Source organism: Anguilla anguilla, chromosome 13 (genome assembly GCF_013347855.1).
Source record: "Anguilla anguilla isolate fAngAng1 chromosome 13, fAngAng1.pri, whole genome shotgun sequence".
In the NCBI taxonomy this organism is placed as follows: Eukaryota; Metazoa; Chordata; class Actinopteri; order Anguilliformes; family Anguillidae; genus Anguilla; species Anguilla anguilla.
This window is the reverse complement of record NC_049213.1, coordinates 7,756,297-7,900,475: the sequence shown is the minus strand read 5'-3', so window position 1 is coordinate 7,900,475 and position 144,179 is coordinate 7,756,297. Positions and strand designations below refer to the sequence as shown.

At 48.8% G+C, this 144,179-nt stretch overlaps 3 protein-coding genes across 9 annotated transcripts; 1 reads left to right on the top strand and 2 right to left on the bottom strand.

Annotated features, from left to right (window-relative positions):
- The first annotated feature begins 6,387 nt into the window (after positions 1–6,387).
- On the top strand, positions 6,388–10,408 carry mych (myelocytomatosis oncogene homolog). Its single transcript, XM_035389637.1, has 3 exons — positions 6,388–6,599; positions 7,652–8,206; positions 8,755–10,408. The coding sequence occupies exons 2-3, from the start codon at positions 7,666–7,668 to the stop codon at positions 9,279–9,281; spliced, it is 1,068 nt and encodes a 355-aa protein (XP_035245528.1). The 5' UTR covers positions 6,388–6,599; positions 7,652–7,665; the 3' UTR covers positions 9,282–10,408.
- Positions 10,409–60,477: 50,069 nt separating this feature from the next.
- Positions 60,478–125,783, bottom strand: mtss1 (MTSS I-BAR domain containing 1). Its single transcript, XM_035388116.1, is given in 16 exon segments — positions 60,478–63,456; positions 63,490–64,064; positions 65,736–65,762; positions 66,750–66,906; positions 68,119–68,184; positions 68,186–68,218; positions 71,086–71,197; positions 71,978–72,072; positions 72,946–73,053; positions 73,699–73,856; positions 83,626–83,700; positions 84,172–84,263; positions 85,958–86,042; positions 107,623–107,696; positions 109,922–109,983; positions 125,057–125,783. Coding segments are annotated over 16 exon segments (2,229 nt in total). The 5' UTR covers positions 125,129–125,783; the 3' UTR covers positions 60,478–63,018.
- Positions 125,784–133,217: 7,434 nt separating this feature from the next.
- On the bottom strand, positions 133,218–142,743 carry osgn1 (oxidative stress induced growth inhibitor 1). 7 transcript variants are annotated; one of them, XM_035388679.1, is made up of 6 exons: positions 142,126–142,743; positions 137,446–137,521; positions 136,972–137,189; positions 136,027–136,218; positions 134,772–134,863; positions 133,218–134,202 (listed from the first exon to the last, which is right to left on the bottom strand). In XM_035388679.1, the coding sequence occupies exons 2-6, from the start codon at positions 137,501–137,503 to the stop codon at positions 133,236–133,238; spliced, it is 1,527 nt and encodes a 508-aa protein (XP_035244570.1). In that variant the 5' UTR covers positions 137,504–137,521; positions 142,126–142,743; the 3' UTR covers positions 133,218–133,235. The 7 variants fall into 7 exon arrangements, with proteins under 7 accessions (XP_035244570.1, XP_035244574.1, XP_035244572.1 ...); XM_035388683.1 differs by having other exon boundaries at positions 136,972–137,108; positions 142,126–142,741; XM_035388681.1 differs by lacking the exon at positions 142,126–142,743 and adding an exon at positions 140,429–142,108.
- Positions 142,744–144,179: the final 1,436 nt, after the last annotated feature.

The following is a 144,179-nucleotide window of genomic DNA, read 5'->3' as shown; positions in this document are numbered from 1 at the left end:
TACAATAAATTTGCATTTTTTATAGCTCAAAGTCGGAAAAATGATAGCAGAATCCGGACTTGCGTTTTTAAGGGTCTGGATAGCTGTGTCACTCGCCCATCTAAGCTTGCACTCAGAATGGCAGAACAAATCGGGGGATTTGATTGGCTTGCTCCAGTCGGCAGTGACCTGGGTCCGTCTCTGTGACCTGGGCATGCTATCCTGCCGTGGCCCAGGGGGAACCAGCCTGGCCTTGGGGGCGCTGAGTTTCGGAGCACTCCTCCCAGGCTCCTGCTCGTGGCACGGGGGAACCAGCCTGGTCGTTTTTGGGGACGGGGAGCTGAATTTGAGTGTGCTCCTCTCAGAGGAGTCTCTCCTCTCTGGTTTCTTTTAGGATAGCACAGCAGCATAGTACATTAAAGTGAGCACCAGCACCTTCCAAAAGGCACAAAATGTCCTCCAGTAAACTGAGATTACAGTTTACACTATGGACAGGGTAAATTAAACATTAAGTCTTGCGTGTACTGTAACCAACATAGCAATGGCAGAAACTATTTTGCTTGGCATTTAAATAAATGCAAAAGAAATTCAATTTTCTCCAATCCTTAAGCCTATGAGCATTTAATTAACTGTTTTATTAAAAAATAAACCCACTAAAAAGGGAAGTAACATTTCAGCATGCTATTCAAGCAGCCTATATCTGAACATGAGTATTTCCAAATATTGTAAATAATATTATTTTAATTAATACTTGATATGGCCCCTAATTTCATCCTGATTAAAACTGGCTTTACTGTATAAACACTGCTGAATATGGCCTCAATCCATATGTCCAATGTCTTAGCCATTTTCTTTTCATCAAAAAATAAAACTTTTTTTATAGCTCACAGCTTTCAGTACTGAATATTATGTGTATCATATACTGAAATGTTTATCTAAAATTGTAATTTTAAGGAGTTTTAGTTTGTTGCACCAAGCAAGAAACAAGCATTAAGTTGCATATAAGGCTGAATTTAAACAACCAAATATTTTCCCTGGTTTTCAGTTCCACACAGAATTGCCCGAGGTGCATTTTAAGATATAACAGGGGCACTGTGACTCTTCAACTAATCTCCAGTTTACATCGGTTCATAGTACATTATAATGAGCAGTTTCAGCATCTATGCTTTAACCTTCAACAAGCACTAAAGACTGAACAGTCCAGAGTACAGCATTCCTAAAAGGCCATCAGTAGATTACAGCATTCATTGGTTGCTCATTAAATTGCCTTGATTTGATTAGCTACAAGCATATTATGATGGAAGTTAGCAGTTGTAGTTTAAATTGTCCAGCTGTGAAGAGTAGCAGACTGACAGACTCATAAAATAAGAAGCCTTATCCATATTTTACACTCAACTTTCCAGCTGACAAAAGTGACAAGCATGAGACAGGTTAAGGAGATCTGAAAACGTGTTGTCCTTTATCACAGCTACATCGGGTTCTTTGGAATGTTTTGAACTTTTTTTATTTTTTAAATCTTGCAGATGAAATCGCCAGCAGGTGTGCAACTGGCCTTAACCAGTCACAGATTGAGACCGTCAGCAGCCGAAATCTGAGACTGAAATGGTATCAATCAAGACGTCTTCCCACATGACATTAAAACATTTCAATCAATTTATAGTGAAGAGGCATTCATCTTCACTGACCTCAGTCTGAGTCGTCTACTTTTTAATATTGTCTCTGCATTTTGTCGTCGCCCATAACCCAAGGTTTTGGAGCATGACAACTTCACTGGCGGTCGAGTTAAAAGACGATTCCTTCATGAGACATATCACAGGAGCAATCTAGGTGGATTTCCTATCAGCAGCAAAGCACCATTACATTTTTACACTACATTTATTTGGCAGACGCTTTTATCCAAAGCGACGCACCATTTATGGCTGCTGAGCTGGAGGCAGTAAAAATGCAGGAATTTGTGATGAAAAGCTCTTTTCAGCGAGCATCTTGCTGTAGACACGGAATGAAGAGCAGCGCTCTTTCATAAGCGCTTCTCCTTTGGGTTAGTTCAGAGTTGATCTCAGTTCAACAGCTGCCAGCAAAACCAACCGGCCATTCAGAACATTTCTCTGAAATTCTTTCGACGGATTTCATAAAATTGACTTACTGTAGCAGTATCAGTACAGTGCTTATCACAATGAAAACTTGAAGAAAGCTTGATTTTGAAACAATTTTTGTTTTAGGAAAGTATGACTTTCCAAGCTCAATTTCTGTTTTCTGTGAGCATACATTTCCACACGGGCAATAGTTTACTTTTATTTCATAATTACAGGAGAACTTTAAACAGAATAATTGATCTATTATCCAAGTTCTTCCTAGAAATATTCCAAATCAACAAGGGTTAGTTTATGTTGCTAACTGTGCCTTTTAATAGCTTGTTTGTACCACAGCACTGATCTTCATTCCTGGACCTGGCAGGCCGCAAGATCTGCTGGTTTTTGTTGTTACTCTGCATTAATTGATCAAATAAAGGAGTCAATTACACAGTGAACTCACCTCACCTGGTTTCTTGGGTCTGAACTGCTTGCTGATATTAAGGCGTAAATAAAAAACCATCAGACCCTGCAGCCCGCCACGACCAGGAATGGAAATCACTGGACCAATCTTCAAACCAGGGGTGAGCAATTCCTTTCCTGCAAGACTGGTGAGGATGTCCGGATTTCATTGTCACCAATTACATTGGACAAATTAGCCAATTAGCTGAATATACTTATGCCCGTGTAACCATAAATTAGGCCGCAATGAGATGTTTCTTATGACACAGGAATTCTACATTCACGTGACTAAAATATCAATAAATGATTGGGATAATTAAATAGCCAAGAACAGAAGTTGGCATGACATCCAAAAATGGAAATAGCCATCCTTGTCCACACCTGCTTTAAACGTCACACTAAACGCCGTGACGTGAATCAGAAACGGAGGCAGCCCAAGAGCGAGGCAAAGGACACGTGATTGTGTTTGTGAGCCTTTACGCCAACACCACAACTGAAGTCCCAACGGAGTAGGCCAGTTCACAGAAGTCTGCCTCTTACCAGACTCCAAAAGGAAACAGTTTACTGTGCTGATAGGGAGTCAGCAAGTGTGATTAAGAGACAGTGCTCAGTTACAAAACATCCGACTGGATCAGCATTATGTAAACCTTTGGTTCTCCATAAAACAGTGTAATCATTGTTTTGTATTGTTGGGAAGCCGATGTCATGGGGAACAATTTGATGTCTCAGTTAGGCCTACATCGATTAACCCGGTGTGATATACTTACAGAGGTGGCACAAGCAGGATAAATTGTTGTACTGTTTTGTCATGATTTTTGTCTTTATTTGATGACTTGGGGTTTTTTTATTTAAGGAGGGAAGTGCAACAGCTCGGGGAAACTCGTCAACAGTCTCCTACACATCGCATGCGTATAGCCATTTCACACTCATATTTTGAACCATTGTATACCGTCATTATTACTGAACAGTAAACTGCATTCATTTTAACTTGGCATTCCTCCTTGCCTCTTAACACTGCACACCTAGCAGTTTATGGTCCTAACATACACACAGAACTCTGAACCCCCTAGTCACTTGCCTATACACTAGCGTCGTAGCAGGATACACAATTGTATTTATGCAGGCTACGCAAGCCAGAGACACGTCCACATCTACCAAGTTAGATAGTGACCCGTATAGAACCACACTACTGGCCGACAGCAGTCTCCTCCATCTATGTATAACTTTTAGCACTGAGGAAATGTTAAAACAGTATTTTGGAGTAAGATAATCAAGATGACATTTAAATTATTCCTGTTCCAGTAGCACCAGTTAAGACCACACACGTTCCTTCGCCACTCAGATACTTCCGCTGTTTGGTTTGCAGAGGAGTTTCTTACAGTTGGTGACCTGCACGAGACAAGTTTTGAATTCTTACTGTTGGTGACCCCGACGAGCCGTCTGGTGTATCAGAGGGGCTGCCTACAATGGGAACCAAGCATCACAATACATGCTCATTGGGTTCCCCGAGTTCACAAAACTTCATATTAAGAGCAAATCACCGGATAAAGACAGAGGTGTAAAGCCCAGAGTTCAGAAAATAAAAGTCCTTCCGTTTTTCTTCCACCCATGAACTCAGCCAGCTGATTTTGCTAATTAGCTCCCCACCTCCTGACTGAAGAATTGTGCTAATTAGCAAACCCAGGCGATTGGGACAAAATAATTACTTTTTGAACCTGGATTTTCTCTGGATAAAGGTAATGGTTGCAGACCATAATGCAGGGCTGTCCTCCGTTTTCCTGGAGATCTATCATCCTGTAGGTTTTCACTCCAACCCTAACCAAGCACACCTCATTCAACAGCTGGGAAAAAATCTTGAGAGGAACCTGGCTATAGAGGGGAAGCCCATCTTCCACTGGCCAGCCTGGTGTAAAAAGTGGCAGTAGAATGGAATGTGGCAGAAATGCTACAAGGGTTCTATCACACTGAAGGAGCTATTGCCTGTTCTTAGAAACCGATTTTTCATCTAATTAATTCTTCACTGTTATCTGGCTATGTTCCTGTATCGTTTAAGAAGGCAGAAATCAAGCCACTGCTCAAGAGATCAAATTTGGATCAAACAGACCTGGCTCATTATTTCAAATCTCCCATTTCTATCAAAGATTTTTGAAAAACGTGTAGCACAACAACTATCTTCTTTCTTACAGGATAAGTTCAAGTTCGAGTTCAACTTTATTGTCATGTGTATTAAAAATACAATGAAATACTTGTGCATGACGACGTGTATGAGAGGTTTCAGTCTGGTTTTAGAAAGAATCATAGTACTGAGACAGCCCTAGCCCGAGTATTGAGCGATCTGTTTCTCTCTGTTGATTGTGGATGCATCTCTGTTCTTGTCCTGCTTGACCAGAGTGCTGCCTCTGATACCATATACTGCCATATCCTCCTCCGTAGGTTCGAAAAATCAGTTGGTGTCACTGAACAAGCCTTTATGTGGTCATCCCCTGCTAACCAGAATATTTTACCAGCAATAAATTACCATTGCTTGAGAGCAGTCCTGTTTCTACTCATTTCTGTAACAGGAGGACTGCTATCTTAACACAGACAAGGATTTCAATAAAGCTTTTAGCATCTGTTGCAGTTTTGGAGCTTGCTAACTAATGCGAACAATGAGCATAGCCTGTTTACAATATTCTGGCATACTACCAGGCTCAATAGCTAATGAACCATGAATTTAAATAATTATAATATGTAAGAATTTGATCTAATTATTAAAATCGTTTTTAAAAATTTAAATACTTCACATGAATAATATAGCTTCAAGGTTTCTCTTAGTTCCACTTTCTGTTTTCATATTTCTATTACGACAACAGACTTGTGAAGTAATAATCAAGCATTGCGAAAATAACTGTAAACATTTTAATGTCTGCCTGAATTCACATTTTTTTATTTTTTTATTTATTTATTCTGTAAACAGTAAGCTTTTTTTAACCCGTTTAACCAAAATGTCTAAATTGTTCTCGGTCAAGGGGAATACGGGGTCACTACGCCTCGCGCCAGTTTGTGTTGCGCTGTTCACGTGAACCGGGACTGCCTTTTATAGTGGAACCATAGTGGAACACGTCCTCGCGCCGTGATTGGGGAATGCCTCAGCACGTGCAGTACCGGATGCACTTGCACCGGCTCAGTTGTCTTTGTTATGTAACTTCTGTCCAAATCACCCCACGCCTTAGCCTAGTGGAACATATTAAATTTCCCTACTTTTATGCGGATGTTAACCTCGTTATAAAATGAGCAGCAATGACCGCAGGAGTCATTCTGAGTCACTGAACAGGTCTAGCGGACAAATTATTCGCCAGTTAAGCTAATCTATAATTAACATGCAGTCATGTGCTTGAGTCGATGTTAGCTGTGCATAAGTATATAACCAGAGCCTAATCATCAAAGGCTTTATCTTAGCTCAGAAATGACCAGAGCCTTACCGGTATGTTAACATAACATCAGGAGTCAAACAACGTGACCTGAAGTGTTTGCCCCCTCCTCTTATACGAGCCCTATGCAAAAACAGCTCTGCTGCATTCATTGCCTCTTGCTCGAAGGCAGCCGGTATATAGACACCACACGTGGGTCTTTGTACCCGCCTACGCTTTCTGGGAAATCCTACTATCCTTTTCTTTGCTTGCGATGCATCCGCGCAGAGGGACTATACGCGCACTTCTGTCAAATTTTCTGTGACACTGCCGCTTGCTGTATTTTGCGAGCGCCATCATATCAAACGACCGACTGTAAAGATTAATTAGATATAGTAATATTTTCAATATTTATCTTCCTTCAGTTTTCACTAAGTTTTGGCGCGATTTTGCGGCGTGTAAGGATACGTCGTGATGTGGTCGCGTACATGTAAATGGTCAGAGCTGCCACACCTACTGAGCCGTGGTATTGTTTCTGCGGTATGCGACAGTGCTGTCCAGCTGTCTGTGCACGTCTTGCTTTATTAAATAGCCAGATCACTATATCGGAGAAAACCAGAAAGACAGACAATTGTCAAAAATTTTGGCAATTTAGTGTGTGACTTCTGAAATTATATGTGGCTACCTCGCCGTTTTGAAGGTAAGAAATAATCATTTAAAGGTGAAAAAAACTTTAGTTTTATTGTAAAGGAAGCGGTACTATTTCGATCAACAAATTGTCTCTTAGAAAAATATTTGAGTGGAAAATGACTACCACATGATTTAGCAGGGCTACTTAAGTCGTTCTGTAGCTGGAGCACAGTGGTTTTGTATGGAATGTGCATTGGTTGCTAGGTAGTGGCTGTCTAACATATGCTGCACGCATATGCTGCACTGAACTGGCTAAAAAGCGAACACGTGTAACTACCCTCTTCACCTTTAGTTATAGCGGTATCACACAGATATAACCAAGTTGTACATATTCAAATGCATTTACTTGCTAAGATTACTTGAGTATGAACTAACCGGTGGTACGTTTTGTTTAGGCTAGATTGTGTTCGTCTCGTTAATTACCAAAGATAATTATCTGTCTTTACTTCACTTGGCTACGATCGTGGACGGGAGAGGGACCTGATCAGTGAGCTTGCAGTTACTTTATCTGTTTTCAAAATAAACTCAAGTTTAAGGTGTCTGTCTGCCTTGCATGTGTAACGGTAGTAGGCGAAGACTTTTTAATAGGCTGTACAGTGCAGTCGTTTAAGGTAAGCCACGTAGATGGCGTGAAGTAGCGTGGGGATACCGGCAATTCTATCTGACTGCGGGTCCTATTTAGCGCGATCACCGAGAACACCATTGTTTGTTATAATCACTCAATTTCCATGGCAAACTCCAACCAACACCGAAATGTGTACTTTACGGGGCGCCGAACCAAATTTAGCCAGCATGGGTAGAACTTTCCAGCTGTTCGCATGACGTCATATTTTAGGGGAAAGAAGGGGCGCAGGGGCGGGGCCCGGAGTGTAAACATGTATAAAAGGTTGACTACAGGAGGGGAGTGGGGTTTTGACTGGTTACCGGCGCGAACTCTGCTGACACCGGCATTGGATCTACTATCCGATATTACTGTGGCTGCGTAAAGCGCAGTCTGTCCAGTTCTTTCATTCAGAATTTAGAAATTGGATACTATTTTCTCTTCTTTCTTTTTTTATCCAGATTAATCTGCAAAAATGCTTCAGAGTTTTTCTCCGTCCCGTTGCTGGGACTATGAGACCGAGCCGCTGTTGTTTGACGAAGAAATCTGCCAGATCCTGATGAAGGATCTGCACACGCTGCCCACGCCGCCGCAGTCTCCTCCTATGAAGACCGGTCTGGACAAGCCCCTGTCCAAGGTGGACCAGCTGGAGTTCGTTTCGGAGCTGCTGCTGGAGGAACAGGACTTTCTACAGCTCAACTGGAACTGCGACCTGCTTCGCAAAGACTGCCGAGCGGAAACGGACAGCATCAAGGACCAGCGACCAGAAGTGTCCGACGACTGTTTGTGGCATTGCCTCGGTGACAAATTCCCGGAGGAGAAGCTCTCGTCGGTACTCTCCGGCCCCCTGCTTTCGGACATTGACACGAGCATTTTCGAGGAGATCGCCGGTTCTACGCTCGACTGCCACAGCGCGGCGCTGGTGTGCCAGAATGAGGACTTGTCGTCCCAACAGAACGAATCTTCGGATTCCAGCTCCCTCTCTGCGGCTAGCGACTCTTCGGCCAGCGACTCCGGTGAGTGTGTGCAATCTCGCACTTCAGTAGCCTAACCGTATTGCTTAATCCTAGTCAATAGTGAGATCTGTTTCCCCGTCTTTATATGCGTGTTGTGCAGCAAATGTAGTATCGGCACTAAAATAGACCGCAGAACAAGATGAGTCATTGTTAATGTCGTATATTTGCGTCTCGAATCTTTATACCGGTGCATTAAATTTATGTCGGTGGTAAATTGCATTAAACTAATTTGTAGAAACTCTGTTAAGAGCATCATCAGTTACGTTTTATAATCACGATTCTAACATTGACTGTCTAGCACTTTTAATACAATTGCTTTAAGTGTTCCACAGATGTGTAGTTGCATATTTACATGTAATATACAAATGGAAATGTTAAAATTGAGAGCAGAATAGATGAAACTGTATTCAGAAGCAGAGAAGGCACAGTGATAATCCGCAGTACAGGCTAAGGCAGGAGACTGAGCTCGTGTGAACCAGCAGTGTGTGAGCAGGATAGTGATGTGGGATTTCGGGTGACCCCCTGACGAGGTTCCTGTGTGTCTGCAGAGGAAGAGATTGACGTGGTGACGGTGAAGAGGCGGGGTCAGACGGCGCACCAGGGGGAGGTCCCCAGACAGCCCCGCCCCTCGGCCAAGCGCTGCCACCTGGAGATCCAGCAGCACGACATCCAGCTCCAGCACAACTACGCCGCGCCCCGCCCCGCCTCCCCGCGTCGGGCCGACGGCCACAAGCGGGCCCGCGGCGACCGCGGCGAGCCCCAGCAGCGCTCCCGCCAGAACGCGGCGGCGGCCGCCGCCGGCGGCGACGGCGAGGACGAGGAGGAGCGGCGGAGGACGCACAACGTGATGGAGCGGCAGCGGCGCAACGAGCTGAAGAACTGCTTCCTGCGCCTGCGGGACCACGTGCCCGAGCTGTCCCACAACGACAAGGCCTCCAAGGTGCTCATCCTGAAGAAGGCCCGGGACGGCATCCGGGGCCTGGAGGCGGCCGGGCTCCGGCTGGCCGCCAAGCGCGACAGTCTCCGCCGGCGGCAGGACCGGCTCAAGGCCCGGCTCGAGCAGCTCCGCAGGTAGTCTGGAGCCCCCTCCCCTTCCCCCCTTCCCCCCCGCTGGGGAGGAAGCAGCCCGAACTCACGCTCTCTGCCGGAGCGGCCTAATCCTCCTCCTCCTCGTGTCCCGTCGGGACGCGGGAGCGCTGTACGGACTCGCGCCCCGGAGCACAGACTTTCACACGCCGCCGTTTCAGCCTCTCTCTGTCTGCGTAAGGTTCGGCGGGGGCGGTACCTCCTTCCCCCACCCCCCCGCCCCCCGTAGCTCGTCCCATTGGCTCCCAGCCCCGCACACTGTATAGCGTCGTTAAGTCTTAGCGGTCGGCCAAAGACCCATCTAGAAAAACAGGTCTTCTGTAAATATGCCACGTTTGTTTATTAATCGCTTCAGAAAAAAAACGAATAGTTCAGGAGATTAATTTTTCTTTTCTGGGGTTGAAAAGCAGAGGCCCGGTATGGTCCTTACACATTCCTCTGTTTGTTTCCTATGTACACGGTTAAAATTCAGTTTGATGATTATTATTATTATTATTATTATTTTAATTTTTTTTTCTGCAACACATGCATGTTTGCCGGGACTTTGTTTTGGGCTGGACCCAAAGTTTGTATCCTAATTAAGGGTCTTGATTTACGTCCATCAATCATTGCACAGTTAACCTGACGAAGGCTTGTTCAAAAGAGTTCTCAGAGGATGTGTTTTTCTTATTTTATTTTTTTTATATGTTCATTATTAAGTTGTATGCTGACTTGTACATGGGCTGATTTTGAGTATATTTCAGCTTCACATTATAACAGAAGAAATAAGGATTCAGTTGTCTGCGTTCCGTTTTGTACTGTTTTAATTTGAGTATATTATGAGGCCGATTTTATAAACCAGTTAACTGTTAAATTTGTGTGGTCTCAGGTACCCTGTCAGGAAAGTCAGATTTCGTTTGTTTAATGCATGTGTTGTCTACCTCAGCTAGGTTTTTATTTTTATTTCCTTTTTTGTTTTTGGGGTGGGGGGGCTTTAAAGGCGTTGTACAGAGCATTTTTTAAATGTTAATGTAATATAAATTATTTTAGAATTTCTAGTTCATTTTTAAATAAAGTTCTGTTCTTTATCAGCAGCACTTGTTTTGTAATGTAATAAAGAATGGGTTTAAAAGAGAAGGGGGAAAAAAGTTTGGTGAATGGAGGGGGGGGGATCACATGAGTTAGACATTTTGAATAGAGTATCCAGCACTCCCTCATGCATTACATCATAGTCATTCGGTAGATGCTCTTAGCCAGAGTGAGAACATCGGTGTTGCCCTCAGGAGCACAAGAATTAAGTATCGCCAAGAAGCACAGAGGCCCACTTATCATAAGTAAGCGTAAACCTAACGCAGCAGTTTGTATTGTAACGAAAGTTTCGATTAGGAGAAGTGCAATGATGCAACTTGATCATGCTATGACATGACAGTGATACTCTGAGCAATGCTGCAAGTTCATAATGATGTGAGTAATCGCGATGCGATTAGGTGCAAAGTGAAACAGTAGATTTGACCGATTCCCCCCCCCCCACCCCACCGAACACTCAAGAGACCGTTGCAGTAACAGTATAATCTTCAGTGTTAGCAGCTGTTACTTTCAGTGCCTTAATCTGCCTAGATAAGTTTGCCATGAGAATTAGCGACTTGTCGCGATACGAATCGATTGATGCGCGTCACATCGATGCAGTTGTGTCGTGACGTTCACATTGTGATGCATCGACCTTTCAGTGCACTGCTAAGGGTTAGTAAAATAACCTGTTGCAAAGCTATGCCTACAACATCATTCAAAAGGAAACCCAGAGAAATATGGAGGGGGGGTAAAACATGGTGTCCTGATGCTAAGGCAGGAAGAACAGTTTGCTGAGTTTTGGTGCCCAAGGCTGTTGCTCAATAAGACCGCAGCTCTCCTGAGCTTTAATTTTCGACGTGTCCATCCCCATGTCACAAGAGGCGCGAGAGGGAACTGAAACTTGGAGAGTTATGAGTGAGCTGTCTTAAACCACAATGCACAGGGCGAATGTATCAGTCTGCTGGCGTGTGGCGTGAAAAACGAGTCACTGGGAACGTTTAAATTTCCCTGTGCTTCTGGGAGAGAGTGTTCAGTCCTGGGAATTGTGGGGTTTGTAGTCAAAATTTACAGTTCCTTAGAGTTGACTGGAAGTTCTAGGCCCCACATTTTTTTTACCTTGAATGTCAGTTGATGCTCAATATTCTGATGACCAATTACCACCCTACAGTAAAAAGTACAGCCTTTAAAAAATAAAAAAAAATCTAGATACAGCATGCCAAACGTTTAATTCCCACGTTCACTTGAAAGTTCAGTCAAATCTAGCAAACGAGTGTGTCCTGTTTCTCTATTCCAACGGCCAGGGCTCCAAATGTAGTTTTTGAAGTCAAGGTTTTGCTGTTGATTATAGGAGCGAGACCGAGTACTGCTGGTTTTAGGAGCTGAAGAATTTCAGCCCTCGCAGCGGTAGTGTAGCGCTGGAAGGACTGCTTGTCTTTCGCACGCTTTTACGCACTCCCCTACGGTTCACAAAGTCGGAACGACGCGCTACCTGCGTCGCAAAAGGCCGACAGCTGCCACGGCCCTTCACTGTCTTTCTAATGAGAGCGTGCGCTTTCCTCGGGTGGGAAGAGCCTCACCTTCCCAGGCGCACTGGTGTTAACGTGCGTTTCCCCACAGCCTTTTCCCTTTTCAGGTCTCGGCTATAGGCATTAAAAAAACAAGAGCATGTACAAGTGGAATAATTAACAACAAAAAAAAGAGCTCTCCAATAAGATTTTAAAGGGGGGTGGGGGCGGGTTCAATCAGTTTAATTAATCCTCCCAGTGTTATTTTTATTTTTTTTATTTTTTTTTTGTATTCTTTGTGCAATAGTCCTGACAAACAAATTTTATGTTTCAGTTTGGTATGTTCTGTGAATGAAAGCGTGTGAGATGAGATGAGAACTCAAAATTAAGGAAGAATGTCGATTGGGTCCAATAATTGTTTCCGGACTATTGACTTTTGACATTAAACCCACTTTTCCTGGGACGGAACGGTTGAGTATGTATTTGTGAATGAATGGTTCCCGCCTTGACCAGAAGTTCCCGTGACCCGGTAAAGAGGATGTGGTTGGCTGTGTGAATCAGGCAGTTGTAGTGTACTTATCTCACAGGGAAGAGGTAATACGGACTACCAGGAAGTGAAACTTGACCCCCCCCCCCCCTCCCCCCACTACAGCCAGAAAAGCTGCCAACTACCAACAGCAAGCTGAAGACACCAAGCAACCTCTCACACCAAGCCTGCCATCTGTACCGGCCAATCCAGTAATGACCATCTGTACTAGCCAATCAGACACTGGACCATTTACCAAAGAGTATCCAGCATTGCACCAAGCCTGGATTTGAACACCCGGGCAGTTTTAGTCTCTTTTACATGAGCAAACTATACCAACTCTGCAGAAAAAAATTCATTCCTAAAGCTTGCAGAGAATTTACCTTTAATCGTTTTTAACTACACCATTGTGTTGTGCAGATTGAACTCAACCTAAACAATCTTTGGTAGTTCACATCACTAATCCTTTTATTTAATTTTAAAACCTCAGTTAAATCTCCTTTTAGCTTCCTTTTACTGAGCTTGCAGAGATTAAGTATCTTAAGTCTTTCATTGTAACCTTCTACATTCAAAACCAGGAACCAATATAGCTTGCCCTTCTTTGTAGTTCTTAAAGATCTTGTTTGTAGTGAATTGGGCTGGTGTGGGATCATCTTGCGGGACAGCACTTCCTGGGTTTGAGGGCTGGCTTCTGATTGGCCAGCAGGTGACTAGACTCAGAGGTGCTAACATGGAGGGTGTTTCTGGGAGCTGATGGGCCAGAGGCTGGAGGAGGTGGTGAGAGCCTGTCGTCAGCGTAGCCTCTCTTTGATGTAGAAATGTCCCCATCTGCCCACCAGAAGCTCATTTTAAATGGTAATGGAGAGATAGGAAGTGATTGTGATGACACAGAACAATTAAGAGTGCTGTAAAAAAAAAAAAAAAAAAAAAAAAACACAACACGAAGTCTGGAAGAACAAACTGTCTAAAGCAGAGTTACAGTACAGTATGTTATATTTTATTTGGCAGGCACTTTTGTCCAAAGTGCATACTGAAGGTCATTGGAACTAATTCAAACACAGGTGAGATAAAAGTACAATTCTCATATAGTAGCAGCTACCCAGAGCCATGTCATGTCTAATTAACACAGTAAAGCATGCAAAGGTGTGAGGCATAATTACAAGAGCTACGATCAAAGTTAGACTTCATTCCACCCAGTAACCATTAACTGAATCTGCATTGCCTTGGCTGAACCAGTTTTGCTTTCCTTGCATTGTTCAGTGAGAGCTTACGGCAGCTTTTAAAGACTGGGGCCAACCTGGACTGCGACCGTTGAGAAGCCCATTGTTAGCCTATTGTTGTTATTGTCGTGGCTGAATGCTGTATCACACCGGTGATAGATGTGAAGACGCAGAGCACGGAGAAAGGCTCTGGAACGTTCTGTGAGTGTTTGGACAGACAACCGTACACTTGCACTGTCCCGGTAGCAACCTCAGCGTCCTGCTCCTCCGACCTTTGACCCCATTGAATTGGGCTGCAGGAGAGGAACATTAACCAGAAGTGGGGGCTACACGGGGTCAGGATTTGGGGGAGGGGTCTTGCCATATTCTATCTGTAGAGAGGAAGGGTTGAGCTCAGCTGAACATCACAGCTCACAGCCTACCATTGCCACTATTGAACTTTGGAAGACCTGCTCCACATTAACCTGTGTCAGGTTAGAATATCTCAGAACTGAAAATTTCACTGAGCCCATCGTCATGCCAACACAGAGGGAAATCCACAGAACTAAAGAAAAATGTCAGTAATAAATAAAGAATAAGCAGTAGTCTGGGGGTAGGTGCTGCACTGTGGGGGGAGTCTGGAGAGGACAGAGACAGGTGTGTGGAGTTGGGGGGGGGGGTTTGGGGTTGGGGGGGGGGGGCGGTCAGTGTGGGAGTATGTTTATCCGAGGCGAGAGTGGGGACAGGTGTGTGGTCAGTCCAGCCGTGGGGGGGTGATTTACGGTGGAGGGCCTGTGGTGTGGGGAGGCAGGCCAGGAGATGAGCTCTCAGCTCTGCACCGTATGGAGCTCATCCCCAGCACTGCTGGACCCTAATTACAGCAGCACAGTGAGATATGCACACACTTACCAACACACACACACACACGGACACACACACACTCACAATGGAACAGTGTCTTAACAGATACCAGACCATGGGGCCCATCCACACACTGGAACAGTGTCTTAACAGATACCAGACCATGGGGCCCATCCACACACTGGAACAGAGCCTTAACAGATACCAGACCAAGGGGCTCATCCACACACTGGAACAGAGCCTTAGCAGATACCAGACCGTAGGGCCCATCCACACACTGGAACAGTGCCTTAACAGATACCAGACAATGGGGCCCATCCACACGCTGGATCAGTATCTTAACAGATACCAGATTGTGGGGCCCATCCACACACTGGAACAGAGCCTTAACAGATACCAGACCATGAGGCCCATCCACACATTGGAACAGAGCCTTTTAGCTTGAAGTCCTTACAGCAGAGAATTTTACCTGCACAGATATAACCTCATTCCCCGGGTTGTGGGAGTCACCTGGAACATTCACTTTCCATTACCAATACCGGTCATGCTGAGGTTTAATTTGAACTCTCACCACAAAAACAAGCTTTAAAACTTTTGTTGGTCAATGCGTTGAATGCACTCTCTGTCTCTCTATCTCTCACACACACACACACACACGCACACTCGACTGACCCCACTGGCCTTCGGTGACCCTGGGTATAACAGCTCCTGCCCCCCGGGCTCAGAGACTGGCCGTCCAGCGGAGTTCAGCCGGGGGGATTTTGGGGTCAGTCTCTAATGACTCCAAATCTCCCCCAGGTCAAAGGTCACTCTGTATCCACTTTCAGAAGACAGAAAGGCTCTTTCTGGGGTGAACCCCTAAGCTCTCTCCAGGCAGAGGTGAGACTGGGGATGGGCATAGCTGTAGTCCACCGTCCTCCCACACGGTCCCCCAAATTTCTCCTGCTCCCCCCCCCCCCCCACCGCACTGCAGGGGTGCCGCGGAGGGCCCCTCCGTGTAATGATGGGATCCCGGCTCCGAGCCGAACCTGTGGGGACCGATCGGGGGGCGGGGGCCGAGGGGCTTGGGGGAAGGGGGGGGGGGGGGCGTGCGTGGAGTGACAGGGCCCCTCAGGAACACAAGCGTGTTTCAGGGGAGGGCGGGGGCGGGGCAGCTCAGGGTTCCCATACCCCGGCCCACAGGGCTTTTGTCGGGGGGGGGGGGGGGGGGGGCGTTTCATGAGGCCCCCTCTACTGAAGGAATTAGGAATTTAGAGACGCCCTTTACCTCTCTGTGGGAACCTGCCTCTCCTTGGAACACTGTGTGTGTCCCAGTTCCTCCATGGTCCTCCATGATGCCTCAGAGACAAAGGGAGAAATGTGGAACAAATTTATGCACATATTTTAAAACTGAATTTAACCATATTTTGTGTATTTTTGCACAGGGCACACTGTATGGACAGAAGATGTCTGCAAACCACATTTCCATACACCTTAGGACTGGCAGGCCAAATAAATTACTATTACTCCAACCTTATCTAATTACTGTTACTCTTACTATGATCATGTACAGGTCAGATGTGCTTTGCTTTAAGTATGAATTTATCATATTTCTGATTTATCATATCATCATTTTATCTGTGTGCTTAATGTCAAATTCAGAGTAAAATACAGTTACAGCAAACTTACTACACTCTAACGCACAGTACAGGATAAAATGCGTGACTGCATAACTGCACTCAATACAATTATACAACTGAAATTAATAAGCAACCAATCATTAATGAGCAAATACACAATTACCTATGATCTGACCATTCATAGCGATATAGGGATGGTATCTACTGAAATAAGGATATATGGTGGTGTTTTGGGTGACAGTGTAGCATGCAGAGAAGAGGACTTTCTAACATTTAAGTTCTCGGTTGAATTCCTAGAATTTCCAGAATTCCCACTGCTGTTGTAACCCTGATGAAGCTACAAAAGCTAAACTGCTTCAGTAAAAAAATCCAGCTGTTCGAACAGAATGCGTCTAAAGAATGTAAGTCATAAAGCTCTCTGGATAAGAGCTTGTGCTAATGCCTGTACGTTAACGCTCAATGTAAACGCATGTACAGCGCAAACACATGTGAGCACGCGTAACTGTTTGTGTGTGTGTGTGTGTGTGTGTGCATGCGCGTGTGTGTGTGTTAGTGAAAGTGACATGCTGAACTGTCCTGAGGTAAACCCAGGTAACCCAGCAGCCCAGGTAACCCATCAGGGCTGGGTTAAGATGGCCACAATTAGAGCATTTCCTCTGAATCACAGGGGTTTTATCCAGCTCTCTTACAAACACTCATATACCCACTTTCATTCTGTCTCTCACTCTCGCTCTGTGTGTGTGTGTGTGTGTGTGTGTGTGTGTGTGTGTGTGTCTAATGTGTGTGTGTGTGTGTGTGTGTGTGTGTGTGTAGGGCAACTCTCCTCTCCCCCGCAAAATTCAAACAGCATAGTGGAGTGTTATCGCAGGGCTTTGCAGTGCCCGTTCAGAAATGAAGCCTGTGGAGATCTGCTGCCTATTTCACCTTTACCGCCACAGACATTTGAAAGAGCGACAGGAGTGTTCAGAAATCTGAATATCTAACAGTCCTTTTCTGCAGTCCATAAAATTCTCAACGGTGCAATCACTTCTGGTTTCACACGCAAGCCCCAACAGCACCCTCGTTTTAAAAATAATTTCAAACTTTTAGTTTCCCCGAGAAAGATAGTGGATTGAATCCAATCTGCATAACTTCACATGTTTTGATGCTGTGACAATGACAGGATGAGTAAAAAAAAAAAAAAAGAACAGCTTCTGTCAAGTGTACTTTCTCTGCGGAGCGGAAAATTAAGAGAATGACACAAAGCAGGTGACTCTGAAGTGAAGACTTTTTGCAGAATTTCCAGGCTGTTGTCGCCCACTGTTTGCGAAGAGACAAAGACCCAAAGGGCATTGAGGTTTGACTCTGCTCAACCGCTGTAATACTTTATCACAGGACTGGGGCTGTCCCCTCCTTCAACAAGCACTTGCCACTTCGCTCAAAATAGTCTTTCTAAATGATTCGTAATAAGAGGGGTGGGGGGGCAGTGGTGGGGGTAAAATAATTCCAAGGGCCCTTTAAAAAAATGTTACAAAATAGGGTTTTATGAGATGGTGGGGTCCAGTGTGAGATCTTTTCACGATTGGGACGCGCCTGTGCTTCTGTGAGGGACGTTCCCCTCTGCGCTCACAGGTGAAAGCAGGTGCTTGGCCAGTCCAGCCTCTCACGCACACGCTGATCTGGCAAGTCAGACTCTGTATAAGCGCAGTCCAAACTCTCCAAGCTTTGATTAAACAGCACTATATGCACTCCACCCTCCCACAGTTTTTATGGAAACTGATAAGGGGGTGGGGGCGGTAGGTTTATCATCAGGGTTTGGGGGGGGGTAAGAATTATGGATATTTATTAGATGAATTACATTTTTCAGGTGAAAAAAACCGTGCGTCACAAGAGCATTATAATGATTTATTTATTTGGCTACCTGCTTTGTTTTTAAGTGTGTGCCTACATAAGTCACTGATTGGCTAAACACAGTCCCCCAGCTAAGCTGCGGAGTCACTCTGCAGTCCCCCAGCCAAGCTGCGCAGTCACTCTGCAGTCCCCCAGCCGAGCTGCGCAGTCACTCTGCAGTCCCCCAGCCGAGCTGCGCAGTCACTCTGCAGTCCCTCAGCTGAGCTGCGCAGTCACTCTGCAGTCCCCCCAGCTGAGCTGCGCAGTCACTCTGCAGTCCCCCCAGCCGAGCTGCGCAGTCACTCTGCAGTCCCCCAGCCGAGCTGCGCAGTCACTCTGCAGTCCCTCAGCTGAGCTGCGCAGTCACTCTGCAGTCCCCCCAGCTGAGCTGCGCAGTCACTCTGCAGTCCCCCCAGCTGAGCTGCGCAGTCACTCTGCAGTCCACCAGCTGGGCTGCGCAGTCACTCTGCAGTCCCCCAGCTGAGCTGCGCAGTCACTCTGCAGCCCCCTCAGCTGAGCTGCGCAGTCACTCTGCAGCCCCCTCAGCTGAGCTGCGCAGTCACTCTGCAGCCCCCTCAGCTGAGCTGCGCAGTCACTCTGCAGCCCCCTCAGCTGAGCTGTATAGTTTACTCTGCAGCCCCCTGCATCTTAGGGGCTAGAGAAGTGGATCTGGAGGCCTGCTCAGGGCTGGAACCCTCCTCTGTGGGAAGAAAGAGTGCGTCAGCGAGACACCCACGGAATGTTGCTTCGGCTACGTTCAGCAGCTGAACCCGGGTTTAATGTAAACATTGCTTTTGCTATCAAAGCGGATTAATTTCATTCAGACAGTGGGCAGATCGCTTCCTCACAATTTCTCGCAGTGAAGGCACGCGCATGTCCACGTCTTACAAACTTGCAGTCATTCATAAAGCCAAAAAAAGACTACGAAGAGCTCGAGCACCCACCAGCGGAAGTGTGCACTCATACCGAAAGCTGCTAATTTCTCACCGCACAGATTCCCTTTACTCTCTCTACAGTCACTGCAGAAGCCCTGAGGTTTTCTCAAGACGAGGAACAGTCATTAGCAGGCTGCAGCTGAGATGCGACGGCTTCAGCCCGGTGTCTGGATGGGGCCCGTGGGGTTTTTTCAGAACTGCCAGTCGGTGCCCGCAGAAGACGCGCTGTGACAGGAACTAAAACATCACGGACCTCAGGAAAGGAACACACAGGCGGAACCGCAGAACTCAAAGGCGGTGGGGGTACTTCCTGTTACCTATTTCAGAGGTGCTACAGGTTTTGTGTGTGACATTACACTCAGGATCGTGCTTGTGATTCACAGTGGCTAGCTGGCTTTTCCACGAAGCCCCCTCCCCACAACCACCAGTTCCAGTAAACGATCTCCACTGCGCTGAAGACTCCCGCCCCCCCCGCCCCCCCCCCCCCCTGCACACAGGAAATAACAATTATTCATTCTCAACATTATCCAGGTTAATGCTAGTTAGTTCATATGATGTATTCCATCTGCAAAGAATCAAGGCACAAAAAAAACCTTATCTCCAACAAGGCAACTTTTCAGGAAGTTTTAACTCTGTGGCATTTCGAATAAACTTTATTCAGCGCAGAGACGTGAAACATTTGACAGTACAGAGAGGACGAAGTTAGCTTCCTCTATATATGTCAGATGCGCGTGGTTCCTTACAGCAGCGAGAAAGAGATCAGCAAAACATCAACATTTTAGCACTGTGTTGCGTCTATGTTCATTGCAATGCAGTGGTGGTTCAGTGTGGCTACATCACGGTGGTACATTGATTCATACCAGGAGACAAATCTTGGACGAAAATTTACATTACGTTACATTTATTTAGCAGACGCTTTTATCCAAAGCGACGTATGAAAGTGCATATCGTGGTCATTGGGACCACTACAGTTTGCAGGGATTGTCATAATTTGCAACATCTACCTCAGGTCACCGCGATTGAACCTGAGGTCATGTCATTCCCATTTAAAGACGACAGCGGAAACGCACACCTGGATGTGGTCGGCCCGGGCGACGGTTCCACAGGCTAACGCGTGTAACGAAGAGAACAGAAACGTGACGTGCTGCTCAGCGATCAGCAGTTCCCTAATACCAGAATGTGCGTTTTCATTAGACCTCAAAGTTCAATTTAAGGCCAAAGGTCCAGCCACAGTAAACTGGTATTCTTTATAACTGTACTACCATTTTTCCAGATGGGTTATTGTTCGGCTCGAACATGGAGTAGATATGGAAACCATGTCTATGTCTAAAACGTCCCAACTTTAATACAGAACTACACCTGACCTCCCAGTACACGCGCACACACACACACACACACAAAAGCATACATGTATGCATGCATACACCCACATGCACACGCACACACACACACACGTACATGTGCACACACGCACGCAAACACTTACACCTACACAGAGATACCATCTCTGTGAACACTCCATAAACAGAGCCATTGGCCCGTGTGGACTTTTTGCTGAAACTGATGACGCAGTGAAGAGGGCACAGAGAGCAAGAGAGAAAGTGCAGGTGGTGGAAACGAGGTTAGAAGGTTATGACTCCTCCAGGAGTAAGCAGTGTGATGCTACGCTAATGTACGCGAAACCAGAAAGGAATAACTCACTTTGCACTGCATTTCTGGGGGTTGCCCCTACCAAACTTTCCACGTAGTGCTTCTCAGAACTCTTCAGTAGTCAAAGGTAATTAATCTGTGGCTAATCGAGACTAAGTTTCATGCATACCCAGTTTAATCCTTTCTAGGTTACGGTATACAAAGTGGAGGTGGGGATTGTTTTAGCTGAAAAAAGCATTTTAGACCTACTTTAGATCTGATGGATGGCACGCCATTGAAATTAAGAAAAGGCTTTTCTTTCACTGCAAGTCAAATTTTATGACAAATATCAGTTCAGTCCTGGCCATAGTAAACTAGAATGCATTTCTTTTTCTATATTGACACTTGACTAAACCGGACATTTTGCCAGATATGTCATTGCCTTTATACAGGAACATGATGTAGATATGGAAGCCATTTTTATGTCCAAAACTCCCGGACTTTTCTGCTGGATTTCACCCTAGCTTCTAGTACACACAACACGTGCACACACACGCACACACACGATGCACTTGCATGCACGCACACACGCATATTCATGGCTGCATGCACATATGCACACACACACGCGTACACGCACAGAGACACATAGACACGCACAGGCACACATACACACGCAGGTTTCTGGGTGACACACAAGCGACAGGTTTGTGTGTGGCGCACAGGTAGAAGGCGCAGGCGCGATGTCTTTGGGCCCTAGGGACTGTGAGTTTCCTGTGTTAGCGCAGAGCTGCAGTCGGCGCAGTGATGCCTTTCTGTACGTTTCCACTGCGTACACGAGGAGAGAGGGGAACCCCCCCCCCCCCCTCCTCCTCCTCCGCCTCCTCCCCCTCCCCCCACCATGGCAGGGTGCTGTGACTCACCCTGGCTGCTGCCTCGTGACCTCAGGGGACCAGACTGGTGCTGCTGCGAGAAGGGGGGGGGGGGGGTGTCCGCTGTACACAGGGACCGGACTGGGGCGGGGGGTGCAAACATGAGCCTCAGTCACTCTCACTCTCACTCAGGGCAGGTGTGGCTGCGGTTTTCTGCTTCAATACCCTTGACTTCTCACTAGAGGAACTGACACCACTGGCTCTGAGGCCAGTAAGGCTCTCACCAATCAGGAAGGAGCAGGCCTTATTGGTCTACTGCCCTATTACTACACTGTTATGACTATCATATGAATGGCCTCAAAAACACTAGACATGGCGTCAAACCATTACATTCTCATGGAGGGAGCGTTGATGCCCGACTTGGCAGCGACGCTAAGCCTGGTGTAGCACACAGCTCACCATAATGTCAAGTTGCAATCCTTAAGGCTCCAATCTGAACTGTGACCTTGTTTGAAGCTGACCTTTCGTAGCACCTCCAATCACATCCCAGCTTTTTATGAAGCAGGCAGATGTAAACATGGAAGAATATTTAGGAATAAACACAGGGTTTATCAGTTTCACAAAAGTTCACAATTTAGCCTTACAACCTACTACTGTCACTGGTTGTTACAGTTTTCCTAACCAATGGCTTTCATGGATGTATGACGTCAAGCTTCAACAGCTGGCAGCACTCGATTCTTCTCATGTGTAAGCACCGCCTTACTTGGCGTTGAACGCACCATTTGACTCTTTTCATGTGAAAGAAGCTTGACAGTTACAGGCTCCGCCCCTTTCACCACACTGCTATGACTGACAGTTACAGGTGCCACCCCTTTCATCAAACTGCTATGACTGACAGTTACAGACTCCGCCCATTTCCCCACACTGCTAAGACTGACAGTTACAGGCTCCGCCCATTTCCCCACACTGCTAAGACTGACAGTTACAGGCTCCACCCCTTTCACCACACTGCTATGGCTGACAGTTACAGGCTCCGCCCCTTTCACCACACTGCTATGACTGACAGTTACAGACGCCACCCCTTTCATCACACTGCTATTTCTGACAGTTACAGACTCCACCCCTTTCCCCACACTGCTATGACTGACAGTTACAGACTCCGCCCATTTCCCCACACTGCTAAGACTGACAGTTACAGGCTCCGCCCCTTTCATCACACTGCTATGGCTAACAGTTACAGACTTTGCCCCTTTCCCCACACTGCTATGACTGACTGTTACAGACTCCGCCCCTTTAGTCACACATCTATGATTGACCAGTGCTCACTGCGTTGTGGCGACCATGTTTGGAGAAGGTGGTCAGCTGTGAAGATGGCTGAGGGCTGGAGGTCGAGCGGCAGTAGACCTGGGGAATTTGGACTTATCCACCCCTGTGTGGCTGAGCAGCTGAGTGGATATCTGAGCACAGGCTGCCTGTAGGACTGCCGTCTGCCCAGTGCCCAGAGAGGGCCCCATTTTACCCAGCCAGCCTGTTAAAGAGCAGCACATGAGTAAACAACTCTGGACTTGCACCTTGCCGTTTCCCCTGCTGATAGTATACGTTAATGTGTCACCTTGAGACGAACCCTTTACTTGCAGGAATGCAGGTTTGTATGTAAAGCAGGCAGGAGGGGTAATTTCAGCTGTCAATCACAAGTGCAGGCCATCCCCATATGCAAATATATTCAAATATTTGTAGGAGGAAAAAAAAGATGCATTTCACAACTGTGGAACAGTAATGTGATAAGATTATCTGTCTTTGTAAAATGTGTGTGTGTGTGTATGTGTGTGTGTGTGTGTAAGGAATTCCTTTAAGATATTTCTGTTCTGTCAGAACATGTGTGCAACATCAGTACAACAGTCACCTTGGGTGGTGCTATGAGAATAAATCCCAGGAAAAATACTGGATGTAGACATTTACAGGATTTAATAAACAGCCTTGTTCAGTTTCGCAGCTATAGCCCCACCCAAAAAGCCCCCCCCCCCCCCCCCCCCCCCACACCCGCCCCCCTTCCTCCCAGCAGATCTCAAGATCTCAAAACAGTTGGGCAAAAGTGCCAAAGATCATTCTGAATAAACTAACCTTTCAACCACCACCCCCAAAAAATATATATACATATATAATTTATTAAATCGCAATAATTAAACGATAACATAGTACGTATGAATGTATATTATAACCTAGGAATGTTTGAAGTCTCCCCCCACGCCACGATTGAAAGAACCCATGCAGGATGAACACAGTAAAATTTCACATTAAAAGTTTGTGTAAAGTAATATTTAGCAGTAAAAAGCTCACGTGAACTAATATTTACCGGTAAAAGCTTACATAAAGTAATATTTACCAGTAAAAACCTCACATAAAGTAATATTTAACCATGAAAAGCTCACGTAAAGTAATATTTATCAGCAAAAAGCTCACGTGCAGTAAAATCATATTTACCAGTAAAAAGTTCACAAAGTACTATTTACCAGTAAAAAGCCCACATAAAATATTTTCCACTAAAAAGCTCACGTGAAGTAATATTTATTGGTGAAAATCTCATGTAAATAATATTTATCAGATTGATATTGATTCATCTTTAACTGGACTGGCTGAGCCTTCCATTCACATAGATAGTCAGGAGATATCAGGACTTCCTCTTTTTATTATTTATTTATTTGTGTCTTTTTTCTCTTTCTATTTTCTTTATAATATCTCTGTACTTTTTATGATTTATTATTATTACCAATATTATAATTTACCGTTTCATTTTTTTCATCGTTGTCATTGTCGTTATTATTGTTATCATTGTTGCTGTGCGTATTATTATTTCACTAATCACACAAGAAAATATTACAAAGTGAACCTTAATACAAAATACAGTGTATACTTTAAACCTGTATTTATTTGCAATAAAAAGTGTCAACAAGAGTAATATTCATAACTAAAAGTGCTTGTAAAGCACATGTAAAGTAATGTTTAGCACTAAAAGCTCATGAAAAGTAATATTTAGCACTAAAGGATCATGTAAAGTAATATTTTGCACTAAATTATCATGTAAAGTTATATTTAGCACTGAAAGCTCATGTAAAGTCATATTTAGCTCTAAAAGCTCATGTAAAGTCATATTTAGAACTAAATTGTCATGTAAAGTAATATTTAGCACTAAAAGCTCATGAAAAGTAATATTTAGCACTAAAGGATCATGTAAAGTAATATTTTGCACTAAATTATCATGTAAAGTTATATTTAGCACTGAAAGCTCATGTAAAGTAATATTTAGAACTAAATTGTCATGTAAAGTGATATTTAACACTAAAAGCTCATGTAAAGTAATATTTAGCTCTAAAAGCTCATGTAAAGTAATATTTAGAACTAAATTGTCATGTAAAGTAATATTTAGAACTAAATTGTCATGTAAAGTGGTATTTAACACTAAAAGCTCATGTAAAGTAATATTTAGCTCTAAAAGCTCATGTAAAGTCATATTTAGAACTAAATTGTCATGTAAAGTAATATTTAGCACTAAAAGCTCATGTAAAGTAATATTTAGCTCTAAAAGCTCATGTAAAGTCATATTTAGAACTAAATTGTCATGTAAAGTAATATTTAGAACTAAATTGTCATGTAAAGTGATATTTAGCACTGAAAGCTCATGTAAAGTAATATTTAGAACTAAATTGTCATGTAAAGTAATATTTAGCTCTAAAAGCTCATGTAAAGTCATATTTAGAACTAAATTGTCATGTAAAGTAATATTTAGAACTAAATTGTCATGTAAAGTGATATTTAACACTAAAAGCTCATGTAAAGTAATATTTAGCTCTAAAAGCTCATGTAAAGTCATATTTAGAACTAAATTGTCATGTAAAGTAATATTTAGAACTAAATTGTCATGTAAAGTAATATTTAGCACTAAAAGCTCATGTAAAGTAATATTTAGCTCTAAAAGCTCATGTAAAGTCATATTTAGCTCTAAAAGCTCATGAAAAGTAATATTTAGAACTAAATTGTCATGTAAAGTGATATTTAACACTTAAAGCTCATGTAAAGTGATATTTAACACTTAAAGCTCATGTAAAGTAATATTTAGCTCTAAAAGCTCGTGTAAAGTCATATTTAGCTCTAAATTGTCATGTAAGGGAAAACAAGCTTCCCCTAATTGTAACATGAGGCCCTGGGCCTTTGGAGTCTCCTGCCTTTCCCAGCGCTGCTGTTTCAGGGAAAGGGTTAAAGGGGAGGGAGAGACGGGGTCAGGTTTAAGGGGAAGGGATGGTCAGTGGTGTAAACTGCAGTGTGTAAGTGTGTCACAGTGTCACCCAGTGTGCCGTGTGTGTGTGTGTGTGTGTGTGTGTGTGTGTTCCAGACCACAGTTCAACCTATTAGTAATATGCAAGAGAGCACTGTCCACCACCAGTCATTCTAATGGTGCTTTACTGTACACAGGAGTCACTGCATAATCACGTCTATGAGATTACACAAGCAGCTCTTACTGTACACAGGAGTCACTGCATAATCACGTCTATGAGATTACACAAGCAGTGTTTTATTGTACACAGGTGTCACTGTATAATCAGGTTTTTATGAGATTACATAAGCAGTGTTTTATTGTACACAGGAGTCACTGTATAATCACGTCTATGAGATTACACAAGCAGCTCTTACTGTACACAGGAGCCAGTGCATAATCACGTCTATGAGATTACACAAGCAGCTCTTACTGTACACAGGAGTCACTGCATAATCACGTCTATGAGATTACACAAGCAGCTCTTACTGTACACAGGAGTCACTGCATAATCACGTCTATGAGATTACACAAGCAGTGTTTTACTGTACACAGGAGTCACTGCATAATCACGTCTATGAGATTACACAAGCAGCTCTTACTGTACACAGGAGTCACTGCATAATCACGTCTATGAGATTACACAAGCAGCTCTTACTGTACACAGGAGTCACTGCATAATCACGTCTATGAGATTACACAAGCAGCTCTTACTGTACACAGGAGTCACTGCATAATCACGTCTATGAGATTACACACTACTATGAAGCACGTAGCAGCGAATGCTTCCCGTACTCCACACGAAGCCCGATGAAGTACCCGGGAAACGGGTGATGCCAGGGGAACACTTGAAATGGTCCTGTTTTAAATGGGTTCTTTATTTATTTTTTTTTTTTTTTAATCACCAGTTGAACACTGCAGTCCTCTGAGGTAGCTTCGGGAGCCAGACGTCAGTCGTCAGTTTGAGGCGGTTTTTTTACGCGTCGTCGTGCTTCCCTCATCGCGCGTCCCTGACGCCCGCCTTCGGGGCCTTTTTCTTCCTGGGGAACAGCGTTAGTTTTATGTGTTTGCGGCACGTGGCGTCAGTGGAGGAACCATGTGTGCAGGGGGAGGGGGGAGGAGGGGACAGTTTAACAGGGGAGACAGTGTGAAGCCAGCTTCAGAGTGACGGCGGACAGCTGAAGAGCTCAGAGCATGAAATCGCAACAAAAGGCTGGAAACACAGATTAACATTCACACACCAGTGTGTGTGTGTGTGTGTGCCTGTGCGTGCATGTGTCTGTGTGTGTGTGTGTCTGTGTGTGTGTGTGTGTCTGTGTGTGTGCGTATGTATGTGTGTGTGTGTGTGTGTGTGTGTGTGTGCGCATGTGTGTGTGCGTGTGTGTGTCTGTGTGTTTGTCATAAGCATGTGTCACTCTAAGTATTAGTAATAAGAGGTTATGAGTTTAATGGGAGATCATCTGTGTGAGTCATTGTCATGATGTGTTGGTGTTCTGCATAAAGAAACTTCATCTCCCTTTTTGGAGAGCTGTTCTCCAAATCAAAGTCTCCTATCAAAGTCATGCAACACAAGCTATCTGAAAATGGAACAGCCATTTTGAGTTGAAGAAAAAGCATTCTATTTAATTTTCAAATGAAAAATCATGTCATTCTTATATTTTTTAATTAATTTGGCGTTTCATACATTGCATTACATTACAGGCATTTAGCAGATGCTCTTATCCAGAGTGACGTGCACTCATAATAGCCCATACCTAGCATTTACATTGCATCCATTTATACAGCTGGATATATACTGAAGCAATGCAGGTTAAGTACCTTGCTCAAGGGCACAATGGCAGCATCCAAAATGTGCATCATTAAAGTTTTAAAAGATCACACTACCTCAATACAATGATTAAACATCACTATTAAAACAAAGATTTGTTTTGTTTTTTCTTTCCAGTACTTCCATGAAAATCCTTTTTTTTTTTGGTTTGTCTGCTCTGTAGAATTGTCGTTTAGTGTGCAGCACCGTGCCGTGTAGCACCAACCACGCCACCTACTGGTTCCAGGCCCCAACCACAAACCTTCTCTTCACAGGACCGGCAGATTTCTGGAACTGTCTAGCAATCAAAGGAATGCTCCTCATGTTCCCCAATTCTGGATTCTTTAATAGCAACAAATTTCCTTTCAACAATTTTTTTTTTTTTTACAAAGTAGATAATCTGCTCCTGGCTTAAATAAACACTCGTGCTTAATTTCAATGCAAGGGTTATTTTTCCTTAACAGTTGGACGATTTTATGTTGGTGATTGTTGAATTTCCTGAGCTGAGGGCAAAACAGGACCAGGTTAAAACCTAGCATATGGCTGGACCTAACGCACGTGACCCGGCCGACCAATGGCGTAACTTCATCACTCAGTCAGTCAGTCAGAGACATTCGCGTTTGTAGGGCTGGCCCCGCTGTTGCGGTCTACCCAAAAAAGTACCAGCTCCAGTTAGTAAAATCTCTCGGCAGGACCGTTTTTGCCGTAAGTGTTTTTGTCGCATATTTAAATTGCTGTGCAAATATGCGCTCTTCAGTTCTCTGTACGACTCACTGCAACCGACATGCAAATTCAGCCTGAGCAGAACTTGTGGAATGTGATTTCGCGTATGGGATCCCAGGTTACCTGGAGCTCCAACAGTTCAACAGGCAACTTCCTGTGGAAAACACCATTTATACATGAGATTTATCTTTCAGGGGGGATTCCCCATCCCCCTGTGCAGCCAGAGGCTGAAATTCAAACCAGCAGAATTGCATTTGCTGATAGCGTCCCCAGACATGGACACTGTGCGAACAATCATCTCACAGAGTGAGAAGCCTTCATTTTGTGTAGCACACTATAGTTAGCACATTGTAGTTAAATGCAGTGATCACAGTGGTGTTTTTCGCCCGGTAAATAAAAAGCTCATTCAACGCTATGCAGGCATTTGTCACCTTGATTTCCCTGGTTTCAGTACGGAATAAGACAGGAAGTGAGTCACAGCCAGCTGTTGAGATTTAAAAGAGGAACTTATGGCATTACTTAAACCAAAAAAAAAAAAAGAAAAAAGGAAAAGAAAAAACGCCTCTGACTGTTGGAGTTTGTGTTGGGCGCCAGGGGTGGGAAATGTGTTAACGTCGATGTGAATCAGGAGAGGAGCTGAGATGACAGTGTGCTCTGCGGTGTAACAGACTTCTTTTTGTCTCAATTCAGTTCCCTGAACTGATGGGAGGGGAAACCCTGTTCCACCGTCTCACAACCAACCAAAATGCCTCATAAGTCAAAGAGTCGAAAACAATCTGCTCCCTGCTCACACCCCGGCTTCACATACAGTGGGAAATGCATGAGAAGTACCTTCAACACCAACACAAAGTGCCTTCTACACCAACACCAACACGTTTATCCCCCAACAGATGTAAGAATCCTGCAAACAAATAAATAATGTTTGCAGAAGTCTATGTATGCTTTAGTCTATGTAACTTAAAATATGAAGATTTGCTTTATGTTCAGCAAAATTCTGGTAATGCAATATGTGGGTAATGCTGAGATTATGTTATGGTAATGTTTCTATAATGAGAGGGTCATGTTACGGTAATGCTTGGGTAGTGTTCATGTAATATTGATGTAATGTTGAGGTAAAGTTTGGATAATGCTGGGGTAATGTTTGGGTAGTGTTTGGGTGATGTTTATGTACTGTTGGTTTAATGTTGGGATAATGTTTGGGTATTGTTTATGTAATGCTGAGGTAAAGTTTGGATAATGTTGAGGCAATGTTTGTGCAGGGAGTAGAGCAAGAGTTGAGAAGCTCATGGAACAGGACTGAGCGTGTGACGTTTAAAGTGCACCGTCCTTCCTCAGAATGTGATTTTCGGCCTCTGGCCCGGTCAGTCAGCTACAGATAAGCAACAATACACTACAGGAGGTAAGGATTTGGAGCACAATGAACAGACCGACAGCCAGGACCCCTCCCACCCTTAAAAATCAACAGAATTTTCATGCTAATTTCATTTATTTTTAACTCTTACCCTCCAGTACTTAACAATAGACTCCTTTAACCACATCGTTTCTCAGTAATAGGTCCTGCTATTCAGAACCTGAAAGAGAACGGAGTCATTGCTTTCTTCTTTGGGCAGGTTACTGACAACCATGAAACAAATCCACAGAGCTAGGGAACCATGCATCATGTCCAAACAAGACACCGGATCAAACAGAAAATTTTAAACTGTGCTGCCTTTAAAAAAAACTACTCTCGTTAACCCCATCATTCAGCTAAGTGTAACCCTCTTTACTTTTGTTTTCTGAAAAGTTGTTTTTGAAGATGTTGAGAAACTGATCTCCTATCAGTCAATTAATTTGACCATTTCTGTACTATCAGTACTTATACTGTATCATTTAACTTGCCTTTTCATTACAAGAGACCAGATAGTTTGTTCTAAATTATCTATCTGGTTATCTAATGCCTACCATTACACATCTGATATAGTACAGTGAAAAAGAACATTTCATGGACAACAAACAATGAAATTCACAAGCTCTCATTCATGACAGAGGCAGATCACAGCTCTGTCCATATTTGTAAAGGACTTCAAAAGAGGAACGAGCTTTTACATCTTGGCACAAGAATACAGGATGAATTATGCTCTTCTCCAACTATAATTATAATTTTACCTAGGTGAGAAAGCCTTTCAGCAACTCCAGAAATGTTCAAGATCCATCGTGAAAAAAAAACTGTTAATTTGCTCTCATTAAAAAAAATTAAGCACAAAATTAAGTGGGCATAAGGGAGTTTTAGGATGCAATTGTAAGTAATGATCTTCAGTTAACGTGCCTCACTGTGTCCCTGAAACAGTCAGGATGCAGTGGCCTTCCCCTGAGTTACATAAGGATGAACAGAGTCTTAGAAATGGCCTCTTTTTCATTTAAACCAAAAGACATTGTTCTGCAAATTCGAGTCAGTGAAAGAGCGGGATTTTGAGACTCTGAGATGGCGGCCACCTTTTAAAAATCCAACTGAAACGGAGCTCTGCGGGTTTGTTTAAAACGCTGGTGTTCTGAGGCTTGGAATGTTCCAGCAGCCCACCTCTGAAAGATCTCGCCATCTCTCATCCGCCGAGCTGGGGAGGGGTGCATTGTTGCGGAAACCTGTCTGAGAGGAGGTCATGCCCCCCCCCCCCCCCACTCCCCTGCTGGGACAGCATATTGGGGAGGTCGTGGCATCCCAGGACGGGGGCACAGGTTGGGGTCATTCCCCGCAAGATTTAGAGTGGGGACTGTGCTGACCGGCTTTCCTTGTTTCCGTCAGACTTCAAAGGCCAAAGAGAGACAAGGAGACCTCGTCAGCTGCCAACGATGATGACCGCTAATGAGAGAACGTTGCGTCTCCCCGGCCTGTCCGCCCTTTGTCTTACAAAACGATGCACTACGCATCCAGCTAATTCAGGGTCTGTGTGAAGCTTCGCCCACCAACAGCTAGCTGGCATCGTTAGCGTCGACGTCCTTAGCCAATGAGTCCCCGCGGCCTACAGGCAGCGCGCGTGAAACCGCTGCAGGAAGTGGCCTCCCGTTAACGGCTAGCAAAACCCCTTAGCCCGTTTGTGCTTCGCGCGGAAGCTCAACTTTGTTTTGATACTTCAGCTGGCATTAATTTTCCAGATATGTTAAAGCGGACATGTTCTTGCATACGGAGACGCAAAGTTCTAGAAAGTTCAAGAGAACGGAGAGTGCTGGTGCAGCCTAAGTTTAAAGCAGCCGGGGTTTCAGCTGCTAATAAAGCACCGTTTTTACCCCCCTGCAACAACCAGGAAGTAACGGGGATACTGCCGGATTCCACCTCTTTTTCTCTCAGTTCAGAGCTGAGAGATGTGGAGCGATTTTCTTTTTCCTAAGATGCGACTTTCTTTCATGCCATTTCCACTTTTTTTTTTTTTCCATACTTTGACCATAGCACTCTAATGTACTGGGAAGGTACTTGAAGCTCTGCTGCGTTGTGTTGTCTATGTACTGGGCAAATTTCCACAAAAGTGGACAATAAAGTATCTATCTATCTATCTATATATCTATCTATCTATCTATCCATCCATCCATCCATCCCAAATCTAAGGACAGGGGTGTTTTTGCACCCGGGAGTGAACTCTGACCTGTACTAATTCAATCCTTACCCATTAATCAAGATAATGAAGAGTTCAACCAATTAAAAGATACAGTGAAAGATGATGGAAGCACTGACTCAAAAGGTTTGAACTGACTCAAAAGGTTTGAACTGTCTCAAAAGATTTGAACTAAAAATATTTGAACTGACCCAAAAGGTTTAAACTGACTCAAAAGGTTAGGACTGACTCAAAAGATTTGAACTGGCTCAGGCCCGGAGTCAGTTGGAGCTGGTCGTGAATGTGTTAGCGCGGCGCTTGAGAAACGTGAAACTCTCCCCAGCCGAATGACGGCCCTCCCTACCACCCCTCATCCGGGACAGGCGAGCTCCTGCGAAAAGCTTAGCTCTAGTCCCGTGCGTTTGTTTTGAGCGAGCTGCTTCTCTGTCAAGAGCCGGCTCCTGCTAGCTTTAGCACGCGGCGGCTTCAGGAAACACATGGTCATGAACAGAGGGGAGGGGGGGGGGGTTTGAGACAACAGTAAAACACAAACACCACCCGTGCCTGGCCTCGCACCCCTTTGTTCCGAGCAGGATCCAGGGCAAGGATCGGGCTCAGCGAAGCGAGACGGGGGAGAGCGAGCCGACGGGAGGAGCGAGACGATCGGAGCAGAGAGAGAGAGGTGCGCGGCGGTCTCGTAAGCGCACGGCGCGCGTCTGGCTTTGCGCCGTATAGCTGCAGCCTGTTTTTTTGCGTTTCCTGATCTCGCGCGGCTCTTGTGGTTTCTCTTCTAATGAATTCTGAGGTGGTTTTACAGCTATGAACTCGCCGACTCCCTTGCCCTCTCTCTGTTTTTATCGCTGACAGAAAGCGAGAAAGCAATGCAAATGCCTTTTACTCTCCCGACTCTTGCGTGCTGCCATAGATTCACCCCAAATGAACTTAACCGGGTTTGTTTGTCAAATGAAGACCCAAAAATAAACCGGTAAAATGGATGTGCTCTGTTCAGCTTGTGAAAGAAGATGTGTGAAACTACCCTAATCTGACATCACTGTGAAGTTCACATGAGGTGAATTACATGTGGCGCTGTCATGTGACCTGCGATAGACACCAGGGCCATGAAACAGCTCACTTGCCTACTATTGAGTATGCATGTTGAGTGCACTGGATGAAAAAGTTGTCAAGCAGGCAAACTTTTCTCTAAGTGTAGTGTACTTAAAATCCCAGGAGGATATACTTATTTACAGGGTTTAATTGAGTGTGTTCAGGAGCACACTTTTTAGGAAGTAAACCAGACTTTTTTTTAGGAGGTCCCAGTGGGAGGTCCCATAAAAAGAGGAAGAGGCGGGGCCCTTTTTACTACAAGGGCAGGACGTCTTACGACACTTCCGCAGTACCATTGGAGAATAGTGCGGAGGATATTTTGCACATACTGCCCATCGCATACTAAGAAATACGCATGAAACAGCAGTCAGTATGTTTAGTATGCAGTACACGTTTCGAGGACGCAGCAGTCAGTAGGCCATTTTGGACACGGCCCCAGGTTCCTTCCTCTAAAGGTGCGTATGGCCTGTCTCAGTGCCAGCTGAGCAGTTCTTCATTGGCCTCTCTCTCTGATATGTTCCGTCTTACTGGCCCGTTTAGAGGATCTGAAGCTGAGTGGGCCCGGCTCTGCTTTTAGACCCATAAGCCCCTGCACCGTGCATCCTGCAGGACGAGAACGCGCGAGGTCCACGCGCTTCGTTGCGCACGTTACACGAGCGACAAAGACGCGCGAGGCGCAGCTCCTACCTGACAGCGCGCGAAAAGCCGTTTATTTACGAGAGCAGGACTTCGCTGACGCACCGCTGGCGTGTGTTTCTCCTCGCTCGGCTCGCTCTTCTGCAAGTTTGCTCGCCTGACGTGACTTCATTCTCGTTTTTGGAAAGGAAGCACTGACCCCGACAGCAGTTAGAGTGGACAGCGAAGAGAAGAGAAGAGAAGAGAAGAGAAGAGAAGAGAAGAGAAGAGAAGAGAAGAGAAGAGAAGAGAAGAGAAGAGAAGAGAAGAGAAGAGAAGAGAAGAGAAAGAGGGAATGAACGCTAATGGCTAATTCACCCAGTACCGTCGGCTGCCTAAGATGAAGAGAAAGGAGAAAGGAGAACACATCAAAGCTGTCAGACCCAGGCTCAAAATAACCGCACATAAAGTCACACGCTGTGCGCATCGTAAATTTATGCTCAGCAGATCGCAGGCCTCGATATTGCTGTGGTTTCCTGGCTACAGATGAAAGATAAAACAATAGAAAATCCCTAGACAGACCGTGGCATTTAAAAGAGGGTGTTTAAATGAAACATTTTCACCATCAGTAATGGGAATGAGAGAACGTGGGGCTTTTTCCCCCAAACTCCATCACTGCAGAAAATTACATTGCATTTAATTAGCGAATGCTCTTATCCTCAATGACTTACTGTACAGGAGAAACATAAATGCCTTCACCTGCCTAACATGAACAATAGCTCTTAGGCCTGGCTAACAACATTCACAGTGAGTAAAGATGTCTAAAGCGCTAGTATAAGTTAGCCATGCTAACAAAGAACCAAAGTACACATCTTGAATGCATGCAGATTTAACTTATAACAAGCCCTAAGAAAAGAAACATAAAACCATAAAAAATATAGCCTAAAACCATTTTTAAAAATGCCATAATCTGAGTCGGTTCAAAATGTGGAAGTGCTCGGGGGTGCAGGGAGGAGGGAAACCAGGGTGCTGCCTGAACAGGTGGGTGTTCAGTCTGTGTTCAGTCTGTGTTCAGTCTGTGTTCAGTGTGTGTTCAGTGTGTGTTGGACAATGGCCAGTGACACTGCAGACCTGACCTCTGTGGGAAGCTGGTTCCATCAGCACAGCCGCGGAACAGAAGGACTGAAGTGTTGACTTCCACATGGGGGGTGGTGGGGGGGTGGGGGGGGAGCCTGTTCTCAAACACAGCCACCAACATTAATCAAAGTTCCCAGGCGACCGGTAGCTGTTCTCCTGGAGCGCCTCGCCGGAGGGTAACGCAGGGTTTCTATTGCAGTGTTTGGCCACACCTGGCAACATATTCAACACTGACTCACCCCTGACTACTGATCTCCAGCATTAGTCCATAAACCAACAGAAGACTACGCGTGGCCGCAAACAGACGTAAGCTGCCGTTTGAGATTTCAGTGAAATCCCTCCTGGGCGCCTGACGCGTTCTGATTGGCTGTTATCCGCAGAAGCTCAGGTAAAGGCCTTCTGGGACGAGGGCTCTCTCTCCTTTGACAGCCTGGCGCTGTTGATGCTACCTGGCCTCCAGAAAGAGGTGTTTGGCACCAGGTGTTTGGAAAAAAAACCAGTGTTTTTTCCTGCTCGTTTCTGTGTAAAGGGTGCTTCCAGGATCTTTTAAACAGTCACGGTATCTGAGTGACCCCTACTTCTATGTCTCTGTCATGGAGACTGGGGTACGAGCTGACAAGCAGCCTCTAAGAGGAGATGAGTATCAGGGTGCAGTGGGGAGGAGATGAGTATCAGGGTGCAGTGTGGAGGAGATGAGTATCAGGGTGCAGTGGGGAGGAGATGAGTATCAGGGTGCAGTGTGGAGGAGATGAGTATCAGGGTGCAGTGAGGAGGAGATGAGTATCAGGGTGCAGTGTGGAGGAGATGAGTATCAGGGTGCAGTGGGGAGGAGATGAGTATCAGGGTGCAGTGAGGAGGAGATGAGTATCAGGGTGCAGTGTGGAGGAGATGAGTATCAGGGTGCAGTGGGGAGGAGATGAGTATCAGGGTGCAGTGGGGAGGAGATGAGTATCAGAGTGCAGTGTGGAGGAGATGAGTATCAGGGTGCAGTGTGGAGGAGATGAGTATCAGGGTGCAGTGTGGAAGAGATGAGTATCAGGGTGCAGTGAGGAGGAGATGAGTATCAGGGTGCAGTGAGGAGGAGATGTGTATCAGGGTGCAGTGTGGAGGAGATGAGTATCAGGGTGCAGTGTGGAGGAGATGAGTATCAGGGTCCAGTGTGGAGGAGATGAGTATCAGGGTGCAGTGTGGAGGAGATGAGTATCAGGGTGCAGTGGGGAGGAGATGAGTATCAGGGTGCAGTGTGGAGGAGATGAGTATCAGGGTGCAGTGTGGAGGAGATGAGTATCAGGGTGCAGTGTGGAGGAGATGAGTATCAGGGTGCAGTGGGGAGGAGATGAGTATCAGGGTGCAGTGGGGAGGAGATGAGTATCAGGGTGCAGTGTGGAGGAGATGAGTATCAGGGTGCAGTGGGGAGGAGATGAGTATCAGGGTGCAGTGTGGAGGAGATGAGTATCAGGGTGCAGTGGGGAGGAGATGAGTATCAGGGTGCAGTGTGGAGGAGATGAGTATCAGGGTGCAGTGGGGAGGAGATGAGTATCAGGGTGCAGTGGGGAGGAGATGAGTATCAGGGTGCAGTGAGGAGGAGATGAGTATCAGGGTGCAGTGTGGAGGAGATGAGTATCAGGGTGCAGTGGGGAGGAGATGAGTATCAGGGTGCAGTGGGGAGGAGATGAGTATCAGGGTGCAGTGTGGAAGAGATGAGTATCGGGGTGCAGTGGAAAGAAGATGAGTATTGGGCTGCAGATTGAGGGGATGAGTATCGGGGTGCAGTGGGGAGGAGATGAGTATTGGGCTGCAGATTGAGGGGATGAGTATCGGGGTGCAGTGGGGAGGAGATGAGTATCGGGGTGCGGATTAACCAGATGAGTATCGGGGTGCATTTTTTCTGAGGCGGCTGGGGCAGTTTTTGGTCCCCACACCGGCTCCTGCGTGGACGTTTAGGACCCGCGCCCTTCTCTGAGGGGCCGGCGGGAGCGGCACAGGGCCGAAACGCCACCGCAGGACGGTTGGTGACTCAGAAAGACGGCATGACCACAGCCCGGGTCCTCCCCCCGGGGCCCTTTTCCTTCACAGCCGCACATGAAACACTTTCAGCTCTCATGACAAACACCGAGCAAACAGTTAATAGCGCTCTCTCTCTCCTGCCTCACCTCAGGCAAGGTCCAAACGTTAGAGATTAAACACCGCCCCCCCAGGCAAAACGATAAGAGGCAGTGTACTTAAGAAAGGTGTGTGAGTTTGTGTGTGTGTGGGGCAAGGGGGGGGGGGGAGTGTTATGTGTGTTCAGAACATTTTAACAGTTTGTCTCTTCCTGCAGAGGTCCTGTACAATACAACAGGATGTAAAAAAAAAAAAAAAAAAAAAAAAAAAAGATTATTTCGAAATTTCTCAGCCTGCCGTGTTTTTCACTTCTTCTGTGAGAATAGGAGAGGAGTGATTCAACGCCCGGCATTCCAGCACCTCCTACACAGTCTCCCCGCTCTCAGATATCACAGGGATAGAGGTGCAGAGAGAGAGGTAGAGAGAGACAGAGGTATGGAGGCAGACAGGTACAGAGGTGAGGTGAAGTAGATGCAGAGGTGAAGTAGGTGCAGAGGTGAAGGTGGTGCAAAAAGGCAGTGGCTTTTCTGCGTGGGTGGATGCAGTTTGCAAGTGTAGACAAGCACACCCCCACCCCCCCCACCCGAAATTCCCAGTTCCCAGGCGGGTTATGCCCTCTGAACGCTGTACCGGTGCGTCGCTTCCCTCTAACAGATCCCAACGCTCGCGTTCCGTCAGGAGGAAACCCGGGGATCAGGTTTCGCAGCGGCCGCGGTTTACGTCTGTCACACACGGTAACGGCAGCAGACGAAGCGCGCGCGCGAACACACACACACACACCGATTTACAGCCCCCCAGACCAAGTCCTGGAAAACACAGGAAGTCCAGGTCCTGGAAAGGCCAAAATGCTGATGCACGAGACTCGCTCTCTTTGAGGCTGTCCACATGACCTGAGAACATCCAGAAATTGACATTTTAAAAATTAATTAAAAAAATGTAATATTCCTGTTTTTGTCTTGTTAGTTCACCTATTGCGTCATTTTTTTTACAGCATTTCACTTTGGAACCCCACCCCTCCCCTCATTTTAGGAAGTTATGAGAACTTCCTAAAATGAATGTTAGGAAATTTACAATAACTGATTTTACAATAATCTTCACTGAACTTTGTACTGTAGCTGAAAAAGCACCGGTCATGCAAATTTTACAAAACGCTACATTTATATCCACGGATCTAATTTAAATTCGCAATTTCATCTCCTGTACTTTCTTAACGAATAATTTGCAATTTTGCGCAGTTCTGAGTACTTTTCAAAGGACTTGCACAACCTGTCCATGAGTACATGTTGAAATATGCCGGTATTTTTGAATCTTCTGTGCAGGAACACAAAGGCCTCTGGGACCCCCCGGGGGCCCCTGGGGGCCGCAATGGGCACATCGCGCGCGGGCCCGGATTTCGAAGAACTCCACCGGTTTCTAAGAATGAGTGAATGAGATTTTTTTTTGAGCCGTGGGGTCAAGAAGAGTAATAGACGTGACAGGTGGTGTTTACGAGGCGGGAGAGAGAGGGACAGAGGGGGGGGGGGGGGAAGCAAGTGAGGGAGAAAGAGAGAGTGAGTAGGAGAGAGAGAGAGAGAGAGAGTGAGTGAGGGTGTTAATGACCATGTATTTACTGGTTGGTGTTAGTTACCCAAGTTCTCTTGACATGCAAATAAAACTCGTTTGAAATTCAAATGACCGGGGAATTCAACTGTCCGTCTCACCTTCAGCTCCGAGTACAGCTTCATGCGAGCAAATACACGCCCCGAATACGCTGCCTTAAGTAAACAAGCACACGCTGTTCAGAGAAGGGACCGGCCGCCTCGGACAGAAGGCATGCGGCAGGCAGGGTTTATGGGCACTGGGCCTGAGGCTGCATCAGAGTCTGTTCTCTGGTGAAAGGGCTTTTCTTGGATTACATTCTGCTTTTTTAAGGGGGAGGCGGTTATAAAGCCTGCAGCTCATTCGCTCTCTATTCCTGAATCATTGCAGTAGATACTGCGGTTCTGGCATTGCATCATTGTGTGCGATTCATGCGCCATACTTCATTTCTGCATTTGCAGAGCACACAAGTGTGTCATTATTGAAGGACAGTCCAGAGGTATTCTGCGTGCAGCAATGATGCAGATCTGTCCTCCAACCAATCAAAAAGAGATGCTCTACAATGTCAATTCAGCAGCTAATTCAGCAGCTAACCGAGAAGCTAAACCAGGAGTTAATCCATCAAATAATCTAGAAGCTAAACCAGCAGCCAAACCAGCAACTAATCCATCAAATAATCCAGCAGCTACTTCATCAGATAATCCATCTGCTAAACCAGCAGCTAATCCATGAGGTAATCCAGTGGCTAATAAACAAGGGTTGTCAGATGCCTGTTCTGTTTTTTGAACAGAATGTCCAGTTTTCTAATTATTTCTACATGTCCAGTTTGTGGTCCCAACCAGACAATATAAATAGTAATTGATGGAAGAAACTGACTAGTAGTTTGTGATAGATTTGCCTCAATCACCCCTGGTCCGCGATCTGTTCCGATAGAACAGGCCTTCCTGGCATGTGACATCATCATTGTGAGACAACGTGGGCCTTAGTTAATTTTTGGATTTTTCCGCTGTTGATATATCTGTCCCACTGCTTTTTTTTGTCTCACATTTTATAATTTCACATCATTTTTTTGCCTCTATAATTGGAGCGACATGGTGTTTCTTCACTCACGTTGTCAAAACAGGAAACATGTGGTCCACACCAATGTTTTTGTTTTTTTATGTGGTTTATCAAAAATTTTCTGGCCTTTTTTCACATTTGCCTCTGTGCTCCATTTTATCCAATACTCTTCCACAGTGTTGAGCGCGTGTGGAATGGGTCAGGGGTCAGGGGTCATTACGCAGAGGTAGCATTAGGTGCTGGGGCAGAGCTAACTTCTGAGGGAAAATACATCATTGGCTCCAGGGCTGTCTTTTGTCTTCAGAACAAAGCATCCAGCCTCAACAGACAGTTTGCTTTGGTGCCTGGAAGTACTTGATTGAGCACAGTCTCTGTTGTATGTTCACATTACATAATCATTAACAAATACACATTTCGGTTCTTGAGTGAAAATGATGCAGCTCTTTCAGATTTTTTCATGTGGCTTGTGAAGTTTGTTTTTCTTCAGAACATGAAAGTGCTCAGTGATGCTCTGGAGGGCCCTGAACAGTCAGTCATGTGGGTGTTAACAGACCTGCCACTCAACCCTGTGCCCAGGTCATATAAGGACAGGGGCTTTTGTGGGCAGGCTAGTGACGGTCTCACAGTACAATAGCGACTCCTACAGGTGATTTGGGTACCTGCAGTCTCCCTGTACCAGCTACACATACAGTGCATTCATCTGGCAGTGGGGGCTGCACAGCTCAGCTGGGGGGACTGCAGTGTGACTGCGCAGCTCGGCTGGGGGGCTGCAGAGTGACTGCGCAGCTCAGCTGGGGGACTGCAGTGTGACTGCGCAGCTCGGCTGGGGGACTGCAGAGTGACTGCGCAGCTCAGCTGGGGACTGCAGAGTGACTGCACAGCTCAGCTGAGGGGGCTGCAGAGTGACTGCACAGCTCAGCTGGGGGACTGCAGAGTGACTGCACAGCTCAGCTGAGGGGGCTGCAGAGTGACTGCGCAGCTCGGCTGGGGGACTGCAGAGTGACTGCACAGCTCAGCTGGGGACTGCAGAGTGCCTGCGCAGCTCAGCTGGGGACTGCAGAGTGACTGCGTAGCTTAGCTAGGTAACAGGGTAACAGGGGTGTGGGGGTGTGATATCAGAGGCATTGGCTGTCAAGACAGGATTGGGAAGGAACACAGCAGGCCCTCGGGACGAGGATCTTATCTGTGACGAGTAGCTGCTTGCTCCAGGTCCTGACTTGCCCAGCATGCACAAGGAATATTCATCCCTGTCAGCTCAGCCACACTCCACCAACTCCATCACCGTTCTCCATCAGCACCATCACCTTCTTCTTCCAACTCTATCACCTTCATCCAACTCCATCACCCTCCTCCAACTCCACCACTTTCCTTCTCCAACTCCATCCCCCTCCTTCAGCTCCATCACCTTCCTCCTCCAACTCCATCACCTTCATCCAACTCCAACACACTGCTCCATCAGCTCCATCACCTTCCTCCTCCAACTCCATCACCTTCCTCCTCCAACTCCAACACCCTGCTCCATCAGCTCCATCACCTTCCTCCTCCAGCTCCATCACCCTCCTCCATCAGCTCTGTCACTTCCAGGAGTGAACCACAGAGATGCCTGAACTGGAGCTCAAGCTCAAGGTCAACTATGGAAAGAAGGAACATTTCCAATGATAACTCATTCTTTGCATAATATTTCTTATGAAACATTTATTGTTATTGGTATTCATCCAAAATAATATTATATGTAATAAAGTTCAATAAAATAGTTTCAGAAATACGTGCACTGTCGGGAAGCTTTCTTTATTGCAGGTTTTATTGCATTACTTGTTTGTGCCAATGTTTGATTTTAATTTACTAATCACCCCCTAAATTATCTCAAATTTTCTTTGCCACTAGACACAACCCAGAGAATCCAAAATGATTTTTTTGTCAAATTTTTCTTATTTGTGTTTTTCGACGTAACTGGAAAGAACTCTCTTTAATAAGTCTTTATGGTCAAAATACTTTAACTATGAACATTTATTCCTGAGTAGAATTCAGTAATGAAATGTAACGCTGTGATGCAGATTCGTTTCCTGCTGTGTGTCATGGGGCGACATAGCTCAGGAGGTAAGAGCGGTTGTCTGGCAGTCGGAGGGTTGCCGGTTCGATCCCCGCACTGGGCGTGTCGAAGTGTCCCTGAGCAAGACACCTAACCCCTAACTGCTCTGGTGAATGAGAGGCATCAATTGTAAAACGCTTTGGATAAAAGCGCTATATAAAATGCCGTCCATCACGCACAGGGTTAAACATCCCGACGCTGAGGCTTGTAACCCGTCTTTCCCACATGAAAAGCGAGCTCGGTTGCGAAAGAGCGCTTGACGCATTTTTGGGCTCGATGTGTGAGAAGGCCCTGGGGCCACGGCTCTGTGTAAACTCCGGATCACTCACGGAAGGGCGGGGTGTACCATGTACCTTTTACACACACACACACACACACACACACAAAATCCTCCTTACAGACAAGGGAGTGCTCTTTACCTGTCCTGCCAGCCTAATCCCTCTTCGGTGAGCCCCTCCCCCTCCCCCTCCCCCATCCACCCCTTCCCCAACACCTGGCAACCCGATAGCCCCCTCCCTCTGGATTTCCAGGAACTGCACGTGAGCTGCCGCTCGCCCCTGCTGCCCCGGGGCTGATCAGTATCGCAGGACCCTGGACCCTGGGAGAGCGTCCCACCCCCTCATGGACTGTGTAGGAGTGCAGAACAGAGCCGTGTGGGAGTCTGTTAAAGAACATTACAGCAGTAGGTGACTCCAGGCTCCATTGGAGCAGGCCTACAGTGGGCTCCATTAGTACATTCCTCACAGACTGCTCAGCACACTCTCCTCTCTCTCTCTCTCTCTCTCTCTCTCTCTCTCTCTCTCTCTCTCTCTCTCTCTCTCTCTCTTTCTCTCTCTCTCTCTCTCACACACACACACGCATACACACACACATGCACAGACAAATGCACAGACACACACACACGCATACAGACACATGCACAGACACACACACATACACACACACACACACGCATACAGACACATGCACAGACACACACACACACGCATACAGACACATGCACAGACACACACACACACGCATACAGACACATGCACAGACACACACACACACACATACACACACATGCACAGACAGACACACACACACACACACACACACACACACACACACACACACACAAATGTGCACATTTAGACCTGCAGCATTTAATCCAGATCCCCCTGCAGCTCTGTGAACAGACACAGTCATTTATGAAAGCACACAGTCATCCATTAACAGCTGCCCCCCCCCGCTCCCCCTCCAGACCCCCCCCCCCCCTCGGACCTCGCGATAGCAGCAGCGCGGCGGGTCTTTGAAGCCCGGGCGTGCGGTGAGGGTCTCTCTCAGTGCCGCGATACCGAATCTGGGCCAGCAGGTGTTCCGTCTCCCACGCTGCCTAAAATAGCCCCCCGTCTGGTGGGAAAAGCGTAGAGCGTACACAGGTGGGGGCGGGGGGGCACAGAGCGTGTTCGCAACCTTGTTCCCCCCCTTTCCACGAACTGACCTACATCAGCGGATCCGTTCCGTACGCTCGCTGGACCCTAACTTTAGAACGGTGTCGGGGACAGGCGTCCGACACGGCCGCGCGCTTGTGCCCGCGGCGTTTCTTCACTAGCGAACCGCTTCCCGCGAAACCCGGTCAACCAACCATCTCAAACATCCGCTCGCTTGCTTTCCCTCGGAAAGGGCGGGGGGAGCTTCTTTTTGGGCAGGGGGGTGTGCTGCCAGAAAAAAAAAAACTTGGAACTTGGATGCAGACCAAGATCATCCCGTGACACACATTCCATATATGGTAGCCGCTACGGCTGCGTAAGAAAGCTAATAAAGTGCGTAAAACAAGAGTTTTACAGCGGCGACTAAAGATACCGCGTACGAGTTTTACGACATCACTTCCTTCCTCTGCGCTCTAGGCAAAGGTGTGCGCGCCACCTGTACAGGTTAGCGCTTAGCCGAGAGCGACCGCGCGCATGTCCAGAGTCAGAGTTCATCAGAGCGGACCGGGACTCGGTGTCTGAGGTTCCGGATTATATTTTAGAGCCTCCGCCACTGAATCTCAGAGCCCTGTGGCTGTGACCGCGGCGCGGAGCGCGGGGCCGAGGTTCCGCGCGCAGTTCCGATGTTCCCGCGCCAAGCGGGAGGAGGATACACGCGTCCTTCTCGGAATACCAGGAAGTGTTTAAAAGCTGAAGCTTCGAGCCAGCGCTGGACTGCTCGGATAACGGGGTGAAGCGGGACGGCCGGGGTCTGGGGAGGGGGGGGGGATGGCTCGTCTGTAGAGTGAGCGCAACCCTGCTCCCCGATCACCAGTTGATTAAGGAAGTGAAAGGCTAGGCTAGGCTAGGCTGGGCTAGGCTAGGAACAGTGCATGAATGAACACTTCCGTTACATCCTGAGGATGTCAGGCATGAATCCAAGCGACTGACAAAGCCAAATCCTGACTTCCTTTGTGTAAAAGGTGTGTGGGGGCCCGCATCAAAGCCAGTTTTGGAAGTTCTTCCAGCTAAGAGCGTCTGAAAAATGATTAAATCGTAAACAAACCGCAGGTAAGCAGCGAGTAGGCTTGTTGGTGACCTCTCTCTGATTTAGACTGGCTTGGGAAACCTCACACAGGCTAAAGGTGAGTGACCGAAGCAGGGAGCTACGTTTGGGTCATACCACACGGTTCCAGAAGGGGGGGGGGGGACGTCAGAAAGGGATGGATGCTTTCAGAGGGGGACATTGAAAGGTCAGGAGACTCTTTGGTGGGGGATGATATTTCAGCTGACCAAGGAGGAGCCTGGACAGCACCGCCCATCCCCCCTTCCAGGAGACATAAATCTGGGCAAGGTTTCAGACAGCCAGGAGAGTTCAGTAGGATCAGCATATAGACACACACACACATAGACACACACACGCATGCACACACACTCCTACTTGGCTACACACACACGCACACATGTACACAAACTCACACACACACAAAAGCTCACATGCACACACTCACACACACACACATACACGCACACATCCATGCATACACATACACACACACACACAATCCTACACATATAAATACACACTTAAGCAAACACACACTCTCCTGAGCTAGATGCAAAGGCTTGTTTAAATCACACTTTTAAACCCCCCTCAGCGTGTCCATGTATGTCTGCTACCTCTAACACACAGGCCTGGGGTTCCCAAGCAATGAACTTAAAAACAAACAAACAGGTGAGCAGGGCCTGCCGCTGAACAGGCGAGGACAGAGGAGCGAAGCCAAGCAGGACGTCCCAGGTGCGCTGGTTTTGGGCAGCAGAAAGGGTGTCAAAGCCAACCGGGGATGTCCCAAGGCCTCTAGTTTGGGCAGTTCGTCGTGTGTCACTCCTGTGACGGAGTTAATGTGTGACTCCCTGCTATCACACCTCAGACAGACCCGGCTCTGCCTTCAGGCTGGCGTTCACACCGGACGCTACTTACCGGCTGGAAAACACCAGAGCCTGTCTTGATTTTATGAGCCTACTTTGAAAAAGGCACAAGGCATCTTTTTTGCAGTTGCTAGGCAACCTCACTCGGAGCCTGTCAACATATTTAACGAGACCCCCCCCCCCCAAAGTAATAAAATAAAAAATAAATAAATACATTAAATAAATTAATAAAATAAACAATAAAACTGCACTCACAGGCTAATGGCCAAAATCAAGCTGAGGAGGGCTATGTCCCACTCTGTTCATTCACTGACAACTGTGTCATTAGACAGGCACCCAATCAGATTTTATCCCAAGTCAAACAGTCCAATCGGGAGCCTTTGAATGGGCAGAATCATTAAGGATGGCACCTTTGACACATGTTCTGTGAGTCATTAAATCACAGGAGCATCTGTTATCCTCTGCTGGCAGTGTTTTCTGAGGAATGTTTGACCTATAGGTGTTGGGTGGGTATCTATCTATTTATACGGACAGAGTGTAGCACAGTGGGTAAGGAACTGGGCTTGTAACCAAAAATTCGCAGGTTCGATTCCCGGGTAAGGACACTGCCGTGGTACCCTTGAGCAAGGTACTTAACCGGAATTGCTTCAGTATATATCCAGCTGTATAAATGGATACAGTGTAATCCAAGTTGTGTAAGTCGCTCTGGATAAGAGCGTCTGCTAAATGCTTGTAATGTAATGTAATTTATATATCTACATTGAAAGGCATTATGTATGTCATCAACCGCTTGTCTTCTACAAACGCCACAAGTATAATGAGACAGATTATTTTTTTGTCTGCTCCAAAACTGTGGAATGTATTGCCTCAAAACATCATGAGAATTAAATTGCAGTCCAAAAATCACATTTAAAACAGTGTATCCTTTTGAAGAACTCTTTTTTTAATTGCTTAATTCTTTTTTATTTATCATTATATTTGTATCAAATATCTCATTCTTGCTAGCATTATTATGTTGAATTCTATGCTTTATCTTGTCTATTTTACTCAGTTTTCTGCACAGTGCCTTGGTCTATATTTCTAGACAAAAGGTGCGGTATAATAGTGGTATAGTTAAATTAATTCAGTATTGTTACTCTGCTAGTGTGAGAGGATAAATTAAACAGGCGTGTGTGTGGGCCTCTGCTCAGCTGACGTTGCCACGTGTAGCAGGACTGGGGGGCGCCTGAGGTTTCTGACTCAAGGCTTTCCTGGCAGTGGACACCTCGTGCCAAACCTGCCGCAGGAAACACGGAGGACAGTTCAGAGGCAAGCTGGAGTTCACCAGCTCCCTGGAGACCCATTCTGTCACTTCCAGAACCTTCCGCTCGCTCTGTGGCCTGAACCGAAGCTAGCCAAAGCAGCTCCGCCCCTGCAGCGCTGACTCGCCACAGCACAGATTCAGCACAGCACAGACTAACCACAGCACTGACTCACTGCAGCACTGACTCACTAAAGCACTGCCTCACTGCAGCACTGACTCACTGAAGCACAGACTCACTAAAGCACTGACTCACTAAAGCGGCATGTTTAAACTGTTAGCACCTGTTGGCACTGTAGAATTTTTTTTCCTGGAGGGATGAAACGTGAGCTCCTGGATTTTACATACGGTTTCATCAGACTAAAATACCTCTGCTATGACACTCGCTCAGAGAGAGGAAGAGAGAGAGAGAAAGAGAGAGCCCCCATCAGCACTTGTCTACCCAGCAAGTGAACACTCAGTACCCCCCCCCCCCCCACCCCTGCCTCTTGGCCCCAGGGCCTCCATCGATGTGACACCTGCACAGGCTCACGTGGGTCGGTCAGGGTGCCAGGGGGGCCGTAAGGTGGCGGGGGGGGGGGGGGTTTGGGGGCATTTAAGGCGAGGGCTGGGGAAAAAGGGAGAGGCAGAACAAACAGTTTCCAGCTCACAGCGTTTAGATAACGATCACTCTGCCAGGATGATGGGGGGTGGGGGGGGGGGGGGGTCTGATAAATGCCACAGTCACCTGAGGTACTGTAAAACAGCCATCTATGGATGAATGACTCCACAGCCTCCTCCTGCTGAACAGCAGGCTAAAGTATACTGGCAGTACTGCCAGTGCCCTTGCACATTTCAAATTCAGCTGACAAACTATAAATTACAGCCAATCAGGAGAGACTCCCACAGGCTGCCATTATCAGTAAAAAACTTTTTTTTTTTTAAATAACGTAGGATAGGATGAATGATGGTACCAGTATGCTAGTGTTGTAACATATAGTGCTTACAATATCTTTTACAGAATTATTCATGCGATTGTTTTGTCTCACAACATAAAAACACTTCATATCCAAAAAAAAGTAAGTAAATAAAATTATTCTTTTTTAAAACCTGCTGACTGATTTGTGGAGTTTTTTTTTTATATGGGTTCTCCACAATAGTACACACAGGGGTAGGACATGGCTTATCAGTTATTCATAGTACAGTGTACAAAAGTACAAAGTACACAGCACTCTACATGGAAATGTTAGTTAAAGTCTCTCTCTCTCTCTCTCTCTCCCTCTCTCTCTCTCTCGCCCTCTCTCGCTCTCTCTCTCGTGAGCAGAGGAAGCTGGACTGTTCGGCTGCGCGTGGAGACGTTAGAGTTAAAGTTCCTCCTCTCTCTGGTGAGGCAGCTCTTGTGAAGAATGCGGTCCTGGCGGGCCTCCAGAGATTAGCATATCGCGAGCGGGAACAGCCTGTCCCTCTCGCCCCGCTCCGCTCCACAAACCCGCCCCCCGCCCCGTCAGAGCCGGCCGGCTGCCTGCTGGAACCCTCCCCCCAGCTGCAGGCTCCGCCACGCCGCGCTCCCATTGGCTGGCCTTTTCGCGCGCTTTCCCCCCCCCCTTGCCGCCTCCTGCCCCGCCAGAACAAAAGTTCAGTGAGTCCAACGGAGCAGGATGTGACCAAACACGGTCCTTTCCGACGCTCCGACCAAACACGGTCCCTCCTTTTTCTCTGCGGTGGGAAAAGAAATATAACACCGAACCTCGTTACAAAAACAAACTCAGAACGGACTCCGGCCAGAAGAGTATACATTAGCACATTCTTTCATTTAAATTATTTTAGCGATGCTAGGAACAGTAATCGTTCTTTTGCTTTTGCGGGAAAGTGAAATAGAAAGCACGCCCTCTTTCTGTTCCGCGGTTTTACATATTAAGACACTTAACCCTCGTCTTGTCCTATTATGGTTTTCACACACGAATTCCGCACGTTGGCTCATTTTTGGATAAATAAACAAGGAAACAGTAAAACGTGTGATTGTTTTGAGTCACACATGGCTAGATTTCTCTACTGTCGCGGCGCGCGGTGAGGACCAGATGGGGGATAGTCAGGTCCTAATACCGTATGTAAAACCACAGAACTGAAAGAGAGTGTACTTTGTCACATCACTACGAATGGAATACGAAAGGTTGTCAGCCTGGCGGTAGCCTTTTGAGAAGGTTAGCTAAAGGCGAGGAATATCGAGAGTGACAGGATCTGACTCGTAAGGAGACCAGGGAGGGCGGACAGGTAGGTGAGGTTTAAGCCACAGAAACCGCTCCTCCGTGCCCCCAGATACCTCACGGTTTGCCGCACGCTGGTCTGAGGACATCCATCTGTCCGGGTCAGGCTCGGTTGCCAAGAGAAGAAATGACGCTGCCACCTTGTGTCCCATCATAGCCCGACTCAGGGGGGGCCCTACGACGTTTTGTGTTGTATAAGCATTGTATTTTCAACAACAGGTGTTTTAGCGTCGCTAACAACAAAATCAAGGCGGTGTTGCTACTGCTACAAAGTAAACAGTCATCAACAGACCCCCCCCCCCCCTCTCTCTCGCAAAGCGCCACCTGCACCTTTGTCTCCTCTCCCGGTGCATTGTGGGAAGTCCCTGAAGGGCAGGTGACGGCCGTCAAAGCGAGGCCAAGGAGCGGTCTTGGGTTTCAGGGGCCAGCTGCGGGACGGCGGGCGTTTATGATGTCACCCTTGCACCGGGCTCTCCGCGCTGCTCTTTGTGTCCCGCCGAAGGGCGGCGAGGGCGGCCCGAACTCGGCCGCTCAGGTGAAACGCAACGCCGCTGTGATTGACAGCCCTGCTCATTACCGCGCCCTAAAGTACTGTACACAGTCTTCCTGTCAGCGAGGTCACGGGTCATGTGGCTCTGGATAGCACACACACACACACAGACTCACACAGACACACACACACACAGACTCACACAGACACACACACCTACACACACACACAGACACACACACCTACACAGACACAGACATACGCACACACAGACACACACTCACATATACACACAGACTCACACAGACACACACACCTACACACACACACAGACTCACACTGTCACTCACTCACATACACACACACACACACAGACTCATACACTCACACACAGACTCACACACACTCTCTCACACACACACACAGGGGTCAGAGCAGGCTGCCGCGTTTTGGCGGGAAAGCAGGGAGGAGAGCGGAGCTTTTGTTTGCTTTCAACAGAAGAGCAGCTGCAACCCACTATAATTCTGCTCCATTTCCACAGAACACAGATCACACACTCACTGGAGTAACAGACAGAACACAGATCACACACTCACTGGAGTAACAAACAGAACACAGATCACATACTTACTGGAGTAACAGACAGAACACAGATCACACACTCACTGGAGTAACAAACAGAACACAGATCACATACTTACTGGAGTAACAGACAGAACACAGATCACACACTCACTGGAGTAACAAACAGAACACAGATCACATACTTACTGGTGCAACAAACAGAACACAGGTCACATACTTACTGGTGCAACAAACAGAACATTATATCTAGCTGTTCAATATTTAATATAAAACAGGAATAAACCAAGGTTTATTCCATACTCAAAAATGACACCATTAAAATTCAAAACCAGAACAATGGTTCAGTAGTTTCTTTTATCAGGGAACTGAAAGCTTAGAAACACATCCTTAGTACTACAGTGGCTCTCATTTGAGTTTGAAAATGTGAAATATGCAAAAAATTAAAAAGTTGTCCGGTTGGGGAAAATGTTCTTCACAAGACTATTCAAATGCGAAGTTCTGAATGAAGGACTGCATTTGATTAATTCAAATGTAACGCGGATGTGAGCAGCAGTATGTAAACGGTGTCCTTGTCCGTAGCAGGTGCTCCTGATGAATGAGGATTCGAAAGCTGACTTGGGTGGGGTGGGGGGGTAGTCCTGGAGCACCGTATGTAGGTGTTTCATGACCCCCCAGGTCTTAATGTCACAGCTGGATCAGTTATTTCACTAAACTAGCGCAGGGGAACACAGCATCCGGGTGCTCTGGTTATGAAGTCGATCAGATTACACACTTACGAGCTGGGGCAGGATGAGGGACCTGCAGACACCCCTGCTGTTGTGGGACAGAGTCTGGCTGCTCACCCACCCCCACCACCCCAACCCCACCATCACCCGCATGCCCAACCCCACAGGCCCTGCTCTGCACTGCACTTCTAAACCAAAGTGCGATGCTTAGACCAGTTTGTTTCCTCTGCCAATGCTGTGACACACACACACACACACACACAGAGCAGCAGACGAGTGTGCCCTTTGCCTCCCCCCTCCTCAGTGGCCCTCCGGTGCCAGGTGGGGGGGCACGCTCAGAATTACTGACTGGTGTGCGGGCGACCGCCATCTGAGATGTGCTTTCCCAGCATACCCTGCTATCTAACAAATCACAGGCAGAGAACACCCAATTACAGTAAGAGCGAGAGAGAGAGAGAGCAGGGGGAGAGAGAGAGAGAGAGAGAGAGAGAGCAGGAGAGAGAGAGGACAGGCTGCTGTGGCTGAATCCCCTGCCCTCCTGCATGCTCTGCTCTTCAGTGATGTCACTCAAAGAACATCATTCAGTCACGGTCATAAATACATCAGGCTGTTTGTACTGAGAGTACACCTCTGCCAAAGAAGCCAACTGCATCAGCTCTCTTTTCTTACTTTTATTCATTTACCCGAGCATTCACTCCCGACCTGCTGCATGACCTTCAGACGGCTTCAAACTCCCAACGTTTTTAACATCCACATCAGGGCTGCCCAACCAACCCTGTTCCTGGAGATATACCATCCTGTAGGTTTTCACTCCTAACAAACCCAAACAAAGCACACCTCGTTCAATGGGCTTGAGATCTTGTCGAGCTGCCAATTAGTACAATCAGGTGTGCCAAAGTAGTGTTGCAATAAGGAAAGTACAGGACAATAGGTCTCCAGGAACAGGGTTGGGCAGCCCTGTTCTAGATGATCGGTAATTATTCTTCTGTTTGAAAATGAGTACAACCCTGCAGGGGAAGAAAATCTACAAATACATTTGTATAAATTGGCCATAACAGTGACAGACACACCCAGTTAACGGCAACATCTAATCGGCACAATCCGGCAGAGTACCGAGCTGGGACACAACACGGTGACTGAATTCCTGGGCGCTAACGCAACCCGTGGGCTCTTAACACGCCGCGGGCTACTGTGTACCAAACACGGCCGGTGCAGTACGGGAGCTGGGAGAGCAAACAAGCTGCCACGTTTCGGGAGTCCGTACTGGGAAGCCCGTACTGGGGAGCCCCCGTTCTGGGGAGACCCCGTTTTGGGGAGCCCCTGTTCTGAGAGCCCGTTTTGGGGAGCCCCTGTTCTGAGAGCCCGTTTTGGGGAGCCTGTTCTGAGAGCCCGTTTTGGGGAGCCTGTTCTGGGAGACCGTTCTGGGGAACCTGCTCTGGGGAGCCCTTTCTGGGGTGACAGTGTAGCATGATGGGCAAGGAATTGGTCTTGTAACCTAAAGGTCGCAGGTTCGATTTCCCCGGTAGGACACTGCCGTTGTACCCTTGAGCAAGGTACTTAACGTGCATTGCTTCAGTATACATCCAGCTGTATGAATGGATGCAATGTAAATGCTATGCTAAAGTTGTGTAAGTCGCTCTGGATGACAGCGTCTGCTGAATGCCTGTAATGTACTGTACTGTACTGTAATGTACTGTAATTTACTGTACTGTAATGTACTGTAATGTAATGTACTGTAATGTACTGTACTGTAATGTACTGTAATGTACTGTACTGTAATGTACTGTAATGTACTGGGCAGCCTGATCACAAGGCGTGCCGCGCAGCCCGCAGGCGCTTCCCACGGTGGCGCGCTGTAGCGGATTAGCGGTCGCATTAAATGCGTCACTCATCGCTCATCGCGGATTTCAGAGAGCCGCGGCGGGAAGAGGACCGGAGCTGGCGGCCTCGGGGGCCTCATCCCGCCAACATCGGCTCCCCCTGGCGCTCTGAGGCGAGGGCTCAGAGGTGCGCGGTCCGGCCCGCGATTATTTCACTCGCCCCCGTGCTTTATATCAGCCGAGGTTCCCGATAAAGCCCTGAGCTACCACTGCAGGCTGCACACACTACTTCTTATTACTGCTGGCATTCCCAAACCTGGCTTTATTACTGCTGGCATTCCCAAACCTGGCTTTATTACTGCTGGCATTTCCAAACCTGGCTTTATTACTGCTGGCATTCCCAAACCTGGCCCACTTAGGGCTGGCATTCCCAAACCTGGCCCACTTAGGGCTGGTGTTCCCAAACCTGGCCCACTTAGGGCTGGCATTCCCAAACCTGGCTTTATTACTGCTGACATTCCCAAACCTGGCTTTATTACTGCTGGCATTCCCAAACCTGGCTTTATTACTGCTGGCATTCCCAAACCTGGCCCACTTAGGGCTGGTGTTCCCAAACCTGGCCCACTTAGGGCTGGCATTCCCAAACCTGGCTTTATTACTGCTGACATTCCCAAACCTGGCTTTATTACTGCTGGCATTCCCAAACCTGGCTTTATTACTGCTGGCATTCCCAAACCTGGCCCACTTAGGGCTGGTGTTCCCAAACCTGACTCCAGGTGTTACTCAGTACTTAATCGATCAATGAAATCACTTTTATGAAGACACCTGCTTACTTGGGTCTAAAATTGTATTATAACCCTATACTTAAATAACAAGATGTGTGCTCTATAGTCACAGACCCTAAAGAGTAGAGGTCTCAAACTTCAGTCCTGGAGGGCCGCAGTGTCTGCAGGTTTAACTTCAGTCCTGGAGGGCCGCAGTGTCTGCAGGTTTAACTCCAGTTCTGGAGGGCCGCAGTGTCTGCAGGCTTAACTACAGTCCTGGAGGGCCGCAGTGTCTGCAGGTTTATCTCCAGCCCTGGAGGGCCGCAGTGTCTGCAGGTTTAACTCCAGTCCTGGAGGGCCGCAGTGTCTGCAGGTTTAACTCCAGTTCTGGAGGGCTGCAGTGTCTGCAACTTCAGCAATGTGGAGGAATGTTAAGGGAGGTGTCTAATGTATTAAAGAGGTAATTCAATAGTTAAACTCAATACTCTTAATAGGGCCACTGAAGCCAGTCCAGTGCTGGCTTGTACATTGCAGTTGTACCCCAGGGCAAGATATTAGATCTCCACCTGTGGGTACAGATATGCAAAATTCAAGATATGCAAATCATGGCATCAGTTCTCAAAACAAATTAATATTGTAATATGTCCTCAGGACAAATGCAGATGTGGGTCTGGTACAAATGGAAAATAACTGAAAATGTATGGTACCCGTCTCGTTATAATCTTAAAACTTTGCATGAGTAGCCTACACATTTAATTCTTTTTTTAAATGTCCAAATTAGCTAATTTTCAATAACCTTAAAGTAACGGATGGCAATAGCAGACCCCATGAACTCCTTTGCTATGCAGTTAGCAGCTCTTACTGAAAGGAGGAGCTTCACCGCTTAACTGCCAGATAGCTGCGAGACAACGGGACCAGGGACATGCCACCCACTGAGGCGCGCCACGTCACAGCCTGAACATCTGAACACTGGTGACAAATTGAGCAAGAATTCCGCATGTAACCGTTGATTCAGCGTTTAAATCCCAGCTTTGCGGTTTACTTCACTGCACACCGAATGCCACGTCACCTTTGTCCACGAAGTGGTTTCAGCTGACCGCGTGCATAAAAATGTCTTACGATTGTTTAAACAGATAAAAGGAACCTACATTTTTTTCCCGCATACTAGCGTTTTCTTAGCAGCATATCCCACACGTCATGCGGTTTTCGTTTGTTTACACAACTGATGTGCTTCATCGACCTTCTACTTCCAAATTGACTCGCTGGTAGCCTTCTCGATCCAAATTCCACAGAAATATTTTTACAACCCTGTGTGCGTGTCATTGTTGGCGCATATGATGGCATTCCCAGAGGGACCCGGTTTCCGTCTGGATTAGAAATAGGAGATTCGGGCCCAGAAGCGCTCTCGCGTCTGCGAGGAGGAGGGGCGCAGCGTGACCAGCCAGTGGATCAGCCGGCCTCCTGGAAGTGACTCAATGAAGCGCGCCGCATCAAAGCGATGACTAGCGCTGAGTCACAAACGGACAGATGAAATTACCGCGCCGCAGCGCATTCAACCCCCTTTCACTGCTGGGAGAGAGAAACAGCGGGGTGTTTGGTTATTGTTACAGTAACGGCACAAGCAGGAATTATAAAGGAAGCCCCCCCCCCCACAATAAATAAATAAATTAAATAAAACAAATAAATAATAATTATAATAAAATAAATATAGGAAACAGACTTGGAAAGCCATTACACTTATTAATAAACAAACACATGCCGACCTTGTTTGAGGTCAAAGCTCATAAAACACTTTTCCTCAGCCATAAAGCTATGTCCGCTCTGCCGTTTATCCAAGAACGGAGCCTTCTGCACCCTGGACCTTGGTAATATAAATCGCTTGTCGAGTCAGCGGTCGTGTGGAGTAATCCATGGGCGCATGCGCCCCCTAGTGGAATACAGGGAACACGAAGGTGACGCACAGTAGTGCAATCGCCCTGTAATCTGTAACGTGTTATTTGGGTCAGATGAGATCATAGGTCGGTTATAATCAGTCACCGAGCAACGTGCTGAGTCATGGTGAGTGGACAGGTATGTGCTGTCCCTTCGAAAATAAAAGTTTTCAGTTGGATATAGTCAGTTCATCTTCTTGGAAAGAAAACAGTATAATTAGTGATTCATCCAGATGAATGTGGGGTGGGATAAACCAAGGAATGTCCCATCAAAATGGAGTCATAGCAAAGACAAGGTCTTTTTTTTATTTTTACCTGGTTGTATTTTAAAGCGCACATTCATATCCAGCTGAGGCATCAGCTTCACTACACAGACAAAACTAACACCCTCCCATCCCCCCTCCCCCCAACCACAAAAATAGAGTTAAATTAAAATTTACACTGATACATCCTTCCACAACACAAGACAGTCACTTTCCTACTCAGCAGAAGTAAACACTGGCACATCCTTCCACAACACTCTCACTTTCCTCCTCTCTCTGTGAAAGTACACACTGGTACATCCTTATAAAACTCACTTGGTGTTTTTGATCTCCCCTCTGCTACAGCCTGTGAAAACACACACACACGCACACACACACGCGCACACACACACACACACACACATACACACACGCGCACACGCACGCACACGCGCGCGAAATGAGCTCTGAACAAAAGGGAGTAGTAGGAAGAGGGAAATGAGGTAAGGAGCTCAGCTAGCTCAGGCACATACGCTGTGATGGAGATGGTTTCTGTTAATAACAGTAACCGTAACAACAACAATAACAATAACAACAACAACAACAACAATGGACATGGATCGGGATTAAACAATGCGGCTATCAGGTTCTTTGTTGGCGTGACCGGCCAGGTTTGCCAATAACGCGGCAGAGCTCCCACACCTTATTTGTCTCCATGCGTACACAAGGCAGCCGTGGCCAAGGCTGAGGCCGGGGTTGAGGGTTTCACTCAGCCATGTTCCCAAACGGAGTACCCCACACTGTCCAGGAAAGAAGGAACTCTCATTTCAACCACATTAACAAATAACGTACCACTCGCCCTAAAAACGAAGACAAAACAAACGAGGCATTACATATGTACTCTTAAAAAACACAGCATTGGACACACTGAGTATGACAGTGCAGACACACGGTGTATTACAGTGCACACTGAGTATCACAGTGCACACACACTGAGTATCACAGTGCAGACACACTGAGTATCACAGCGCACACTGAGTATCACAGTGCAGACACACTGAGTATCACAGTGCAGACACACTGAGTATTACAGAGCACACTGAGTATCACAGTGCAGACACACTGAGTATCACAGCGCACACTGAGTATCACAGTGCAGACAAACTGAGTATCACAGTGCAGACACACTGAGTATTACAGAGCACACTGAGTATCACAGCGCACACTGAGTATCACAGTGCAGACACACTGAGTATGACAGTGCAGACACACTGAGTATGACAGTGCAGACACACTGAGTATCACAGAGCAGACACACTGAGTATCACAGTGCACACTGAGTATCACAGTGCAGACACACTGAGTATTACAGAGCACACTGAGTATCACAGCACACACTGAGTATCACAGTGCAGACACAGTGAGTATTACAGTGCACACTGAGTATCACAGTGCACACTGAGTATCACACTACACACTGAGTATCACAGTGCAGACACAGTGAGTATTACAGTGCACACTGAGTATCAGTGCAGACACACTGAGTATCACAGTGCACACACACTGAGTATCACAGAGCAGACACACTGAGTATCACAGTGCAGACAAACTGAGTATCACAGTGCAGACACACTGAGTATGACAGTGCACACTGAGTATCACAGTGCAGACACACACACTGAGTATTACAGAGCACACTGAGTATCACAGTGCAGACACAGTGAGTATCACAGTGCACACTGAGTATCACAGTACACACTGAGTATCACAGTGCAGACACAGTTAGTATTAGTGCACACTGAGTATCACAGTGCACACACACTGAGTATCACAGTGCAGACACACTGAGTATTACAGAGCACACTGAGTATCACAGCGCACACTGAGTATCACAGTGCAGACACACTGAGTATCACAGAGCAGACACACTGAGTATGACAGTGCAGACACACTGAGTATTACAGAGCACACTGAGTATCACAGTGCAGACACACTGAGTATTACAGAGCACACTGAGTATCACAGTACACACTGAGTATCACAGTGCAGACACAGTGAGTATTACAGTGCACACTGAGTATCACAGTGCAGACACACTGAGTATCACAGCGCACACTGAGTATCACAGTGCGGACACACTGAGTATCACAGTGCAGACACACTGAGTATTACAGAACACACTGAGTATCACAGCGCACACTGAGTATCACAGTGCAGACACACTGAGTATCACAGTGCAGACACACTGAGTATCACAGAGCAGACACACTGAGTATGACAGTGCAGACACACTGAGTATTACAGAGCACACTGAGTATCACAGTGCAGACACACCGAGTATTACAGAGCACACTGAGTATCACAGTACACACTGAGTATCACAGTGCAGACACACTGAGTATTACAGAGCACACTGAGTATCACAGTGCAGACACACTGAGTATCACAGTGCAGACACACTGAGTATTACAGAGCACACTGAGTATCACAGTGCAGACACACTGAGTATTACAGAGCACACTGAGTATCACAGTGCAGACACACTGAGTATCACAGAGCAGACACACTGAGTATTACAGAGCACACTGAGTATCACAGAGCAGACACACCGAGTACTACAGAGCACACTGAGTATCACAGAGCAGACACACTGAGTATCACAGTGCACACTGAGTATCACACTGCAGACACACTGAGTATCACAGTGCACACACACACTAACTGATCTCCCACCCCTAGAAGAGTCCCTTCCAACGGCCTTTGCATTGAAGTTGAACTCATAAGAACTGGTTTCACCCGATACACATGCAAACGCCTGAAGGGGAAAGAGGGAGTAGAAAGTCAGACAAAAGCCTGGCAGTACACACCCTGCAGAATACATACACACACGGGCACACACACACGCACACACAGATACAGACACAGAAACAGACTCACACAGCCACACACATACACACACACAGATACAGACACAGAAACAGACTCACACAGCCACACACACACACACACAGATACAGACTCAGAAACACACTGCAATCTGAGAAGAATCTGGGTCTCAAGTCCTGCCTGCAACAGCAAAAAACAAAAGGCGAACACACATTATTTTCTCACTGAAATACTCTCCAGTATTTCCAATAACCATGTTTTAATAATGAATTTCTACTTTATAAAGTCTTAATGTGCCCCTCATTTATCTACAACGCCATTTTATTTAAAAAAATGAAAAAACAAAAAAAGTTTATTTCAGAGACAAGCAGCATGTAAGACTTTTCTTATGAGATTAACTGTAATACATTCGTATTTAAAGATTATCAGAAAAAACTAGTTATTTATAAATAATAATTTATAATCTGTCATATCACAATGTAAAAATCTCAATCAGAGTTTTACACCTCAAAGTCTCTGAGCTAAACTGGTCAACAAAGACGGGATATCACAAAGAGATACGACTGAGTTTCACACTGGCTTCAGACCCAATCCCCTTTTATCCCACCCCACTCTGTAGGATATCACCATCACTTTGGTAAACCTCGCCCTGCATATACCTTTATAGAAATATTGCGTGTAAGCTTGTGAAGGATAGAAATGTTGTGCCAACTTTTTTTTAGTTTTTGTCCTGTATTTTATAAAGCAAGTCACACACCATAACTTTCCATCTTATTTGGAAGTAATTGGTGGAGTCAGCTGAAGTTCACCAAAGAGATGAAAGGTGATATGGAATTGGCCTTGTTTTCTGTTGTACCTGTATTATAATAATATTACTTGCAGAGTGAAGCTAGCGACAATAAGACCTTTTGCGAGGGTCTGAAATTTTTAAAATAAAAGTCCCAACGATAAAACCACTATTACGTTCATCCATCCATTATCTATACCCACTTACCCTGGACAGGGTCATGGGGGGTGCTGGAGCCTATCCCAGCATGCATTTGGTGAGAGGCAGGAATACCCTCTGGATAGGTCGCTAATCAATATTACAGTTCAACATAATGGACTTAAGCTGCCTACTTTCTGTCACTCATTTCATGGTACTTACGTTACCTCTAGCTATCCAGCTAGCTACTTTAGGTGAGGAATTTGGGGTGAGCAGGAGAAGGAGACTTCTTTGATTGTAAACACAGGCTAAAAAATCCTGCATAGTATGCATTTAGTGTTATTTGCAACCATCCACTGAAACACTGTAAAAGGTCACATTAGCTTTTGTACTGTTTGACAGCAGGTAGCAAGAGATAACAGCCTGTAACATGGCCCTGAGAACTTGACCCAAGATTTACACCCCTGTAACATGGCCCTGAGGAACCAACCCAAAAATTACACCCAGTAACCTGACCCTGAGAACTCAACCCAAGAATTACGCCCTGTAACATGGCCCTGAGGACTCAACCCAATAATTACGCCATGTAACATGGCCCTGAAAACTTAACCCAAAGATAACACACTGTAACACGGCCCTGAGGACTCAACCCAAGGACTATACCCTGTAACATGGCCCTGAGAACTCAACCAAAAAATTATACCCTGTAACCTGACCCTGAGAACTCAACCCAAGAATCACACCCTGTAACCTGACCCTGAGGACTCAACCCAATAATTACGCCATGTAACATGGCCCTGAAAACTTAACCCAAAGATAACACACTGTAACACGGCCCTGAGGACTCAACCCAAGGACTATACCCTGTAACATGGCCCTGAGAACTCAACCAAAAAATTATACCCTGTAACCTGACCCTGAGAACTCAACCCAAGAATCACACCCTGTAACCTGACCCTGAGAACTCAACCCAAAGATAGCACCCTGTAACACGGCCCTGAGGACTCAACCCAAAAATTACACCCAGTAACATGGCCCTGAAAACTCAACCCAAGAATTACGCCATGTAACATGGCCCTGAGAACTAAACCCAGGAATTACGCCCTGTAACATGGCCCTAAGAACTCAACCCAAGAATTAAGCCCTGTAACATTGCCCTGAAAACTTAACCCAAAGATAACACACTGTAACACGGCCCTGAGGACTCAACCCAAGGACTACACCCTGTAACATGGCCCTGAAAACTCAACCCAAGAATTACGCCATGTAACATGGCCCTGAAAACTCAACCCAAGAATTACACCCTGTAACATGGCCCTGAGGACTCAACCCAAGGACAATACCCTGTAACATGGCCCTGAGGACTCAACCCAAGAATTACGCCATGTAACATGGCCCTGAGAACTCAACCCAAGAATTACGCCCTGTAACATTGCCCTGAAAACTTAACCCAAAGATAACACACTGTAACACGGCCCTGAGGACACAACCCAAGGACTATACCCTGTAACATGGCCCTGAGGACTCAACCCAAGGACTATACCCTGTAACATGGCACTGAGAACTCAACCAAAAAATTACACCCTGTAACCTGACCCTGAGAACTCAACCCAAAGATAGCACCCTGTAACACGGCCCTGAGGACTCAACCCAAGGACTACACCCCATAACATGGCCCTGTTCTCTCCCTTCAGCCCTCAGTACATCCCATAAGGTGCAGAAGGAAGGACACAGACTTTAAATCACAGTGATACACAGCTTTACTGAGCCTGTACAAATCATTTCATTTGGAATCACTCATGGGAATGAAAAAGACCAGTACAAATAAAATTCATGTTACAAGACCATGGGTAATGGTTTGCTTTACAAAACACAACAATCTTTAGATTAAATTATATTTATTTACTAGAAAGGAAAGATCTTTGAAAGTCTGTCTCTCGTATGCAGTTAAAGCAGCAACAAAAAAAGAGAGATTTCGTACATTTTTAATTTAAGAAAACAAAATATAATAAAAACGAACTTGTTTCATTCTTACTCTGTTCAAACAAACACCAAATCAGACAGAAGTTTACTACCCCACATTTCTCCCCTTGGTCATGAGAACATTACTGCCACCGACTGTGTGCTTTTTAGATAGATCAAGTCCTCTCCATTTTCCTTTATAGAACAAAAATCAGCCTTACATTAGATGTTTCCTGTAGCTGTACACATTTCCCATGGCCCTTTCTGGAGCTAGCTCTAACCATACGTGGTTTTGGTTTGGGCCTAGTGCGACTTACAGATTAGTTTCTCTGAAGCCAAAGCCATAAATGAGGAAGCAGGAAGTTGTAAATGAGGAAGCAGGAAGTTGTAAATGAGAAAGCAGGAAATTGTAAATGAGGAAGCAAGAAGTTGTAAACGAGGAAGCAGGAAGTTGTACGAGGCAACAGGAAGTTGTAAATGTAGCAGGAAGTTGCAAATGGGGAAGCAGGAAGTTGCAAATTGGGAAGTTGGAAGTTGTAAATGGGGAAGCAGGAACTTTCAAATGGGGAAGCAGGAAGTTGTAAATGGGGAAGCAGGAAGTTGTAAATGGGGAAGCAGGAAGTTGCAAATGGGGAAGCAGGAAGTTGTAAACAAAGAATCACGCAGCAGTAAACATGTTCATTTGGACTCCAAAACAATGTGAACCGTGCAACGCTGCGCACTTTTTACACAAAATTTTACCCGCAACAAAACACGAGCACGTGTTCCTTTAAAAAAAGGTTCTGGAACTCTTCAATGTGTGCAGGGTCACATCACCCCATTTCAGCCACACAGAACCCTAAGTAAGCAAATTTAAGCTTTTATTACTGTGAAATCACCTGAATTCCTGTTCATAAACGAAGAGTGAGATGAGTCAGCTTTAAAATTAGAAGCGTGAGGGAAAACAAACAGACAGGATTTTATTGATTGAAATGAGGCAAACATGGATAAATCAGACCATTACAGACATCCCAGCATCCGCAAGAAAGCTCCCCAAGACTTTGAGCCGTTTACGACCAACGGTGCGATTACATCACCAACGAGCCAGCAGGTCCACTGCACACAGCACATCGGCCCCCGGGACAGCTCACGGTCCAACGTCCCCTCCTCAGGTCCAGGGCCAGCGCAGAATCACTCCAGTACAAAGGCCTGGCGTTGCGGCACGAGGGGGGGGGGGGGGGCGAATCGCGAGGGCGCCCCCAAGTGGTCACAAAATCATCGAAGAATGGCGAGGTGAAAACGATAATCCACGTTACGGTCAGCCGAGGGACAAGAGGTCACAGGTTCACAACCCCTTCCGCCTTGCGTTCGTTTCACCCGGCCCGAAACAAACGTGTCCGCCTCATTCCGATTTGGGTCCGCCCCCCGATAGCCTCGTCCGTGGAGCCAGGTCGGTAGTCCTTTACAAAAATAGACGCCCAGCTCTTTCAAAGACAAAGATGCCATCTAATAAAACTAAATACCATTAAGTTTTTCAGTTCCGATTTTGATTATGCTAAATATATACAAATGTCTTTAAACGTTTAACTTTTTTTTGTCCAAGAGTCCATGGGCGATTTAAGACTATGTGCTAAGTAAGCAAGGCAATTTTTTTAAAATATATACTTCTGCAGCAATCACATCGACGTATAACTTAACTTTCCGCACCGACGTTCAGCAAAGCCATTAGCGAATGTTCAACTGCTGGAAAAACAGGCAACGGTTTCCGTGGTGATGCTGAATGACGCACAGTAAGAGTCATCGCCGGCAGCAGGGGCTGCTGGGAGTTTTTTGATCCAAGTATTTTCAAACAGCACAAAAGGCAAAAAAAAAACCTCCTCCACAAATTCCCAAAATTTTACAAAAAGCAAACAAGTGAACAGGGAAATATTGAAACAAACAGAAATATGAAATGAATAGGGAACAGGAAACAAAATTCAGCTGTGTGAGTCAGCCGGGATGGTGGGGGGGGGGGAGGGGGCAGGAGCGGGACACTCAGTTGAAGGTGATTGGGTGCGATTGGGATGGGGGGGGCGGGGAAAGCTTAGCTAAAGTGATTGGGTGGCATTGGGCAGGGGAGCTCAGTTGGAGGTGATTGGGTTGGATGGGGGTGGGTTGAGCTCAGTTAAAGGTGATGGGGCATGATTGGGGTGGGGCCAAGCTCCGTTAAGGGTGACTGGGCATGATGGGGGGGGTAGCTCAGTTAAAGGCGATTGGATGCAATTGCGGGGAGGGGGAGGTGGTGCTTAGTTAAAGTGATTGGATGTGATTGGGTGTGACTGGAGCAGGGGCTCAGAGCTCAGTTAAAGGTGATTGGGTGTGATCATGGGGGCAGAGCGGTCATTGGTCAGAGTCCGGCGCAGTTTCACGCCACGGATCATGGTCAGCATGGCTCCGCCCCCCGATGGCTCCGCCTCCTGAGCATCCGGGCAGGGGGCGGACTCGGCCGAGGGGCTCGTTACCGCAGAGACGGCGGTGGGGCTGGGGGTGGAGGCGGGGTTGTAGAGGGTGTGCTGCTGCACCTGTGGGTGGAGCTGCTGCTGGAGTTGAAGGTGCTGGGGTGGCAGGACCTGGGGCTGCTGGGGCAGGTGGGGCTGTAGGGGCAGGTTCTGCTGGTGCGGGTGGGGTTGCTGGGGCAGATGCTGCTGTTGGGACTGATTCTGCTGGTACGGGTGGGACTGTTGGGGCAGATTCTGCTGGTGTGGGTGGGGTTGTTGGGGCAGATACTGCTGTTGGGGCAGATTCTGCTGGTGTGGGTGGGGTTGTTGGGGCAGATACTGCTGTTGGGGCAGATTCTGCTGTTGGGGCAGATACTGCTGTTGGGGCAGATACTGCTGTTGGGGCAGATACTGCTGCTGGGGCAGATTCTGCTGCTGGGGCAGATACTGCTGCTGGGGCTGATTCTGCTGGTGCGGGTGGGGCAGCTGCTGCTTGCTGGGCGGGACTGACGGAGGGATGAAGGCGTAGTAGGCGGAGGGCGGGGCGCCGGCGCTCAGGCTCTGGGTGGAGGTGCACAGGCCCTGCCTGGCCTGGGACAGGTCTCCCGCGTCCCTCTGGGCGCGCAGGGGCACCTGGGGGGTGCAGATGGGGATGGGGACCCCCCCGCTGATGGTGCCGCGCCGGAAGTTGGGCTTGCTGGAGGGCTTGCGGCGGATGGTGGCCACGTGGGAGGAGCCCAGCAGGGGCTCGGGCTCGGCCAGCAGGCTGACGGTGGAGGCGGGGCGCTTGCTCTGGAACAGCTTGCGGTAGTTCTGGCCCAGGTCGCTGTTGCGCGGGATGGTGGAGGACCTGTCGAATTCGGGGTGCTCGTGAGCCTCCTCCCCTCCGTGCAGGGAGATGTAGTCGTAGTCTGAGGACGAGGGGAGAGAGCCGCCGTTAGCGTTAGCGCTGGCGCAGAAAGCCTCCAACTCCCACAATTCCCTGCAGCTCGGTGTGCGGCCGTCTGTCCCTCACTTCTCTAGAGGTCTACAGCCCGGAAATAAAGGCCTTTTTACCCAACACACCAGCCTTTTTACCCAACACAACGGCCTTTGTACCCAACACACCGGCCTCTGTACCAAACACACCAGCCTTTTTACCCAACACACCAACCTTTTTACCAAACACATCAGCCTTTTTTACCCAACACACTGGCCTTTGTACCCAACACACCGGCCTCTGTACCGAACACACCAGCCTTTTTACCCAACACACCAACCTTTTTACCAAACACATCGGCCTTTTTTACCCAACACACTGGCCTTTGTACCCAACACACCGGCCTCTGTACCGAACACACCAGCCTTTTTACCCAACACACCAACCTTTTTACCAAACACATCGGCCTTTTTTACCCAACACATCAGCCTTTTTTACCCAACACACCGGCCTTTTCACCAAACACACCGGCCCTTTAACCAAACACACTAGCCCTTTTCACCGAACACACCAGCATTTGTAGCAAACGCATAGGGCTTGTTACCAAACACACTGGCCTTTTTACCAAACAGCCCAACCTTTTTACCAAACACACCAGCTTTTTAACCAAGCACACTGACCTTTCTATCAAACATAGCAGCATTTTTAATAAACACACAGGGCTTGTTACCAAACACACCAACCTTTTTACCAAAAACGCCGGCCTTTTTAACCAAACATGCCTGCCTTTTAACCAAACACACCCGCAATTTTACCTAACACATCGGCCGTTTTAACCAGGGAGCAGAATCTTCCGGAATAATCAGGAAATGTTGATTCTCAGACCCTAAAACACTGAATCAGGGTCAGAGGATGTGTGTCACACACACACACACACACACGCACACTCACAGAATGTTCAGCAATAAAGCGAAATGTTAGTGGGCCCCAGAAATATTAAGGGTCTGAAAAACAGTACTTCTGGAACAATCAGGAAAGCCACAGACTATTTACATCTGTATAGTCCTTATTTGCATGCCTCATAAAACGAAGACGCATTACTTCCAGGTGTTAAATCCTAAACCCTTTCGACATGAGATTTCTCTGGAGCAGATTCATCCTCCTTTCGAAGATTCTCTTAGCGTACGTGAGACACAGCACACCAACAGCGCCACTGAGTGACGGACAAGACTTCCTCTAATCAGCACAGTTAACACATAGGACGGGGCGGAAGTTAACAGGCTGTACTGTACGTCACAGCGCCCCAAAGCTAACATTCCACCCCCCCCCCCCCCCCCGCCCCCCTCGAGGGCGTGGCGTGGCATTAAACCGCTCTCTCCTCTGGAGGAGGAGGACGGCCAATAAGGGCCGAGCAGGCGGGTCCGGAAAAGGGTTCGAGGGCCCGTGACATGCTCATGAACACCCCCGGGCGGGGGGCGGGGGGAGTCACGCTGGGTCTGCCGTGACGCTGCGTCCGGCCACACTGTGCCCCCCGGCGCCTGTGACTCACAGCACTCATGTGACACTGACTCTGCTTTCAGCCTTTCAGCAACCCGAGTCCGACAAGAACAAAAAAAATTTAGGGAACAAAGTGAAATTCTATATATAACACACAGAGACCTACCATAAAGAGGAGGTTCTTTCTTTACAGCTGAAAAAGAATATAGAATTACATTTAACTTATACACAGTTTTTTTTTTTAAGTTTTTTTTTTTTTTTTTAACTTATTTTTTAATGGTGTCATACAGGTTACAGATGTTCACAGATGTTGAATGAGATGTGGGGATGCCACAGGGTACAGAGTGAGCTGCGTGAGGTTTGGATCGGCGTTCAGCCGTCCCAAACGGACCAAACATCCACCGGCGTAACCGTGACGATGCGTGGCGTGAGCCTGGGGAGGCGACAGGCAGGTCTGGTGTGTGTGACAGACAGACGGACGGGCGGACTGACAGGCAGATAGACAGACGGACGGGCAGGCTGAAAAGGGTGGAGCAGGCAAAGGAAGCACACGGCTTTATGTGCGCTGAGAAGCCAGGCTCTGCTGGGAAGTGACAGGGAGCAAACCAAAAAAAAAAAAATCTACAGACACATCATCTTTCACCTTTCAATACCACGCAATGCACACCCAAAGAGCGTGAATTTGGGGTATGAGTTCTCCCCAGTATCTTCAGTATCACTAAGAGATTTTGGACAGTCGCTGGGGTCTAAGATATGACAGAATGAGAGTGACTCAGAAGAGTATTATCCGGGGAGCAAACTGCTTTAAAGCTCAGATCACACCCTCGCTGCTCTGTTCCTGTGAAACTCTCTGAAGCTCTGTGCTGCCCTGCGCAAAACTGGCTTTTTATCAACAGGAATAAGTCGTGTGGTGTGAGAACATTTTATCAGCCGAGGTGTGAGCACGGCGTTGAGAGCACACTCGAGCCGCCGTGGCAAGGTGACCTGTGGGGAAGTCACCGGGAGGGTCATTTCGGCTGCAGTTACCTCACTGTGTTCGGGCGCGGACGCTAACGCTAACCGTGCTAGCAGGCTGGGTGCGCAGTACGCTGTACTGAAAGGCGAGGGAAGAGGGGGAGCGGGCGGGGGATGGGGGGGCGCAGCTGCGGGCAGGGGGCGGGGCATGCCGGGCGGGGCTGACCGTGGGAGGGGATGGTGTCCTCGGAGCAGGAGGGCGTGGTGGTCTGCGTGCTGTAGCCGCTGGAGCAGTGCAGCGAGTCGTGGCTGGTGCGCGGGGCGTCCGAATTCAGCCCCCCTCCCCCGAGCGTGAGAGCCAGCTGCTCCCGCGCGGTCTGGGGCTGCCGAGACATTCATATAGCGCCTTTACCATCATATAGCGCCTTTACCACCATATAGCGCCTTTCACTGTCATATAGCGCCTTTACCACCATAGAGTGCCTTTCACTGTCATATAGCGCCTTTACCATCATATAGCACCTTTCACTGTCATTTCGCGCCTTTACCACCATAGAGTGCCTTTCACTGTCATATAGCGCCTTTAAAATCATATAGCGCCTTTCACTGTCATATAGCACCTTTACCACCATATAGCGCCTTTACCACTATATAGCGCTTTTCACTGTCATATAACACATTTACCACCATATAGCGCCTTTCACTGTCATATAGCGCCTTTACCACCATATAGCGCCTTTCACTGTCATATAGCGCCTTTACCACCATATAGCGCCTTTCACTGTCATATAGCGCCTTTACCACCATATAGCGCCTTTCACTGTCATATAGCGCCTTTACCACCATATAGCGCCTTTCACTGTCATATAGCGCCTTTACCACCATATAGCGCCTTTCACTGTCATATAGCACCTTTACCACTATATAGCGCCTTTCACTGTCATATAGCACCTTTACCACCATATAGCGCCTTTCACTGTCATATTGCGCCTTTATCACCATATAGCACCTTTTAATGCCATATACACCATATAGCATCTTTTACAATCATAAAGGGCCTCTTACCATCATATAGTGCCTTTCACACATATTGATATGAGCACCTTTCACATACTGATAAATCACTGTAAAACTTTCATATATTGCCTTTCCCTGTCTGAAATGAACTGATTCTGTTTTTCATAGTGAGAACACAACTTCTTCCATAATCATCAACCTTGCCACATAGTTAGACAGCTGAAATGCGTGGCAACATGCAGCATACATTTTCTCCCACTTGTCCTGTGCTGCCACCAACTGGTCAAGAAAAACATAACATCAACTTTGAGTGAGAGAACATTCAAAAACCTGTATAAATCATCATATTAATTTGACCTCACTGTACTTCAGTCTCGCACTGTTAATATCAATAATAATAATAATATTATTATTAATAACCATAATGGTTTTGTGTTTCTGGACTGTGGACAGCTACTGAGTGAGTAAAACAGCCTGAGTAATTGACAGGTTCTGAGTGAGTGACAGGTATTGGGTGATTGACAGGTCATGAGTAAATGACAGCTCCTGAGTGATTGACAGGTCCGGGGGAGACGCACCTTGCTGGAGGTGGACATGGCCCTGGCCCTCTCTCCGGGGTGGGAGTAGGCGTTGTGAGGGGGGGGGCATGGCGGTGCCATTCTCAGTGCCAGCAGGACCCTGTACAGAGCAGGGGGGCAGGCAGTTAGTCAGGCCCTGCTCCTGGAACACAAACAGCACAGCTTACACCCTGGGGGCCTTAGCCTGGGGGGGGGGGTGTGGAGGGGTTAGCCTGGGGGGCACAAAGCCTGTCAGTCACAGTCCCTGAATCCGGTGACTGTTTCAGGTCTTTCCTGCAGACTTCTCTGCCCCCTTGGCAGGTAGAGTAAGAGGGGAAACAGCGTCTCAACTACAGGGGCGCAAACACAAACACAAACACAAAAAAGATGCAAGTCTGGAACCACAATATGACGGTCTGACCAGGTCATGACACCACAGGCAGACAAGGCCATGTCATGATAGGTAGATCATGTCACGTCATGGCAGGCAGACCCTGTCACGTCACGATTGGCAGATCACGTCACGATAGGCAGACCACATCACGATAGGCGGACCACTTCACGTCACAATAGGGAAACCACGTCACGATAGGCAGACCACTTCACGTCACGATAGGCAGACCACGTCACGTCATCATAGGCAGACCAAATCATGTCATGACAAGCAGACTAAGTCACGACTTGACAGGCAGACAGCGATATGTCATGACAGGCAGACCACGGCACAACTCAGAGCAGACCAAATCACGTCTGGAAAGACAGACCAGGTCACAAACGTCCTGAAAACGCCCTTCACATGCACTACCCAGAGATTACCGAGCCAGGTCAGGACATGGAAGCAGACTTTCTACAGAAAACCCACTGATTTAAAGCCGTCTCTGCACCCAGACACCGACACACACACACACACACACAAACACACATGCACTCACAAACACTGATACACACACACACACACACACACAAACACACATGCACTCACAAACAAACACTGATATACACACACACACACACACACGCAAACACACATGCACTCACAAACAAACACTGATATGCACACACACACACACACACACACACACACACGCAAACACACATGCACTCACAGACAAACACTGATACACACACACACACACACACAAACACACATGCACTCACAGACACTGATACATGCACTCACAGACACATGCACTCACAGACACTGATACACACACACACACACACACACACACAAACAGACGCACTCACGGACACACACAAGGACACAGACACACACAGACACACACAGCGACACATGGACACACACACGAACACACATGCACATACTAATGCACAAACAGACAGACAGACAGAGACACAGACACACACACACACACACACAGGTGGGCAGGACAGCTCACAGTTCTCCTGAGGCGGGGGGGGGCCCAGCGCGTGGGCGTGGGCGTGGGGGTGGGCGGGGCCGGAGCGAGCGGCGGTGGGCGAGTTCCCCTCGCTCACCGACCGGGACCCCTCCCAGCCCGAGCAGCGCATCATCGGGCTCGGCGAGCGCTGGGGAGGAGGAGGCGGGGCCAGCGGGGGGGGGAGAGAAAGGGGCGGGGTTTCAAACAACAAGCACTACCGTTAGCCGTGACCTCAACCGAACTCCCGCACACCCCAGCGTGAAGGCCCGAGTCTGAAACACAGGGACCAGCCCGGGCCAGGGACAGCCAGGTTAACAAACACCCCGAGGCCTCTTTCCACAACACACTCCAAACGCCAGAGCTGCAGCCAATCAGAGAGCAGAGAGAGAAAGGCCACCTCCCTCTGTCAAAGCGAGCTCAGCCCCCCGGTGCTTGCACAAAAGCTCAATGTCAACAAGCACTGAATGCGCGCGAAACAAAGCTAAATCATTTCTCTCATTCGCCTTTTCAAGTTAAGGAGAGGCTGAACTGTGGCGGCTGTGAAAATAACCCCTTACTCCAGTCAAAGGAGATCCGAGGCATTCCCGTGAGTCAATTTAACCTGAAATGCCTCCCTTTGAGAAGCCAGAATGGACAGTCAGGATCGCAAGCTAAGCTAAGAGGTTTCACATAAAACTTGTTTAGCAGAAGCTCCACAGTGACTTACAATATAGGAGAACATGAGCGCACAACCCCAGGTACCTGAGGACAAGTTTCAGGCCTGGCAACCCCAGTTACCTGAGGACCTGGCACCCAATATTGCCAGGCTAATGATTGTATTTGTACCCTCACTAACGCATGTGTGTAGGTGTGATATACCAGTGAGGGTGGGGTATGTGCAGGTGTAATGTACCTGTGAGCGTGGGGTATGTGGGGTATGTGCAGGTGTGATGTACCTGTGAGGGTGGGGTATGCGGGGTATGTGCAGGTGTGATGTACCTGTGAGGGTGGTGTATGTGCAGGTGTGATATACCTGTGAGGGTGGGGTATGTGGGGTATGTGCAGGTGTGATGTACCTGTGAGGGTGGGGTATGTGGGGTATGTACAGGTGTGATGTACCTGTGAGGGTGGGGTATGTGCAGGTGTAATGTACCTGTGAGGGTGGGGTATATGCAGGTGTGATGTACCTGTGAGGGTGGGGTATGTGGGGTATGTGCAGGTGTGATGTACCTGTGAGGGTGGGGTATGTGGGGTATGTACAGGTGTGATGTACCTGTGAGGGTGGGGTATGTGCAGGTGTAATGTACCTGTGAGGGTGGGGTATATGCAGGTGTGTTGTACCTGTGAGGGTGGGGTATGTGCAGGTGTGATATACATGTGAGGGTGGGGTAAGTGCAGGTGTAGCGTACCTGTGAGGATCTGGGAAAGTGGGTGGAGGAGGGCGGGAGGTGTAGCGTACCTGTGAGGGGTTGGGAAGGTGGGTGGAGGAGGGTCGGAGGTGTGGCGTACCTGTGAGGGGTTGGGAAGGTGGGTGGAGGAGGGTCGGAGGTGTGGCGTACCTGTGAGGGGTTGGGAAAGTGAGTGGAGGAGGGCGGGAGGTGTGGCGTACCTGTGAGGGGTTGGGAAAGTGGGTGGAGGAGGGTCGGAGGTGGATGCCGTCCACAGCGCTGGATATGGAGTCCAGAGATGGAACATGGCGCACTGAGGTAGGCTGGTAATTACTGTAGGCCAGAGAACAGCAGCACAGGTTACTACTCAAAGAAACCAGCAGGGGGCAGAAGCAACTCAGCATTCAGCTGAACTTCAGCTTGCTACTAACGCATCCTGTCTGTCATCATGGACCCAACACAAGTGTGTGTGTGTGTGTGTGTGTGTGTGAGAGAGAGAGAGAGTGAGAGAGAGCGTGTGTGTGTGTGTAAGAGAGAGAGAGTGTGTGCGTGTGCGAAACAAATAGAGAGAGCGTGTGTGTGTTTGAGAGCACGCGTGCATGTGTGTGTGCACAGAATGCATCATATTTCATTACCGATCTTAAATGTTGCAAAATGATCCTGCCTATTAAATTATACATTTGGGTGGTGTTCATTCATACTGTACGTTACTTACGTTTCAGTAAGCTGGTCTTAAATTAGGTAATGAAAAAGGTACTGATATTAAGATTGCTGAGTTCTCCCCCTGTCTACTTTCTGAGGAGTAGCACTGTTTTCAGATCCATTTCTAGTGTATCAATTTCATCTGATACAAATGTGATTGAATGTTTAGTGTCTCAGTGAAGTGACTGAGAGCCTTCTCATCAGATAAGTCTTGAAAGCTATGCATGAATTGTGACTTCATTGCTGTCAAACCTTTTCTCCGAAGAGAAGATCTGTAGCGAACTGGTCTGGTCTGGTCTGATCTTGATCATCATTATTTGGGTGCAGCTACTTCAACCGTACAGTGTGTGTTTGTGTGTGTGTGTGTGTGTGTGTGTGTATGCATGCGAGTGTGTGCGCACGCACACAGACCTGCTGATGCTGCTTTTGCGGGACAGCGTGCCGGGGGAGGCAGGGGGGGTCTGGTAGGTGTAGCTGTAATCAGAGCCCTTCAGGTCCAGAATCACCTGTGAAAGAAAGCAGAAAAACACACTGAGTCACACTGGAAAATGCAGGGACACTAATCCCCAACACACTGGATAATGCAGGGCCACTAACCCTAACAGACTGGATAATGCAGGGCAATTAATCCCCAACACACTGGATAATGGAGGGACACTAATCCCTAACACACTGTATAATGCTGGACACTAATCCCCAACACACTGGATAATGGAGACACACTAACCCCCAACACACTGGATAATGCAGGGACACTAATCCCCAACACACTGGACAATGGAGGGACACTAATCCCTAACACACTGTATAATGCTGGACACTGATCCCCTACAATAATGGAGAAACACTAACCCTGTGCTGACTTTATAGCATAGGGACACTAATCCCCTACACACTGCATAGTGTGTGTATATGAGCATGTGTGTATGTGTTCGTGTGCGTGCGTGTGTGTGTGTGTGTGTGTGTGTGTGTGTGTATGTGCTGGTGTGTGTGTGTGTATGTGCTGGTGTGTGTGTGTGTGTGTGTGTGTGTGTGTGTATGTGCTGGTGTGTGTGTGTGTGTGTGTGTGTGTGTGTGTGTGTGTGTATGTGCTGGTGTGTGTGTGTGTGTGTGTATGTGCTGGTGTGTGTGTGTGTGTGTGTGTGTGTGTGTGTGTGTATGTGCTGGTGTGTGTGTGTGTGTGTGTGTGTATGTGCTGGTGTGTGTGTGTGTGTGTATGTGCTGGTGTGTGTGTGTGTGTGTGTGTGTGTGTGTGTGTGTATGTGCTGGTGTGTGTGTGTGTGTGTGTGTGTGTATGTGCTGGTGTGTGTGTGTGTGTGTGTGTGTGTGTGTGTGTGTATGTGTGTGTGTGTGTGTGTGTGCTGGTGCGCGTGTCTAACCTGCTCGCTGGCAGGCGGCAGTTTGGTGGGCTCGGCAGTCAGGGTGCTGAGGTCCTCCAGGATGGTCTGCAGATGAGTCACTTCTCCCAGCATGCCGATCTCCTCGTCCTGGAGGGACACGGACTCTTAGCGCACATCTACACTCACAATGCACCAGACCTCTTTAAGGCAAACTAATCAAATACTGCAATCAGGCTTTATTAAGCGCCGACACACGCCAAAGACGTCTGAAGGACTCGGGACATCTTGGATTTACATTTCTCAAGGGCTTCATGAACTCAAGCAACCGCACCCCCCAGTGTCAGGTGTTAGGTGTCAGGTAGAGACCGGACAAAGAGAACGGGACAGGGACGTAGAGACAGGACAGGGACGTAGAGATGGGACACACATATATGGGACAGGGACGCAGAGACAGGACAGGGACGTAGAGATGGGACACAAACATATATGGGACAGGGATGTAGAGACAGGACAGGGACGTAGTGACGGGACACATACACAGACGGGACAGGGACGTAGAGACAGGACAGGGACGCAGAGACAGGACAGGGACGTAGAGATGGGACACAAACATATATGGGACAGGGATGTAGAGACAGGACAGGGACGTAGTGACGGGACACATACACAGACGGGACAGGGACGTAGAGACGGGACACAAGTAGAGGCACAGACGGGACAGGGACCTAGAGACGGGACAGAGGCGTATAGACGGGACAGAGGCGCAGACAGGACAGGGACCGGGGGACTCACCAGTACGGGGCGCAGCATGGTGACGAAGGAGCAGAACCGGCCCCTCTCCTCGATCAGAGCCCGGCAGACGGCCCTCTTCTCCGTCTCCTCCAGGACGGCGTATTTCACGTTCACATCCTGCAGGGCGCTGTCCAGCTGCATCCTCACCTCGTCCTTCCCTGGAGAGAGCAGGGGTCGCGCCTCAGTTAGCCCGCTAGCACTACAGTCCGCTGACACTACAGTCCGCTAACACCAGTCAGTCCGCTAACACTACAGTACGCTAACACCAGTCAGTCCGCTAACACTACAGTCCGCTAACAACAGTCAGTCCGCTAACACTACAGTCCACTACCACCAGTCAGTCTGCTAACACCAGTCAGTCCGCTAACACTACAGTCCGCTAGCACCAGTCAGTCCGCTAACACTACAGTCCGCTAGCACCAGTCAGTCCGCTAACACTACAGTCCGCTAACACCAGTCAGTCCGCTAACACTACAGTCCGCTAACACCAGACAGTCCGCTAACACTACAGTCCGCTAACACCAGTCAGTCCGCTAACACTACAGTCCGCTAACACCAGTCAGTCCGCTAACACTACAGTCCGCTAACACCAGTCAGTCCGCTAACACTACAGTTCGCTAACACCAGTCAGTCCGCTAACACTACAGTCCGCTGACACTACAGTCCGCTAACACTACAGTCCGCTAACACCAGTCAGTCCGCTAACACTAGTCTGCTAACACCAGTCAGTCCGCTAACACCAGTCAGTCCGCTAACACTACAGTCTGCTAACACCAGTCAGTCCGCTAACACTACAGCCCGCTAACACTACAGTCCGCTAACACCAGTCAGTCAGCTAACACTACAGTCCGCTAACACCAGTCAGTCCGCTAACACTACAGCCCGCTAACACCAGTCAGTCCGCTAACACCAGTCAGTCCGCTAACACTACAGTCCGCTAACACCAGTCAGTCCGCTAACACTACAGCCCGCTAACACCAGTCAGTCCGCTAACACTACAGCCCGCTAGCACCAGTCAGTCCGCTAACAGTACAGTCCGCTAACACCCATCAGTCCGCCAACAAACACTGACATTTAAAATGAGTCATGTTGTAGGTTCAACCACACTCAGGGAGCAGTGTCACTTCAGTCGTAGAAGCATAATAACGTGAATGTCGTCTCAAAACAATAATAATACACTGCATGAAGTTTACTGCATGAAGACCTTGCTTCAAGGATTAATACTGTTGTGGGAAAAGACTGCAGACAGGCTGGAATGTGAAGAAGTCTACAACAAAGCAGTATATGCAGCGAGATGCAGGAAACACACTCAAACAATCTTAACGTGTTCAATATTGGCTCCCACCACTCTAGCCCATAACGTTGGCCTAATACATCTCAGTTTAATGAAAACACATCAAACGGTCATGCGTAGAAAAGGAGGATCAAAGGTAAAACAAACGCCTCTAAGATGTGTCCGAGATAGTACAGAAATACTCGGGCTGCCACAAGAAATTAACGTTCGTAATTATTTTACGTTTGCACTAATATATCCACCTTATATATAGGCTATTTGCTCCGCTGTTGTAGGCCTACAGTTAAACGATATTAATGAGTGTTTGCGCTTGTGAAAAAAGAATACAAAGGGGGGCATGTTATTATAGAGGATCTTAAATGTAAAAGTTCGAATTCATTTGGATGAATTAATTAATGCAGCAGAGACTCGAATGGCGAATGGTTTGCCATGATATACACAGATCATACACATCAACTGAAGATCACAATCCACAGATTACAAAGTTCCCTCTTAACTAACAGAAATAAGCCGCGTTTCCACCAAAATTACCCGGAACTTTCAGTCCCAGGAACTACTTTACCAGGAACTAAAAGGTTCCTTCAGCCAATGGTTGTCTGCGTTTCCACCGGGGTCTAAAGTACCGCGAAGATTAGGCAAATTAGCCCACCGACGTTGTCGTCGGTCCATCTGTCATATGATTTCTTCTGTAACCCCATACTACCACCGAAGTAGCCTACATTATTTTCTAATAACCGGGACAGCCCGGAGGGGTTTATTCCACTTATATACAACGGGTTACCAACAATGACTATATATGGTTACTTTTGTATTTATTGATTTTCATATATCCTCTCAAACACATTCATTAACAGCAGAAAACATGCACACGTTGTAAACAATTTGCTGTTTTATTACTTTCTCGTCGTCAATTCCATATAGGCTAATCGCAAAATGACAAGAATAGAACGAAAACTCGGACTTGCGTGAAAATGTAAATTAGTAGTGATACAGCCACCGTTTGCTTTCCTTCGAAGTTACTGCTAGCCGAGCAGCGAAGTGTGCCCTCCAGATGCGAACCATGCACCATAAATGAGTCCATAGTCTTCCTGGTCTTTTCGTGGAATTGAAAAATGGCAGTAAAATTGAGTAAAATTACGGCAGTCTGAAAAAGCTAAAGGGAAGATTACTAGAATTAACCTGTTATTTTACCCGGATAAAAAGTGCGGAAGGTGATTTCCAGTTTGCTTGTACTGTATCACCAATGTTAATTATGCAGAACTACCGCATACCTCACATAACTGTATCAAACGTTTTGATTCAATTACAACGGGCTAACAAAGAAAATCCGGAAGAAAATATTCAGCAACCGAATTAATCCGTTTGAATGTTTTGGTAGCCTACGTAATATGCTGTCCCAGCACGAATGCTTAGCATTTTATAAAACGAATACTAAAGCAAGAAAAGAACAGAAGAGCACACGTTATAATTCCAAGACGTTGACAGGCTATAACCAGAAGTAGGCTACTGCGCCGCATAACATACAAGTTTGATTTGTTATTATGAAAATAAATTGGTTTGCCGCTGCATATTTTCAAACATGGCGGGTAATGGCGGAAAATAAACACAACACAAATGCTACGAGTACTCGACCAATCAGAAATGTTCAGCGCTGCAAGCTCCACCCAAAAGGTTCCTGTACTTTCGGAAAGTACTACCCCCCGAGCAGGAACGTTTTGGGGGGTAAAACAAAGCCCCCAGAACTAAATTTAGACCCTAGTTCCTGCGGTGGAAACGCACCGAGTTCCTCAAAAGGTTCCTAGTTCCGGGGTATAGTTCCTGCGGTGGAAACGCGGCTATAGAAAGGATAGGTGACCATTTCCTAACAGTTCTTATGCCAACCACCAGGTGGCAGCAACACACAGTTTTCTGATATGGAGCTCAGTGTCAGAGCTCAGAAGCTCCCAGCAGCCTCTGAAATGGGAACCTGTGCTAACTACATTGACTGGCTCAGGGCTCAGAGTTCAGGGTTCAGGGTTCTGGGGTCAGGGCAGGGGTGTGTAGCCCAGACAGCAACACCATGTGCTGCGGTCACGGAGCACAGGGTGCCCTGATGTGGGCTAAGAGGGGCAGTTTCGGCATGTCAGTTTGCCCAGGCTGGCCTGGTGTGGGGTAAGAGGGGCGGTTTCGGGCCGACCGGGGTACTTAACCCCTCAGAGGCAAACCTGTGCGAGACCGGGGGGTTAAAGCAGCCCCTGTGAGATACCAACGCGCCAGAAGCACAGGCCTCCCTTCCAAAAGCCGAGACAAACCCAAACTGTGAACGTCGTGCAAGAAACACGCAACTCGAGTCCTTTACATCCAACACTGTTGACCTCCCCCCCGCAGTTTAAATTCATCCACACAAAATGTAATTTTCGTTTAACGGTGGCGATGTCGCATCAGCGATGATCATAAACTTGGTAAGGCGTTACCACGCAAGCCATTTCCGGGTCCGTACCCCCGTGTGACTGAGGGTCGGGTCCAGGGTCGTGACTCCAGGGTCTGGTCCCGCGAGTTTTCAGCAGCGACCTTTAAGAGACCTCCGACCGCAGGAACAGGAAATGCGCGAGCGCGGCGTGCGCCCGAGTCACGGCGGCAGAGCCCCGCGCGTCCACAGCGAAAGGCGAAGTCTGTGAGGCGTGTCGGCGGAACGCAGGACGAGAGGTGGGGGGGGGTGATGACCCCCCTCCCCCTGAGGCGAGCCTCCGCACTTCCGAAGACGGCCCGCGTCCGGAGACGCTCCGGGCTACCCGGCTCGTAAAAAAAAAAAAAGGGGGACCCCCAGGTCCGGACGCCCGCGAGGGTTTCAGCCATCTTGGCTTCTCTGAGCTTCATCGAAATTAATTCTGCCCTGATCGGAGCCTGAGGTACTAAGCAGGCCTGGGTCAAATACGTATTTGTTTTGGATTCAAACACTTTTCTGCGCTTTTTACTGATCTCGTCCGGCGTATTGGAACCAATGAAATACTCTCAAAAAGTGCAAACCCTGCCTTCTGCTCATATTGTCAGGCTCAATTATACCAGGGAAGATCAACAGAGCACAGAAAAGTACTTGAATCCAAAACAAATTACGTATTTGACCCAGGCCTGGTGCTAAAGAAGAAGAAAAGCGGGTCGGGAGACGGAGAGGGCCATCCCTGGGCTCGGCCCGGAGAGGGGGGGGGGAGAGAGAGAGAGAGAGAGAGAGAGAGAGAGAGCCCGGTCTATTAATAGAGAGAAACTGATACCTTTCCCAGCCCCGCGTGCCGAAACAGAGCAGTCTGGCGCCCACCACATCTGTGGCTCTCTCAACAACACGAGGCCAGAGGAGACAGAGAACGAGAGGCAGAGAACAAGGAGGAAGGAGAGAAACGGACGAACAAGAGGAAAGAATGAGAGGCAGAGTGCAAGAGGAGTGAGGGAGAAAAAGAGTGCAAGGAGGACAGGAGGAAGAAAACGAAGCGCGCTGCACTCCTTAAATCCGGCCGTTTCCTCAGTCAGACGACGGGGGAGCGGAGCCGGAGAGGAGCTTTCCTGAGGCAAGTCGGGAGAAGCGAAGGTTTAATCGGATCCGAGCGGGGAAGGGCGGCGGGCCGAACGCACCCACGTGACACGGTTTTACGCCACACGCGATCAACTCCCGAGGGGAAGAAAAAAAATAAGAAGAAAAAAGGACGAGCTTGTTTCCCCCCAGCGGTTCCGTCGACGCGCGAACTCCTCGCGGCGTTCGCCGGGACTTCGCCCGCGCGCGCCTCGAAACGAGAAACAGGGCCTCGGGCCCCTCCGCCCTGGGGAACCCCGGACCCTGCGTTTCTCCGCCGGGCTTCCCGAAACGGTCGCTGGACGTGACAGGGGGGGCGCACCGAGCTGCGTGTCCCGCATTCCTGTGCGGCCGGTCAGAGAGGGCGGCGGGAGGGATGGGAAAAACGACGTGGCGTTCGTAAAACGTGACTCACTGGATTTCCCGCTCACCGGTATTCCCCCGCGTACGTGCAACACGTGCGTCACCTGCTGGTCTTGGCGCAGCTGGAACGGTGGGCACGGAGGAGTCATATTTTCCACCCTCAGCACTGTGTAAGAAAAGTGAACCTGTGTCTAAGAGAACTCCCAGAGACTCTGGAATAGCGTGGGAGACTCTGGGAGACTGCAAGAGACTCTGGGATAGTGTGGGAGACTGGGAGACTCTGGGATAGTGTGGGAGACTCTGGGAGAAACTAGGAGACTCTGGGACAATGCGGGAGACTCTGGGATAGTGTGGGAGACTGGGAGAAACTAGGAGACTCTGGGACAATGCGGGAGACTCTGGGATAGTGTGGGAGACTGGGAGACTCTGGGATAGTGTGGGAGACTCTGGGAGAAACTAGGAGACTCTGGGACAATGCGGGAGACTCTGGGATAGTGTGGGAGACTGGGAGAAACTAGGAGACTCTGGGACAATGCGGGAGACTCTGGGATAGTGTGGGAGACTGGGAGAAACTAGGAGACTCTGGGAGAAACTAGGAGACTCTGGGAAAGTGCGGGAGACTCTGGGAGAGACTGGGAGAGAGCTGGAGAATCTGGTAAATCCAAGATATCACATTATATCTCATTTTATAATCCAAGAAGAAGAAAAAGAAAAAAAAAACGGAAGATGAAAGATGCACTGGCAGTGAATGGTGTCATCCTGCTCAAACAGTGCGTACCGATGCGACTACACACCGTGGTTACTGTTGTTGTGTAACAGGTAGCAGATGGTTGCCTGGCATCGGTCTGTCAAACATAGCTGGAACAGCTAGTCACTGATCCGCAGCCATCGCCATAGCAACAGAACAGCTCATCACTGGTGCGCAGCTGTTACCATGGAGACAGAACAACCTGCTGCTGTGCCACATAGGCGCCTGGACTGACAGCTCTCAGAGCAATGTATTACCCATAATGCAGTGGTAGCGCTCTCCCATTGAGTTCCTCTCCAAATTCTGAAGTAGTTCAAATTCAGGGGTCTCAAAAACTTCAGGCCCAGAAGGTCCATGGTGTCTACTGGCTTTCTGCGTGTCTCAGCTCTTAAGGGCTAAAGTTAAGTCATTAACTGGCTAAAGATTCCACAAAGACTTCTTCCCAAAGTCTTAAATGGACAGCTACACTTAAAAGGAAATCAAAATACTCTTAAGCATCTGTGGTAATCCAAGACTGGAGCAAATCCTGCAGACACTGCGGCCCTCCAGGACTGGAGTTAAACCTGCAGACACTGCGGCCCTCCAGGACTGGAGTTAAACCTGCAGACACTGCGGCCCTCCAGGACTGGAGTTAAACCTGCAGACACTGCGGCCCTCCAGGACCGGAGTTAAACCTGCAGACACTGCGGCCCTCCAGGACTGGAGTTAAACCTGCAGGCACTGCGGCCCTCCAGGACCGGAGTTGGAGGTTCCTCTCTCATTTAACCAGTTTCACTTCTGAAGGGCAGGCTCGTCCCAATGGGGCACAGAGGGGCGCGAGGCCGTCCCGTACGCATCCGCAAACCGGGGGGGACTGCAGGAATGCACCGAAACGGAGCGCCTGCAGCACGGCTGCCCTCAAGGGCCACGTAAATCCATCCCGCCCCGGACGTCTGATCAGATAAGAGGGAGCAGAGACTGCACAGGCACAGCCCGGACCCCGCCCCACCAGAAACACTCACGCTCAGCCTGCACATGCAAAACGGCCGTCAGCAGAACACACTCCCCCTCCTTAGGTTCAGCTCTCCGAGTCCGGCCATTCGACCAGAGGAACTGGGAGAAAGGCGGAAGTGGATTGGGGCTCTTAATGACCCCCTGTCATAGTGGCCTGGCTGACAGGGAGTCATTAATGCAGTTATGTTCTGAGCTGACTGACTGTGGCTCAGCTTCACACCTTCGGGGGTACGAACATCGCCACGGTAACGACACGAGGACAGACGCAACGAAAGAGCGAAATAATACAAACGCTCATAACAAAGGCTCCCCCGCAGAGAGCTGTTCTCAGTGCTCTGCAGCGTTTAGTAATGCCTGGTGCTTAGCTGACCGATCACAGCTCTCCTGTAGCAGGGCAGGTGATTTTGGGGTGTACCCCGTACTCTCCGCTGTGGGTGAGAGAGGGGTTGGGGGGGGGGGGGGGGGCACTGCCAGCTCTCAGGCTGCTAATGAGGGCAGTGGGGGAGTAATGCCTCTTCAACACAGCTGGGGGATTCTCTCAAAGCCCTATGAGTTAGTGCACACACACACATACACACGTGCACATGCACACACAAACACACACACACACACACAAACACACTTTAGCACACACACACACACAGACACACACACTTTAGCACACACACACACACGCACGCATGCAGACACACACACACACACACAGACAAACACACTTTAGCACACACACACACACACACTCTAGCTCACACACACACACACACACGTGCACATGCGCACACACACACAGACAAACACACTTTAGCACACACACACACACACACACTTCAGCAGACAGAGGAAATGACACACAGGCGGTCCTCCACACAAGCCGGAGTGCGATTTCCTGCTCCCTCAGAAGGCCGTCTGATTCAGCCTGAGTCCGCTTGGGTCCGCCTGTTTTTCCAGAGACGCTTCCCGCCGAAACGAAACGGCGGCCCAATGGCCCCTTTGTGCGCGAGCCGGGAGGAGCGCCCGCCGGCTGCCAAGGGCAACCGCACGAGCGAGCGAGCTCCTGGCTGAGTCTGAGCCGAGGGGGGCGGGGCGGGGCGGGGCGGGGCCTCTCAGACCAGGGGGGGGGACAGGGGTGGACGCCGGCGCGCTGTCCCACACGCTAAAAGCCCTCCGTGTTCGCCGAGCGCACGGTCCCGGAGGGGAGATTCCGCTCGGCGTGTGGCGGTCCGCACGTACGGCAGGATGAGGCGTCACCTTTTCCCAGAGCGGTGCAGTCTCCACACGTTTTTCCCAACGCCAATCCCCCCCCCCCTCGCACCCTCACACCTCCGGGACACGGTCCAAGCCCTGCGCCCCCCAACACGTGCTCCATGTTCCACCAGGCACCCGGCCCTCCCCTCCCTGCGACGGCCTGGTCATCACATCCCCCCCCGGGCCTGGACTCTTCCCCCTACTGGCAGCCCAATGGAGGAACGCCCTGCCCCCCCCTCAGTCAGGACAGCAGAGTCCCTCCCTAACGTCTGGCATGACCTGCTGACCCATCTGTACAGGAAATGCCCCCTCCCCCCTCCCCCCCCCACCTACCCTGATTCCCGTTCCCCTCTTCCACATCTTCTCCTATCTCTCCCATATTTCCATACTAAAAAAACCCTTCCTGCCTCCCCTCCCACGTTTTACATCCAGCGACAAAGATTACCTATCGCGTGTGTGTGACGGTTATGACCATCGCACTCTCAATAACTGCTACCAAATGCTGGCGATTTACTCATTTTGGCCTTTAGTTTTTGCACTAACGGTAAGTTGCTCAGGATAAGAGCGTCAGCGGAATGCCTAAAATGTAAATGTACAATGCAGGCTGCATGTAATGGAGAGCTGTGAAAGAGGGGTGTTTTCTGGACACCCGTGTGTGAAACCCCCCCCTTCCACTGCCCCACCCTGTGTCCATTAGCTTCCAGCTTCCTACGTCCAGCGCAGTGTAAAAAGCTAATCAGAATGGATCTCTCCATTACTTCAGCAGGAGAGAGAACCGTGTCCCCGTTAGCACGCTAATGCTAACACATCAGACCAGCTCTCTTCCATTACCTCAGCACCAGAGAGAGCCGTGTCCTGGATAGCATGCTAATGCTAACACATCAGACCAGCTCTCTTCCATTACCTCAGCACCAGTGAGAGCCGTGTCCTGGATAGCATGCTAATGCTAACACATCAGACCAGCTCTCTTCCATTACCTCAGCACCAGAGAGAGCCGTGTCCCGGATAGCACACTAATGCTAACATTCGCCTTACCAGCGCCGTTTTTCTCTCTCAGCTATTAGAATGAGACTCACCAACACCAGGGAGGGGAGGTTTCCCGATTCAGAAAATGCTGATTTTCAGATTGTCTGAATGTCTCAATCAGAAGCAGTGGAATTGAGTGTGCGCTAAGAACACACATTTCAAGAGGTTTTACACTCCATGATAACTGATAACTGATGTTCAGGGACTGAAAATCAGTTATCTGAATTATCAGAAGTCATAGTGCATTTTGAAGTGATACACACAACGAAAATGCTTACCCTATCCCTCTCGCCTTCTCTCCCTCCCTCTCTCCCCCGTGTGTGGGGTAAACCTGACCTGCCGCATCAGCAGCGTCTAAGCCCCGCCCGCAGGCGAACAGCCACACCTTCCTCACACGACAGCCGTAATCTGATAACCGCGCTAGCGTTAGCGTAGCCGCAGCTCCGCTACACTTCCCCTACTGCAGCTTCAGCGTCCGGTCAGGCCGGCGCGATTAGCGCCGGTTACCCCGGCGACGGCCGAAACGCGACGCCATTGACACGGCGGGGGCGCGGCGCGGCAGACCGCTCCCGGGAAAAACGCCCGGCGGGGGGACGTCAGGCGACGCCTTTCAGGCCACCAGCAAGAGAGGCCGCGGCCTTATCTCCACGGAGACGAGAAAAGGGAGGGGCCGATCGTTCGCTTCGTGTCGTACGCCACAGTGCTGACTTTCCTCACCTTTCTTCACTTTCTTCTGCAGCTTGATGGTGTCTGAAGACTTCTTCTTAATGTCAGCGCGAGCTTTCTTGTATTCTGCAACAGAACAAGGCAAAACAACTCCAATCATTGCACCCGTAGCAAAACAAAACTCAAAATCTACTCTCACCTGCAGCAACACAACTCAAGATTTACTTTCACCTGCAACAAAACAATTCTCGCACCCAAATTTTGCACCAAAATGTAACAAAACTGAAAACCATTCTATCACATGTAACAAAACAACTTACAGCCTACTCTCACCTGTAATAAAACAACACAAATTCTACTGCCATGTAACAGTAATCACTTCCCCATCGGAACAGAGAGGTTACTGGTTAATGTAGTACATCACCAGTTTATGGATGGTATTGTCTGCTGTATGACCTGCACTGAGGACCAAACATTCGTATTACCCGTATTACTTGTAAGCTGTGTAAGTAAGGAGGGGCAGTGATTTGAAGGCGGGGCGTTTTGAGGGGCGGGGCCCCGGGGGGAGGGGCCCCAGGTGGGCGGGGCAAGCGGTACCTTTGGCGTGGTCTTTATCCAGCTGACTGGCCACCTTCTTCCACTCCTCGATCTTCAGCTCCAGGGGGCTGATCAAGCTCTCGGTCAGAGCCCTGCCGAAACAGAGAGGACAGGTCAGTCAACATGCCTGGGCGTCACTCAACACGTCTGGGCGTCGATCAACACGTCTGGGCGTCGATCAGCACGCAATCGGTACGATAATCAACTGTCAATATCACTCCTCTCCTTTCCTTCCTCTGTGAGATTTTACACAGCCGCCAAATGCTTAAGAGAAATAATGATGATGACCTGGCTTAAGTGGATTAGACTGAGTCACTCTGGAATTCTAATATTAAAACTGAAAACCACTTAATGCAGGCCTCGCCTACACAGGTAAAGTAATGAGGAGAACCATGGCAAAGAGGTCTAATTCCACGTTTATTTCCCCCGACGATCAGTAATCAGCACATTAGAAATTCTGTCTTCTTGTGCAGAAACGCTTCCCGTCGACAACTTCTACTCTTCTCCTTCTCTACAATCAAGCATCCAGAACTCAAGAACAGAACCTCCTCCTGGATCCTGATCTGAGCCTCTCAGAACAAAACCGCCTCCAGAACCCAGATCTCCTGAGCCTCCCAGAACAGAACCTCCTCTAGGACCCAGATCTCCCTGGAGGGGGGGGGGGATCCTGCACCCACAGCTTCACCCCTAAATCACTCACCAGACCTCCCTCCACTACATTATGCATTTCACCCTCTCTCTGCTCCGCCAGCGCTCAACTCAACTGGTATACTGGGAGCGACCTCCATCACGATCGCCGTGGAGACGCATGCCGGCACTGTCACAGTGCTGACCCTTTTCTACATGCATGGCAGAACGCTTCACAACAATCCGCAAAGGCTTATATTTTTACAGGCCTTATATTTTTAAAGCAGGATTTTAGTGACCTGTTGGGTGGTTGATTCATTGTTAAGTTGGACTGTAACTAGGGCACCATAGACATCAGACCAGCAGCATGGAAAGACCAAATGCTAAAAGCATGGCAGTAATACTGTTAGCAGAGCGGTAATACTGTGCGTGCGGTGGTAACAGTGCTAGCATGGCAATAACACTATTAGCATGATTGTAATGCTGTTAGCATGATGGGAATAGTGTTAGCATGGTAATAGTACTATTAGCATAGCGGCAACACTATCAACATGGCGGTAACACAGTTAGAATGGCGATAATAGTGATAGCGTAGTGCTAATACTGTTAGCATGGTAGCAGTACCGTTAGCATGGTTGTAATGCTATGAGTATGATGATGATTCTCTTAGCAATGTAGCAGTACAGTCAGCATGGTGGTAATACTGTTAGCATGGTGGTAATACTGTTAGCATGACGGCAATACTGTTAGCATGGTGGTAATACTGTTAGCATGGTGGTAATACTGTTAGCACGACGGTAATACTGTTAGCATGGTGGTAATAATGTTAGCATGACGGTAATACTGTTAGCATGGTGGTAATACTGTTAGCACGACGGTAATACTGTTAGCATGGTGGTAATAATGTTAGCATGACGGTAATACTGTTAGCATGGTGGTAATACTGTTAGCACGGCGGTAATACTGTTAGCACGACGGTAATACTGTTAGCATGGTGGTAATACTGTTAGCACGACGGTAATACTGTTAGCATGGTGGTAATACTGTTAGCACGACGGTAATACTGTTAGCATGGTGGTAATACTGTTAGCATGACGGTAATACTGTTAGCACGACGGTAATACTGTTAGCGTGGCAACAAGGCAGTAAGCAGACTTACGAGGTGAAGAGCTTCAGTTTGGACTCGATGCTCCGGTGCCTCATACACATTCTGGTGAGGGCAGACCCGATCTCCTTTGTCGCCCCTACAAAACAAAAAGGGAAGTAAAACGTTAATTCAAACGGCTTTAAGCAACACACTTTAAACAACTGGCAAAACCTCTGCCGCTGACACAATCGTGTGACGCTGGGCTTGTCCTGTTTTACCGAACCCTTGTGGGTTCTAATGAGTGAGCACAGGGGTGGCAGGTCTGGGGTTTGGGGTCTGGGTGTGCGGGGGTCTGGGGTCTGTGTGGGTTTCTGCACAGGAGGGAAGTTTCCGGCGTTTATCCAGGTTGCAGTGATCAGGAACTGCCGCAGGGCGGGTCAATAGAGGCAGACAGAGCACTCATCACTGTTATTGGCTTCCCATTGATTTCAGCAGATGTCAGTCATACCCCCAACGAAGCCAGCAGAGACTCCACCCCCATCCATGTGTGTGTGTGTATGAGTGAGTGTGTATGTGTGTGTGTGTGTGTGTGTGTGTGTGTGTGTGTGTGTTTCACATGCCATTTGATGTACAAGCTAGCTAACACTGCAAAGTGTAACTTCAAGAACCTTGTGCTAATGCACACCTGCCCAGGACACCTGTCTGAGAAAACACGGAAGCAGCCGATGCTAGCTCCATGTAGCCCATATGAAGAAGCTCAGGCACCAGTCAAATACAGACAAACACTGCGTATATTTCAGTTTGATGAGTAAAAATGCACAAAAAGAGCACCCTCACATCACAGCCTAGATCCTGCCCAGGTTCTGATAACAGCCTTTGATTTAATTCTCTCAGCTGTTCCAGATAAATAAAGTATGTGAAAAAGCTGAACGCTATTAGATTTAAAGACGTGACAACAAAGCACCATGAGAGACATGCCCGGCCAGGACAGGCAGACCTAAGAGGAAATGGAGGCTGCAAACAGGCTGCAAACAGGACGAACGCGACACACATTTCACTCAAAGACAGCGTCGGGAGCAAGAATCCGCCCCTGGAAAAAACATTAGCAATGTGGCAGGAGCAACTTCAGTGGACCAACGCACTGGGGGCACCTGCCTTCAGTCCAGCGAGTGTGTGCGTGTGTGTGTATGTGTGTGTGTGTGCGCGTGTGTTTGCATGTGAGAACGAACGTGTGTGCATCGCGCAAGAGAGTGTGTGTGTGTGTGAGTGTGTGAGTGTGTGTGCTTGGCAAACAGCACAGAACTCTTGCGCCGGTCTTTGCTCAGTGAGCGCGTGCAGACCCAATAAAGCCATTTGGCTGGGTGTTCCAGGGTCAGAGGTCGTGTGGGCGGAAGAGGCTGCCAGCTCACTGTGCAACTCTATCACGCGCAGCCGGTGCAAAGGGACCTGCAGACAGCATTGTGACATCACATCCCCAAACTCTGCCCCCCCACCTCCAAGGGTTGCACAGGACTGCTGCAATTCCCGACAGCAATCTCCCAGCTCGCTGCGATCGGATTGGGCAGCGGTTATCCCCATGGTGCAGCATTAAGGAAAAGGTCGGGGGTGAGAGAGGGGGCGACAGACCGTGCCGTACTGCACTGGCAGAGCCGGGCTGAGCAAGAACTGCCCCGTTTCTCCGTCAATGGATTCCTCCAGGTTGAAGCAGTAGCCAGTAGCAGAGCGAAGGGGGGACTTCCATTCATGTGTCAGCAGGATATAATAATGGGCAGGGAGTAGATGAGCCGGTCTGGCCCTAAAACCCAGGCCTCCTGCGCTCCCATAAAAAGGCCATTGTGCCATCCTGACACACAATACCCAGCTTCCTATGAGTGGCCAAGGCTTTATGCTCAGAGGGAAGACTATACCCTCTTTAGCTGTGTTTGTGTGTGTGTGTGTATGAGAGTGTGTGTGTGAGTGTGCGTGTGTGTGTGTGAGTGTGTGAGAGTATGTGTGTGTGTGTGAGAGAGTATGTGTGTGTGTGTGTGTGTGTGTGTGAGTGTGTGTGCACGTGTGGGCGTGTGTTCATGTGAGTGTGTGTGTGCGAGTGTGTGTGCATGTGTACCTGTGTGTTTGAGTGTGTTAGTGAATGACTGAGAGGAGGGGGAGTAAGAGAGAGAGCATTTCTTTTGTGAACCTAAGTGATACACTAACCCCTCCCAACCTTCAGCCCCTTCCAGAGAGCACTGCAGAGATTCAGCCTCATGAGAGTCCCTCAGTCACCATGAATCAGATACCTAGACCTCAGGGTCATCCGGACCTATGGGTCAACAGGACCATAAGGTCTCCTGGACCTCACAGTCATCCGAACCAATGGGTCATCCAAACCTAACAAGCATCCGGACCAATGAGTCATCCGAACCAATGGGTCACCAGGACCTCAGGGTATCCTGGACCTCAGGGTCTCCTGCACCTCAGGGTCTCCTGGACCTCAGGGTCTCCTGAGCCTCTATATCCCTCGGGCCTCCTAGTCCCAGACCGTTCTGTCCTCCAGACCCCTTCACCCCAGCGGCCTGGGAGTCAGACTGGAGCCTCCTCCGGTAACAGCGAGCCAAACCAACACCAGATCTGCGGGTTGGGTTCCCAGGCAGAGCAAGGCGCTTCGGTAAACGCCCGAGCGGCTCAAAATGAATGGAAGCTGTGTGAGGCGCTCCGGGTGAGAGCGTGTGGAAAATTCCTAAACTGCAAATGCAAATGTAATCACTGCCGACCCCATTAAAACCCTGGAAACATCGGCGCTGTGTGTGTGTTCAGCCCTGAAGGACGTTCAATCGTGGGCAAATGTTCGTGTGAGCTGCGGGGCTGTTAAAAAAAAAAAACCAAATGGGACAGATGAGTTATGATCCTGTTTTTATGGACAGAAGAGAAAGTATGTGCTGATGGAGGGGAGAAAAACATCGGTAAACAGGCTTGTGTTCCAGCCTTAAACCTCAGAGATAACCCCGCCCACTTATCCTCGCACATCCAATATTTCCCCACCAATCACATCAGTGCTGCGATTTGAAAGAGGCAATTTGAACATAAACTAGGAGAGACCACACTGGAAGGGATTGAATGGTCAGAGTAGGCATGTGTCAAATATACCCCACATCGACGACCCGCCCCTCTGAGAATCTGACCAATGGCTAAGCTGCACGTCCCTGGTGCGGCCTATCTCTGCTACGGTAAGCGCTGCTTCCAGTGTGTCCCGAGACCTCTCCCGATCGGACCGTCTGGGAATCCAGACTATTCCGTCGCCAACGGTAGGGGAAACTCCAGGCACGGTGACAGAATTCCGGACCGGGAATTTCGTCCTGGCCCGAGGTAGCGGGATTGTGGGGAATGCGTCTCTGGCACCGGAGGCCGGGGCGGGATGAGGCCATCAGAAGACAGCGGAAGAAAAGCTTGAGGAAAAACATTTGGCCTTCATCGAAAATCACAAAGGTCCCCCCCCCCCGCCCCAACACACGACTCCACAAAGAGACTCCTGTCCTAGGACAGACGAGGGGGGGTGGGGGGTGAATTTGCAGAGTTGTTTTGACTGATTTGTGAGTGCACAGTCAAAAGTTCAGTGAGGACTGCAAAGCAAACAGAGAGCTGATTCAAAGCACTCACAGCGTGGAACGCCAAGCCCGAGTCACGGGTAAAATACGAGCTCTTCCCTCCATAAGTGAGATGCATCACCACAGAAACCCCGCAAGCTGCATTTAAGCAATTTCCAACCCGCATATCTTTTGGAAGCGACCATTTCTCGAGGACACTGAAATCTGAAACGAAATCGCATTTCTGCCCCCACATCACAACCACCAATCAAAAATCAAGAAGTCTTGACGCAAGGCGTTTGGGCCCAAGAATCGGTCAAAGATAGGTCAGTCATCTCAAAGCCTTTCACAAGTCCAGCATGCTGGACTGGGCTGGGCTGGGCTGGACTGGAACAGTCTGGTCTGAGCTGGATTGGGCTGAACTGGGCTGGGCCGGGCCGGACTGGGCTGGTGCAAGATCTCACAGGGTCTAGTTATGGGCCAATCCAAACGACAGAGTGAGGAGGTGGAGCATGCACACGGATCTGAATGAGGAGGTCCATCTAGGTACTGATATGAAACAGGAGAAATTTAATGACCCTTTAAACAGAGTGAACTGCTTTCTCTACGCGTTTCATCTTCAATCCATTTGACCCTCCTCAGCCCATTTAGCGGTTAAAGACCCCCAAAGCGGACACCCGCTCGGTGCACCCCTATGGCACATTTCAGTCTCGGTTTCGGAGAAGGGACAGGAGCGACATCACGTTTTCCCTCCCAGTTCCACTCATCGTCTACCGCCAAGACGCTTTTCCGTCCCGCACCCGGTCTGTTCCGGAAGGATCTTAAACGCGCCTCTCTCCACGCCGAAAACACGAACCGGGACAGCTTGCCCGTGTACCAATCAGAGGAAGCCTTCTGCGAGGCCGGGGTGCAGGATTGGACGCGCCTAATCCCGCCCACGTCTAACACGTCTGAGCATCTGGCACAGTAGCGCAGGCATTCTGGGATTCTGAGTGAAGCTCAGCGCGCTGAGAGAGAGCGCCCGGGACAAAGGGCGCGTTTCGGGAAGGGTGTCGCCCCGGTAACGGCAGGTAACCCGAGAACACCTGAAATGGGAGAGGCTTCTCGGAGGAAGGAGGCCAAGATGGCGGACGGGCGGGGCACACGCGTGAGCTGGCAAACAGGACCGACAGGTTGGCAGTTTGCGCCCCGGGCTGGGGGACGAACGGCTACAGTCCTCTCTGATTTTCCCACTCGGATTATTTAGGGAAATGCTGATCTTCAGAGCCCGAATGCCTCTCGGGCTGACTGGCATCTGGCTGTTTTGCGCAAACAGCTCTGGATTGTGAGTGTGCTTATGACACACCCATGGCCTAAGACGCTGGGGTAGAGAGAGATTTAGGGTCTCGCGATGGATTAACGCATTTTATTTATCAGCAGGAAAAACAAAGGGGATAAACAGGACTGCTTTTAGATTGCTGAACCAGACCAGAACCGCCACTGCCGCTGGGCTGGGTGGGGCACGCTGTGGGGGGGTGGGGGGGAGGTGGCATGTCAAGTGCGTGAGTCACGCTTCACCCAGCGACAGGCTCCGAGCACGCACGGCGGGCGTGTTGGGTCCTGTGCCACCGCCACCGAGCGTTCAACCGCGCAGAAACGGGCAGGTTCCGGATCTTTCCGTCCGCCGCGGAAACACCCGCGAGCTTCTCCGAGATCGGCCTGCCGTTTCCACCGCTGCTTCCTTCGTCTCGAGGCTCGCGGGGGGGGGGCAGGGCGGGGTCCTGTGCGCGTCGCCGTGATTGATGGACTCAGAACGCGACGCGTCGTTCCACCCGGGGGGTGGGCGGGGTCGGGGGTGGGTGGGGTTACTGATTTAGGAGCGTTAGGCCCAGGGAATGGGGGGGGGGTGGGGGGGGGGATGGGGAAGTTCCCGTGCAGTTAATCTCTCCTGACGGAGCCCATCAAAGGCCCCTACTTCAAAGAGGAGTACCCACTCTGCCCTGCCATACCCCCCTTCCTTGGTCCCATGATCCTCGGCGTCCCGGGCGTGGCCACTTTTCCCATCGGGCAGCGACGTAGGCACGAACCGCAAAAAAACGGCCTCCGGTAATACTCAAGATATAGAGGAAGTAACGACGTACCTAAAATCAGTAAAGCAAAAAAGAATTTTTAACCCGCGTAAGTGTTTACGCGGTAGAAACGAGATTCAGAAGCGATGCTAGCCGTGCAGCTCACGCTGCTAACGCTGGCTCTCCGCGGTTCCTCCTGGCGACCCGGCGATTCACCTGAAAGACGGAGCGGATAAGCAGCAGGGCTCAACCTGCCGTCTGCCCAGGCGTGTCAGCGGGGAGTCGCAGCGTACGGCCTTTTTAAAAAGTCGCACGCCACCGAACAACCACGTCTGCAGCAAGCACAACACCCACGGACTAGCCGCCCCTGCTTCTCACTCGCTTGACGGTTGGCTCATTAAAAAACCATTTACCGTTATCCACTTATTTACTTCTCCGGAGTTTGCGGCGGATGAACATCCTTCTGCTGCTGCGATCAGAGGCGCTAAGATTCTCGGAAATTTCCAGTGAATTTCCAAAAAGACCAGGCAGACAGAAAAGATATGGCGAGGCATCCGTGTGAGTGATGGTGTGCGGGGGGGGGGGGGGGGGGGGGGGGGGGGAACTCCTCCTCTCTCAAACGCTCCGACCATTTCCTCAGAAACACAACTGTCTCTCATCCTCGAGCCGAGGAGAGGTTTCCAAACCTGGAAGGGGAGGAGGAGGGAGGGGGGGTGGAGCCACAGCTTTGGGAGTAACTACCCCCTCCTGAACCCATCCAGCACATCCAACGCTCTGCCGTCAATGACAGCTTCACGACTCACGGACGGAGTGTAGCACAGTGGGTAAGGAACCGGGCTTGTAACCGAAAGGTCGCAGGTTCGATTCCCGGGTAAGGACACTGCCGTTGTACCCTTGAGCAAGGTAGTTAACCTGCATTGCTTCAGTATATATCCAGCTGTATAAATGGATACAATGTAAAATGCTATGTAAAAAGTTGTGCAAGTCGCTCTGGATAAGAGCGTCTGCTAAATGCCTGTAATGTAAATGTAATGACTCGTCTCCGGATGGAAAAATGAGCGGTCATGAGACTCCCCAGCGACCAAAACGCAACATCAAACCCCTGCTCGGCCTCGGAAAAAACCCAGCTTAATTTGCGGCTCACGGTTTGTTGATATTTATGAACGAAGCCGGTCGGCTACGCCCCAAACCGAGGCAGCGGCAGCCAAGGATTTTAAGGCCAGAGTCAAAGCCAGAAAACATCATCACAGAGACCGAGTGACTTCAATCAAACACGACAAAGGCTTCGTGGAGCGAACTGGTCGAACCGCTTCAGCCTCGAACCACGAGGACCGCAGCCTCGTGATAATTAACATTCTGACTGAACACAGTGACATCCGTTCATCAGCCCAGCGGTCATTCTCCCTGTGAAATGGCTGGTCGGTTATGGGACGTGAACCGCTACTCTACCTAGCCTACATGCACTCGGCTGGATGATGGACTCAGTGCCCCAGAAGCCTCGGCTGCAGACAGAAGCTCACCGGCTGTGACCGTAAGGACCACTCCAACAGTTGAGCTTCGACAACACGACACTTGATTCCACAAAGGCTCTTAAGAATGCGAACGCAGAGGTTTAGAAGTGCCAGCTGATCCAGTGGGCAAGCTGAAAATAGAGTGAGAGAGAGAGAGAAGCACTAATCCATGCTATGCTAATTAGGTAGATTAGTAACACATGGGAAATTTTTAGCTAATAGCACGTTAGGAACATTACAAAACCACACCACTCCTCAGCCTTTCAGTGGCTATCTCAGTGCCAGCAAAGCTACCGCAACTCTGAGAGAACAACAGCTAGCGCTGATTCTGAAACTCGCTGTAGCCATAGGAAATCAGCAAACCAGCTAGCGCTGATTCTGAAGCTCGCTGTATCCATGGGAGACCAGCAGAGCAGCTAGCGCTAATTCTGAAGCTCACTGTAGCCATGGGAGACCAGCAGAGCAGCTAAACCTGACCTGGGATTCAAACCCGCAGCCCCTGAGCTGGGAATCAAACCTGTAGCCCCTGAGCTGGGAATCAAACCTGTAGCCCCTGAGCTGGAATTCATACCCACAGCTCCAGAGCTGGGAATCAAACCCGCAGCCCCTGAGGTGGGAATCAAACCCGCAGCCCCTGAGCTGGGATTCAAACTCCCAGCCCCTGAGCTGGGATTCAAACCCGCAGCCCCTGAGCTGGGAATCAAACCCACGGCCCCTGAGCTGGGATTCAAACCCCCAGCCCCTGAGCTAGGAATCAAACCCGCAGCCCCTGAGCTGGGATTAAAACCCACAGCCCCTGAGCTGGGATTCAAACCCCCAGCCCCTGAGCTGGGATTCAAACCCGCAGCCCCTGAGCTGGGATTCAAACCCGCAGCCCCTGAGCTGGGATTCAAACCCGCAGGCCCTGTGATGGGATTCAAACCCGCAGCCGCTGAGGGATCTAGCATTTACACTGCACTGTCATCCCAGTGCTCACACTGCGTCAAGTGACACATAATGCAATGTTTATAACGTTTTACAGGACACAGGACACTCTGTTCTCTGGACTGGAAGACCAAAGGCTGCTGGCCTTTTGCCCGAAGTTTGCAAAAGTCGCTTTTTAAAGCGAGGGAGGGTGAGGGCAATTCAGCAGGATCGTGCGTCGGCGCGAACACATTCATAACTACGCACCACATGGACTGCGAAAGCCGCCGGCCCACTGACAGCTAACACCTCACATTCTCTGCAGAGAAAGACTGTGGCAAAGTTCGCCAAAAACTTCATTCGCACATCATCCTAAAAAAACGTGTTTCTTTCGGTCGAGGTTTCTGCCCTTCGCACCCAATCGATGAGGACCTGGGAGACCGCACGCGCTCAGTTCTCCCGAGCGAATCGAGCGGTTCGAGCCACACTGCCCACCCGAGCACCTTAAAGCCGTCTGCTGACTTACATGACAGCACTGCTAATCTTATTTGCCCATACGTTTGCTCTGCAGTGACTCATTTTCAGTCTTGTGTCCCGTTCAGGCCACACGCTGACGCATCTCTGGTGGAAAAAGAAGATTCTAGAAGCACCGCTGTTTTCGTGCTAGCTGGAACATTCCAGATACTTCTGGAACGTTTTTGCAAAACACTTGACTTGTTTTTTTTTTTCATTTTGAGGAAACGGACAGACTCGTGAAGGAACGCCAGCGCAAGGAAAAAGGAAACGTGCTCTGCTTCTGCTTGGCTTAGCGCAGCGAGCCACTCCAAATGAGTGAAACCCGAAATGGCAGACCGCCCCGCAGACTGACGGAAGCCAAACGCGGTTAATCTTTAACATTTGAACTCCGATTCGGTCAGAGTTAGCAGAGTTCAGATTGGTACAGACAGGGTCGAGCACACATGACCTATGACCTAAAAGGTAAAGGGACACTGCTGGCATGCCGGTTGAGAACAGCCGGAGAGGGAGCGCCGCCATCCCTTAATTTTACATGAAGGGATCACAGTCGCTAACGGCAACCAGCTCAGCCAATCAGAGAAGGGGAGGGTAGGAAACACTGTAACAGAAGCAGCGCTAACAGGCCTTTCACCAAGAAAGGACCCCCCCCCCCCCGCCCCCCTCTCCACGAACAAACCTAAAAATGAACGTACGGAACGAGAGGTGTGCGTAGTTTACACACGCACTCGAAGATATAAACAGGAAGCACGAGGGCAGTGTAGTAAATGACACGCTTAAGCAGACCTATAGCGTGGGAGATAAATTTGAGACGTATTCAGCGTGGCCCTCGACGTTGGCCGTTATCGCCCTGGCATCTGTTGTTTACAGAGCTCAGACGGACGACGGACGACCTAAACTCGCTCAGCGCCCTTGGACTGCAGAGGTGAAAGCAGAGATGCCGGGGTCCAGCCTTTTTACGCGTTAATCCCGTTCTCCCCCCAAGCTTGCCCCGCGAAGGGAGGAACGTCCACGAAGGGAGAAAAAGAACAGAAGAGAGAAGAGGAGGAGAGCTGAAGAAGGTGTCACAGTCACACACTGTTTTGGAGCTCCTGTACGCTTCGAGAGCAGATAGCAGGGGAGAAACGTTCGGCCGCAAACTCGAACGTCACCGTCTGAAAAATCAACATTTACATTTCAGGCTTTCAACGGACGCGCTCGCACAAACGGCATTCTGTTACTCGCAGTCCATTTATACAGCCGGATATTTCACTGGAGTAATTCTGAAGTTAAGCACCCTACCTCAAGAGTGCAACGGCAGTGCCCCGCCGGGGGGAATCAAACCCGCAACCTTGCAGCTACAAGCCCAGTTCCCTAGCCGTAACACTACACCGCCGTCTAATCAGTGTAAATATTAACCTGGAAAAAAAAACTCACGCCCTGGTAATTACCCCGCAAGAAATCAACAGCCTTGGGTTGCCGAGGGCAACCGAGTTTGTACAGGCTCTTCTATGGCTGCTTTGTAATCAGTGAAACAGAAAGAGATGTTTAAGGATGGGAAAACAGAGACACGAGAGGTGGGGTGGCGGGAAGGCGGGGGTGGGGGGGGGAGGGGGAGGTTTCCTTTAGTAATTTCTCTCATCTGGCACAAAAGCAGAGGAAAATAACACCGCGCACCGAACACTGGATCTCTTACGAAGCACCGCCGCGGTTCAGTGACTCACGGAAGGTTCAGCTCGTGAACACTGAACGCGCGCGTGACACCGGCGAGCGGAAACACGCCTAGACCGTCCGACCGCCGGCTAACTTCGCTACCGGCCGCGCCGAGCGACAGAAGCGAGGGCAGAGCGATCGACACGGGCGATAATTAGACAGAGTGAGGGCCGAGGAGCCGTTATGGCGTTATGAGTCGTTATGGGACCGCTTCACTGCTTTGTGTTCGCAGACAGACGCAAACGCACGTTTCTTCTGATGTCCAAAACGCACGGTGAATCCACCACTTTTTGCGATGAGAATTTTTTCTCTTAAGAAAAAAAATGAACTGTTAACATCCTTTCTTAAGTCACAAACCTGTCTTTATTTTTTTTTTTTTTATTTTGTTGCCATTGCAACACAAGTTCCGGCAGACATTTCGTCTGAGCCTCAGACATCACTGCACTGAATCATGGGAGCTCGAGGCAAATGAAAAATGGAAATGACTTCACTGGCTGACAGACCTGCTTTTCTCACAGGGCTGAGGACAGGAGCAGCACGCATGGGCTGATATTTAAATCAGAAGTAAACACAAGTAGCCGAGAGCAGGACTGCATTAAACAGGAAGAGTGTCAGTGTACATACACAGACTGTAATAAACAGGAAGAGTATCAGTGTACATATACAGACTGCATTAAACAGGAAGAGTGTCAGTGTACATACACAGACTGTAATAAACAGGAAGAGTATCAGTGTACATATACAGACTGCATTCAGCAGGAAGAGTGTCAGTGTACATATACAGACTGTAATAAACAGGAAGAGTATCAGTGTACATATACAGACTGCATTCAACAGGAAGAGTGTCAGTGTACATATAGAGACTGTAATAAACAGGAAGAGTATCAGTGTACATATACAGACTGCAATCAACAGGAAGAGTGTCAGTGTCCATATACAGACTGTAATAAACAGGAAGAGAGTCAGTGTACACATACAGACTATATTAGACAGGAAAGCAGTCAGTGTACATATACAGACTGCATTAAACAGGAAAGCAGTCAGTGTACATATACAGACTATATTAAACAGGAAGAGAGTCAGTGTACACATACAGACTATATTAAACAGGAAAGCAGTCAGTGTACATATACAGACTGCATTAAACAGGAAAGCAGTCAGTGTACATATACAGACTATATTAAACAGGAAGAGAGTCAGTGTACACATACAGACTATATTAAACAGGAAAGCAGTCAGTGTACATATACACACTGTATTAAACAGGAGAAGAGCTCTCCATACCTAGGCCTACATCATGAGGAGTAATCTGATGTACTTTTAGAAGAGCTGTCTCATATCAATAGTGCTCTGGGTGTTTGCATCATTGTTTGCAGACAGTGAATATGTTTTTATACACCTCTCTTTCCCAGCAGACAGCGGAACAATGCACTGTACTGCTCGTATCTGCATAAGGGTGTGACCATCGCATTATTACTAGATAAAGAGCACACACACCCTACACACACCACACACGCACACACACACTGCACACACCCCCACACACACACCGCACACGCACACACACACACACACACACACACGTCCAAAGTCACAGCCTTCCCTCTGTTCCACCCTTTACGCTCTATTTCCTGCTGTTTGGATTTCAGACAGAGTGCTGGCACGTTTCCGTTAAGTTCCACTCAGCGCTGATGAAATATGGCGCTCTCTGGCTTGCCATACTGTAATCTGATTGGACACGCCCAGCTCTGGCACACGCGTATTCGGTTAATGGTGCTGCCACAACGAAACGTGGTCACGCACAGTAAAGTGAAGAGGAGATGGTTACCTTTGAGTTTTCTGAATGAATAAATGTGGACCAGACCGTACCAGGCTGTACCATGCTGGACCGAGCTGGACCGGGCTGTACCATGCTGTACCATCCTGGTCTGTGATGTTTAGCTAGCTGACCACTATATCTAGCCAGCTGGCTAGCCGAGTAGCTGACTGGCTACAGCAGTAAAGCACTTTTAGCATCTAAAACATGGTTGAGTTTTCTTTCAGAGATGTACAATATTCATTTAATTCTGTCACTGAAAGCAGTTCACCAGATTCGTGTGGAAGCACTCATTTGAAGCCCACACGCTAGCTGTCCCAGTGACTGCCTGTGGGAGCAGTTTTAGGGTCATCTCCCTTTAGGGGAACATTGATTATTTGGTCAGACGGTGTCCTGTCCAAAATTTGTGTGTGTGTGTAAGCGTGTGTCTGTGTGTGAGAGTGTGTGGGTGTTTGTGTGTATGCGTGTCTGTGTGTGTGTGTGTTTGTGAGGGATGTGATTCGGGTCGCTCTGCTTTCTGCTCTGGCCGCTGTTATCGGCTTCAACTCGCGTTTTCCAGAAAGCAGATACAGCGGGGGTCAGAGGTCACGGTCCCGGGAAGGTCAGCGCTCACAGAGTGTGAGAGAGAGGACAGGGTGGGGGGGGTTCGCTCAGAGACCGTCTGGCACACGCGGGGGCGGGGGGTCAGTGAACGGGGGGTCCCCTGCGGTTTTTTGGATACGGGTCCGCTCCGGGTGCCTCGGCCGTGTGATACCGCGGCGCCGGGTCCCAGAACGGCCGTCCCAGAAGGACGCTCGGACACCGCCGCGGGGCGCGGGGGGGGGGGTATAGGAGCGACAGGCCCCGTTTCCTGGAAGGCCCCGCGTGTGCGTCTTCTGAAAACAGAGTGCATCACGCTTCCTTCCCGCGGTTCCCACAGACCCCCCCACGCCCAAACCCCCGGCCCCCCCCTCCCTCCCTCCTCCCCCATCAATTTCCTCCAAGACTCGGACAGGAGAAACGCCGCTTCTCCTGAGTGAGGGGCGAGAGAATAACAGATACGCCTCCGCTGCTCCCAAACCCCTTTCTGCTCCACTTCCCTACCATTTCCTGTTACCCACAATGCACTGTCCACTTCCCCTTGCGCATAATCTGCATATAGGCCGGGAGAGCTCCTGAGAGCTTGTACTGCAGATCTGGGACAGTGTGTGTATTTCAGGTCCTAAGAGCTCATACTGCAGATTTGGGACAGTGCGTATTTCAGGTCTTGAGTACTGCAGATGGGGGACAGTGTGTGTGTGTGTGTATTTCAGGTCCTAACAACTCATACTGCAGATGGGGGACAGTGTGTGTACTTCAGGTCCTGAGAGCTTGTAATGTAGATCTGGGACAGTATGTGTATTTCAGGTCCTGAGAGCTCGTACTGCAGATGGAGGACAGTGTGTGTATTTCAGGTCCTGAGAGCTTGTAATGTAGATGGGGGACAGTGTGTGTATTTCAGGTCCTAAGAGCTCATACTGCAGATTTGGGACAGTGTGTGTATTTCAGGTCCTGACAACGCGTACTGCAGATGGAGGACAGTGTGTGTATTTCAGGTCCTGAGATGCTCGTACTGCAGATCTGGGACAGTATGTGTATTTCAGGTCTGGAGAGCTCGTACTGCAGATTTGGGACAGTGTGTATTTCAGGTCTTGAGTACTGCAGATCTGGGACAGTGTGTGTATTTCAGGTCCTGAGAGCTCATACTGCAGATGGGGGACAGTGTGTGTGTATTTCAGGTCATAGTTTGCGATGATTTCGGTGGATCAGCCAGTACACAGAGCTGCTGCTCTTGGCCGACTCACACAGACCCGCATCATCGCCTTCAGGCCTGTAAACAAGGGCTGAGACAACCGCTATGTCACCATGACGATGCCCCGCAGCTCGCTCGCCCAGCTACGCCTTTCGGCTCGTTCGCCGAACGGGCAGGAGCTGAGGGGGTGACATCACCAGCCGGAAAACCTCAAACGCGTTCCGTCGGACGAAACAACCTCTCGGGAGCGTAACGTGGCGTGAATTAGCGGCAAAGACACTGGACTGTGAGAGACTACGCACTAAATACTGCTGTGTGTGTGTGTTTGAGACTGAGCACTAAAAGCTGGACTGTGTGACTGAGCACTAAATGCTGGTCCGTGTGTGTGTGTGTGACTGTGTGAGAGTGAGTGTGTGTGTGTGTGTGTTTGAGACTGAGCACTAAAAGCTGGACTGTGTGACTGAGCACTAAATGCTGGCCCGTGTGTGTGTGTGTGACTGTGTGTGTGTGTGTGTGTGTGTGTGTGACTGTGTGTGTGTGTGTGTGACTGTGTGAGTGTGTGTGTGTGTGTGTGTGTGTGTGTGTGAGACTGTGTGAGTGTGTGTGTGTGTGTGTGTGTGTGTGACTGTGTGAGTGTGTGTGTCTGAGTGTGTGTGTGTGACTGTGTGTGTGTGTGTGACTGTGTGTGTGTGTGTGTGTGACTGTGTGTGTGTGACTGTGTGAGTGTGTGTGTGTGTGTGTGTGTGTGTGTGTGACTGTGTGAGTGTGTGTGTGTGTGTGTGTGTGTGTGACTGTGTGAGTGTGTGTGTGTGTGTGTGTGTGACTGTGTGAGTGTGTGTGTGTGTGTGTGTGTGTGACTGTGTGAGTGTGTGTGTGTGTGTGTGTGTGTGTGTGTGTGTGTGTGTGTGTGTGTGTGTGTGACTGAGCATTACGCTGATCTCCCTCTGCATCCACAGAGGGCCGGTTGTGTCTCTGCCCTCTCTGACCCACAGAGCCCGCGCCCGCGCCGGGCCACAAAGGCTGCCAGTGTTCCCCCCCGCTGGGGCTGTGCCACGCTCACCTACGCAGTTTACCCAGCCACCTCCGCCCAGCGCGGAGCCGTCTGACTGCGCTGTCATACCGTACCGTTTAACTGTGCTGTCTGACTGCGCTGTCATACTGTGCCGTTTAACTGTGCTGTCGTACTGTGCTTTCACACTGTGCTGTTCCACTGTGTTGTCTGACTGCGCTGTCATACTGTGCCGTTTAACTGTGCTGTCGTACTGTGCTTTCATACTGTGCTGTTCCACTGTGCTGTCTTACTGCGGTGTCATACTGTGGTGTCATACTGTGCAGTTTAATTATGCTGTTCCACTGTGCTGTCATACTGTGCCGTTTAACTGCGCTGTCATACTGCAGTGTCACACTGTGCTGTTCCACTGCGCTGTTCTCACTGCTTGCATGCGACTCGGGGCCCTTGCGAGAGAGACGCAGGAGTGACGCAGGGTTCGACAAGCCGTGCACGACCCCGCCAGCTCACAGACGCCGCTCGCTAATCTGACCTCGCCGTTTTACCGCGTTTACCGCTTTTTCCCCCCCACTTCAGTAAAAATAACGCTAAAACCGGGACCAGGCGCGGCAAACTGATCACGTCACGAAAACCCCCACAGGTCCCCTAGCAACAGGCGGCGAGAGGAAGCGGCCGCTCGCCGGCGAGCAGGAGGCCGATTGGCCGGCGCGGTTCTTCCTGCACCTCCCCCCCCCCCCCCGGCACGCTCAACAAAGACCACTTTCATCTCCTCGCCAGTCAAGAAAGCGCAACATAAAGGCGACTCCCGATCGGAGAAAACAAGAGCAACAAAGTCCTTCCTCGCGAAAAAATCAAAAGGGGGGGGGGGGGAAGAAAACCGAAATCACGATGCGGGTGCAGCGGTCTTCAGGATTCGCCTCTCTCGCATTCGGGAGCCGGTCTTGCCTGGGTTTCGAGAGCGGTTACCGTGGCAACGGTACGCCTCGGAGCTGGCGAGCCCATCCGCGCGGGCGCCCGTGACACGCGCTCGGGGGGGGGGGGGGGGGGGGGGCGGGGGAGGAAGTGGCCGAACCCAGACAGCTGGACCTGGGGAAGATTTCCAGATTTCCAGGCCTGGCCTCGTCGTTTAGCAACCGCGCCAGCTGCAGCAGCGACGGCCACGCCAGCGACGGGTAACTTACTTAGCCAGGGTATTTGGAGGGAGGGTCACGGAAGTGTGACGCCTCCAAAGCGGGGTCTCCACAGCGGGGACTCCAAAGCAGGGTCTCCAAAGCGGGGTCTCCAAAGCGGGGTCTCCAAAGCGGGGTCTCCAAAGCGGGGTCTCCAAAGCGGGGACTCCAAAGCGGGGACTCCAAAGCGGGGACTCCAAAGCGGGGTCTCCAAAGCGGGGTCTCCAAAGCGGGGTCTACAAAGCGGGGTCTACAAAGCAGGGTCTCCAAAGCAGGGTCTACAAAGCAGGGTCTCCAAAGCGGGGGTCTCCAAACCAGGGACTCCAAAGCGGGGTCTCCAAAGCGGGGTCTCCAAAGCGGGGTCTCCAAAGCGGGGTCTCCAAAGTGGGGTCTACAAACCGGGGTATCCAAAGTGGAGCCCCAAAATTAGAGTCCCCCTGGGAAACGTGCTGGCAGAAAACTCCGGACCCGCACGGCAGCGCCCCTCGAATGAGACGGATAACCAGAATGAGCACCAGGGGAGTCAAACTCTCGCCTGCCAAATATCTGTGCTTGCGTTTCGACCCCCCCCCCCCCCCAACCCCTTCGCCCCCGTTTTTCCCTTCTGTCTGGACATATAAATGAATAAAGTTCAGCAGCCCTGAGTGTCTGGACAGCACTGTCTGCTTTTACTCCAGGGACATTTCACTGATGTGCGCACAGACAATCGAAACTAACCACCTCTAAAACCCTAACGGCTAAAGAAAGGGAGCCTTGTCATGCAGGAAACAGCGATATCCTCTTTTAACCGGCTCATCTCTTCGCATCCTGCTTTTACACCAGTCATTCTGATACAGAGTCCCATGCCAACGCTGTGGGCTGTTTATGGACAGAACGGTCAGTGGGCTCAGGGCAGCTGTTCATAAAACACACCCACACACACACACACACACACACACACACACACAGGAACACGGACACACAGACACACACATACAGGAACACACACAGATAAGAACACACACACATACACACACAGAGGAAATCACACACACACACAGACAAACACACAAACACACACCCAGGAACACACACACACACACATAAGACACACACAGACACACACACACACAGATACGCACACACACACAGAGGAACACACACACACAGACAAACACATGTACATGCCTTGTGAGGACGTGTGGCCCAGCCTTGCCCCCTCCCATAATCCCGCATGTCTGGAATGTGTCCAGTGGTGTCTGCTGCTGGGGGATCCCAGTCAGAGGGGCCAGCTGGCTCTCAGAGCCCCCCACCCCCCACGCTCCGGACAGCTGGGAGGAAGGGGGCGGAGTTACAAGCTGTCAGCTGCCCTGCCAGGCACGCCTCTGACAGATGCAGGCGGAAAATGACCATTAACTGCCCCAGCCTGCTCTGGAACAGGACCGCACTCAAACCAGCCTGCTCTGGAACAGGACCGCACTCAAACCAGCCTGCTCTGGAACAGGACCGCACTCAAACCAGCCTGCTCTGGAACAGGACACCTCTATGAGGCCTGACAGCAGACAGCCTCTATGGGGCCTGACAGCAGGCAGCCTCTATGGGGCCCGACAGCAGAAGGTCTCTATGGGGCCTGACAGCAGACAGCCTCTATGGGGTCTGACAGCAGAAAGTCTCTATGGGGCCTGACAGCAGACAGCCTCTATGGGGCCTGACAGCAGACAGCCTCTATGAGGCCTGACAGCAGACAGCCTCTATGGGGCCTGACAGCAGGAAGCCTCTATGGGGCCTGACAGCAGGCAGCCTCTATGGGGCCTGACAGCAGGCAGCCTCTATGGGGCCTGACAGCAGGCAGCCTCTATCGGGTCTGAGAGCAGGCAGCCTCTATGGGGCCTGACAGCAGGAAGCCTCTATGGGGCCTGACAGCAGACAGCCTCTATGGGGCCTGACAGCAGGCAGCCTCTATGGGGCCTGACATCAGGAAGCCTCTATGGGGCCGGACAGCAGACAACCTTTATGGGGCCTGACAGCAGACAGTCTCTATGGGGCCTGACAGCAGGACGCCTCTATGGGGTCTGACAGCAGGAAGCCTCTATGGGGCCTGACAGCAGACAGCCTCTATGGGGCCTGACATCAGGAAGCCTCTATGGGGTCTGACAGCAGATCCTTACAGACAAAAAACAGCAGGAGAAACACCAATGCTTAACTATATCCTGTAGTGTGTAGCACAGAATTATGTAGCATAGCTTAATACAATATAGCATCAGTATGGACTTGTGTGCTATTTGGGAAGCATAGCATAACGTAGCATAGCACAGCAGAGCACAGAGTAGTGCAGCGTAACACGTTTGTGGATGATTGTGCTATTTACACCATGCACCACGGCCGAGAGTAGCATAGCATAGCACGTTTATGGATAACTGCTATTTGCAAAGTGGCGTAGCACAGAGTAGTATAGCACAGCATGTGCTTTTTGCGTTGTGTAGCATGCAGCTCTACAAGAAGACAGGGTCCACAGGCTCCTTCAGAATATATAAGGGAAGCGCTAGAGATGTGGGACAGGAAACTGCAGTACATACAAGAGAGGAGCCGTGCCAGCCAAACTGTGCACACATCTAAAAACCAGAAAGGCCTCCATATAAGCAGCTCCTTTCAGATCAGTCATACCCTCAGAGGGAAACTCACCCCAACAGGGTGATGCACGGCGGCCATTTTGTGCCAGATCGCTCGGCACAGGTCGGGCGAGGAGGAGAGGGAGGGACCGCCAGGGCAGAACCCAGCGGGGGGGCGGCTCTTAACGAAACCGACGCGCTTCCGATTGGACGGCCAGCCCAGGCGAGGAGACGCCTCTCTCAGTCAGCAGCAAATTAGCAGGCACTTCCAGAGCCTGACAGCCACAAACAACCTTGAACTCCAGCTTCTCTTTTGGGGGCCGGTCTGCCAAGTAATGAACCGCCGTGGCATGACGGAGCAAGCCAAGGCTGAGCTCCGTCTTCCTGGGGGAGGGGCCTGGAAGCACGTCGCCGGGGGCAACCGAGCTGCGCTCTGGGTTATTCTACAGGGAGCGGAGGTTACCCGTCACGTTGATTTCTTCCTTGCAAAAACACACCGATTAAAACCGTCCCTTTATGAGGTCATTAACTCCGGACGCCAATTCACCGCATTCAAATGACCCAATTAGCATGTTGCCTAGGCAACGGGCGGATTAGAAACGAGAGGCGAGTCGCGGCCTGCGCGTCTTTCGAGACGTTCTCCGCGCGTCAGACTCTGCGGCGGTTTCTACCCCCCTCGCGTGCGCGCTGACACCCTGTCCGGTCTCGACAGGTTTGGCACCGAGAGAACCTTCCGTGAGCGCTTGCCAAACAAAAAAAATTTGATTGACAGCACATAGGAAGCCGACGGGAGCCTCGTCTCTGCACAGAGCTCCGAGGCTAAAGGGGCGGAGCCTGTGACGACCTGTCGCTAACAGAGACCCCTCCCTCCCCCTCCAGGAATTACGGGATGAGATTTTTTCCTGTTCCCTGAAATTTTCAGTCCCTAAAAGCCTCAACCGGAGGCAGAGTACTTGGGGATGTCACAAGCTCACATTAAAGAGATTTATACTCCTTCAGCAGTAAAAAACCAAACACCACAGTAAGGGGCGAAAACTAAAACACTAAAATGCATCTCATCACAAAATCCCAGAGAACAAAACTGTATACACTACAGATCTAACCGCACTCTGACCGGGATTTAACCGCACTCTGACCGGGATCTAACCGCACTCTGACCGGGATCTAACCGCACTCTGACCGGGATCTAACCGCACTCTGACCGGGATTTAACCGCACTCTGACCGGGATCTAACCGCACTCTGACCGGGATCTAACCGCACTCTGACCGGGATTTAACCGCACTCTGACCAGGCTGACTCATCTCACACACACAGCCTTCTGAAGGCTCTGGAGCGCTCTCCTAAAACTGCACTGTTACTCTGACCCAACAGCCTTCTGAAGGCTCTGGAGCCCTCTCCTAAAACTGCACTGTTACTCTGACCCAACAGCCTTCAGAAGGCTCTGGCGCGCTCTCCTAAAACTGCACTGTTACTCTGACCCAAAAGCCTTCAGAAGGCTCTGGAGCCCTCTCCTAAAACTGCACTGTTACTCTGACCCAACAGCCTTCTGAAGGCTCTGGAGCGCTCTCCTAAAACTGCACTGTTACTCTGACCCAACAGCCTTCTGAAGGCTCTGGAGCCCTCTCCTAAAACTGCACTGTTACTCTGACCCAGCAGCCTTCAGAAAGCTCTGGAGCCCTCTCCTAAAACTGCACTGTTACTCTGACCCAACAGCCTTCAGAAGGCTCAGGAGCGCTCTCCTAAAACTGCACTGTTACTCTGACCCAACAGCCTTCTGAAGGCTCAGGAGCGCTCTCCTAAAACTGCACTGTTACTCTGACCCAACAGCCTTCTGAAGGCTCTGGAGCGCTCTCCTAAAACTGCACTGTTACTCTGACCCAACAGCCTTCAGAAGTCTAAAGAACGCTCTCCTAAAACTGCACTGTTACTCTGACCCAACAGCCTTCAGAAGTCTAAAGAACGCTCTCCTAAAACTGCACTGTTACTCTGACCCAACAGCCTTCTGAAGGCTCTGGAGCCCTCTCCTAAAACTGCACTGTTACTCTGACCCAACAGCTTTCAGAAGTCTAAAGAACGCTCTCCTAAAACTGCACTGTTACTCTGACCCAACAGCCTTCAGAAGTCTAAAGAACGCTCTCCTAAAACTGCACTGTTACTCTGACCCAACAGCCTTCTGAAGGCTCTGGAGCGCTCTCCTAAAACTGCACTGTTACTCTGACCCAACAGTCTCCTGCAGCCGCAGGTGAGGGTAAGGGAAGACGAGCGTGGCGTAACTCTGTCCACTCTGGGAAGGCGGGAGAGACGGCCGCTTTGTTCGGGAGGGGCCCGCGTTTCGGGGGGGGGGGGGGGGGGGGGGGGGGACAATAGACAAAGAGCGCTCCTGTTTCCCCCGCGAATGCGCCGCGTGTAACACTAGCCCCGGCGCGGAGCCGCCGCTGTCGCCCTGCTCTGGATTAGGCACAGCCTCCGAGGCTGTGGAAAAAGCCAGGCTGCGAAGGTGCGCGTCGGCCGCCGTTACCCCGGCGATCCGGCGGCCCTGTGATTGGCCGACCTGTTGACCCGAGGCCGGGGCGCGGCATCTCTTTACTGTAATGGGCTTTCGACAGATAAGAGCATTACTGCCAATCTCTGTGCACTGCAGCTGCACGCACTGACATTACAGCAGAGTGCGCACGCGCACACACACACACACACACACGCACACACGCAGGCACACACGCACACGCGCACACGAACACATGCGCACACACACACGCACACACAGAGTCACATACACACTGCGTGCAGGCGCGCACACTGTACGCATTCGCGCACACAGAGCACACCTCTGGTAAACGCTGCCTGGACAGGGCGCCGTGGCAACGCTCGGCTCCTCGCGGTCATCAATAATCCACAGGTGTGTCACCGGAGCCGCGCAGAACGGGAGGCCCGGGTGGCGGTGGGGGGGGCGGGGCTGGGGCGCCTGTTTACTCACCCCCACACCCCTACCCCCCCAACAGTACCCGTCCTACACCGCCAAGGCCATACAGACACGCTCCCATGACCCTCACAATTCCCCAACTCTGCACAGAGGGAGGCGGGGAGAGAGGGACACAGAAGGACAGAGGAGGAGAAAGAGAGAGAGAGAGAAAGGAAGACGAGAGAGAGACGCTCACCTCGGGTCCCAGTGGCCAAGTCGGCCACTTTCTGAAAGGCATCCAGGAAGGAACTGGTGACCAAGAGGGTGGTCCTGGAAGAGAGATATAACTCAGTTAACACTGCTGTTATTATTAAGGGTAATGGTGGTCCTGGAAGAGAGATATAACTCAGTTAACACTGCTGTTATTATTAAGGGTAATGGTGGTCCTGGAAGAGAGATATAACTCAGTTAACACTGCTGTTATTATTAAGGGTAATGGTGGTCCTGGAAGAGAGATATAACTCAGTTAACACTGCTGTTATTATTAAGGGTAATGGTAGTCCTGGAAGAGAGATAGAACTCAGTTAACGCTGCTGTTATTATTAAGGGTATTGGTGGTCCTGGAAGAGAGATAGAACTCAGTTAACACTGCTGTTATTATTAAGGGTAATGGTAGTCCTGGAAGAGAGATAGAACTCAATTAACACTGCGGTTATTATTAAGGGTAATGGTGGTCCTGGAAGAGAGATATAACTCAGTTAACACTGCTGTTATTATTAAGGGTAATGGTGGTCCTGGAAGAGAGATATAACTCAGTTAACACTGCTGTTATTATTAAGGGTAATGGTAGTCCTGGAAGAGAGATAGAACTCAGTTAACGCTGCTGTTATTATTAAGGGTAATGGTGGTCCTGGAAGAGAGATAGAACTCAGTTAACACTGCTGTTATTATTAAGGGTAATGGTAGTCCTGGAAGAGAGATATAACTCAGTTAACACTGCCGTTATTATTAAGGGTAATGGTGGTCCTTTGAAGAGAGATATACCTCTAATAATAATTGTGGGTGGCAGTGTAGTACAATGGGTAAAGAGTTGGTCTTGCAACCTAAAGGTCACAGGTAGGACACTGCTGTTGTACACTTGAGCAAGGTACCTAACCAACTTCAGCATATATACAGCTGTATAACTGGATACAATGTAAATGCAACGTAAAAAAAAATTGTGCAAGTCGCTCTGGATAACAGCGTCTGCTAAATGCCTGTAATGTAATAACACTGCTTTTGTTACATATGGTTGTGAAGGTCCAGAAAGACAGACATAACTCCATCACTACTGCTGCTATGACTAAAAGTGATGATGGCTATGTGAAACAGTTTCTGATGTGCGTTTGGGTTAACTCCATGTTTATAACTGCTCCATTGACCGTGAAACGGTCCAAGCCTTACGGTCGCGAGAAGCGCTGAGGAGCAATGTGGCGGGTCACCGGGTGGGCACTGGGGGCGGGGGGGAAAACTGGGCGTTAGCGCCAGGCTAACGGAACTCGCGCACGTGTGCTGCCGGTGTGCTGAGCTGGCTCTCTGGCGCAGAGCCGGTTTAATGGGAACACGAGGGCGATTAGCACGCTAGCGACAGAAACGTGCGCTCTGTGACCGCAGTGGAGGGGGGGGGGGGGTTGTTGAGTCATCATGAATTCCGGAAAAGGGTCGTTTTGCGTACGAGGCTCCAGGTCAGGTTCGTGTAATCCACAGACTCCGGGCACACGCTCCAGCTTCCCCGTGTTTCAGAGCATAACGCCTGAAGCTCCGCCCCCTGTCCTGTTCTCTGCACATGGGTAACCTGTGGTACTGGGGTAAGGGGCGGCCTCTCTCCTAAAGTATCCACTAAAGGGGGCAGAAGTGCTCCTAAAATGGCTGAATACTCATACACAGTAAAAGGCCTTCCAAAAAAAGACAGAGGCAGGCTAGGAAATGGGTAATCATTCCTTCAAATTAGCAGCTTTAGTGACAGTATTTATCTGACGGTGCTCGCTGTTTGTTTGATGCGCTACTTTGCACAGATAGCTGGTTATGAACATGCCTACTGCATCTCCTCCGTGCTGCTGATGTTCTCCTGTCTCTGCGACCTGCTCTGGTTTGTACCAGAACAGGGCGGAGCCACCTGGGGGGAGGAGCCACATGGGGAGGGGCTACGGTGAGGGAGAGGAGCCACATCGAGGAGGGGCTACACAGGGGGAGGAGATACATGGGAGAGGGGCCACACAGGGGGAGGAGCCACATGGGGGAGGGGCTACACAGGGGGAGGAGATACATGGGAGAGGGGCCACACAGGGGGAGGACCCACATGGGGGAGGGGCTACACAGGGGGAGGAGCCACATGGGAGAGGGGCCACACAGGGGGAGGAGCCACGTGGGGGAGGGGCCACACAGGGGGAGGAGCCACGTGGGGGAGGGGCCACACAGGGGGAGGAGATACATGGGAGAGGGGCCACACAGGGGGAGGAGCCACACATGGGGAGGAGCCACAATGGGGAGGGGCTATGCGGAGGGGCGGCTCTTACCTCAGCTGGGACTGCAGCTTCACTCCTTTGGTCACAAAGTCCTCCCAGGCAGGGTAGCTGGACTGTGGGGGAAGCAGAGGGAGAGGGTCACTCAGGGGTCAGAGAGACGCCCTTCACTTAGAGCACAGGCAGTCACACAGGCAGCAGGACTTAAAGCACACTGCAGACGGGTCCCATATAACCAAGCCTGGAGCCTGTGCACACAAGCCTGTGTACATGAGCCTGTGCATCTGGGCCTGTATACATGAGCCTGTGCACACAAGCCTGTGCACATGAGCTTGTGAACCTGAGCTAGGGTACGTGAGCCTGCCACTCTAAAGCATTGTGCATGGGACCAGCCATTTGGAGAGCTCCAGGTGCACGATGGTCCTCAGCTCTGGCTTTAGAGAGCAACGGCAGGGGCCTTTAGCCCTGGTCCCGGAGAGACACCTGGTCCGCTGTGACCATATCCCTAATCACAGGGTCTCTGTTTAGACCCCATCCCAAACCGCAGGGTCTGCTAGGACCCCATCCCAAAACCCAGGGTCTGCTGAGACCCCATCCCAAATCGCAGGGTCTGCTGGGACCCCATCCCAAACTGCAGGGTCTGCTGAGACCCCATCCCAAACTGCAGGGTCTGCTGAGACCCCATCCCAAACTGCAGGGTCTGCTGAGACCCCATCCCAAATCGCAGGGTCTGCTGGGACCCCATCCCAAATCATGGGGTCTGCTGGGACCCCATCCCAAACTGCAGGGTCTGCTGTGACCCCACCCCAAACCACAGAGTCTCTGCTGGGACCCCATCCCAAAACCCAGGGTCTGCTGGGACCCCATCCCTAACTGCAGGGTCTGCTGGGACCCCACCCCCAAACCACAAGGTCTCTGCTGGGACCCCATCCCAAAACCCAGTGTCTCCTGGGACCCCATCCCTAACCACAGAGTCTCTGCTGGGCCCCCATCCCTAACTGCAGGGTCTCTGCTGGTTTGTGTTTTCACCTTAAAAAACCAGACAGATATCAGGTGGGGAGAGTTAGCTGGGTAATCAGCTGCCTCAGCTGACCAATTAAGTTCTGAGTAACAACAACAACAACCAGCAGACCCTGTGGCTCTCCAGCACCAGGGCCGGGGACCCCAGCAGACCCTGTGGCTCTCCAGCACCAGGGCCGGGGACCCCAGCAGACCCTGTGGCTCTCCAGCACCAGGGCCGGGGGCCCCAGCAGACCCTGTGTCTCTCCAGCACCAGGGCCGGGGGCCCCAGCAGACCCTGTGTCTCTCCAGGACCAGGGCCGGGGACCCCAGCAGACCCTGTGGCTCTCCAGCACCAGGGCTGGGGACCCCAGCAGACCCTGTGGCTCTCCAGCACCAGGGCCGGGGACCCCAGTTTTTAGGGGGGCAGAAGCACACAGCATCCGTTCCCCCAGATCCTCACGCCCTGCTGCCCCATCGGGGGGGGGGGGGGGGGGAGGCCGGGGAGGAGAGGGCCTCCCAAACACAGAGCTACACCCGTTTCAGCCTCTCGTCTGCACCAGCGATGGACCAGCATCCGTCCCCCGGGGGCCCGAACGCTCCCCCCCAATCAGAAACAATCTTACCGCGGCTCTGGGTCACATGGTTTCACGACCGTCACGATATTAAACGGGCGAGCGCGCAGCCCGAGGGCGAATTCAGAGGACGAAATGAGCTCGTTTCCCCACATCTCTCACGAACCTCACCTTCAGCTTCGAGCAGAACAGCCCGTGAGGTTCGGGGCCCCCGTCGAGCCGCACATTAGCCCAATAAACAAAAAAAGGCCGTCCTGTTTCAGCCCGACGACTGGGACCCCCGAAGAAATTAAGGTCGCCTGTCCCGGACAGGTAACGGAACGGGGGAAGACACCGTACCGGCAACTCACGATTTTGAGGTTTAGCCAACGCCCTAAGAAGACAAAAAATAAAGCAGACCTCCGGGACGGCGCTGTTCGGAGGGTCCCCCCTTTTATCTCACGCGCGTAAATCAGCGCTCTGAAACGGAGCGGCGCGCGACGTGTTCGAGTTCCGCTGACAGAGCGGCACGCGACGTTCCGAGTTCCGCTGACAGCTGACGCGCGAGCTTTCCGTTCGGCCGACCGTGACCTGCGGGCGCAGACCCAAGGGCTGTGTGCGTGTGTGTGTGTGTGTGTGTGTGTGTGTGTGTGTGTGTGTGTGTGTGTGTGTGTGCGTGTGTGTGCGTGTGTGCGAACAGCCCTTCTGTCACCTGCTTAATGAACAGGCTCCAGCACTGCAACAGCAGGGCTTCAGGACGCGAGACCGACTGTCTTTGCTTAACCTCGGAGACCGGTTGAGCGACCCGCAGAAACGGAGGGAACGCAAGGGGATCGGGCAGCCAATCGGACGCAGGGGAACGATCCCGCGGACGGGCGTTTCCTCTGTAAAGAGTCTTTGTGACAGCGTTACTGTAAAATGCACTACATGAATAAAATCACCAGATTTTGTGTGGTAATAAAACATAAGAGCGTAAGGATAAATGACAGGGAACACTTGACTGGTCCACCGCGGTTAAGAGTTACTCTTTAAGTGTGACCGGGTCTGTAATGACCACAGTGAGTCGGGATGTTGCCTTAGAAACTGGAGAGCGCCCCCCCCCCCCGTTTGCTACAGTGACACACCGACATGTGCATCAATCACACGCCCGGTTGCCATGGACACCCGCCCCGCACTGCCGACAGCACGATCGCGATTTCTCCCATTGGCGCGAGGCGTCCGCGGGTCCTGCTCCGACCGTCTGTACTCCCCAGCCGCCAAAACCGCTCCGGGGGGGGGGGGGGGGGGGAGCGAGCATCGGGGGGAGGGGGGGGGGGGGAGCGAGCATCGGGGGGAGGGGGGGGAAGCTGGGGGCGGTTTAGACAGGACTTCCTGCGGTTGCAACGCGCGGTTCCGCGCGCACAAAGGCGGGCCCTCATGAGCCGAGCAGCCCCGCCCCGCCCCGAACCGGGCCACCTCATTTGCATCCAGGTGTCCGCCAACAAGGAGCCTTTCAGCCGGCGCCCGGCAAAACGGGCGGGAGGTCCCGCGGACGCCAGTCGCCGTCCGGCTCCGGCTTCCGCTGAGCCGAAAACGGCAGGAAGGGCGGCGTTAGCGCTCTCCGCACGCCGCCGCCGTCGACCGCCGTCTCCCTGGGCTTCTCCTGGACGCTCACGCCGGGGCACGTAGCCAAGGCTGGATACCCACTGCAGCAAATCGGCCAAAGTGCCTTTCACTCAAGGACACCACGGAGACCGCGAGGCTACAGACCCAGCCCCCTAACCGCTGTACCGCTATACCGCGTCCTGCGACCCTCATCGGACGTTAAATAGCACGTACATCGCAGAGATCGCGGGCAGGTTGCGCGCAAAGAAAGCAACGGGTCACATGACAGGACTGCGTCACTCGCATGTCAGCCACCAGAAAGCAAATCAGAATGCAAACGTGACGGTTTCGATTTCACACGGGACCAAATTACAGTCCCATCTCCCAAACTCCAGGAAATAGGGTGCCCCCCCCATCCCCCCCATCCCCCCCCCCCCAACCCAAACCCCCCTCTCCTGAACCCAACCCCCACCGCCCCTCTCCATTGGGCAGAAGAATAAAAATATCCGGTATCATTTGACCAGTTGTTTCTGACCATTGACCATTTGACCATTCTTCCTTTCCAACCTATGCCAATGACCACTGCTGAGGCGATTAAACTGAGATTACGACGATTATGCAATTCTCACGAGCGTTTTCTCGACACAAACCGGCGAACCGTTTGTTTGTGTGTGTGTGAGCTAGGAAGGTTGAGAAAGGAGCTGTTTACCAATCCTTATAAGCGCCCTTCGACTGCTCGGAGCGTTCTGGCATCCGAAACGCGAAGGGCGACACCTCAGAGAGATCCCCCCGGGTTCTTCTGGCAGAAGGCCTGTTTGTCGTTAGCGACAGAGAGCTCGTTACGAAACGAGCGCTACAAACAAACGGCTTACGGTCGATACTTCACCTGGGAAGACCGGGCCTCGCTTATTAAAACGTGAACCGAATGAATTCAATCTCAAATCGTTCTCGAATGCACTAACGCAAACAACGTGGGATTCACCAAGGTTCATACATCGGTTCGTTCGTAGCATCCGAACAAATTTCAGGAGTGCTCTGAACTGTTCGTATTGTGTGCTTGAATTAAAAAATAAAAAACACGGTTGTAAAGCTTGTTTTGCGTATTGTACTTTTATGTATTGCAATATGTATTCCAAATAAACTAAAACTGATTTTCAGACCCTAAATGCTTCTGGGGACCACTAGCTTTTGGCTTTACGGCTAAACATTCATGAGCCCCCAGCCCCTAGCCCCCAGCCCGCGTTTGCTTTGCCAAATAACGACAAGTGGACAGGGAGGAACGGACGGATTTTACCACGTGAACCTCGGGGTTCAAACGAAAAACAAAACCAGCGCTCTCTAATTCAAACAGATCTGCTAATGTCGACTCCACCGTGCACGAACACTAAAAATACACTCTCAGCTGCAGCTTCGCGCGTTGCTGCCCCAAAATGTACTATTTAAACTAAAAAACGTGCCCGGTAACTCGCGTATCGTTCTGGAATATTCATTCTGGGCACCTTACGCAGGGCTGAACGGGAGAACGGCTGAAGCAGGTCCCAGCCGAATCCTACCGCAACGCTGATATCTGTACCGCCGCCGCGCGCTCATACGTGCTAAACGCAATGCTAACGATTAGCCGCGGGCCACAGACGGCATTGGGCCTGCGCTCGCCATGGTTGGGCCTCAGGACGGTTAAAAAAAGACGTGAGAACGGCGGGTTCGAGTCTCCGAACTCCCAGCGGCCCGCCGCCTCGCTCATCACGCGCTGGCGGGCGGGCGGGCGGGCGGAAATGCGGTCGGTGGGAGCGGCTGGGCGACCGCCGCCCGAGAGGAAGTGCGGTCCGGGCGTTTCCCCCGTCACGCGCGGCGTGCGATTCCGCCCCGCGAAAACACCTCGTTCCGCTTTCCTTCTTTCAGTTCCTCCATTTTTGGGCTGGGAAGGTCCTCCCCTGCGACGAGCCTTTGCGGCGTGGCGGCGTTCGCTTCGCCGGGGGGGGGGGGGGAGGGGGGTCACCACCGGGCAACTGCACTACGTTATATTACATTACAGGCATTTACCAGACGCTCTTATCCAGAGCGACTTACACAACTTTTTTTTTTTGTTTGTTTGTTTGTTTTTTTACACAGAATTTGCATTGCATCCATTTATACAGCTGGGATGTCTACTGAAGTAATGCAGGTTAAGTACCTTGCTCAAGGGTACAACGGCAGTGTCCTACCCGGGAATCGAACCTCCGACCTTTAGGTTACAAGACCAACTCCTTACCCACTACACTACACTGCAGCCCTGCTGTCGCGCTAGGCGGCGGTCCTGCGGCGCGGCCTCCATATTAATGCAAACACACACTGAGAGGGTGCGAGAGAGCGAGAAGCCCAGCCTCTATTATAACAGTTTAATGCACAGCAGCTTTGATTAATAAGGAAGACATAACGCGAGACGGTCCAGCTCTGATAGCTTCTGCTATTAACCAGCCTGAGACGCAGAGGAAGGACTCATCCTCCACTGAAGAGCCGCGCTCATCGTAGTCATCCTCACATTCGTCCCGGGCCGAGCGGCGGCCGCTCAGCGCTTCTCGAAGCGCGCGCGACGCGGACGAATCAAATCACGCCGCACGAGTCCGTCGTCAGACCTCCCCTCGAACCGCGCGTTTCCACTTCCGCTTCTGTTTTCGGAGCGGCTCCGATCTCACGCTCGATATCAAAAGGGCGTCAAACCTGAGCCGACGCGCGTCAGTACCCAAGGTCAGAGACCGAGAACAGCATGCTGGATTTATAAAGCACTGTCTAAAAAGGATAACGGAGTGTAGCACAGTGGGTAAGGAACTGGGCTTGTAACCGAAAGGTCGCAGGTTCGATTCCCGGGTAAGGACACTGCCGTTGTGCCCTTGAGCAAGGTACTTAACCTGCATTGCTTCAGTATATATCCAGCTGTATAAATGGATACAATGTAATCCAAGTTGTGTAAGTCGCTCTGGATAAGAGCGCCTGTAATGTAATGTAATTCTAATCGAAGGTTAAGAAGCATGAAAACATGGCGGAATACCAACGAGTGTTCCTTGCATGCGTGTAGCGTAGCATGTCCTCAGCCTACACCTGACAGCTGATAAACTGCCCCCCCCCCCCCAAACACCCTCCCCAGACCCACGGTGTAACTGCTGCTTTATCAGCGTGGGTGGGGCCCCGGGCCACACCCACATTCCAGCGCAGCGCTGCGAAACCCTCAACAGTCAGCAAATCGAAACCGCGGTGCGCGGAGTTAATAAGAGATTACACAGGGACACATGCGCTGTGCCCCCCCACAACTCCCCCCCAACCTTCCCAGGGACAGAGCAATGCCGTAGGACATGTCACACAGCAGTCCCTGCATTTGAAATATCGATTTCTCATATGCATTTCATACGCTCAACAGGTTTTCTGCTCTATTTTCTGTTGTTGTTGCTAACTCCATACCTCATATAAAGCAATCCACCCCAGCTGGGAATGGGGATGATGGCGAAGCCACAGTTCAGCACCGCAAGCACTCCCAGAATTTAGCAATGCATCACCCCCCCCCCCCCCCCCCCCCCCCCCCCCCCCCACCGCGTGACAGTACACACACTCCAATGCCCAGCGGAACGCAGCAGACAGGCAGAGAAACTATGACTCAGGGTTTATTCATCCTCTCGTACCACACACTCGGCTTCCTGTATGTGCCAACACCTGCCTCGTGTTGTGTAGGAGGACCTGCCCGAACCGTCCTGTTCCGCTCCTCTTAAAGGGGAACGCGCCGCAAAGAACATGGCCCCCAGCTCAGGAACGGCGCGTCCACCTCATCTCTACTGTGACACGTACTGTATAAATACTTCAGCCTGATACTAAGAAAAAAAAAAACGTCCAGTGCCCCACCCCCAAACAACGATGTCACCTGGGTGTAACTCCTCCCCTTTCCCCCACTGTAGAGAACGGATTCACTGAATTTAGTGGAGGCTGCAGTATAAATGACACTTAAAAAAAAAGACTCCGAATCTTCAGTTACCACTTCAGAAATACAGAGAAAACGAGATGGGCAAGGAACAGTCAGGACTGTGCAGTTAAAAATGCACCTCCATTCCCTTAAACACAGGGAGGAAGCGTTCTATCCCAATGACATCATCGCAAAAAAATGACTTTCGGGTACGAGCAAGAACCCAGGTCAGACAGCCAGTTCTCACAACTATAACCGACAATATGTTATCCAAATAGAACTATTCCAATTTGTTTTTACCTGTACTGTTTTGTAACGTTTTGTTCAATGTTAATACCTTCATTTCACTTTATGTACAAATCTGTGGTATAAAATTTGTATTATTGTGCACCCTGAAAGAAAAGCACTCTGTGAACAGTTATTATTATACTAAAGAAGCGATACGGTCAGATATATCCTTTTGGAGAACATTTTGCTCGGGGAGTTGGCAGACGAACGTGTGTGTGTGTGTTTGAAAGGGCACGAACAGAAGCCAGACGGAGAAGAGAAAGCACAGGAGGAGGAGGAGGAGGAGACGGGCTGAGGACTATCCGTGTGGCCCCGGGGCCGAGTGGGTGATTGACAGGCTGGCGCTAGGCCTCGCGGCTCGCGGGGGGGGGGGCCTGCGGGAGAGCGCGGCGCCGAAGCGCGCGGCTGCCGAAACGCGACGCGGTGAAACGCGGTCGAGCGTGTCAGCACACAAGCGTGTGACAGGACGCCCCCGGACTGCGCTCTGAAAAAAAAAACACCCCTGTTAAAGCAGAGGCTTCTGATTTTTATCCATGCTGCTGACGAGGAACGCCCTTCAGATCGTGTTGTATTTAATACTGCAAACTGCACGTTTCTGAATATATCACCAATGCGAGTAAAAAGAATTCTAAAATACTGCATTTGCCAGTTTTCACAACAACAGAGTCCCTCCAGTTCAGCATATTTTAATACAGCATTAACTACAGAAGTATTACAGCCATAACTTACAGCACCATAACCTACAGCACCATTACAATCATAACCTACAGCAGCATTACAGCCATAACCTACAGCACCATTACAACCATAACCTACAGCAGCATTACAGCCATAACCTACAGCAGCATTACAGCCATAACCTACAGCACCATTACAACCATAACCTACAGCAGCATTACAGCCATAACCTACAGCAGCATTACAGCCATAACCTACAGCACCATTACAGCCATAACCTACAGCAGCATTACAGCCATAACCGACAGCACCATTACAGCTGTAACCTACTGCAGCATTACAGCCATAACCTATAACACCATTACAACCATAACCTACAGCAGCATTACAGCTGTAACCTACAACACCATTACAGCCTTAACCTACAGCAGCATTACAGCTGTAACCTACAACACCATTACAGCCATAACCTACAACACCATTACAGCCATAACCTACAGCACCATGACAACCATAACCTACAGCACCATTACAATCATAACCTACAGCAGCATTACAGCCACAACCTACAGAAGTATTACAGCCATAACCTACAATACCATTACAGCCATAACCTACAGCACCATGACAACCATAACCAACAGCACCATTACAATCATAACCTACAGCAGCATTACAGCCACAACCTACAGAAGTATTACAGCCATAACCTACAATACCATTACAGCCATAACCTACAGCACCATGACAACCATAACCCACAGCACCATTACAATCATAACCTACAGCAGCATTACAGCCATAACCGACAGCACCATTACAGCTGTAACCTACTGCAGCATTACAGCCATAACCTATAACACCATTACAACCATAACCTACAGCACCATTACAACCATAACCTACAGCACCATTACAATCATAACCCACAGCAGCATTACAGCCATAACCTATAACACCATTACAGCCATAACATACAGCACCATTACAATCATAACCCACAGCACCATTACAATCATAACCCAGAGCAGCATTACAGCCATAACATCCATAACTGACAACACCATTACAACCATAACACAACTCTTGTAATAAGCAAGAATACAAGATCTGACACAAGCTCATGCATGTCATTACACACATGACGACACGTGTGACTGGTGGTGTGAATGCTTCATACAACTGTATGTCCAGCATTTCAGTTAAAACAACAATTCTAAAAAGTTCAGACGATAAAAACTCTGAAGGCCGTGAGTCCCACGCGCCTGACCTCGGAGAGAGAGCGCGTGCATGATCTCATGCTGCACAGACAGCGGGGGTGACCTTCGCAGACCCGTGCCGAAGGAAAGACACAAAGCGCTCGCCGGCAGCATCCGCACTCAGCTGACAGGGGGAGGAGGAAAAAAAAGAGAAGAGGAAATCTGCCAAGCAAAGCAATGGCAGCTTACGCAAGCCTTTCCAGGCGGGAGCAGGCGCACGCATCGGTATTTACATACCGGCCCTGTCCGACACGCACGCGTACGGTGGGGTTGGGTTGAGTTGGGGGGGGGGGGGGGGGGGGTTGGGGCGGGGCGGGGCGGGGCTCTCTCCTGGTCGCGCACGGTCCTCAGAGAGCCCTCTGTACTCTGGAGAGGGGGGCGGCTGTTTCCCTAACCTTTGACGCTGCCGCTGGGGGAACAATGGAGGTCCTTCTCCACAAGCTTTAACACTGAGCTGGAGTTAATCACAGCAGAGTGCAGTGGGGAGCAACACTGAGCCGGAGTTAATAACAGCAGAGTGCAGTGGGGAGTAACACTGAGCTGGAGTTAATCACAGCAGAGTGCAGTGGGGAGTAACACTGAGCTGGAGTTAATAACAGCAGAGTGCAGTGGGGAGTAACACTGAGCTGGAGTTAATCACAGCAGAGTGCAGTGGGGAGTAACACTGAGCTGGAGTTAATAACAGCAGAGTGCAGTGGGGAGTAACACTGAGCTGGAGTTAATCACAGCTGAGTGCAGTGGGGAGTAACACTGAGCTGGAGTTAATCACAGCAGAGTGCAGTGGGGAGTGCTGTACTGGGTGGAGCAGGTCAGCTGCAGGGAGTTTGCCAGGAGGAAGAGGAAGTTAACAGTGGAGGCAGATGAGTCTGAAATGATCAGCTGATTCAGTGAAACAGGGCATCAGTCAGCATTTAGCCTACATTAGGGGAAACTGTGACTCTCCCATTCACCACTGCTGCAGTCCAGCTACTGGAGTTCATTAAATATGAACTTAGCCCAGATGGAGGGGGGCATGCGCTGCTGTTCCACCATGTTCCAGGGTACAGACTGAGAGAGCCCGGTGCCAGGATTTCCGCTATCCCATCATCCCCCAGTGAAACCCTATCACATCTCCATCATCATATCTCTCTCACAGAGAAACCTTTCCATCATCCCTCTCTTGGAGAAACCTCTCCATCATCATCCCTCTCTCACAGAGAAACCTCTCCAATACCCCTCTCTCGCAGAGAAACCTCTCCATCATCCCTCTCATGGAGAAACCTCTCCATCATCATCCCTCTCTCACAGATAAACCTCTCCATCATCCCTCTCTCAGAGAAACCTCTCCATCATCCCTCTCTCACAGAAAAACCTCTCCATCATCCCTCTCTCACAGAGAAACCTGTCCATCATCATCTCTCTCTCACAGAGAAACCTCTCCATCATCCCTCTCTCACAGAAAAGCCTCCCAGTAAGCAGTGCATGAAAGTGTGCAGCAGATGACCGATTACATCATCGACACTGATAACCTATCATCAGCAGCCACTGCCTCTGGGAGCTCCATAAACCGTGCAGCACACACTCAATGCATCACCTGCACGCATCTCCAAACCTACCGAGCCCTTCAGCACGGAACACTCATTAAACAGCGTCTCTGAAACAGAAAGCTATAATTGGCACATGAATCAATAAATCCATTTTATGGCCAGGGGTGGAAACGACGTTGAAAAAGAAGTGCTGACAGAGTCAGGAGAGGACACTTGTGTGAAAGACGCAGGCCTGAATGCTAATGGCGCGGCGAGCCGCCTCGTCCATCTTGAGAGAGGCTGAGGGGCGCACACAGAGAACCAGAGCAGAGGCTCGGCGAGGAGAGGACAGGAGTTCATTGTTAGTTTTTGCGGACTTTCTGCCAGCACCACCCAAAAATCACCACTTTGGAAACAGCACTGGGCCTGTCATCACAGAACAGAGAAGGAGAGATTTTTTAGTGTAGCCACTCAGACAGATAGACAGACAGACGCACGTGCACACATGCATGCACATGCACACACACACACACACACAAACAAACATGCAACAAGTACACACACACACAGACAAGACAAACAGACAAGACAGGCTAAGAGGGAAACATACAGGGTAACAGTAGAAGGTTCAGAGTACCAGTGGAAGGCTCAGAGTACCAGTGGAAGGTTCAGAGTACCAGTGGAAGGTTCAGAGTACCAGTGGATGGTTCAGAGTACCAGTGGAAGGCTCAGAGTACCAGTGGAAGGTTCAGAGTACCAGTGGAAGGCTCAGAGTATGTGATGAAGTTACAGCACAGCCATTTCCACCTGGCATGTTTTAACACGAAGACCATTGTTTCCACAGAAAGGGATAGAAAGAAGTCATGAGAAAAGACTCAGCCTTTCAAATACAAGTCCCGTTCTCCATTCTATGACCCTGCAGCAACCGATAATTAGTTCACTGCGCCGTTATCAGCCAAAAAAACGTTTTCATTAATAAAGTTTTCCGCGCCTCTCCCGTGCTTCGAGCTGGCAGCGGGCGTGTCCGAACGCCGCAGCGGGCACGGCCCCGGGGCGAGAGCGTGCTCGGTTCAGACCAGCCCGTCCAGCGAGTCGGGCATTTTGCGACGCGTCTCTCTCCGCACCGCGACGGGCCGCGCCCCGAGAACCGGATCGCACGCAGACCGCGCGGCGGGGGCTGGGGAGGGAGGCCGGCCCTACCCGTGAGCCCCGCGAGCCCCGCTGCATCGTGGGAAACGGGAGCTGCGGGTGCAGGTCTGAACACGGGGCCGGAGACAGCCACTCAGAGCTTAAAGGCAGGCCCGCGTGTCATCTCTCCCAAGTCAATGTCTCCTCTCCAGCTTCGCGGCTAATGAAAGGATCACAATTATCCAGCTTGCACACGTGGTTGAAAACCCCCTTCCACTGACAGCAGAATGAGACGGTAGGCTGCTTTTCGGCCCGTAACGGGCACCTCTGCCACCTGGCAAACCGAGGCTAAGATGGCACGCAACATACAAGTCTGAACACCTAAGCAAAAGATTCCGAGGTTCGCCTTCTCTTTTGTTTTTAATTGAGATGCGCAATCTGGGAGTTCCGAGCGGATATTTGTGTGGCCATATTGGCTGGCGCCTCCCTCTTTTACACTACAGCAAAAATGCTAACTGCAAGCAACCTCCCACGTTCACGGAGCACGTCAAGGATCACAGACATCAACTTGTAAAGGACACACGTAGCAAAGTTTACTTGTACAACAAAATATTTCAACTTGCTCACTTCATTTTTAAGCGGACAGCATGAGTCTACAGAGCTCCTGGGACTTTGCAGAGTTGTGCTTGTGAGTTTGACGGGTAAAATGACGCACTAAAAATAAATAATAAATGAAACTGGTTCAAATGACTATGATTAGGCTATTTTTGAGCACAACATTTTCACCGGATTCATATCATCAGCGGTGCAGCAAATGCATCCTCATATGGGCCATAATCTTGCCACTGGGGCCATACAGATAGGCCATATTTGACCCATACTATTGAGGCCCCATTATTGTGGTCCATCTCTAGTTTTTTTACAATGTGCACACAGTTAATCGCTAACTGATTAACTGTGTGCACACAGTTAATTCTGGATTTAGCGCATACACATTACAGATCCAAAGGCAGCCCAGCCTAATCATCGTTTCAGCATACGGATGTCTGTATGTCAAGGTGCAGAGTCCTGTTGTGTCTAGGCCGCTAAATATATCGCTGTTCCGATTGGTCCATCGTACTACCTGCTAAACCATCAGGTCTGAACAAGCAACCACACGCAGGATTGCGTATGCCGAATGCGTGGGACAGCATTAAAGTTACGTCAAGAACAGTCATTAGATAGGATAGGAGATCAGTTCATGGCTGCGAGGACAATGACAATAAAAAGACAGTGTACGATGAGACCAAATAAAGACAAACTAACGCAGGGTCGTTTTAGCCGTTCTACGGGGGCTCTGCGAAAGACTGAAAAATAAAGTCTGCCTGTGTGAAAAATATAACACTGTACTCCATTCACAAAAAGTTGTGCCAACTGGAAATTGGCAACTCTGAACAACAGATGCAAATGGGTGGAATCGGGCAAACTGCTGGGTCAGGACATTTTGGTAGGTACTAGACAGATGCAAGATTTTCCACTGCAAATATTACATTTCAGGAAACGAAAACAATGAGGGAAGCACTCCCTTCTCCAAGCTTGGCACGCTCCGATGTTGTGGTGCGCCACGCAAAGCTATCTGACTATTGCGCTGTGTTCACGAATTTTGAACAGACTCGTCTCAAAAAATAAAAAAAAGTAAAGTTTCCAAATCACAGAAGCTAGCAGTGTACCGAAGAACAGTACCAACACAGCTTCTAACCAAGAGCTGATAGTTTTGAGGGCAGTTAACTAGCTTAAGTTCTTTAAATCGCATTACAATCCCAGCACAGATGTATCCTTCGGTTGAATTCCGTGATTATTTATAGCTCAGTCTACACAATGGTGGTCGGACAGCTGTAGAGAGTGTCTCGGGTTTCGGGAGAATGATGAACGTGTTTTTTTCCCCTTGGCGGCTCAGAAACAGAGAAAGCCGAATGCAATACGCGAAAGCCATAAACTTAGCCGTGCAACCATGTGTCGTCAAAGAAAGCATTTGTTTCTCCTTTTAAGCAACAGGGCCGGTGATTTAATCGACAGTCCGGTTTAAATAGCCCCTTAACAGCGATGAAGCAACGCGCTTCCCTTTCCTGTAATCTAATGTTATCGTGAATTGCGTTTCTACAGAGGAAAAAAACCCATCACAGGTTATGATTCACTTCCTGCTCACCTGCGCCCATTAAAACACGGTAAACAATGAAGTATACGACTGCTAACGTAAGATATGCATATCCTAACCGTGACACAGCGTTGGGGTTATGGCACACGTATGTTTACAGCGCTATACATGCTCTGTCCTTGTGTTTTATGACTATAGCATTCCTGTGCATGTAGACTAGAAATAAATAGTTTTTTTTTTTTGTTTGTTTTTTTTAACCAAATACACTCAAGTCAGCCAACTTGTATCGAACTGGCAAACCTTTGTCGTTTTTTTTGCCGCCCCAAAATGGCAACTTCTACCTGATCCCGAAGTTAACTAACTTAGCAAGGCATTATTGTCCCGGGAACGGGCCGTGGAAAATACGGATAAGACGGCTGCGAGTTAGCGGAGCGAATCCCATTTAGCCAAGTCAGCCAACTAATCGTTCTACTTGTGGCTCTCGGGCTATCTGGCTATCTTCTATTCATCCTGCAAATGTGTGTATATTGGTCATGATAGGTAGGAAACGTTTATTGGGTAACGTTAGATACAAATTGAAAGTGCAAGTCAGATATATAGCCAACCTGTTTCTGCTGGACAAAAAAGGCAGCTAATTTTGCACGTAACACTGTAAGCAGCGCGTCAGGCATACTATATTTCAGTGGCTAGCAACATACCTAACCTGCAATCTGGACTACACCATTTTCACAATACACCAATATACCAGTACCAATATACCATTTTACCAGTACACAACACATAGGTTGGATACTTAATTTTTTTTTTTTTTTTTTTTTTTTTTTTTTTACGAATAAGTACATGTAAGACTGTGATAAACGGGCATAAGTTTAGGGTCAATACACTTAAACTTTGATACCAACTAACGTTAGTCAACTTACTGTTTTCAGTCAGGTTATTTTCACTATGAGGCATCCCTGGGTGTGTATTAATCGGTACAGTTTAGTAATGTTAAATTATTATTTGCTTAATGACAGGCATCACTAAACCATCTAATTGTTTTGCATTATTATTTTTTTTTTAAATAACCATCTAATGTTAGACTGAAAATGAGGTTGGGGGCTGGCTTAAACTGAAGATAGGGGGTCTGACTTACCTTCATGTCGTTCATGATGGTCTGGAAAAGCCCTCCTAAAGCGCTGCACTCTTTCTCTATACCCGCATCCATTTTCCACCTTCACAAGCGACACGCACGGGTTTCTGAATATACCTGAGGTAACTCAAGCCAGCTAGCTAACTTGCTAAAGTACGAGCGGGTCTAACCCACTGCTTGAATAATACCAGATAAAAAATAACACATATATTTGAAAATAAAGAAAAACACAAACGGCGAATTGAACAGGCACAGATCCTCAGCTGGCGTAGCTAGCAAGCTAGCTAGCGTGCTTGCTAGCTAGCTAGATTTCCAAGCAAACATCGCCCGTCGTGTCGGTGCAGCCCGTAATCCTTCCGTTTTTGCCTCACGGAGTTGGTTCAATTCACCGTCAAGCAAGGTCGGCTAACGACTGCGAACTGCGATAACAGTCTCAGTAGCTGGCAGGATAATGTGATGCTAACGTCAGCTAGCCCTGATCAATAAAGCTTGTTTCCCGTTCCCATGGTTCAGACTCTGATAAATCGAGTTTGCTTAACGATTGCGTTGGTCCCCAGATCCCGGCGTGATTTCCACCTGTTAGACGTCCCGTATTAATGGTGATGGGTAAAGTTGTGCCCTAGGTTATAATGATTGAATGCCCTTCTTTCCAGTGCCACGCTTCCCTGGCAGTCGTGTTGCTGTGTGTCTGATGCCGCTCCGGATTCCCTCTATCCCAGTTCGGAAAATCGGCTCCATCTGTGGGCGGAGCAAAACCCTTCGGCATTTTCCGGCTTTTTCCGGGATCAGATTCGTCTTGACCCGGGGCACACCCTCCTGCACGGGTGTGAAAGGTGATGGGCTTAGCAGGTTTGCCAGAGGGAATAATAATAATAATAATTATTATTATTATTATTATTATGATTATTATTATTATTATTGTTGATTTTCTTTAACCAGTGAAGTTTATTTTATCCATCTTATTTTTTTTGTATTTATGAAACACTACAGTATAAATATGGTACACTAGCCAAGCTACACCCACTACAGACACACTTACATGAATACGTTCACACGTGTTTGCCAAAACAGTCCGATTTGCATGGTTCAAAACTGCATTAAGCAAAATCTCGAACTTCTGCATTCTACGTATGAGTGCTTTCTCACTGTTAGCCGAAATGTCCAGTAATGCGCCTTCATTAACTCAACCCACATCTCTCCACTGTGTGGAAGCTGCCACAGCGTGCCCATTAAAGCACAAAACCATTTCACAGCCGACAGCAAAGTATAAAATGGCGCGCAGAGAACTCCCATTTCACCCGGCTTATTAGCTTCGTTCATCACGTGTCCATCAGTGAGAAATGCACCGCGCTTCTGAGCATGTGCAGAGGGGAGATTCTACCGACTAGTTAGTCAGTGTTAGTCAGACTAGACTAGTTATTGTTACTTAGTTTAACCTACAGGGTCCAAGTTGAACTATGCAGTTGTTCCCTGCACTTGGAACGGTACTTCTCTCTAGGGTTTTCGATGTACTTGTTCCTGGTTATGGTTATACACTTTGTTGTACGTCGCTCTGGATAAGAGCGTCTGCCAAATGCCTGTAATGTAATGTAATGACTGTGAAGTGATGCATCTGCAGGGGGGCAGGAAGAGCTGAGCTAGAAGACGAGTGAAAGAAACAGAAGTGGGGATGGAGGTGGTGACTAGGATCAGGGGAAGTGTAAAGATAATCTGACTGTAAAGATAATCAACCGCATCATCATTTCCAGAGTTTGCCTTTCGTGACATTTCTGAAGTTATTCAGAACCGCCTACAACTTCAAAACTTTTACTGCGCAGAGAACAGGGTGTTTTGGGCACACTGCAGTTTCAGCTCAACCGCTCGACACGCCCAAATGTGGAGCAGAGGTCAGAGTTCAAGAGGTCAAGCTTTCCAAAGCCCTGTATGGTTCAGAGCCACAGATCGACATGGTCAGATGAGATTTAGATCACTGGGCAGACGCTATGAGCCCAGCGGCCGTTTCTCTGTAGGGCCCTGTAACAGAGTTCCAATCCACACGCTATTCCCAAACAACACAGGCGGTCAGATCTGGAGAGATCTCAAGTCTCGCCGTACCATCTGGAAAAAGCACTTCCTCTAGCGGCTATAGGCCAAGCCAGGGATGTGCAGCTTAGGCACTGGGAAGATTCTCAGAGGAGGCGGTCTCCTTAAATGTTCTCTGGTTTGAAGTGCAGCGTTCACCTTGGGCCCGCCTTCACCGAGTCAATTTGATTGGTCAGAAAATACTGGTTAAGTCTCAAGCGTGGTTCATGGCTCTAAACTGCACTGCTTTCTCCAGGCTTAGGCACACGCTATCCCACATCCTGACCAGCCTCACCCTTTGCCTTATTATCATCGGCACACCAACCAGCAAATCAGGTTTCCTCACAACCAAAGTGTCTCCATGACAACAGTGCTGACCTGGATTCTGAAGGGTTTCGCTGGTGAAGAACAGAACAAAACTTTATTGTCCACAGAAGTGGAAAATTAGCCTTCGGCTTCATGAAGTTGGTTTAAAGAAAAAAAGAGGCAAAGACAGTCACCAGGAGCACATCCTGGGACCTGTATGAACTCTCTCCATTGTCCATGACTAAATTTGGAAGCTTGATCTATTCTTCTGTCAACGAGGAATGTTCTTATGTTCTTATTAATGTGTATCCAAGTATGTACTATATGCTATACAAGTATGTCTAAATGCCACTGGAATGAACTTTGTTGACACTGAAGCTTTGGCAAAGGCACTCTTGGAAAATAGATTTTCGATCTCAATGGGTATTTATTGGAAAAATGAAGGATAAATAAAATGTTTTTAAACCTCCAGATGTCACAGGATCGAACCTGCGCTACGCGGTTACCCACTTGTCGAAAGGGAAGACCCCTCCGGTGGAAAACAGCAGGTCTCGTCCCACCGGAGGGGGGAGGGGGTGTGTTCAAGTCCCCCCGCGGCTTGGTCTTCAGAAGGGGGGGCGTTCTCCCTGTGCCGTCCTTCAGGGTCCGGGTGACCTCCGCCCCCCAGGCTGCAGGCCCACGTCCCCGTCTGAAGGACACTGTTATCTGAGACCGTCTCGGTCTCTGGTAGCTCGCGCCGGAGACCCAGGCCAATGCCGTTCGCCGATAAGGCCGAGACATTACAAAGCGATCGGGCGTTCCCTTCAACGGGACCTTTGACTGAAGAGCAGGGAGGACCCTCTCCAAACCCCGCCCGCCCTCATCATCCCTCTCTTCCGTCTCATTTTTCTTTTTCCCTTCACGCTCTACCGTTCTACCGATCGGTTTTCCTCGGCCTACTTCCTTGCTTTCCCATACTTGTTCACGGAAATTCCCGCTGGTAGCGCGTTCCCCTGGTGGGTTAATGTCCCCGAGCGGTGGGCGTCGGCCACGCTACGCTAATCGGTTTAGGTCACCGTGACCCCGACGTGTCTGATAAATCACCGAGCCGTGAAAAGGGGCCCCAAGACATTCTCTGTCAGTAAAAGATGTTTGGACGCACGCAGGTCACACTTCATAACGCGTTTGAATGAGTCAAGGAACTCAGAAGAGCTGAATGTTCTTCATAGCTGGCACGTCACACTAAGGCTGTCAGAGTTCTGGTGGCAGTGTAGCATAAAGGGTAATGGAGTTGGTCTTGTAACCTAAAGGTCGTAGGTTCAATTCCCCGGTAGGACACTGCTGTTGTACCCTTGAGCCTGGTACTTAACCTGCATTGCTCTAGTATATATCCTGCTGTATAACTGGATACAATGTAAGTCGCTCTGGTTAAGAGCGTCTGCTAAATGCGTGTAGTGCCAGAGACTACCTCTCATACCGCTGGTGTAAATGCATTCTCGCTCCTGAAATGATTCCCTCTTATTGGCTGTTGGACTATGGGGACCTGATGTTCCAGCGGGTGTGTCCTCACCAATAGAATATTTCGGCATTCATCATTGTTTTTTTTTTCTTCCATATTTGTTCATGTGTGTTTTCTTATGCAAATCACATGAACAGGACTGTGCATAAAATTTACAAACAGCCAGCACTCCAGGGATATGCACAAAAACAAAGGTCTGCACATGTCATGAATCTTATATTGTTTCTTTTGTAGGAACATTTTAAATAACAAAAGTAAAAATGCTTTATTTAAAAATGATGAGGCCCAATGTGCGAGCCGAATCTTGGTCTGCTGTGAATCTCTGAAGACGAGCGCTAACGGCTACATGCTAACGTTTCCGCGGGGTTATGCTGCATGACATCATCATTACTACAGCAGAAGCTCTGGCTGCGATGTCAGGAAAACCTTTTGCCTGTAAATACGTGTCTGTCCCAGGTGATTTAACGCACCTGAGAAATGCATTACACACCGTACATTCACACCATGAGGGGTTTTCTTTGAATGTGCTGCCCCCTGCTGGTACACCACTAGAATAACAGCAAGGGAGAATGGAAACTTTGTGGTTGCATGCGTAACCGACTCACATACAATTAAACTGCAAATGATTCTATGTGCATAGTTAATGATTAACATGATTAATTGGACAATTTATTTTATTGCTTACCATGTAACTATTACTTCTCCAGAGAGTTTATTTTCCTTTGGTAACATGCTTCGTAAAAACACTTACCGTTCATAACAAAACCCCAATACCTGGTACTTGTACTATAAAATGGACTTCATGTGTCAGCTCTAACACTACACATATTAGTATGTAATAAAAATATGTCTATTTTTATTACATACATTACAAAATTCACCAAGTACTGTGTGTGTGTGTGTGTGTGTGTGTGTGTGCATGGGTGTTGGTCATCCACCACAAGATAAGTTAAATTAGCAAACAATGCATATTTATTATCAAACCACTGATAGGAAAAAAAAAAAGCCTCTAAAATGTACTGAATGTTCCAGATTGAGGAAAGCGGTATAAAATGAATATAAACACATTTCAATAGCAGCCAGTAACATGCTAAAGCCACACAGGGCTTGGCAATGTTTCAGTGCGCAAACAGTCTGGACCACAGTGATGTGGACCGAGTATTCCAGTATATGCATACTGTGAGAGGACAGACATCTTAAGGCAAGTTCATGTTGACACTACACACCACACTTCCCCCCAATAACTATCATTATTCTTTAAAAGTTAACTCTTTTAAAACTTTACCGACAGAAAATCAAGAATACAGAACATTATTATTATTATTATTATTATTATTATTATTAATCTGGTTACCCTGGGTGACATATTTGACATATCCATTCATAAAGCTGCATGGTTGAGAAGCACTGAAGATGAAGCACCTTTGTAAAGACCACAGTTCTATGCAGGACTGAAGCCCAAACCCTCCTAGCTCTGAGACCAGAACCCAAAACCCAGCGGTGCCAGAGACCGGGGCGAGAGCTAAACCCCCAGGGCATTACTGCAAATGAAACGTGGGGGGGGGGGCGTTTGTTGGGCGCACCGAACGATCGCGGCCTGGCCCGGGAAAGGTGCCCTTTAAACTAGACCCTACCGCCCATCACCAGAGCGGTGCTCGCGTTAAAACTTCCTCCAACAGACACGAAGTCGAACTGCCTAGAAATCAGCTGCACGCTCCTCACATCAGTAACAATGACTGTCAGCAGTGACAATGTACACAAAGCGGCGAAACGATAAAACAAAGCAATGGAATCAACAGCCAGGGTTTCGATACGTCCGCTCACCTGTCGAACACATATGTACCTGCCCAGGCAGGGGCACAGCAGATCCTTAATGCCTTTTCTTAAGGTACGTGTGTAAGGCAGGGGTGTCTATTCTTATCTGAAAAGGGCCAGTGTGGGTGCAGGTTTTTAGTTTTAGCTCAGCCCCAAGACACCTGATTCGGCTTATCGAGGTCTTGCTCGAAGACCGTGATTGGTTAAATAGTTTATCAGGTGTCGTGTCCCGTCCACTGGGCTAACACAAAAACCTGCACCCCACGCCAGCCCTTTTTTAGATAAGAGCGGCCACCCCCCTGGTGTAAGGTGACTATAGCAGCACTGGTAATAATGTGGATTTCTTCTATTGTGAACTTTTCACCAGATTCCAATGCAACACTAAAAAGCTAAATATGCCTTTAAAAAAAATGCGGGTTGATGACAAACATATACAACATCAAAATTAACTTCCAGATAACGGAAATTTAACATTGACCAGGTCTTTCAGTCAAACTCGTAAACAAAACGCAACGGATAGTCAGTTTGAGTCTAAAATGGCATGCCTAAAATGCATCGTCTTCTTCACTAATTTTATACAGAAAATGTAATATAGTAGCATACATTAGCATACATTTAGCCAGTGCACTGTTTTCAACAGGTCTGCATATAAAAATATACATGTAAAATTCATGTACAGCTCAGTGTTTTATTGTCTCCCCCCCCAAAACAAAAATAAAATCAGCATGATTGTGCCTCATCTCTCTCCCTCACACCCCCCCCGCACAGGGACACACATGCCTCCCCAGGAGGGGATCTTTAGGAATGTTCGTACATCGGTTAAAACACCTACGAATGGAAACGATAAAATGTGACAAATATTTTACTGTCAGTTACTAACAGGCAGAAATTATTATGATTATGAAAATATAATCTTCTGTTAATATATGAGTACCAGTGGTGTATAATGACGTGTGCATGAAGGTACGCTCATGGTCTCTCACACACACACATACACACATACGCGCACACACACACGCACACGCACGCACGCACGCACACACACGCACACACACGCACGCACGCACACACACACGCACGCACGCACGCGCACACACACACGCGCACGCACGCACGCGCACACACACACACACACATGCACACACACACACCATTCAGTATTGCTTTGCACAAGGGTAGGCAACCCTGGTCCAGGAGTGGCAGAGAAATGTCTTGTTTTTGCTCCATCCAAACCCCCCCACTACATAATTGTGTTAATTATTAGGCTTAATGAGCGCAGGTGCCCGTGTGATGGAGGTACACAGCGGTTCACCATTCTGGCTCAGATTCACAATAAATACATTCATCTGGATGAACTAAAATGCACAGAAGTGCAGTTCACTGCAGGACCAGGGTAAGCTTGTTGGCTAACAAGATACAGCTGCATTCAGGCTTTGAATGGCCTTGTTCACAAGTCAGTTTTGTGATTGATTAACCCAGCTAGCATCTTTAATATTCCAATTCAACATGTCCAATATGGCTGCCACTTCATCAAAAACCCTTTTTTAAAAAAAAAAAATTGCCTGAAGATGTTATATTGGGACAGGTATGATGGATTGCTTGTAGCTGGCAGAATTGAGTGGAATGAATGTTAATAAATAATTAATATATTAATCTACTTTAAAAATGGCCTTAGATCATTCATTTGCTTTTTACATTTTCAATCAATTGATTGAACTTAAAATCATTAATTTTAAGAAAATTCATGAACTGAAAAGTAACTGCCCCAATAACTGTGAAGAACAGATTAAAAAATACCGCACCTGCACATACAGGCCATGCTGTCAATGGCTGCAAGTAAAAATATTGCTCGTCTGCTGCCACCTGGTGACTACATCAGGAACTGCACTTTAAAAATATACACGCAAAACCTCATCCGCATTTCAAGGAGGAATTTCTAGAGAAATGACCAATAAACCTTTTGGGCACCAATTAAAACCAATCCACACAGCCTTACAGCACATCAAGGGGGAGACTTGAAGTAGGGCTGAGATTTTTACACGTTATTTAAGAAACCCTGATCTTCAGATCCTTCATCTCTAAATTCAAGTCCCTGGAATTTAGATTCACTGTAGTACATTCTTTCCTGCGATCAGCTGCCTAACAATATAAAAGTTCTTGGTGTGTGTGTGTGTGTGTGTTACTGACACACACTGAGTCCTCTGCCTCTGGTGGACACAGTCAGGGTGTGAAATAAAGATGAATCCTTGCTTGTAAAAGTCCACAGTTCAGATTTCAAAGCTTCTCAACTTATCAGAGCCACCGCGCAGACAGAGCCCCGCCCACTGCCCCCTCTCGTCCAATGGGATCGCTGGCCCCAGATCCGGCATCCTGCAGATCCCGAAGGCGGTTTCCCCGTTCTCTTCCAGCCGGCCCACTCCGAACCAGCGGAAGGCCCCGATTGGCCCGATCCGTCCCCCGCGCGATGCGGCTGGCCGGGCGGCCCGCCCGCCCGCCCGCCCGTCACGAGTCCGGCCCCTCCCCCCCCGCGCGCCTCCGGGCCAGGTGCGCGGCGATGGCCAGGGCGCCGCCCTTCAGGAAGCGGACGAAGTTCTCGCCCACCAGCGGGCCCATGGCGTACAGGCCGGGCTCGCGGACGCACTCGTGGGTGAAGGGGTCCACCTGCAGCGGGTTCCGCCGGCAGCCGATGCGCTCGTCCGGGTCCAGGCCCAGCGGCCGCCCGTCCCCCGGCAGGAAGGACAGGTTCGGGTACGACCCGATCAGGACCAGCACCATGGAGACCTGCAGCACGGTCCGCCGCCCCCCCTCGCCCTCCAGCACGCACTTCCTGTCCGGGAGGAAGGCCACCACCCGGTGGCGGGGATAGCTGACGTAGCCCGGGTAGCAGCTGGAGGGGGCCTCCCCCCTGTCCTGCTGCTGGGTCATCATCTGGTGCACCTTGTGGTACTCGGGGTACAGCACCTTGGGCAGCTGGTTGAAGATGAGGGCGGGGTCGGTCACCGCGCGGCGGAAGGCGTGGCGGACGGGGGCGTTGAGGTGGCGGGCGGCCAGGACGGCGTCGGCCGCCGTCAGCCCCGCCCCCACCACCAGCAGCGGGTCGGAGGCGGGGCCCAGGCGGCCGGCCGAGATGGCGGCCTCCAGCTCCCAGAAGCCGTGGCGCACGTGGGGCAGGTCCTCGCCGGGCACGCCCAGGCGGGCGGGGACGTCGTGGGTCCCCGTGGCGAGCACCACGCTCCGCGCCAGCAGGCTGAAGGGCCGCTCCGGCCCCGCCCCTCCCCCGCCGCCCGGCCCCGCCTCCCTGCGCACGCCGCGCACCCTCCAGACGCCGGGCCCCGCCTCCCCGCCCGCGCGCTGCAGCGATGTCACCGTGGTGCCGCAGGCGAAGCGGTCCTGCAGACCCATCAGTGACACGTAGTGCTGGTAGTACGAGGCGATCTCCGCCGGCGTGGCGCGGTCGTTACGCACGCTCCTGTGACACACACACACACACGCACACACACACGCACACACACACACACACACATCAACATTACACATCAAAAGACACTAACTTTTCAACTGCACTGTGTTTAGCTGACCACAGAACCGCATTAGAAGTGGAACAGCTGTGTCCAAATCGGTTAAATAAGGATAAGCTGTTCCCGTTGTAATCAGACCTGGGTCAAATATGTATTTGTTTTGGATTCAAATACTTTTCTGCGCTCTTATGATCTTGCCTGGCGTAACGGAGCCTGCCAATAGGACCAGGGTTTGCACTTTTTGCGAGTATTTCATTGGTTCCAATACACCAGACAAGATCAGTAAAGCGTAGAAAAGTATTTGAATCCAAAACAAATACGGATTTCACCCAGGTCTGGTTGTAATGTAGTTTTCTTGTCCAGGGGTTTAATCGTGAGGTTTAAACTCCAGCTAAGCACACTATAACTGACACTAAACGTCATGGGTTTTTAGAAATGCTACATTATACAACCCTCCTCTCGCAGAAAAGGTGCACTTCTATGCAGCCACCAGGTGGCGACGTGCAGGAAGCGGACTGACCTGCGTTTCTCTCGCACCCAGTCCTTCAGCTTCAGGCCTGGCAGCTCCATCCAATTGGCCAGGCTGAGAGTGAGCATGGAGCCCTCCATGGCCTGCGGACCAATCACAGGGCTCAGAGCTCCGCGTGCAAACAGCCCCCCACCTTGGCACGCAGTACAACACTTCTCACGCAGTCAGATATCTCTACAGATCAGTTCTCTTCCTGTTACTGTTTCCTCATCTCCTCAGCCAACATTCAACCAAGCATATCTTATTTATTTTTGTAAATGATGCATTACATAAGTCTGAAATGTGGTACGTGACACAAACATGGTGAGAGACACACACATCTATGAATGATTATATATGAAAACTAGTTCTTTTCAATTATTTACATATATATATCGTTCCAATATGCTAAACACATTAAACATATTCTATGAATTTTTTTTTTTTTGCTGTTTAATAATTTGTACACAGACACAGATCTAGCACTATGCTAACCGGTCCCATCCCTTATCAGTTTGATACTGTAGCAATGGGCCGTAAACATAAAAAACCTGAAATCGTAAATCTAAAGATGGATGAGCAGCACAATCCTACTGCAACTGCAAAAGTAGGGTTTAGCCGCCAGACCTGGGTCAAATACGTATTTGTTTTAGACTCAAATTATTTTCTGTGCTCTATTGATCTTGTGCAGCTGAGCCTGCCAAGAGGACCAGAAGGCGGGTTTTGCACTTTTTTAAAGTATTTCATAGGTTCCAATACACCAGACATATATATCTGACCCAGGTATACTGGCCACAGACATCAAAGAATAACCAGATTATCCACACCCACATTCTGTTTGTCCTAGCCTTATTCCAGGGTACTGGATGCACTGAGTTCTGAGTATCTTGTTGCATGTTCATTCCCTGTTTTCCATACAGGGAATGGACATGCAAAATCCACACTGTGGTGTTTCATGTTGTCCATTATGTGAAAGAACATGCAAAATTTGCACACACTGTGGTCCAGTGGTTCACTTTCAGTTCATATTTTTGTTCTAAATTATGCAAAGTGTTCATTGATTGGCCCAGATCCAGTGAAAGTATATTGTACTTGTCACAACCCACGATGGCGTTCATAAAATGCATTGATACTGGAAAATTTAAGAACACAGAGTGGAGTATCTGGTTAGTCTATTGAATCTGTGGTTTAGTGCAAGCTCGCTTCTTCAGTTTTAGTCTGAAGGATTGCGTCGGACCCGGGCGCTATTTGGGGACGTGGTACTCACGTGCCAGGCACCCCCGGGCGGCCCTTTCCCCAGGACCACGTGCGGGACGGCCCGCTCCGGCTCGTAGCGCCACTGCAGGGGCGAGGGGTAGTCGGCCCCAAAGTCGCTGTCGGGCAGGAGGAGCGAATCGAAGAGCACCGCCACCGGGTTCGAGGAGCGGCCCTCCAGGCCCTCGCACAGGTACTCCAGATCCTGCCGAGGGGGGACGCACGCCGGTTACACGCGGCCCGGGGCCTACTTACGCCCTGCCAACGACCCCAAATATAAAACGTGTAATAATAAAAGCAGCCACTAGAGGGAAGCATACTTCCTGAACTAATGTGCTGAGCAAGCTATCAAGATGACAGGAAAGTAAAATGACACCAGAAGATGTAGATGCAGATATCACTCAGGGGTCTTATCAGCCTCACTATCTGCTTTGCTTGGGAGAGATATGTGACCAGGAGACAGGGTGAGTACAGCTTATCAGATTGTGGTGTGCATGTGACATGCTCGGAATATTTGAATTTTCATCAAAATATCATTTGAATATTGGTTTGCATTGGTTTGTGCACACAGTCACTGTTACAGGAAAAACAGAGAGCAACGCTTAGATACAGAATATCATGGAAGGACAATTTTGGGTACAAAACAAGGCAGCTTGCACCAACGAACATCCTCTTTGAAAAAAAGGCTTTTAAGGAACAAATCAAATGTCTTGTGTTGGCTGGACGCGGTCAAACACCGACACGGTCGCTTTTTAAAATTTTTTTTTTAGCTTTCAGTCGTTTTGCAATGCAGCTCCTGTCTTCAAGTTTCCGCCATGCTTGCATTTGATGACGACCGCTTTCCTCGGCTAACACCGCGTACGTGCACTGCTTCAGGTTTGCGAGGAGCGCTTCGTTAGCAGAAGCTCGTTAGCGTGACGCGCGGCGGGGGGGGGGGGACGGGGACGGGACGCTGTACCTGTTCCAGCAGAGACAGGTGAGGCTGCTGCTGCAGCTTGCGCTGGAGGATGGGGTTCGGGTGGCTGCCCTCGGGCGACGGGTACGGCACGTACCCCGACAGCAGGTACGACAGGCAGATCCCAGACGGCCCGTTACCTGCAAGACACGCACCGAGAGCACGTCTGTGGACACGCCCCCTCGGCCTCTGCACGGGCACACGCTGGTTAAGGAGAGAGGCTGAGAAAGGTCGGGAAAAACGGGGGGGGGGGGGGGGGCTAAAAAAAACCCCAGAGCAAACCGAATGGCGGTCCATTATCGTATGACAAATAATAAAGTGCACAAGATTTCATGCAGCTATTTAAGCAGCTTATGCATAAATCCTGGCGTGGGAATAAACCCCAGAAGCGTTCGGCTGGTGAGGAGTTCGCCCCCCCCCCCCCGTATGGAGGAGAGAGAACGCAGAGAACGGAGCGAGGAGGTGAAACGCACTTACCGATGACCACCACCGGCAGGACGTCTCTGGGGACGAGGTGGTCGTCCTCCAAGTCCATCGCTCTCAGATGCTTTATCTGCATTCAAAAAAATGATCGTTCATTATTCCCAATATCTTGCAACAAGACTCATACACAAGATTCATTTTACTTATGAAAGCCCTGCTCCGTATTTCACATCCACACAGTGAAAGAACATGTAAAATCCACACAGAGGCGTTTCATGTTGTAGATTAGGTGAAAGAACATGCAAAATTCACACACACTGTTGTCGAGTAGTTCACTTTCTGGCGTTTTTGATATTTTAGTTCTAGAGCATGCCTTTGATTGGCCCAGACAGTTTTGCGGGTGATGAAAGATATTTTAGATATTTTAGTGCCATGAAAAAGTACTCCCCTTTCCTGATTTATTCCATCATTGCATATTTGTCACACTGAGTGGTTTCAGATCTTTAGACAAAATGTAATATTAGACAAAAACCAAGGGACATGCAACCAAGACTACTAGATACTCTTGCCCACAAAGAACAAACAGTATTGTTGGGCCAAAAAGAAATCCAGCAACTATATTTTATTTTATTTAGATTTTCTGAAAAACATGAAAAAAATCTTCAAGAACTGAATGTCCGGTTTATGTCAGATTTGATGTGAAGCGTCCTTGTAGTAGATCCTAACTGAATTGCGAAGAAATAGTTCATACGTCAAAATATGGCTGAATGGCGAGCCAATAAGATTGACCCATTGGTAAATGTCCATTAAAATCACAGCAATGTATTCCACACATGGTATTTGGCCTTGAAACATGTTCTGAATCGTGCACGTCATAAGGGCACGTCATTCTGAACAAAACAACACTTGTGTGTTTAAAAATGGCAAAATGACAACCGGTCATATTTCACAGCACATGAAAATACTATGATAAGTCACAGCGTTCATTCTTGTTCGGTTTCCTTCTGTGTTTCGTCTTCGACATTGTTATGCACAAGGAAAAATTGAATGGTGACAAAAGCATGAACAGCACGGCTACCAGTAGCAGTTTAATATTCGACATTCATTGGTGTTGTGGGGCGTTCAGTGTTGTGGCTTCCTGGACTTTAAAGTGTAAATCCATGACAATTAATGGTGTTGTTAGACAGATTTGCTTGACTTGCAATACGGCAAAACTTGTTCAGATGCCGAATGCTTTACAAAAATGGCCGCTATAAAAAAACTTAATATTCAGCATATATAGCCATTGTTCCATTTGAAAAATAAAACTTAAAAATCTTTCTTTCATGAATCATAAATCTTATCGCATGACATTTGGAACATAAACTCATTGCTTAAAGAGCGTGGACACGGCTGATTGCAGCATGTTGCACTAGCTGCTTGGAGCCCGCGCTGCTTTGCAGCTATAGTGGAAATAAATATTATTCGATTAATATGTTCCTATAGCCTACAGCCTCTGTTAACATGACGTCGCTGTGTACGAGCTGCTTTGGACTTAAATCACAAACCCGCAAATGCCCCACGAGCCAATGTAAAAAACGTCAGTAAATATCTAGAATATTCTTCACTGAACACAAAAACTGGAGCTATACCTGTGCGTTCAGAGTCGGGGTTTTTCCTCGCTTTTTTTCCACAAATAAAAAAAGCCCGAAAGATTAAAATTACATCAGTCAGGTCGCACGATGAAAACGGATACAGACTTCCTTACGGGAAGAAGGAAATGCGAGCCGACACATTTCCAGAGAACTCTGGAGCCTGGCAAGTGTTCAACGGGCGCGATACATGCCGCGCTCAGTCGGGGAGAGAGAGAAAGCGGCAGCCGTCTAGCCCGCCGTCTGCGCAGTAGACTGCGGCTCACTAACGCTTACATAAGATCAGAATCATCGTGACGCTGCAGAAAGTTTAAAGCGACAATGTACCGCGGTGCGCGAGCGGTCCCCGACACCCGACTCGCCATAGTGACATCGCTAAAATGAGAGTACTTTACCCAATCCAGGACTAAAGGTGACTGCGCAGCATGCAAATGAATTGTTGAAATACTTCGCTTTGAAAAAAGAACAAGGCACGCATACCTTTAAAAAAAAACATTTTATATAACATATTTCATCTTTGAGGAATTCCTTTGCTTAAAAATAATACGAACTGACATTAAATTGAAACACCGCAGCCGTCTATGGATTAAATTGGACATACAGTAGCCTGTCTAGGAGCCTGATTATATTTTACTAAAGCAAACTGCATTCTAAACTAATTATGGTAACGTTAAAAAATTCAAATAAACGGCGCTGTTTGTGAAGTGTCCATATCTGTAGAATATTTTGCGGGCGTTTCCCATGTCATCAACAATCTGACACTGGCCGGACAAACTTCTAGGAATAAGCAAATGGCAGTGATGCACTGGAGTAAATTACGTGGACTTGTCAAATTGCTAAAAGTCTATTTAGGTTTCCATATCATTGTGTGCGGTGCACAAAATTGCACACCTGGGAAAAGTAGCCAAGTGAGTTCGAAATTGGAAACTGAACTAGAGAAACTGCAAGCAATTGCATAATGTAACCACGTATCGCATTCACAAAACGTAACCATGATGTCCTCAGACCTGCAGTAAATGTTGTAAGGTAGGTCTACATTACAAAATTGTCCGTGGCTGTGCTCATAAATAAAGTAACCTATAATAAACAATTAATATAAATAAATATAAGGTCAAAAATTATAATAAATAATAACATGTCCGTTGTCATACAGTATTTTAACCGTGTATATGGGTGTGCATTTCTGCTGATTTAAATAAGTGTTTGCAGATAAATCTATAAGAAACCCAATTTGTTACTACCTGTGAAAAATTCAGTGATAGCACCAGCCAACTGGTTGCAAATACGCGATGAGCTTTAAAAGTACTTGGTACCCACTGTGCAATACAGATACCAGTGAATACAAGGGGTTCTCTGTCATTAACCCCATAAAACTATTCGGCTGAAAACAGTAGCATGCGGTTTACCGTAACATTCCACTTGAGAAAGTCTCCACAGTGCACTGCAACCTGATCGGCTACATCTTTGAGTCTTTTTGCAGAAAAATTCGCACATCTCGCAGTCGGGTCTCATTAAAGTTTCACTTCAAAACAGGTTTTATTTTTCATGTGTTTGGGTTCGTATAGCCCACGGCGACGCTTTGCTGATACACCCAAAGCGTAGTCGTTTAGTCCCAACCGGTGCGCCGCGGCACTCAGGTCTGCCGTGTGAAAAATTCTTTAAAAAATTTTTTTAATGTTCAACTGAATTAAGAAAACTTAAATGAACAAATCCCATTCACAAAACCCAAAATAAATGTCATTAAAATGCATATCGCTTAATTAAAGCCCCAAAAGAACATTTCGGGCTACTGTTGGCACGTCACATCAACGTCAGTACGTCGCTTGCAGGGTGTTTATTTTTTATAATGCCTTGATGCTTTTGAGAGTGGCGTGCCATGAGATTCTGTAAATTTGGAAAGTGTGCCGCGGAAGGAAAAAGGTTGGGAAACGCTGGTTTAGTCGACACCACACACTGATATACGCACAAACTACCCTGTTCAAGGGAAGCATATCTGCCAACAGGACTCACTGACAGCGTGTTGCGTTCAAATGATATTAAGATTAACAGAGCTACTGTGACATATGGCCTGCCCGATCCAAACCGTAGTGAACTGTCTGGAGTGGGCGTTCCAGGACTAAATGACAGATGGCTTTCACGCTAATGTTGCTCCACATCTCCAAGCAGTACCCAGTAAGCGATCACACAACCACTTTCACTTTAAAAATCAACTGACATCGCATATTTTAAAAGGACATTCAGCTAAAGCTATATAAAACATTTTCATATATTCTATGGTTCAAAAAACTGAAAGCTGAAATTTATGGGGAGGAGCCATTTCGTTACGTAGGCTATATACCCTGCTGACTAGCTAGTTCTGCACACATGCGTTATCGTTACTTTAGTTATGGCTGACAGGTAACACAATTCAAAGCTGCGACAACTGAATATCTACAGTCATGAAACATATCGTAACATCAAATGCGTTGCCAAACGTTATCCTGCATATTTGGCTCAAAAGCAAAACTTTATTCACTTCTTCCCAAAACTATGCGATTACAGTATGCTAGCAAGCTGCACATCCCGTTACATAGGCTAGGGAAAATCGCATCGAAGCGCAAACCCATGATCTCCTAAATTCAAAGCTTGCAATATACGGAATATTGCAGCCATCTGATGTCCTTGCCGCTGTTGCAGCATTATACTGTATAGCCATTAGGACCGGTCTACACTACCCCTGCCAATACCCACAGCAAGACCATGCTCCTGCCGGGTTATCTAATTCAATTGGACTAGATCCACCGCCTGCTGCAGGTCGAGCGTTGCGTTAACTGGATTGTAATTTGCAAACAGCTTTAGTCTAAGACTTAGTCGTCCGCATAGGCTACATAAGCAAAACGGCGAACGATAACCTCAATCACAGTCGAAATAGGTTAAGCTAAGCTAACCGGTGCTATTTCATAACGATTATTTATATTCTGAAGCGCCAGCACAACAGTCAAATTTTCCAACTCCTCCACAGAATACATTTAGCTAAATTAGCAAACTAGCATCCGTGCATCATTACAGTGGACGACAGACCAAGGAAATAAAGGCTAGCCTTAGCAAGCTAACTGCTACTTACCGCTGTATTGCGTTTTCCAGTAAAATCGCTAGCCGGTCAGCTAAACAGCGCGATAACTGTTGTCTCCTCCTATATCCGAGTGCTTCCCTTCCGATTTCAGTTGTGATTGTACGATTAAATACTTTTCAAATGCAGATAGCCTTGCCGTCTATGTTCTTATTCCAAAGACAAGTGCCTTTTCTATATGTTACACGCCGAGAACCTCACTGTTATAATCGCCGGACCTGCGTGTCTGGGATGGAGTAGGCTATTATAATGAGGACCATGCCTTTTCGTCTCTGTCCAATAATCTCTGACTCTAGCCACAGCAATGGATTACTATAGGTCTGTCACAAAATGATGCAAGAACCTCAACTAAACCAATGTTTTTATTCGTGGCCTTAGACTCTACATGCTTTTCTTTAATTGGCCAAATCTGTCCGCTATATTGTTTGTAACCAATGGTAATCATGTTCGTATTGCGTGTGAGATGAGAAAAGAAACTAGCATTTCCTACTCCTGTAAAGAACTTGGTAAGATGTTACATAACATTTCTTCGAGGAAAACGCTTATTATTTGGAAAAATAAAATGTTTTTCACCAAATTATATCTTTGACAAGTTAGGTGGCATATAATTTATTTTGTATATAATGTATATAATATATGTAATATTGATATTTTGAAAAACAATTTTAAGCATGAAAATGTCCATAAACAGATATTTTTGGCTTGGGGCATGTTTTGGAAACTCTCCATAAAATAGAGTTTTACATGAAACAATAAATATGACACAGAAACATTTCTTCCGTCCACAAAGATACAGGAAAGATATAGTGCTGATGGATCAGCAAGAGGAAAAATGTTGACAATTATTATCATACGATGACATTAGTCTTATATTTAAAATACTATACTGTAGTTTCATTAAAATAATGTGATCCTGTTACTGGTGCCATATTAAAAGTTTTTTAACTATAAGGTTGAAAGTAACACTGATTATGCAGAATTGTATTACTTATTTATTATCATTTCTTAATGGCACGGACATACTAAACAATAGATTTGTTAATAAATTAGTAAGAGATGTGAATAGTGGAATAGTTTCACAGACACAGATTAATCCTAGTCCTTATTCTAAATTAAAATCTCCATACAAAGCTCACTTTAGTCCAGGAATAAGCTTAATCTGTGTCTGTCAAACCAGCCCAAAATATGGTAAATAAATTATATCATGCTGAATGCCCTTGATGAATATGTAAATTGAATCTTGACAATAACTGTATATCCTGTGATTTGGCCAAAGACAACACAGCATTCTTTCTTTGATTGTACTTTGACAGGTCATTGTTGGAATGGAATTGTGTGGAACTTAATGAGAAAGTAAATGTTACTGCAAACTTTAAGGTGTCCAGCTGACCCCCTTTACATTTATTCCTCATTTTAGAACTGATAATTTAGTGTCCTAAATATATGTCATATTTCTGGATGAACTGTGTTTAAATACTTTCTAGAAAATACGTATTCCTCTCGGGTTTGGTATTTATATTTTGTTAAAATGTAGAAATAGCAACAACAAAAAAAAAAAGTAATATTTTGCAAATAAATTACAAACAAGTTTGGTCTGCATTAAAAAAAAAAAAATCAAACAAATATTAAATACTCTTAATCAAATTCATTCATTCATTCATTCATTCATTTCAAATGAATATGAATTACATTTTAAAGATGTGAGAATTTAAACATCAAAACAATATTTTCCCATTTTTAAAAATATTTTCCCCATGAATTCCTCAAATCAAATAAACGGCAATACCTTCACAAACCCATTGCTGAATGCAAATGATCTATATTAGAATATGCAATATTTTAAAACTATTTACTCATAAAAATATTCAAAAAGTCTTTAAATATATGTTCTGAATATATAGGTCTGAAAGAATATCTGCAGGTACATTTAACAGGTGCTCAGCATACACGATTTGGTTCTCATGACAATCTCAGAACATTAGGAAGGTTAGGATACATATTACCAGAGTGTTAGGAAGGCAAGGATTAACATTGCTGGAAGTTTGTTA

Bases quoted from the DNA above. Each gene is read 5' to 3' on its own strand.
- mych (XM_035389637.1), top strand. From the start codon at position 7,666: ATGCTTCAGAGTTTTTCTCCGTCCCGTTGCTGGGACTATGAGACCGAG. The intron at 8,207-8,754 runs GTGAGTGTGTGC...GTGTGTCTGCAG, and splicing joins CTCTTCGGCCAGCGACTCCG to AGGAAGAGATTGACGTGGTG.
- osgn1 (XM_035388679.1), bottom strand. From the start codon at position 137,503: ATGGACTTGGAGGACGACCACCTCGTCCCCAGAGACGTCCTGCCGGTG. The intron at 136,219-136,971 runs GTACAGCGTCCC...CCCCCTCGGCAG, and splicing joins ACCTGTCTCTGCTGGAACAG to GATCTGGAGTACCTGTGCGA. The intron at 134,203-134,771 runs GTCAGTCCGCTT...TGTGTGTCACAG, and splicing joins TGGGTGCGAGAGAAACGCAG to GAGCGTGCGTAACGACCGCG.